Genomic DNA, 144,179 nt, shown 5'->3' on the forward strand with positions numbered 1-144,179 from the left:
TTTCAGCTGACTGTGTGGTAGGCAGGGTGTATTGATACACAGGTCTGTCCAAACCAGCTCTGTGCTGCTGAACGATGTTTCTAGCCCTTGACTCACTTCAGGCACAGCTAGGGCATCTCCTCCGTCTGCTCCACTGCATGAGCCAGACGTGCACAGAACCGTCCTTGGGAGTCCTGCTGACATTTCTGTCAATCTTCCCATATTTTTTGAGCCACCTGTCCTTCCTTCAGCCCTAGGAATTTCACAGTGACCTCTGCCCACCAGATCATGTCCTTACTGAAGAGTAGCATAAGGATGGTACACTCTCACGAGCAGTCATCGTTGTCTCCTGGACTGTCCTTTGGGAAGCCCTGGTCTAAGATATAGGCACTGCACAAACCCTTTAAGAAGCATCCCTACTGTTCAGAGCCCTCTCTTCCTGACATTTTTCTGTGCTAAACCAGACAAACTTGTGACACCTACTGTCAGAGACTCCATGATACATATTAGCACTCAAATCCCAGGAGGGGGAAATAAAACAATCCTGAACGACAAGAGAAAAAGGGTGGCAAGAAGCTGAAGGCTATAACTGGCTGATAATTAGACAAGTTCAATTGTAGCAGGCTCCTGGAAAGCTCATCAGGAACAATCCCTCACATGGTTTCAGAAAATATGCAACAGGAAATTACAGCCTGAAGGCACTGTGTTCACTAGCAATTCCCAACCAAGGAAAAGAGAGACGACACAAACCAAAATAATTGCATAAGACTCCCTGAGCTGTACATGCAAGCTCTGCACTTGTCAAGGAAAGTGGGCAAGCAGCCAAAAGGGACAGAATATGTCACTAATTATCAAATACAGGAGAGAAATAGCCGGCTTGTTGGAGAAACAATTCATAGAAACAGATGAAAATAGTATCTTTTATGATGGAAAAGACCTTTAAGACTATCAAATCCAGCCATGAATCCAGCACTGCTAATTCCACTAAACCGTGTCCATAAACTCTGAATCTTTTAAATATCTCTAGGGATGGTGACTAAACACATTTCCCACAATTTAACTCTGTGTGGAGCAAGGCATTTGGTAAGGTATCTGTGGTGGAAGGGCAGGGGGAAATCCCTTCATGCTCCTTACACTTGGCATATCTTTTGTACTGAGGCTTCTAAGAGGACATTCAGCCAGTGCACAGCATGGACACAAAGCATGCCAGGCACTCTAAACTATTTGCTTTGGGTAAGAAACATAAAGGATAGGAGTTTGCCACTGTCATGAGGCAAATGAACCCTTCTTGTCAATCCCACAAAAAAGCCAACTCTCTGTTGCACGGGGTTTCTTCTCTATTTTGCAGAAAGCCTAACTCAATAGGGGGGAATGAAGAAAAGTGGAGGCAGAAGGAGCAGGAAAGCCATCTACATCCCCTATTGCAGCCTGGATGGCCACTGCTTTCCCTCACATGGGAGAAAGCACTCCAGGTCCAGCCAAGCTGCTCGGAAGTAGTGTTCCAGGTAGTGATTCCCTCCTCTGTGTTCTGCCACTGCCAACGCATCGACAGTACACAAACAGGTATCCAGCAGCGCCTTCTCCCTGTGCCTAAGGCCAGAGAGGATGTTTAGCTACTGAGTCAGGACTACAAAACAACACTGAGAACTGTGTCAGCCGGGACACTTTAGTAAACTCACACGCTTTGTGATTTCTATACTATTGCTTTGTTTTCTGACAGCTTAATGTGAATTTTGGATGCAGGTGTGGGTGGACCTGCAGCTCCCGAGCCATAGCTACAGGTGCAGACTCTGGGCTCACCAAAAAAGCACAGAATATGAATTCAAAAGGACAGAATAAAGTGTTCCCATCACTTTATCTCACTGTATATCTGGGTGGGGTCAGTTAAACCCCTTCCAAATCGCATTTTCAGTCAAATTCGTTCAGCACAGCTCCAGATCCCAGCCTGAGCTATTCCACCGGCCGCCGTGGGATTAGGAATCGTCGGCCGAGGCGGGATCCCAGCCGGAAGGGCGGTAGGATCCCAGCCGGAGGAGTGGCAGAATCCCGGCCTGAGGGGCGGCGGAAGCCCAGCCGGAGGGGCGGTAGGATCCCAGCCTGAGGGCCAGTCGGATCCCGGCCTGAGGAGTGGCAGGATCCCGGCCTGAGGGGCGGCGGGAGCGCAGCCGGAAGGGCGGTAGGATCCCAGCCTGAGGGCCGGTAGGAGCCCAGCCGGAGGAGTGGCAGGATCCCGACCTGAGGAGTGGCAGGATCCCGGCCTGAGGGGCGGTGGGAGCGCAGCCGGAAGGGCGGTAGCATCCCAGCCCGAGGGGCGGCGGGATCCCGGCCTGAGGGGCGGCGGGAGCGCAGCCGGGGCCGGGCGGGGCCGGGCGGGATGCGCGGGGCTTGGCTGCCCCCTGCGGGCCGCGCCGGGAACGGCGCCACGGCGGCGCCGGGACAGCGCCGGAGCGGGGCCGGTGCTCCAGCGGGACTGGTGTTCCATCCAGCGGGACCGGCGTGGCGCGGAGTGTAGTGCCGGGAAAGGTAAGCGGTCAAAAGCGGCGAACTTCGCACTGGACTAAGGGGATATCTGATCGTGGAATCAAGGAATGGTTCGGGCTGGGAGGAGCCTTAAAGATCAGCTAGTTACAATCCTCCTCGCCAGCCCCATCCGGCCAGGCTTTGAGCACTTCCAAGGATGGGGATATGCATAGTTTCCCTGGACAACCTGTTGCAGTGCCTCACCATCCCCACAGTGGAGAATCTCTTCCTAATATCTAACCCACCTTCTGTCAGTTTAAAGCCATTCCCCCCCATCACTATGTGCCCTCGTAGAAAGCCCTTCTCCAGCTCTCATGCAGGTCCTTCTACACACTGGAAGGCTACGAAGCCTTACAGGAACCTTCTCTTCTTCGGGCTGAGCAGTCCCACCTCTCTCAGCCTGTCTTCACAGGAGAGGTGCTCCAGCTCCCTGATCATCTTCACATCCCTCCTCTGAACTCAGCCCAACAGGCCCACATCCATTTTACACCAGAGGCGCCAGATGCTCCAGGGATGGGGATGTAGTACTCTGGGAGCAGAGGGTCTCCCCAGAGCAGAGCTGAGGGGCAGAATCCCCTCCCTTGCCCTGATGGCTACACTGCTTTGGATGCAGCCCAGGACAGCGTTGGCTTTGTGGATTGAGAGTGCCCATTGTCAGGTCATGATGAACTCCTAGTCAACCAACATCATCAGTTCTCCTCAGGAAGAGGTTTTGTCCTTTTGGGAAGGTAAAGGAGGGAAGCTGGTAATTGAAAAGGTTTAATGCAGACCTCCTTTTTCAGCACCTTTTAAAGACCAATTCCTGTACTTCCCCCAATGCTCTGTCATTATTTAACCCAGAAGACTAGAAAATAAGCCTCAGACCAACAACAAGTATTCCTCCTCTTCTTCCTCCTCTTTCTCCTCCTCGTGCTGCAAAAAGACCTTAGAAATCATCTGCAGGCCTCTAAAATTAGGTATTTTTCTCAGTTTTGCCTATTCTTTGTTCCCAGGGCAAAAGTTACTTCTACCTCTAAAATTCTGTCTGAGGAACATCTTGTTTTGCTCTAACCTGACAGGAGATAACCTTTCTTTGCCACCTCCCAACCTCCACAACTCTCCAAGATATGCTAGAAAGTAGGGCAATACACCAACACAGAATCTTGTTAATAATGATGGCTGGCAAGTCAAGGTTCAGTGTACAATTCCCAAAAATCACGTGTCTTTTGAGTGAGTCACATCAGCAACATTACCCTTCCCTTTGCATTTGGACTCCTACAGACACCACGCTTTGCTGCACAGCCAGAGTTCATTTGCAGAAGGTATCAGCATCATAATATTGGGTCATGAAGAAATAAATTAACAGTTTGGGATTTTTTAATTGTTACAGTCATACTTACATGGACTCTTTGTGGAGTGCATGAAGCAAGCACTGAGGCAATCTGAGTGACTTTGTGTTTCTTCCATCTCCAGTTACTTCTGATGCTCCCTCAAAATGGTCTGTCTAAAAACCTCCAAAAGTTCACTCACCCTTATAATTTTAAATAAAGATAAGTTAAGCTTTGGTTTTGTTTTATTTTCTCTCTTTACCTACCTTCCCCATTCTCTCTGGACTTAAAATAAAACCTAGGTGGCAGCAGAGAAAGATTCTGACTTGACTCACTCAACTACAATACGTACAGTTTTGTATCAATCATTCAAGGAATTATAGGGCCAACAGCATGAAAGTCATTAGGAAAAAACCAGAGTATTTAATACTGCCAATTTCTGTAACATCATCTTTAACTATGTCAGTCGCAGCAAGCCTGTTATTTTTTATAGAAAGTTCTGTTTTCATCTCTCTTGTCAGCTGAGGGCTGAGAGGAGGAAGGCCCCAAGGCTGCATTTCCTGAAAAACACACACACACCTGAGTGGGAGTCAAGTGGGTTTTCTTTACGACAACACGTCAGCTGAGAGAGGGAGCAGCAGAGTGAAACAAGGTACAAAGCAGGAGCTCGGAGAGAAAGAGGTACGGCTCTTCAGCCTCAGTCTTTGTATCAAGTGAGGATTTATCATCTGATGCATGATTTAGCCTCTCCTAGAAGGTCTCTTCTTTCTTTCCTGGACTAGAATAGTTGCTGCTTTTATTTCACCCCATGTTAGAAAAGAAATAATGTCATATGTTCATGTCCTGGAAATAAAATGTGATGATTATTCGACAAAGAATCAGGTAACAGCAAAGGCTTGAGTTGTTCATATTCAAAAATATTTATTTTTCAGTTGTTCATGATATAGGTCAAATTCTTGGTTACAGCAAAAAATTGTAACAAACAGCATCACAGTGACATACAATCAAGCCATGAGAGTGCAGTTTATTACAACAGTGTAAACAAAAAGAAGTATTTCTGTAATGGCACTGTCCATGAACCAGATTATGGCATACAGAATCCCAGCAAAAGTCAAGAGAAACTTTTACAAAGAAAACAAGCCCCCACATTGAAGCAGAGTATATGAACCTGGCCAAAAGAGCCCAATCCACATTTAATCAGAGAAGAGTGTCCCCAGAATTTTTGCTTGGCTTGTTCTTAATGAAATGAAATCTTCATTGTTTTCAAGGCATCAATTCAGCACATGAAATAGTACTATTATTGAATAATATTAGTAAAGAGCAAGCATCTTTTAATTATGACAATGTGAATACCCCTACTGTTACATTATTAAAGGAGATGAGATGATTTGGGAATATTATTGCCTGTATAGCATGACACCTTTAAAAGATATTCCTTAGGAAATAAAAATAAATTACTGAGAAACAAAATCCAAAGTACACTGTCAAAGACATGTTTTTGTGTATAAATATCAAAAAAGTAGAATCTTATTTTTATGCAATGGAAGTAAACAATTTTATTATAATACAAGGTACATACTGTAAACTGTAGGATGCACTTTGAACTTAAAATATACTCATCTCAAACATATTTTGATATATCATCATCTAAAATGGGATTAAAAAATTTTAGGGTTTTTTTTTAGATCATGCATTAGTTACGGCTTGCTTGATGGCCACAGTTTTGCCAGCAGCCTTTTCGTGTTCTGCAAGATCCTCTTAATAAAAACACACAGGTCTGAATTCCACTACATGTACCTTTCTTACAGGAAGTTTTGCATGTGTTCCATCTGCAGAGAGTGGGTCCCACAACAGCAGGAGGTAAAGACAGAGCAACTAAGGTACAGTTATTAAGAAATATTGGACAGCTGGGAGTACATAATATAATTACAAGCTGGTATCTTCAGTTTCCAGAAAGCTATACATTTGTTTGTTAAAAAAAAAATAGACATCCAACATGTGTTTACTCACATGCTGACACAGAGCTCATGCAAACAATTAAAAAAAAAATTACCCATGTTATTCTTCAGAAATGCTGCTTATAGTTCATCCTCAAATAAACTGAGGTCCCCTCAGAAACAGCAGGGGCCTGATGTGCAGATTGACTCAAGCAAAATGTAATTGCTTCCTCCACACTGAGATGTGAACAGAAGTATCAAACAGATTTCATTGAATTGGGCTTCATTTCAATACTGTTAGGTCCAAATCCAGGTTCACTTGTCATTAAGCAATAAGACTACCTTAAAAAAAATTAAATATTATTTTCTTGGAGGAAGAACATTTTCTTCATAATAGCCCGGATTTACTACATTTCCAGCTGGATCATATCTAGCCACCACAAACGTTGAGCCATCACTAGCAGATGCCTTTCCAACTCCCATCTTTTTTGTGTTCTTCCAAACCATTGCTGTAAAGTGACCTGAAGAAAGAGAGAGAAACATAAACATTCCCTTTAAATACTAAATCTGTAACATTTCCTTTAACATGTGAGGTGCTGGAGGAAAAAAGAACAATACACAGCTGCTTCTTTGTGTAACATGAGAACAAGCTAAGGACATGAAAAGGAACCCTACCTCTAGCATTTTGTCTTGAAAACCCCTAACCTGATTTGTTTTCATACTACTATTCCCATTTCCATGTTCTGTATCCAAATAAGAACATGTAGCAGGAGAGTTGTAGAAGAAGTAGTTGGATAAGTATCTGATGTAAAATTTGACAGAGACATCACAGTCTGTACTCCCTGCAGTGTGAACAGCAGTTCTGAGAGTGACTATTATTCATTTGCTTTAACTGCCTCATACTCCCCCATGTGTTTGCATGTGCAACTCTTCAAAAACCCCACTGTTTTTGTGCCTTCTTCTGCCTAGTTTAATAGCCACCCCCACATTGTTGTTCCCACTATGCATAGGCAAATCCCAAAGTCAGGGAGAAAAGCGTCATTTTCTTAATTTGAAACAAGGTCAGGTACCTCTCTTGCTTGAGCTTTATTTGAGGAACAACATTCTCAAATTCATTTTGCACTAGATTGTTAATATGCAGCAACAACCTATCCCCAGTCTCCAGATTTTAGCTGAAGTGATCTCTGTGAGTGGAGTGATATAATTCAGCAGAAGTCACATATCAATGTAAACAACAACACAGTACATTTAGTAAGACTCCAATGAGATTCCAATTTAGTATTTCTTACAAATTAATTTGCCTTAAAATAAGTTGCCTGTTCAAAACTTTGAAGTCAGAGGAAAAATGCAGTACTAAAAAACCCCTACAAATTTTGTTTGTTTTCTAATTTCTCAGGGTTTTTTACACTTTTGTCAGTTTTTAGCATAATAGTAGAAGTTTCATTTTTGAAGAGACAGTTCCCAGTCTGAACTTACCTGTCCTAGAAGAAAACCCTGGGTTTTGAAAGCTGTAATTTTTTATTTCACTGTACCACCTGTCAGCCACATCTTTTCCTGAAAGACAAAAGAAATGTGCTGCAGAATCATTACATAAACACAAAAGTGTAGCTCACTTACAGCCTGGCCAGTAAGATCTTCTGTAACTTTCAGCTTGGAAGGTAATGAAGACACATCTCCCTCATCTTGGATAAGTGCTCCTGTCATCAGGCTTACACATACAGCTCTCACCAGCTTCTTCTTCCTCTTGAAATGTGTTTGAAAATGCCTAAGTGTTCCCGGTTTTCTAAGCAAAAGGTCACACCTGTGGATGCTTACCCCTTCCAGCTCCAGGTAACCCAAAGAAAAATTAAATTTCTGATGTCTTTTTAGTTTCCCGTGTTCTCACCAGCATTGAATATTTCTGATTTCTGAGTGCATTTATTTTTAGTGGTTTCTACCTAGCACTAAAGCCATTGTGAAGGTCCATTTTGAGGCACCATAGTCTGGGGTACTACAGAAACCTCAAATTTTCATACTTAGGAGCTGCTTCTGTGTGGAAGCCTGTGTGTCTAGCATTGTCTCATCCCACCCAAGGCTTTCCCTGACAACAGTATGAGGACCATGACTACAGCCAGGGATGTAGCTCAGACCCAAATCTGCAGATGCAGTGCAGACAAATGTCAAATGTTACTTGTTTTCCATTACTGGTTGTTAGGAAATTCTTGTGCCAAACACTGGGGGGATGAGAGGGGTCAGGTTTTTCCCTGAGCAACCTCAATAATTAAATTTCTGCTTAGCATTCCAGGATGTATCATCCACACAAGGCCAGGAGATTTCAAAGCAAGCTGCCAAAGCTGTTAAGCCTGACATCATGAAGAATGCTGGTCCCTGGTGGACTGTTGGCTGCAGAAGAGCAATGAGTCATGCTTTGCTATTTTGCAGCAAAAAGTCTTAAACTTGTGCACTTCTAGAAGTCAGACACTGTGTTAACTTCTTTAAACTTCAGTTTGTTATGACTGAAGTCAGCTAAAAGGATGATGATGTTAGCCTGGCAAGCTGGTTGTCAGAGCCCTAGCTGATAAGCAAATATTCAATGAAATGCTATCTTTGGAGAGGTTTATGAACTTGAAGTACTATGAACTTATATGCCACACTGGTCATTAGGAATAGTGCTTAGTAGAATAAATATTTTTTTCTACATAAAAAGGTAACAAAACATCTCTTGCCTCCCAAAGTAAAAGTTTCAGGAATAACAATTGGTTTCTTCTTTTCCTGCTCTCCTTGCACCAGAAAGACAAACCCACTAGACCTGTATTATGGTTGAAGTATGTAACACATATTTGTTCATTTCTTACTCGTATTAAAGCTAAAATCAAGACTAAAAAAGAAAGTGCAAATAGTGACCTTTATGCAATACAAGGGGAAAAGAAAAAGCACATAGTAAAAAACCACAAAACAAACCAATCAGATCATGCTGTCCCACTCTAGATTTCATAGCTATGAAGGGTTTGTGGTAAGCTGGGTGTAACAGAAGTACAGAAGGTGACTGCTGACATATCAGACCTTATGAAGCCCATGTATTCTATGTGTACTAGTGCTGAAGTGACTATACTACATAAGCAAGATTTTAGCAGATGTAAGACTACATTCTCACTGCTGCCAGCTCTGTTAATGTATCAGTGGGATATAGCATCAACAGTATTTAAAGAGAAAGTCACCCCCACTCTGCTTACTGTAGCTCTGAGAAGTGTGCCTAGCCTGCACGTGACAGAACTTAAAATCTCCATAATGCAAGTATTGCAGGGCACATGGAAGTTTTGACAAATATAATATCTCTTCATAATTAATTTGCTTTTAATTTAAAGAATACTATCATTTGAAAAATTGTTTGCTTTAATTCAAGGGAGATAGCAATGGCATCAGGTAAGACTGCTTCAGTCCTGTACCTGAAAGACAATGAGCATAGTTGGACAGCACAGTCTATCATGTGTTAATTCCCAGATTTCAAGGATGAAAGCTTTCAACTGACTGAGGCCAGGTAGTTAAAGCTGAGAAGCTGATCACTATTCTCCATTTTTCACATGCAGGATCAAGTTTTCATTATATAGCATTGCTGTCATCATCCTTGAATTAAAAGAGTCATGGCCTCATAAACTGTGAGAAAATAAAGACTGGCTTTTTTCCAGCAAAAGAGAAGGTCACCAAAGGACTAGGAAACTTTTGGCAAACTGTGTCTTGAAATCATGTTAAAGAAGTGCTTTCTAAGTGAAGGGAATGAATGGTAACTGTCACATGGCACGGGAAGTGAGGAAGAATCCAATGTGGAAGCTACTACCACATGAGAAGACAGATAGGTACGTAGGGATTAAACAGTCTCTCTTTCCTCTGAAATACTTTTCTTGTGATTCTTTGCCCTTTATGGAGCAGTAAACAGTGCCCTGGTGGGACACAAGCCAAACCAGTGTTGAAAGTGACAGCTGGCACATAGGAGAGCTGACCAAGGAAAACCCCTGTTTTGAACCCCGTGACCTCCAGGCTTCCAGAGAGAAAACAGCACAAGGGTCAGGAGTGCCCTGAGCCTACCTGCTTTTGCAACAACTTGCATCCTCAGACTTACTGGTTCAGAAAACTGACCACAATATTTCCACTTAAATGTATTATGGAATAAATGATGCAGTCATATTTAGAGTCTATTTTAATTGCTTTTCAATATTCTGTTGAGAACAGCTCCCCCTGCTCCCAAAGTTCCCCCAAAACAAAGGAAGTTGGTTGCTGTTCAAAATGCTTTTCAGTCAGAAGAAAAAATACACAGAAAAGAAGTTGCTCACATTCTTCATTCCTGATCAGAGCAGAAATGATAAAGTTTACTCCTCTCAAGAAGCACATGGATCTGCCCTACAGTCAGAGCTGCAGCTTCTCTTCTGTTGCTCTGCTGGTGGAACTGATTCATAAATATTCTGCTGGGCTTTTTTATCACCCTTCCTCTTTGCCCTACTGTAAACTACACTCAGAGTTTCAACACTTTCACTATGGAAACACAGTTTGACTCCACCCTTGTCCCAGAGAGAGAGAGCTCACTGATGACCTGCTCAGCTAGGCTTACTAGATGTTCATTTCAGAACAGGCTGAATCTCACTCTAATGAGCTTCAGTCATGATGGACAATCTTCCTCAGGTGAAAACTTGGTGCAACAATCCTTGAACTAATGTCCAAGTATAGTTTTGCCCAAGACTGGGACCAGAACCAGCACAGTGATTTGATTTTACTTACATGAGCAACATGCTTGCAACGTGGCCACACTGACTGTGCCTCAAGCTTCCTCCAAGGGTCAGAGGAGTGACCATGAGGGCTCAGTCCAGATGCAGGACTAACAGTCTAAATAATGTCCCCCTTGTTATCAAGGGGCCACTGCATGTAAGCAGTGACCCAGCCATGCTCTGCATCTCATCAGCTGTGCTGTTGTCTCATTAAATGTATTTTTTAGCTATTCTCCTGGGTGAGGAGCCCCATTCTGTGTAGATGTTGAGGGTGTGAGTGCCAACAACTGGTACCAGACCAAGGATTGCAGGGACCTCTGTGTGGTGCCAGCAACTGGAGCACCAGCAAAGCAGAAGAGGGACCAGCTGGTGAGCAGGTGAAGTGCTCTGTGGGAGCTGCAGAAGTGTATGGCCATTGCAGCCTGGGTTCTGGTCAGCAGCCAGGGACCTGTGTGTATGAGATGCACTGTGCTGGTGACTGGAGTGGAACTGCAGCCTCAGGGTATGTCCAGGTGCAAGCTGCTGGTGAAATCAGGATCCAGGGACAGCTACTGGGCAGACTGAGTGTCTGAGTTCAGTTGCTGCTGGGATCCACACTGGAATTATATTTCTATTATATACATATATATAAACATATGTAATTGAACACTATACGATATACATTATATCTACCTTTAAATCATTTACTGAGAAATAGATACTTGCATTTTTTACTTATATATACTCCAGTAACATATATTGGAACATATATTGAAATCAGCTGGAAAAGGAAAGAGGAAGAGGCCGCTGGTGCTGTTCATTTTAATACTGACTGCATCTGTTTGTGCTGCTCTGCACATAAACACATGTCCATGATATAAGTGTGTTTGTGTAAGACTGGAAACACATTCCCAGCCTGTGCAAGACTGGACACACATTCCCAGCCTCACCATTGGGAACACAATGCTGTGACAGCCCTATTCCTTTATTCAGCTCCCCTCAGCATTTAACTTCTCTGGGCTCAGCCTTAATGTTTCTCCTCATACCAAAGAAAGCTTAAATCCTCAAGTAATCCCACTAAGTTGCCAAAAACATTCTAATAGAATCGCATAGACCATATTTCTCTGCAAATGGGCAGCACCTCAGTGATCTACTTAAAAACTAAGTTTTCATAAATTCCTTCCACCAGTCTGAGGGGAAAGAGGGTAGATTTAACACTGCCTTCGAAATAAAATATCTACCTAGACTAAAGTCATACCAATGGCTTTTGGAAGTAATTCTCTGCTTTCAACATCCCTTATGCAGGTCTTTACTTTATTTTACTTTATTTAACACTATTGTACGAGCCTGGTGTTAGACAGCAAGAGATACATCAAGGCAGGCCTTCAGTCAGAGCACACTCCTCCAGGGCTTGGACAGACTGTGCTTGTGCTGTTCTGCACACTAGTCCCAGCCTTAGGAGACCCAGATTCCTCCCATGACAGATTTGGGGGATAGCTGACTGGATTTCTCTTACAAACTCTCTGGAGTTCATAAACCATAGTGCTTCCACCAGCAACAGGGCAGGTTCTTCTCAGCCACACCAGCCATCCCAAACAGAATTCAGACATCCAGTGCTTGCCTGCAGCCCCCAACACATGAGAAATGAGATGAGGCATCCTGAAGCCTGACATAGCACAGCTGCCAAGGCAGGCTGCAGTCTCTGCATTAGTGGCAGATGACAGCTCACTTATTTGAACACAGACAAAGAAAAGTCTGCCACAGAGCAGTTCCTGCAGGACTGGAGGGAGGAAACAGCTGTCAACTCTTTCTTGGATTACAGGGATAAACATATTTCTAGCAACAGCTTTAGGCTATGTAACTCTAAAATCCTGAATAGAATTCAAGGTATTCTTGTACCAGGAGAAGAGTCATATTAGAAGGCTTTATAGTTGAAAGCTTAAGCCTTCACTGAAACAAGAAATGCATCTTCTGGCATTATTACAGAACTCAGCAAGAGCCAAAATAAACAACACCATCACTTTCTGAGAAAGAATACAGAGTATTCTAGAGGTTTATTGAGTCTTGCTTTATCTGGGAAAGAAACCAGAAGACACTGCCTGCCTTTGTCAAGCCCCTGAATGGATGTCTTAATCCAAATTCCTGCCTCATTGAGCAGGGTACAAATTAACTATCCAGAGGGAACTATATGAGAAAAAGAGGAAGAATGAACCAACTCCACAGAGGTGAAGACTAAGCCTAGATGAGAAAATAACTTCCTTTGAAGAACTAGCTTTCTCATTCTGGTACTTCAAGTGATCCTGTTGCATTGGAAAAGTAGAAATGTTTCACAGAACAAAAGAGGATGTAGCTTAATTTGCTCAACATGGTACTTAATCCTGTGGATAAAAAGCAGCAAAACTTCTCAAAACTGGAAAGCTATGTATGGAAACTGTGCACTGAAGAAAACAGACCACATCCAGAGAAAAGACAGACAGACATTATGTAGAAGGATTTGTGTGTTGTTTCCAGCTCTCTAAAAGGGAATTCTGTGGCTTTAACCTCAAGGGAAGGAGCACAGGCCAGTAACACAAACAAGAAAGAGCTAAGCTCAGTCAGTGAGTCATAGCCCCTATGCAAACTCTGCCATACATCTGTGTTTTCCCATGCTGCTCCCAATCCTTTCCTCACACCCTTGCAAAGGACAGAATGCCAAATATGAGCAGATCAAATTGTACTTTTCCACCATGGGTTTCTTTTTCAACAGGAAAATTGGGACTAGAGTTGGCACCTGAAGAGGAACCAAACAGCATCCCTGGGACTAAAACTCACTAAAATTTCCAGGTCCTTCAAACAGAGCCTCCAGTCTACAGAAACAAGCTTCTGTTTCTTTGGGGCTGTGCTGGAAATTCCAGGGGTAGATTGGAATAAAGAAAGCAAGTGGTCACTTTTAATACATCCCACCTGCTGTCCCAGCAGGCTGAGACATGAGCCCTGCTCACTGGAAGGAGGCAGGAGGGAAGAGCTTGCTGAATCTCTCTCCAGCTGAGGGCTTACTACAGGTTGTCAGCCTCACCAAAATTCAGCTCCTGGGGCACCCAAACCAAAGGCTCACAGTGACAAATTACACTTACAATCAGAAAATACGTAGAGTAAAATAGTCTTCAAAAATATAATAATGAAAAAGGGCTTAAAGCCTGTTTGCTGACAGAGTGGAAGATATTAGTGGAAGGACATTAGCCACTGTCACTTTGGTGTCCAGACCCCTGCTTTTGCCCCCACAAACAGGAACTGCTGAGCAGTGTGCAAGAGACATTTTTCCACTTCCCTGACCACAGCTGGGTTGTGGGCAGACCTCTCTTTGGCTGGGACAAACTAAGGATAAAGGTGAAATTGAGGGCATTGTCGACTTCCTTCTCTCCTGCGTGGACACACAAGCACCACTAAAGACAGCTCCACAGCAGGGACACAGGGAGCAGGGAGAAGCTGCCAAGTCCTGCTTCCAAAGGGACATGACACTCCCCCACAGTCCCTTACTCCCTCTGTGCCCACAAATGCTTCTTGTTCTCAGGACACACAGGTAACTGCAAACCAACAGCCTTGTCCCCAGGGAGCCTGGGCTGGGCTATGCTGGATACATTTGAAGTAGAGGAAACTCCAGCACTCTTGCTACCAGATGCAACCCAAAGTACTTGAGATAAGGCATTTATCAAGTGTCTGTGAGACAACAAGAGAAGAGAGCTCACCTGATTGGTCATAGGATGCCCATGCTAGGTTTTCTCCACAATTCCCATTAGCAGACTCGGAGCTGTGCTTGAGGACCCTCGTGGTAGCCAGTTCTTCTGCATACCTAGCAAAGGAACCACACATTGAGTCAGGGACCACAGCTGCAATGAGCAATAAGGAGGAGGAACAGGAGGAAGAGAAGGATATGCAAGGAAGGAATTGTGCTGGAAGATGACGGGTTTAAGTCAAGTTGCAAAGCCGTGAACCAGAGATGCTTTAAGGTTACATAGATCAATGAGTTAGGCAAAGGAAAAACACATTTTCCCTGTCTTTCATGAGCATCTGTATAAATTCTGAGAAGAGCCTAGAAGAAATCAAAGGGCAGATTCCCTTGCACCACATTTTAACCAGCACTTGGAAATCCAACAGCCATCCTTAGCCACAGCTGCAGGTGGAAAGGGAAGTATTTACAGCAATTGCTACAGGTGCCACCTCCTAGCATTTCTAGGTCCCTTACAGGAGTAAATTAAATGTTCTCAGTGAGACTGGAAAAAAACAGAAGGGGGAATTTAGTCAAAGAAATCACAAACCCCCTCCATTTACAAATTAAAGAAAAAAAGGTGAAATTCAAAAAAAGAGCAATGTACCAGGAAACAAGATGGAAGAGAAGGGGATCACATGGAGACTCTCAGGCAACAACTGTGTAAACCAACACAGGGATAAGCAGCACTGTTTCTATAGAATTTGACATGTGTGCGAATGTGGGATGTATTTTATTTTCTTAGAACAATAGGGTTAAGAAGAACATAATGGGTAAAGCAATTACTCTGTTTATTCAACATTGGAAAGGCTTCAATACAGAGATAGGGAAATTGGAAAGACCATTTGTTATTTCTTATAGTGGCAACACAGAGTCATCAGGTCATAGATTTAAAATTCAAGTGAGACAAAGCTCTTCTTCCACACTGTGCAGCAGAAGTCATTGCCACAAGACAATGCAGGCACCAAAGCACACGTGAGTTTGAAAAAGAGAGAGGCAAATTCACAGTGTATGGATGTGGGGAGGAATCTTCATGGCATATTAATGAACAGCAACAAATAAATGAGGACACAACTTACTGCTTAGGAAAATGGTAATTTCCAGGATAAATCTGTAATTTCCAGAAGAAGATAATGGGGGAAGGATCATATTTGTTTTGTCCTCCTACTCCTTCCCTAATCATGAATTACTGGCATCTGCCAGAGGCATGAATTTTGTCCAGCTGAACATTTTGACCCAAGCTAGCACTGCAGTCATTAGGTTCTAATTTCCTTCTGCCCTAATCCACCCACCAAAACAAAAAGAGGAGTAATTAGCTACATCCATTAATTTAAAAATAATGAAAACTTGTCAGTTGTCAGTTTGCTAGATCCTGGACTGGAGGATCTTTAGATGCTATCTCTACAGTTCTGTAATTTTCCTAAGGATCCTCATATCCCAAGTTAGAGGCAGGACTAAGCACACATTGCAGATGGATGAAGCTGCCAGGGATTTGAGACAAAAGGTGATTAATCCACTCCAGCTCAGGCAGCTGAAAGCATGAGATTTTCATCTGAGATCATCACCCTATGCTTCATTACAGTCAGAGATAAACAGACACCTTCTGAGGCTGACTCATCTCATGTTAAAGCAGGAATCCAATAGTCAGTTCACCTGTCACAATAACTGGACCTGAAAATAGTAGGAAACCAAATAGTAGGAAACATACCATTTTCAACTCAGGTAGAGAAGCACAGAAAAGCACCCAGAGAGAAAAGCACCCAAATACAAACCAACAAAGATGTATATATATATAGGATATACACAAAGAAAAGGTCAAGTTCTTTTTTTAATTTAAGAATATACAAAATCTGTCTTGAAAAATATGAGATTTCTTAAATTTCATGTCTTTTATTCCAACCAAAACATTTCTTGTTCTTGCTATCAAGCAGTTTTACCAGTCTCTAAACATGTCTTAATTCTTACAAGTTAAGTTATAGACCTCAAGCAAAGAGAAGTTTCCTATTGTTGTTCATTGCAGCAGGGCATCAGCTGAGACCAAAGAGGGTTGTGAAGAATTTCCGAAGGATCTAAAAATACCCAGCAAGGGCAACAGCACACTCAGAGATAAATGTGCAGCAATGCATATTTGATAGAATAATCTGAACTATTCATACAAGCCAACTTGTTCAAACTGAGTGTTGCACTTCTGAGACCCAACAAGTGCTATTGACAAGTCAATGAAATCTCTCCCTCACTGTGAGCATGAAAAACAGAACGAAAAAAAACCCAAACCCTTTGAAGAACAGAAGGAAAGTCCCAGCAGATTACAAGATTGGTGAATGAGTCACTAGCATTCCACATTTTAGGAATACTGTATCCAGTTATAATGGTGTCTCAAGAAAAAAAGAAAAAAAAAAGAAAGAAAAAAAGTGAAAACACCAAGATTTTTCTTCCTGCCAGAGGTCATGTCCACATGCCATTTACATGGTGTGTTGTACAGCACAAGACCTGGGAGAAATCAGGAGGCAGTTCATCTGTGTGACATCTGTGTCCCATCATGCTGGGACAATAATCAGGTTCTGGAAAGACTACAGCATCTCTCTCTCCCAATCACCCAGCACAGAGAAATCTGCATGGTTATGGTAGAAAGCTAATGGAAGAAGATGTCATGTGTAGAGTAGGAATCAAACTGCCCACCATTCAATATAATTTATCTTCTGAATAGTTTAATCAGCATTTACTCCTTCAGTTATCTCCTTTGTACTGTGAGGATCATAATTAAAAAATAATTGAAGATTTTTAGATCTACTTTTTGAAAAAGATTGCTGTAAAGAGAAGGGAATTCCTATGGTTATCATAACTACAGCTGTAAAGAGAAAGGAATTAATATGGTTATCATGACTACAGTAAGGAGGACAAGCAGTATTGGACTCAAATGTCTGTAAGGAAGACTCAAGTCAAAGAGCAGGGAGATGAATTCACTGTATGTTAGACTGAGAAGAAGTTGTGCAGTCTTCAACACTGGAGTAGAGGCAAGATATTTCTTTCCTGACAGAACAGAGAACATATCATACTTTTACTTTTGTGGCTGGGAGATAAATAAATTAATCTGAAATTACTTCGTCCTGATTCCACTGATCTTAGACCAGTCACCACTTCTTACCATGAAAAAGTTCTTTCTCGCTATTTCAGCAGGAGTAGATCTTCTCCTGCAGATGACAATCTCTCATCTGACAGAAGTGGTGATGGAGCATGTTTTAGACAACTGCCCTCTGCAGAGGACACCTACCAGTGCAGACAGATGTAGTCAACATCTGAAAAAGGCTCCAAGAAAGATTTGTATCATTGTGACCACGTGTCCATGTGACCAGCTACTGCTATGTGATGGAAAAAGAGGGGATGCAAGAGCAGAGTCCCACACTTTCTACTCAGTAAGTCTTCACTTGTTATCAGCATGTCAAAAGGCAAATATCTTTGCAATAAACACAGTCAAACCTAACAGATAAAAGTGTCACAAATCTCATTAGAGAAAAGAAAGGACTGAACTCACTGTTGGGCTCCTCTGTTTAACTTCTTGCAGAGTTTTAATGGGGGGACTCCATGTTTCTTCCTGTAGTCATTGTGTACTTTCAAGACTTCTTCAGCAAATTGTTTGGAAGCTGAAATCACATTAAAAAATTGGAAAGGTCTGTCAAATACAGACATTAGTGAAGACAGAAAAAGCATACTCTGAACCCAAGCCCTGGTGCAGGCTGGATAGAAGAACACAAGGCTACCACCCTCATTACCTGGCAGCAGGATGAAAGGAACCACTGACTTCCATCCAAAACCAAACTCTAACAGACCCTCCCATTGGGAAAGCTACAGACTCACCAGAGGTTGAAGAAAACTGTGATCATTACTGCTTTCCTCAACAGCAGGTGATTTAAGGTTAGTCAATCAGTTTGTCAGTTTAAAACCAAAATCAGTTTGACTGACTTTCATTTTAAGCTCTCAGTGCACCGCATCACCATTCCAATTTCAGAGTAAGCAACAAATAACTCCTCCAAGGAGATGCATTAAAAATGCAAATGATTGTCCCTACATGCAAGAATTATCTGTATTAGTCAGGGCACCACCTAAAGAGAATGAAGACACTAAAATGTTTAGATCTCTGCATGTACTTGGAAACATGCACCATTCATCTAATTCATTTTCTAGTACAAATTCATAGAAATCTCAAAATACACCTTTATTTGGCTCAAGGCAAATAAATGTTCACAAATAGCAAGTGGTAAGGAAAGAAACAACTACTGTGGCATGGGTTTTTATATTTATTAATGATTCATCAGCTTCATTTCTGAATATCTCAGTTAGCATGACTACCATCATTTACCTTGCAAGGCACTTGGGAAACCCGAACAGATCCTATGACTAAAAAGAGTTTCCTGTTATTAACCTTAGATTTCTCAGCTTCCTCTCACTACTTGATCCTGACAACTGAAATCAATCATTCTCTGCTGTATTAGCATTATTCTCCTCTGCTGTTTGTAATGATGCACTTTCCCCACAATAGAGCTGCCAGTTTGCACACGCTGCTCCCAGAAAGTTTTCCTAAGGTGATTACCCAGCTTACTCTCATGCTTTAGGCTGCACTTGGAGTTCTCTCTAGCTCCTCAATAGCACTGGGATAATACAGTAGCCTAAAATAATCTTAGTATCCAATGCACACAAGAAAGCCATTACAATTTCCTGCAGTCCTTAAATCTTTTGAACACAGTCAGAAGTTGGGTTGGCTCTTTCCTGATGAAAGTGTCATTGTGGACATATATCTAATATATTCTCCGTAACATGCTTTCAGGCTCACGTTTTTGGTATCAGTTTGTTGGTATAACACAGAAGCCCTGTTGAACAAGGTGACATCTGCCCACCACCTTCTTCCTCTTCAGTTCTCTCTCAATTTTGTGTATCACACGTTGCACATCACCAGGAAAACAGGCACCTCCATTCTGGTATTCAAGCACACAAACTCCTAATGAACCTGTCCCATCAGTCTGCTTACTGTAGCTCACAGCTCACTGATTCTATCAGGCTAGAGTCATAAACCTCTCATCTGCTCTGTTACAGAGGTAGCCAATTTCTACAGCATCTATCAGAAGTCACTGAGGAAAGCAAGCCTACATCCAATTCACACCCTTCCCTGATGCAGGGGGTCCACGCTTCCAGCAAGGAAATGTTAAGACAGCCTACAAATTAGACATTGAAAAACACAGCTTTGAAAGTTGCATCACATACTCCAGACTACTTTTTTTTCTCTTGAGACCATGCTAAACTTGTGCCTGTTATCATCTAGACTTAATATCTTACCCACTCAGCACTGAAATAGTAGATAAACAATCTGACCTGCAAGTATGGAAGTTTCTATCCAAATAATTTGCTCTCAATGACAATATCAAATTGAAATTCTAATTTTAAAAAAAAAGTCAACTGAAATACAGATTTCATCAGTGCCCAGTCCATAGATTAACAGAAATACTGCATAATATAGCTCTGTACTAACTTTCTGACTTACAAAGAGTAACAAGTCATGGACAAAACTGAGTTGCTTCTAGCTGCAACAGGCACTGCTATGCTGTCCCTGGAGAACCTCCATCCTCCCTTCCCCTCAAAGGTGGCTGCTATAGAAATGCTTATCTTCTGTGACTCAAGCTCATGTGCTAACCACCTCCCTCTGTACAGCTTTTCCCGTGCCTGATGATGTGTGGAGAGGGACGCCCAAGTGCCAGATATATTTCAGATTTGTTTCAGAATGCATGTTAAGTTTTTCCATTTTACCAGTGTTCCATACACTGAGAAGCCAGGCATTAAAAGTGAGAATTAATGGGAGTTTTCAGGCTCCCACCCAAATGGGAACAGCTTCCCAAACAGCTGTGGAGACGTACTTCTTTCCCTTCATGTAAGCTGCTTAAGCTGCTAGAAAAAAATTATTTTCTACTGCCACAGAGTTAAGTTTGGTCATGGATCATTATGCACCTTAATAAGTAAAACAATTGAAAGTATTAGATACAGTTGCTTCCTCCTCAATATTCAATTATTTGCCTCTATTTCTTATTCTTCTGGAACACTGGCTAAGATTAATGGCAGCATGTGATGATGAATTTCTAGGCTATGATGTGGTACAGAGCATACCTTACAGCTGTTACGCTCTTGGACTTCCAGGTTCATTGATCAGCTTTGTGTGACAGGAAAAAATAGGCAGAGGAATCTAGGCTGCCTTTTCCCATCACATTTGTTTTTCAGAGAATTCTATTTCTCTATTCTTACTGTCTCTAAGCAGCACCAATCTACCAATCTACTCAGTCTTTCTTGCATGAAGAGCTCTTCATGCCTGAACCCATACAGCCACTTTTTAGAGCTGTCTTCTCCTGCCATTTCTATTTTAGTTTGGGCGCCAAAACAGAGGTTACTTACCTGAACATGTGTTCCACAACACAAACTGCCCTGCATCACCTTTGCTGCTGTCAACTGTGCCTCCTTCACTGCTCTTGTGGAGCCACAAGATGGTAAAAGTGAATTGTTCCACAAAGCACCAAATTCCTACACAGCAGAAATGCTGTGGGTAGCCTTTACCTCAGCACTCAGGACACACAGCATTATAGCAGGCACACACATGGCTAGCAAAACAAGCATATGTTTTTATGCCTAAAAAAATGAGCCCTGTATCAATCTCCAGAGGTATTGTTTCTTTTCAGTGCTTTTTGTTCCTATTGTTTATGGATTAATTTTCACTGGTAATGTATTACTTTCCATAAATACTAAGTTTTTCTATTTAGCCTTCAAATAATTAATATATAATGCTAACAACAAAAGAGTTGGGACTGTTCAGTCTAGAGAAGACAAAGCTTTGGGGAGACCTTATTGTGGCCTCTGCTTAAAGGGGGCTTATAAGAAAGACAGAGGCAGACAATTTATTAGGGCCTGTAGTGAGAGGACAAAGGGTAATAGATATAAAATAAAATAATGTAGATTCAGGCTAGATGTGTGGAAGAATTTTTTTATGATGAGGGTGATGGAACACTGGCACAGGCTGCCCAGAGAGGTGGTGAATAACCCATCCCTGGAAACATTCAAGGTGGGGTTGGATTGGCCGCTGAGCAACCTGATGTAGTTCAAGATATGCCTGCTCTGGAGGTTGTATTACAGGACCTTCAACAGTCTTCCAACCCAGATTGCCCTATGTTACTATGAAACAAACCTCATTCAGAATCCTACAAAGAAAGGTACCATTAGATCTGTCTCAATCTCTCTTTGAACCACGACAGAGGCCTCAAAAATCTTCACCCAATGTGTGCATTAGAGGTAAATTGAGATAATGCCCCACCTTTCAATCTTCCCCCAAAAAATAAATACCTAGAAATTTGCTCTTATATTAACAGGACACTGCATGTTACTTCCATGTTACTCTTTCAGGCCCAGAACCTGGGCAGAAAGAAACTATCTTGCTTCCAGCCAGGTCAGGGCTGATTTTTGCAATAGCCAGAAGGGAGCACAGCTAGGACCTGGAGATTATTCTCTACCACTTCTCATGATTTTCCAGGAATGGGAGAAGGGGTCTCTTCCGTGTCAAGGCAGCATGGCACAATCAGCTGTTTTAGGCTCCGAGTGGTAGTGAGCATTTGCATATGAATCACTCACCTGTCTTGTACATTTTTCTATTAATATTGTTGCTGTTACTGTTTGTTTTCTTCCTGTTTCCAGTAAATTGTTTCTCATTGCTGTTTCCAGTAAATTGTACTTACAAGTCCTTACTTTTTGTTTCTCCAATTCTCCTCTCCAGCCACCCATGGGAAGGGAGAGAGGAGACTGAGAGAGCAGTGCATCATTTGGGGAGGTTTCAGTAGGAACACTAAATTGGAGAAAACCATTCCTAAACCACAACAGAAGCCAAAATACATGGAGAAGACAGATGCAAAGTAGATAGAAAACACATAAAAGGTAATTAAGTAATTGTTTAAACACTGAGTTTAAAGCTCTGCTTTAAAACTGAAATCCCTTCAGTCTCCCTTGATTCAGCAGAACTGCTCTACTCTACCCTGGAAGTGGGTTATGGAATAAGAATGCAGCAAATACAGCTTTTAGTATGCCCAACAGGTTTGTGGAAAAATTAATTAGAATTAGAAGCTTTAGGGAACTGTAAAGTAACTATGTCAAAAAGTCCTCTGTTACTGTCCCAGGTAACTGATATTTCTATTGTGACAAACTTCTCAAAGTATATTCACCGACTGGAAACAAAATTCTTGAGTAAAAGAGATCCCAGCTTCTAAAGACAACATTTGCATCTAGACTCTTCTAAGAGAGCTGACATTTATTATTAATCTTTATCCACACTTAAAATGTAACTCTCTGGAAACCATCCCTAGCTGAATCTTTCCCACTGTGAGAATAGCATTCCTTCTGTGGAGGAGTGATGGATGTCTAACTGATATGAGAAATGTTAAGAAGACAGTCTATGTTCCACTGCACTTTTGACTCAGCACTTTGGTTTGAAGCCACAAATGCTTCAGGGTGGTCTCATGTTGGCTGGGTCTGCAGCAACAGGGAGTGAATGTTCCATGCTTCTTTCTCCACATATTTAACTGCACTTTCTTGCCCCCCATTTGGGACTGTAACATCTTCCAAGACTGGGCCTTAATGCTTGATGTCATTGAGGAAAATGGATCTGACACTCCAATTCATGAATTATTTCCAGCCATAAAAACTGATCTCCTCCAGTGTTAAACTCCCTTTTTCTTTAACATAACTGGCTGATTGCTTGGAAATATACAGAAGAAATGAAACCATGTATAAATCTGGAGGAAAGATTTAATAATCCTATGTTTAGAAAGTATTGTATCCTGGGTGGGGTTTCCTTGTCTCCTTTTACACAATCAAGAATTCAAAAAAGGGGCAAGGTCCCCATCCTGTACAATAAGCATTTATGAGAGATATCACAATTGTTGGTACATGATTTCCCTTCCAACCTGAGTTATCTTGTAACCTTACTAAAAGTTAGAAGAGAAAGTAACTACTGCTGATGAAAGTGAAAGGAATTGGGAGCTATAATTAGATACCAGTTTAAATGGGAGTAGTTTCCTGGAACGTTCCTATGTTTGCTGCTCAAAATAGCTTTCTCTTCAGCTCAGGAGATCCTTCTTCAGGGAGGAATTTCTGTGATGCTTCTCAGCATCCACTTTTGCCTGAATTTTCTCACACACTTGCTTATCACTGGGGTGAGCTTCAGGACAACAGTGAGATGTCTGAGTTAACTGATGGACAAGGACCCTACTCATTTTAATATCTGGGCTTGCTCTACAGCAAACTGGCAACTTAATAACCTTGCATTACCTGTGCCACACAATGTAACACACTCTTTTCCCTCATACCCAGTCTGGGGCATGTGGCCTGAGAATATGAAGCTGTCAATGCAATAATGTTTCAATGACATTAGTCATGTCACTATTTGATTGCAAATCCTATTCTTGCTATAATAGACAGTGCTGATTACTTCCTCACTTAAGGCCTTTTATAAACAGTAAGGCAATTGACTGCCCTGATTAAAAAGGAACACCTGGTAAACTGGAGGCTGAACAGCTCTGAGAGGCAGCAGAGCCTTCTGTGATACAGACATTTACAAAACAAGCAGCACTAATCAGCAGTCTTGAGGTCTTGAGCACTGACAGAAGCAACTTTTCACTTCCACTGGAGGCAAGGGTGTGAGGAGAAGTCCTTGGCTTGTAGCACCTGTCTCCTCCAAACTGACCAACAACCAGAACAGCCAGCAATCACTTCCATGGAGTGACATAAGGTCGGAACTGACTGCTCGTCATCTCCAGAGCAGCCAGTCCTGGCTTTGCATGAAAAAAAACATCAAAAGTGTTGTTTTTATTACTATTCTGCCAGGAAGGACTCCTGAATATTGTAATCATGCCACACAGCCACAGAGACATTTGTAGGCAGCTAATGTGTATGCTGCTATCCCTTTTAAAAAGGCTAAGGAGACTCTCCCATCAGAAAGACCTCCTGTTCTTAATTCCAACTGCCACAGAATTCATAGGGCACATGCACTTCCAAACACAAAGCCACAAGTGACCTGTTTGTGTTAGAATCACACTTTGCAGGAGATGCAATTCATGTAATCTTCTCCATCTCTTCTTTCCCTAGTGCTGTATATGCCTAGAGTTTATAATTACAGAAATTTATTGAAGAAAATAAGGTGCAACTATATTCAGTAATGAGTAACAACAGAAATCAGTTGTTTTGAGTAATTGTACAGAAGTAATTAAATTGAAATGGAGTAATTTTTTCTATTCATATTTTGCATGCTGCATGTTCTTATGCTCTGTAGATGGACAGCAACAGACACAACCTTGTTTTTACCCAGTGCCAAGCTGATTTTCCATAGCACTTCTGGCTGTGTGGTGCCAACCAAAGTCTTTGGATAGTGAAGAATTTTGCAAACAAGAATCAAAGCGAGATAGAAGTCTTCTGGGATGTGCTCCTGCATTTTACACCTCTACCATTCATGTTCTATCATGGTTTGGGCTAAGCATACCTGAACTAGTTTTAATCTCATCAGCTCCAATGTCCTCCCACCTTGTTTTTCTGCCAAGGACATCCAAGATAGCTGTGGCAATGCTCAAAGTATGTTTACTTATGCACCTCCCTGAGGCATGGAAATATGGCCATGCACATTTCTTCTGATCACTGATCTGTGTGAACTCACCCATCCAGTACCCAAAGTCAGGCAGGGAGGCACAGAAATCTTTCTTTACTCACATTTACTATCAATTACACCGCCTGTTTTTCATCCCTCTGCTCAACAGGTTAAACTCCAGTTCTCACAATATAAAATCTTTTTTTAAAGGGTATTTATTTCATAGAATCATAGAATAATAGAACTGTTTGGATTGAAAGGGACCTTTGAAGATCATCTAGGCCAATCCTCCTGCACTGAGCAGGGACACCTTCAACTATACCCGATTGCTCAACCTACCCCAGCTTCATCTGGCCTGACCTTGAACATTTCCAGGGATACATTAAATGTTTACAGTGACCTAAACAGACCCATATTTTCTTCCTACAAAATACCCCAGAACTCCTACCACCTCCTCTCACCTACTTGCACGGGAGCCAGTTCTGCACCAGGGAGATTGGGCACCCACACAGCCTCACCTCAACCCCCTATACAGGGCCACCCAGCCCAGCTCTGGCTGCTGTTCAGACCTTCACAGAATGGGCAGAACTTGCCTAGATCTGCCTGTAAAAACAGAACACAGATAGGCTCCAACTTATCTTTCGGAGAACAGCATAGCCACTACAGAACGAGAACTCTGACACGGCCTTCTGGCCTGTTGAGATAAATAATAAACAACAAAACAGTTAAAATCAAAATACTTGTTTTCTCATACTTTTTGTTCCTGGACATAGAGCATCAACAGAAGCAAATTCAAACCTAGGCAGGACACACACTACCAACTGTATGGATAGAAAATGCAGGGTTTGCATGTAATAAAAGCTTTCTTCATCCTCAATTTTTTTTTTTATGTACAGCAAAATAGCATGGGAAACCTTGGTAGGTATCTCAGTTACTACAGACCATCACATTCTATCTTATTCTTCCTCAGCCCTTCCCACTTGCATCAGTATTTATCTGCTTTGGACACGAGGAGCTAAGGGTATAAACCAACAGCTGACAGGAGCAATCGCTGTTGCATGGGGTGGCTGCTGCACTCTCCTCCCCCACCAAAACTCTGATGCTTCAACAGACAGGTAGAAATTGGGCCCAGAATACTGCCAAAGCCTGACACGTTCCTGGAAGACGTTTTTCTCTGCTACTTATTGAACTTGAACCCAGCAATCAATGTCTTCTACACACAACTGTAGATGTGGGACTAAGAATTGAATTAACTTTGGTTTTGCAAAGTCATTTTCCCACCACACCGCCAGTTCAGTTCTGGTGTAAAGAAAAAGACAGTAACTTGTGTTGGCTAGTTCTGCAACTATCCCAATGTTACCAAATGCAAAAGCTCAGTTTCTAGCAGTTCAAAACAATCCATCTTCCCTATCCCCTCCAGTACTGTAAAGCCAGCATAACTCTTTACCATTTTGGCTGCTTGGGAGTATCTGATTTTTCAGAAAGCAAACAGGTCACTTGTCCAGTATGCCTGTATTTTTGTCATGACCTGACATGGCTGTCTCTTACCAGGATGCTGAAATACAAGTCAGTATTTCAGCCGAAGACATAGCTCGTTCTGCAGAAAACACAACAGTCCTTTTTACTGTACTCTGAAGATGCATCTGAAGAGTTAAAAACCAGCACATGCTTCTAAATGAGATTAAAACCAGCATGGAAAACTGCATTGAGTCTGGTTCCTGTCTCTTTTCCTTTTCTCAAAACCCTTTCTCAGCCCCTCTTTGTTATGTTTTGTTTTTTTGTACTGACTCAACACGCAGAGCAGTGGGTAACTCCAGCCCTTTCTCTGGAGTCCCGCCCACATTTGTAGAAGTGGCAGAAAAAAGGAAAACCAGCAGAAAAATAAAACAAAACCAAACTCTGTAAAATGATTGCCGTATTTACTGTGCCTGACCTTGACACCGTCTGCACACACTTTCCAGAGTAAAGAGAGCTATTCTCCCGTAGGGAGCAAGCGGGGCAAGCTCCCTTCCCCCACGAGGTTGAACCCGGGGGGAAGTGGGAGAAATAAGACTTTTAGCAGCCTTTCCTACCGCCATGCCAGCCTATTCAGAGACTCCCACTGCTCAGCAGAAATCCACGTGCTCCAGAGCGGAGGAGTGGAGCTCGCAGCCAGCTGCTTTCCTGAGCATCGCCTGCAGCTGCTGGCAGGGATGGATATCCCCCGTGGGGCGAGGGCTGCCCGCAGGACCCCGCCTCCGGCCGCGCACAGCTGCAGCGGGGTCAGAGCCCTTCCAGCACGGCAGTCTTAGCAACAGGGCAGCCAGGAGCTGCCAGCTCCCCATCCCCTTCTTTCCTGCAGAAATATTGTCCCTGTCTTCTTGGTTAGAGCTCTCTGGGATCTATGGGGACGGCTGCCTGCACCCCCCACTAATCCAAATGGTGTCTGAAAAGGGAAGACCTGGGGGAGGGCAGAGGGTCTCCGTGTTTGGCTTAAGTGTTTGCAGGAGTTATGACCACGGGAGGCATTTTCTAACCCTGACAAGGAAGTTTCAATATGAATTTGGTTTCATCAGCCTGTAGCTTTCAGGGAAGAAAGCTGAGTCAGAGGTGCCGATGGTTTCAACACTCAGCTCTATCCAATGAAACAGAGTGCTAAGTCTCTAGCTCTGACACTTGGAATGAGCATTGCTTCAAATATAATCTAACAACTAGTACTACAACATTATTGGAGAGTTTTTACCGAAGAACTGAGATTTCCAACAGCAGGTTTTCTTTGCGTGGGGATACTTAGACCTCAAGACAGATTTACCAAACCCAAGAAGTTAAAGAAACTGCTCATTTAAAGTAGTGGCCCTGCTTGTCATGAATTAAAGCATCCTTAAATTAGACCTTCAGGTAATCCCTGCCTTAACCTCTCTGACCCAGAAAAGGAGCAAGGGATCTGTTCTGAGGTCAAACAGATCTGTCATGCAACCAGTTACATGTTCATGTACCTTAGTACAGAGAAATTTGTCTGCATCACACCTTAAATCACTAGAGCAGGAACACATTTTGTATTTCACAAAAAGCACAGAGGAAGCAATACCCTGTGCAACAGCTGCTCTCCCCATTCAAAGGCAAACCACACTGAATGATCTCAGAGAGGAATTTGAAGACTTCAGGGAACTAGAAAGGGCAGATGGGATTTAGTCAAAAAACCAATTGTCAGGACAGGATCTCAGTTTTATGATTCATCTAAAAATATTGCACACAGCTCAAAGACAATAACCTGGACGTAGTTTAACATTGGTTTGAAAAGCATGACACAAATAGAAAACATTCTTAACACATACCTAGATCTCAAGTTCTATTTGTATAACCACTTAAGGCTGCAAACATTACCCAAGCCTTGGCAAAGGGAGTTTCTGGTCTGCCATTGTTCCTAAGTTTGTAAAAATCAACTAATGCACAGCAATAAATATGCAAGGGAAAAAAATGAAGATGGTAATTGCCTTATGACTCTTTTAGCAATTTTCATGCATTAAAACAAAAGGAGATTTTTATTCCTTTTGGGATTGTGAGATGCACAGTGGAGTATATCTACTGCTTTTGCCCAATGTGCTTTGCTAATGTAATGTAAAGGCACTACACTGATTTGGTATTTGTACTTAGCATGGGAAGTGCTGAACTTGATACTTCACAGCGACTATGCTTATTTAAATTGTTATAGGGTTATTTATCCCAATCTAGCTGTCAGGATATGAGGCCAAACCCACCCACTGGCAGCTGGACTTTGCCAAAAAGAAAAGCAGGTGGCTTGTCTGGACTGGGTGTCATACCAGTAAGCCCTCTACAGTCATATTTGCAGACAACTCTGATCTCATCTAGCAAGCTGACCTTTAAAAATAAAGAAAATTTTTTAAAAACCCAATATGCCCATGCTGAGGCCCTTTAAAGTGTTACTCACACAAAGATTTTCTTTAAGTTTCTCTGAAGAGGCATAAAGTTTTGAGTTAATCGAGTTCTAGGTTTTGCTGAGCATGTCCCCATATGTGCTGTTCACACACAGGACAGACAGACAACATGCCACTAGGCTCTGATTTGTCACAGAAACAATGCCCTAAGAACAAGAAGTCCCATCCAGTTTCACTGCTGTTTCAGAAATTCAGGACAGTTTTTTACTCATGGCCTTAACAGGACAAAGGCGGAGAAAACCCGGGGCACTGAGCACTCCCTTCTGAAGGTCTCTGGCTCCTTGGCAGCTTTGGAGAAGTCTCTCCAGCCCAAACTGAACAGGGCACACAGACAGCCAGCAGCAGTGGGGTAAGAACCAAAGCACAGGCAGCAGCAGCAGGGAAAGGCTAAAAGAAAATGCGCACAGCTGGGGAGAGACTTAGGAGCTGAGCAAGTCTGTCCGCAGTTAAATAGTAACCAGATCTTACATCTAAATCCTTCCGACAGGAAGGTGATAAAGCTTACCCCCCTCGAAGCATCCTGCAGCTTATCTGCAAGGCTAATAAGTTCTGTCACACAGCAAGACACAAAATAACTTTAAAGCTACAGGATTCATAGCCATTTTTTACAGCAAAGCTAAAGTACTTTAAGTTACAAAATACAAACTTTATAAAGTTGTATATGAAATACAACTACCTCTACACTGTGCAGGCTGAGGAGGGGGGTCGCTTTTCTTCTCTTTTTTTCAATCCAACCCTTTGTCAGAGAGAAAGCTCCTCCCAGGCTGTACCATGCACAAATGAAAGCAGCCTTCTCCGAGGAAAGCCACTGAACGCTTTAGCAATGCTTTCCAAGCACAAAACCAGGCACGGACTTTGTGCGACCACACAGCCAACTGCACGAAGGCATTTGCTCACCTGATTTCCCCATGACCAAGTGGGTTTCTTTTTTTTTTTTTTTTTTTTAATTTCACCTGCTTCCTCCTCTCTTGACTGAGTTTTGCCGCTAAGTGCCGGGATGAAGTGTTCGCAGTTTCAGCTCAACTTCTTCATTCGCCTGCGACCGCTGCTGGAAAAAAAAAGCCACACAACTCAGCAGCACGAACCGCTACCGCCCCTTCTTGAGCGCTGGAATAAGCCTGCCCATGCCTTTATAAGGCATAGGGACACCGCTCTTTTTTCATGAAAAGATCCTGGTTAGGGTCAGGAGCTATTTATCCTCCACAGTAACCAAGCAGCTCCAAAACACCATATGTTTTCACATACCATTTTAGCTTAGTAATCGCATCTGTCTTCTGATAAGAGTAGGCTGTGAGAAGAAATTCTGCTGACAAATAGATCTGCTGCCACAGTGGGCATAGCCCATGGGGCTCTCATACAGCTAAATGATGTTGAAGTTTTACCCACCTGCTGTACATGAAGTTGAAACAGAAAAGTGATAAAGCACTTTGAAGTACAACTACATTTGTATGTCTAAAATGAATCACTTCCTGCACTGTTACAACATAACCTGTAGAAGGTATTAGTAAAATAAGATTTTGCAGGTTAAAGAGGAGCTGTGCTGATGGTGTGTTTCTGTGAAAAGCATTGGAGGTGAGTATGTCTCATTTCATCTGTGTAAGCACGCTGTGCCACTATTATCTACACTTTACATCAAAATGCCTCAAGTTAATCTGGCAAATATTAACCACTTTAACTACAGTGAACATGATACTTTGATTTAACTTCAGAAGTGCTGCATATCTACAAACAGTAATTCAGTTACGTGTTTCCAACTTTCATCTTCTCATCATCACAAAAATGATCTGAGGTTAATGCTTCCCATTATTTTACAATGCCTTTGAATATTTCAAGGTTCTTCTTGGTTTTGTGCCAAGTCTGCTGGCTCATCAAGATTTAATTATCCTTTGTCCACCTCTGTAGGCTTGGCTCTATGGTAAGTAAAGAAAAAAAAAAGATGCAAGGGTTGGGTTTTTTCTTCTTATGCAAGTAGCAGCAGCAGGTGGGGAAAGGCAACATCCCTTCACCAACACACTGCTCCTCCTGTGGTGGTTCCACTGGCAGGGCTGAGACACAGGTTGAGGGAGTGTCACTGACAGCTGATGGGGTCACAGAGAAGAGGCATGAGGGCAGCTGATCACCACCCAGAGGAGGAAACTGCAGGGTGTGAGACTGCATTCATTCTCACAGCTGCCTGATATTTTCCTTTGCTGGCAGCAAGGCAGGCAGCAGAAGAGGAGAAGGAAGTCAGAGAAGGTGCAGAAGGAAATCTCTTCCCGGTCTCTCTGCTGTGTGGCAGTAGTTGGCTGGGGAGGAGGGTGGAGAGCTGGAGTTGGTACTATTAGAGCCCTGTCAGGAAAAAGCTGCTGTTTTACTTGCTTGCAGGAGTGAATAAACCATGGACCAGTCTGAATGAACCAGATCCCTAGTCTCTGAAAATGCTCTGCTAAACTTAAAATACTGGGCTGTACTACTCCTAGGACACACATCAATGCTCAGCAATAACCAGTGCCACCCTACGGCCAAGACAAGGAGTAAAAGGGATTTTATATTTGTATAAGTGGGAGTCTCTGGTATTTGAAATGTTCATTTATATTCTCATACTTGATTGTTATATTTTATACTGTTTATGTTTTAGATCTTTATAATATTCAGCTGAACTATAAAGCAACATTGCTTCAGGACCTGGACTGCTAGTAGGAAACAGCACCAAGCATTTTCAAAAATGACCAGATACACTTGCATACCACATGCTGTGAAATCACAACTTAGAAAAAGAGGGTTTCTCTGATCTGACAAAAATCCAGTGATACCTACAGGGAAAAAAAATTGTGCTTTTTCTGATCAGAAAACAAGGAAACCAAAATCAATGCTCCAGCCTGAAATGTAAAAGCATCAGTAAAAAGTAAATGCAATGACTCATCAAAGACAGGAAAGCAATGTAAGCTGAGACATACAAAAGCAAAGAGGAAGGAGGGAGAAACAATTAAAGAGGGTTTAAAAGATTAAAAGCCTCTTTTTAAAGAGAATTTTAAAATATTAAAATAATAATCTTTTATTATTTTAACACCACCTGAAAGTTCCACACTAAAGAATATTACTGAAGAATATTATCAGATGGAAATTGAGAGGAGGTATGTACACTAATAATTAAGAATTCAAACAAGCCTTTGAAAATAATAGGAGTGATTAAATAAAAGCCACTGCTAGTGATAATTTTCAAGCTGTAAGCCATTAATTTCCTTTTACCAGTCTCAAACAGTATCAAAAAATGTGAATGGTAACAAACAGGGTTTTCCATTTGCTTTATGATGTGTCAAAGCACCTCCAAAACATGATTCCTTTACACAGAGAGAATATTAGGATGACATTATTATTATCTAATAGTGGACATAGAAAACTACATTACAGCTACAGAAATACCCTGTGCAGTCAGAGGAGTTCAGTATTCTGCCTCCTATGGCCATATCTACTATTTTTTTCTGGAAAAGGAGCAAAAAAAGGTACAATGTGGTCTGACTAATTTTACTTGTTTCATCTTCCTGTTAAAAGGAAAGCAGAACAGAAACAGCTGGCTAAGAAAAGTAACACTTACCTAGTAAAGACTGGTGTAATAAATATTCTTTCTGGAATAGGCTATAGAGCACATGAGAAGGAAAAATGGAATTTGAAAGGAAGTGCATGAATCATTACAATCAGGAAGTTAGTGATAACTCATCTGCAGTAGAGCAATTTCATCTGCATCCTGAAAATCTGTGGCTAAAATTTTGGTGTCAAACTGACTGGGGTATTCAGATGACAAAACATTACTCATTCTATTCTATTTTCCCTTTTCTCCTAATAAAGCAAATCCATTTTACCTGCCTACATCAGCCACTTCTCTTTACCTTGATGTGATTGACCCTAACGCACACAGTCTCATAACCTCCTCTGGTGCCACCAGATACTTCCCTTCTTTGCTTTCCTGCCTCTTCTGGAAGCTTCCTGCACCTCTTTTTCTTTCTCCTGTACTCCAGCTTGCCCCATGTGCTGCTTGCATTGCGACCAGCCCTGGGTAGCCACAGGCATTCCTGTGGTGCCCCACAGGCTCCCCCAGGACTGTGGACCTGGCAAGGCCTGTGTTGGAAGTGGCAGTGTGGATTTCTGGGCTCAGCTGGGATTGTGCTGCTGCCTGCTGTCTCATCCAGCTTGGTCTTCACAGCCGTGTGCCGACAGCCTTCAATATTCCTCCAGGACCCTCCACCAGCCAACCATATATGGCTAAATCTGTAGAAATTCAGGATTAAACAAATGTTTTGATAGAGCAACCATATATGGCTAAATCTGCAAAAATTCGGGATTAAACAGATGTCTTTTTGATAGAGCAAGGAGCCCCAGGCAGATCCCAGGTTACCTTTGCAGAGGTCTCTCTGCACACAGCTAAATACCTCCTTCCATCTGGCAAGGGAACCCCCTAAGCAGGGCTCCGTGGAGCTCTGTGCCTGTTGTGAGGGCCCCAGTAGCATCATGGATTTCAGTCTGCACATTTCTGTTCCAGCAGCAGTGCAAGTGAGGAAGTAGCAGCCAGCCAGCTGCTGCCTGTGCAGATCCCCACCTGCTGGCAGGCAGGTTCAGACACATAAAGGAAGCCTGAGATGAACCTTCCCACATGTGCACGCTCTGATGGGTCCAGTTGATACAAATGCCTGTCATCATCAATGTTTTGAGTCATTAGTTCATTCCATCAGTTGGCATCTATCAGTTACAATTAGGTGTCCATGCAGGCTGGGACAGACATTGGACCACACTGTCAATGCAGGCCCTGCCAGGGAGGTGTGGATGCATCCCATCCTGCTTTTAAATACAACACTGAGCAGTTTCTCCACAAGTCAAACCATGCAGACAAAAAGTTTGTGAGCAATTCTAAATGTAACAAATCTGACTTCCCTAGACACCACTAACAAGCAACACTAAGGCCCAACAGTATTTATATGACTATAAAAACATCACACAGGAATAACATTGTGAGTAAACTGAAAAATTATGCACAAAGCTGTATCAGGCAACAATAAAACTGCTAATTTTAAAAAATGTAAAAGGAAATGGGAAATAAAAGATGGTAGAATATTTGAGAATATTCCTCTTCTTGCACTTATGCCAGGCTTTGCTTCTGGCCTCTGTATTGGTATTGCCATTTCACCTGTGAATTAAGCCATGTTGTGTAGCAGATCAAAAAAAGTCAACTTGAACACAGTTGGAGATGTTAATTTTTCTTGCAAGACAGCTTGGTCTTCACAGTATTGCTTTTTATTTTGACCATAATGCTCAGTTGCTGAAGAAAATGAAATAAACTGAGCTGGAAAGAAGAAGAGTGCAAAAGCAAAGCTATATACCTCTTTTCTAAGCACTATGCTGTTATCAAATGGCCACATCCACAAAACTCTTACAGAGAAAACAGCAGACTGTGATTGCAGAATAGTCATTCACTTCAACTTCTTCCTACACACTGCGAGATAAAAGTAGCGCGTGATTAATCATCATCATAGAATTACAAAATGGTTTGGGTTGGAAGGGACCTTAAAGATCACCTAGTTCCAATCCCCCTGCCACTGTGGGGGTTGGAACCAACAATGGTCTCAAGGGCTGGGTTCCAAGCAAAGGTTTGGGGAACAAAATGTGTAAGTACTGTTGCCCAGAGGAGTGTAGCACAAGCACTGCTGTTCTCTCTCGAGGCCCAGCTAAGATTGTTCTGGATCATCCACATGTCTGAGAGTAACAGTACACTAATATCACCAGAGCAGGGCAGTGAAATGCCCACTTCAGACCCACTTCAGACTTGGGATGTTCCTCAACATGGCTCGATCTACAGGGGTTCTCGCTTCACAAAAGAACCTGAGTAAACCTCTCAGCATGGTTGCTCTCAACTTGCTCAAAGCTGGAGCCTCCATAGGAAATCCCACTTTTCACCTGTCCAGGTGCTCAGAGTGCTTCCCCTCCACCCTACCAGGGAGAAAAGGGGCTCCATAAGAGGCAGCTCAGTCTGAGGATACAGAGGAGTTAAGGGAAAGAGGGGGAGAAGAAGGTACCCTGGAAAGACTTGACACAAAGAAGGATTTGGGAGCACTGAAAAGAAAGGGAGTTTCTGTCATTTCCTCAAAGTGTTCCTTCTCTCCTCCAAGGCTGCAGTGAGCTGAACAGTATCTGGAGTGTGCTTCATGGGCTCTCTGCTACAGCACAGTACCTCAGGTTGAGTTTAAACACCATTTTGCCAGGACCACTGCTCTGTAGCTATGATTAGAAAAGGTAAATGACAGCCCCAAATACACAAAGGGGTCAGACAACCAGGCCAGTTACTGACCTCCAGTAGTGGTGTATCCACACAAACACATTGACCAATGCAGCACCTCTATTTTGCCTTCTTGTGCATTGCCCCACAATCTACAACTTTTTATATCTGATCCACATAACCTTTGTTTTAGCAAAACCTCATCCTACTGATTGGAAGTAGCTCCTGCTTAACAGCCACAGATTTAGCTATTACATTAAAATACCCTTGTACATGAACCACATTATGAGTCAGAAAGTAAATTTGAGCAGTTACTCATAAATGAGATCACACAACTCTCATAGGTCCTGGAAACCATCAGTTTAAACATTCAGAACAAGACAAGGAAGCACATCTGATACAGGGAAATAAGTAGAGAAGAAACAAGAAAAAGGCAGGCTGTGGTACTGTTTAAACCTCTGATTTGCTTCTGCCTTAAATTACATGGGTAGTCCCAGCTTTCTGATCTCAAATAGGATACAGCATTAGTGGGAAAGGATCAGAGAAAGGCAGCAAAACCATGGAAGCTTCATACACAAAATAACAGGGCTTTAAGCAATCTGTTCTAGAGGAAAGTGTCCTTGCCCAGGGTGAGGGGTGAACCAGATGATCTTTAAGGTCCCTTCAAATCCAGGCCATTCTGTGATTCTTCAGCCAGCGGAAGAGATCACGGAAAAGGAAATAATGGAGATTACTACAAGAGGATGAGCAACACAGATGGCTCATGATTGTTGATTGTGTCCTCCAATACAAGAATTAGAGGATATTAAAAGAAGCTTGTGGGAACAGGGTTCAAAAATATGAATGTGGGATGCAACAGAGAAGGTGCTTTGGCAAGGAGATTTTATTTTTGCGCACACTGCCTCTTGTCCTACCAGTGGGCACTGCTGAGAATTGCTTGTCTCCCTCTCCTCCACTCCCTCCCTTCAGGTATTTATACAAATGAATGAGATCACCATTTATACAAATGAATGAGTTTTCTTCAGGATGAACCATCCCAGTTCTCCCAGACACTCCTCACAGGAGATGTTCCAGTCCCTTAATTGTCTTTGTGGACCTGAACTGAACTTACTCCAGTTAGATCTATGTCTACCCCTCCATCATCTCCTCTCCAGCAGCTTTCTTACCTGACATTTACATCAGGCTTTTCACAATCCCCACAATATCCATATTGAAGCACCATCACATCTGCATTCATCCCAGAGTTTTGGTTCAGTCTTCTTACCCCTGCAGAGTGGTGTTTACCACCCTGGGGCTATGACTGAGCTAGCAAGTACTTCAGCACAGTAGTTCAGGCAGATTTGTAGCTTAATGTTTAATTGAATTTCATCTTCGCCTAAAACTAGTGCATGGCCAGCAGCATGGAATGAACACCCAACAGCAGTTGCAGCAAGTCAGCTAAACTCCTGAGCAAGTCTCTGGCTGTATTCAGTCCCAAAAGAATCCATTTTACACCCACAGGCTGTCCCATAGTGCAAACTAATGAGAGACAGAACACTATTCAAGATGGGCACGGGTAACTCCTATAACCCTGCTTTCACTGGCCTCTTTCTGTTATTGACTCTGTGTCCTCATAATTCCATCCAACTCACTTAGCAGAATCTTGACTTATCTCACTGGTACATGTAATGAGTTTGCAATGGCACTGCTCATCTACCTTGTTACCTAACAATATCCTACTTGATTTTCCTTAGGCAAGATTCCTCTGTCATTACTGCTTTGTGTTGTTCTTCAACTACAGAAACACAATGAAATTCAGGAGAAGTCAAGCTAATAAATCCAGAAAGAAAATACAATTTTTGTTCAATTATATTGTTTAGTATTTTTCTTCCCAAATATTTTTTTGCTTGATAATACACTGGATTTTAGATGCAACAAGCACACTTCCACAAAAGTTCTCAGCAACCCCTGACACCAAGAATAAGGGCACTGTGTATCACTAGCAGATGAACCATCACATTTTAGTGGAAGCAGGCATCTAAGCAGGACACACAGACATCTCTGTAATGACAACAAGAAGGTTATTCCCAATACCTTTTTTCTTTCCTGTTCTTCTTTCCCTCTGTGTTTCCATACAAATTGCAAAGCCATCCCTGTAGAGAAAAGGGCTAATCAAAGACACATGAAGGAAACAGATGTTAATTCCACAGCAGGCACCTCCCCAGCTGTACATGGGGACACACTGCCAGAGTAAGTGCTTTGCTTGCCTTCTCAGGGGGATGGCTGGGAGTAGAGGAGTGTCACCCCTCACCTTTGTGCCAAGAGATCAGTGCTGGGGCTGGACTGTTTGGCTTGGCAGCACTGATTTTTAGCCAGAACAGTCCAATGATCTGGCTAGCTACCTGGAAGTCCTATTGCTTTTGAGAAAGAGGCAGTAACCAGAAGCAGTAACAGCAGCCTGGTCCAGACACACACACTAGAACTGGTCTACAGTTCTAGTACAGTTATAGCCCCTCCCAAAACTATATACTTGGGAAAAGTGCACACTGGAGGGAGAAAAAAAAACTCCTAAACTGTGAAAAAATAACAACATCACATATATATGTAATATCTGTTGTGGATCTCCATTCTTACCTTCCAGTTCAGGGATCTTGCCCTCGTCTGCTGATGCTGCTCACAGCTCTGTCACCACAATTTCACACCTTGGCACATGCCCTGGCTATGCTATTTTCTGCCTCTTCCATTCCTGCATAAGGCTCTTACCATTCATTTTTTTCCTTTTTTAAATTTTATTTTTATGAATCAATCAGAACCAGCTTTATTGCCAGTCTGCAGTTCTCAGGTGCTTCTGTCATATTTAGTGCCAGCCCTCAGTTTTAATGTCCTAGGATTGTGGAAATTTCTGCCTTTGTTTTTTCTTAAAGGTTGCTTTGCTTGTAAAGAAACTCCCAACAGTGTCACCTGTAAGGAACAGATGGCAATTAATTTAATTTTAAATAATGTAGGCATTGAGCTATTCTCATGAAACCTACAGCTTCTGAAACAGTGGGAGATGAGAAATTGAATTGGATACTTATCCTTCTTTTCTCAGTGAGTGCACTTTCCCCCAATGAATTCTGTCCCTTTGTCTTTTCACTCTGAACCCTCTGATGAAATTCTTGCTAACATTCAGTTCATTTTCTTAGGTCTGTCAGCACATTCATATATCTGTATTTTTGATACACTTTTAAAATATACTATTTAAGATCCCATATAGATAGCACATTGGAATGAATATTGATGCAATTTTAATGTATTTGTTTCACTTTAACAGTCCACCAAAGAATGTACAGACAATATTAAAGCTGACAAAAATGAAATATCATTTTGAATCTTCCATGTGAATTTTAGACAGGATATTTTTGTTTCCCTACCATATCCTTTAGTCTGACATAATTCCAGAGGCATTATTTTAATTTTCCTTTTCACAGTCTGTATCTATAGGTGATTGCATTCTGTGTCCCTGGCATTGCCCATGAGCAACACCTGTCCTCCTTTTTTCTATTTTCTTGTTCCTTATTAAGACATCATGCACCATTCCCATATCCTTTACAGTTTTTCCAAATCATAAAAAATGACCAGCATTGAAAGAGTTTGGGAATAGATAACATCAAGCAAGAAAGTCAAGAACACTCTCCAAATCTCTGAGATCCGCTGGAGTCTGCACTACCATCTTTAGGTTGTACTACCACCCATCGGCTTGGAGTAGAATCAGCAAAAGCAGCTGAGGGACAAAGCCTCTGCTCTGCCACTGCAGCACAGCCTGCCACAGCAGCTCAGCTCCTACACAGATGGGAGTCCCAGCAGCTGGAAACTCCTCACCCTTGATGGACTTAGCTGCAGTGGCTGGAAAGATGGCAACTCCTGTTATGGTCCTCTTTGACCATAGCTGTATCTGACAGGGATTTTAGCTTTTCAAGGATTTTCTTGGTAGCTGGTGCAAGACCAATATCTTTTCTATGAAAAGTGAGGGAGTTTAAAAAAGTAATCACTTAAAAAACATTTTCCTCTTTTTCTTTTTTTTTTTTTTTGTTTTAAATGGGAGCATTATTTACCAATGCCAAATATAAAGTTCTTTTCACAGACAAAGGTGCAAGCTGTCTTCCTCTTCCTATTCATTCTGCTATGTCTTTCACTCAGGATCACTCTTTACAGCTTTACCTTGCTACGTAATTCTTAGTGTTGTAAGTAAAACTACTTAACCCTGAAGGTTATTGTCAGCAGAAGTAATGAAATGCCACAAGTTTTTATGTCAATGTAATCCAGTGCATCTTTAAGTAATTTATCTTATTTGATCAGATAAATAATCAAACCTGTTTCTTTCCATTTCAGTCATCTGCATCCTTCTGTAATTTCTTTGGGCTTTACTGCAGTTGCAGCACTGCTTGATTGGAACAAAATCTGCTGGTCCAAAAAATATTAAATATAAATATCAATCTTTATGTGCTGACTTCAGGCAGAGTTTATCATATAATTAAACACCTATGCAAGACAGATCATGCTCATTTGTGTCCAGGAGCTATGAAAAGTGTAGGCCTCTGACATTCAGTCCAACCTGACTGTGATATAACCTCACTGTGACTATCTTGTGAATGCAGCTTCTGTGACATATTGACATACATTGTACAGCAAACAGATAACTTTTAGAAAGCTGCATTAGTTTCAATTAGCATTAGGCTAATGCTAATTTTAACATGGGCCTAGAATGCACATAACTATAGGAATATAAAAACTTTTAGCATTACTTTTGCTAGGATTGCTTTAAAATGTTTGCTTAATGACATAGAAAGAAAAGTAAGATGTGTATGTAGACTACTTTGTTGATATTAAACACCAGCTCATTTCATGTGCCTGATACTCAACCTTTAGCAGCAGAGCACAACCACATCTTGCTTTACACCAGTTCTATATGAAGAGCTCTCATGTGAAAAACAGGTGATGTAGCCCCATAGGTACTGGCTTGTATCCTGGAACTCAGGCAAGAGGATAAACATGGTGTGGGGAAAGATGCAGGTAGAGCCTTCTGGGGCTGTGAATATTGGTATCAGTGGATTTTGAGATTCAGATTTTGTTCACAGCTGGGAAACCCAGTAAATATTGAACCTAATTCACAATATAGTTATTACTGGTTTTACACTAATGCAAGGTAACAGCAGACAGAATTAAGGAATATTCTGAGTATTTCTTTACTGAGTGTGAACACCTGGGATGTTTTTTGTGCTATTCCTGCAAGGTGAGGCTGACCATGAATAAGGAGACAGCAAAGGTACAAACAAACCAACAGCAGGGTGCATTTTGTCAGTATTATGAGAATGCCTTAATTTCATAGCCATGAGCCTTATTTTGTAACAGATGAACAGTGACCTTGGTATTTTGTACCATGTCTTTTAAAAGCCACAATTAATTTACTGTCTTTTGCAGCATTTCCTTAACAAATTTTCCATGTATTGTCCATTATTTTCAGCAATAAAAATATTTTGGAGAATTTCCAACATAGAGCTATACTAATTATAGGAACTGTCTGATTTTTATTGGTGGTGTGCCTTGAAGATACAGCTCTTTTTTTCCATACAACACTTCAACAAAAATGCCCACTGCAGGATATATGAATGTTCACTCTTACTAATATGAAAAACATTGTGTGAAAAATATTCAGCTGTATAAACTTGCTGAAATCTTTATTAATATTTCAAACATCATCTTTTTAAAAGAAATTGCATTTTGGCTCCACACAGCAGAGGACAAAGTTATTTGAGAAGGTGATTCATTTAATTAGAAAGTTGCTCTAAAGATTACTTTTTTTTTTATACCAGTGTTAGCATGTTTAAGAGTACCTGACTGCAGCTTTCTGTTGCTACACTAAGTGTGTAATTTTATTAGATCTCACTGAGGAGGGATAAACTTTCAAGCATTATTTATGCATACACTGAAAGGCACCACGCCTTTTAGAAATGCAACTGTTGCTCCAGTGGAACATCTGAATAATGAATTATTTATGAAAACAAGGAGGATGGGAGGGGAGCCCTGCTTCAAAGTCATGTTTCTTTCTTTCTGCATATTTATGTGATTATTTTCCTATGTTAAAATTCAGGTAAGTTTTACATCAGAACTACTTTTAGAGCCTACTAACTTGGACTTGAAAATCTTTGTTTTAAATTTTAATAAATAATGCTTCAGATACATTTAAGATGTTTAGAACCCAATCTCTGCTGGTCTTTGGAGACAAGATGTATTAATATACAATCTCTGCTCTGCAACTTCATACCTGTTTTGTGTGTGCAACATGAAATCTAGAGAAATACTGTTTCTCTAAAGCATTCCTCCCAGACTTGTATTTTGAGTATTGTAGTGAGTTACACTGGCAATAGAGCAGCAGAGATAAAACTTGTTCAGAGGAATACATCAATTTATGACTAACACCTGCTAGGTGGGTAAATACTGTCCAGTGAAATGCAAGACCACAACAGGGGTTAGCCAGCTATTAGTTTATTGATAATACAAATTGCAATCAGCGTGGGAAGCCTCAGTATCCACAAAGAGTTGTGAAGGAAAAGCAATCTGGTCAGGTACCTAACTGAAGTTCAGTCCAGGGTCATCCCTCCCCAACTTAGACACTTGTTCTTTTTGACAGCAGGTTTTATACATCTATATCTCTCTCTCTATATAAATTTATTTCACGTCCACCTGGTTATACATCAAACAACACAATGATGCAATAATTAAAAGTTTGGGTCACTGGGACCTGAGGATCATCAGTGGGGCAGGATGTTTGCTTTATGAACTAGGACTACATCACATGGATTGAGCCATGTCCTTGATTCCTGGACAACCTCCCAAGTCCTGTCCCTGCAACAAGTAAATCCCAATGTGGTGCATTTCTCTGTACAAACTGCAGGGACCAGGCTTAAAACCTTGGAATAGATGTGAAACCTAATGCATAGTTTTTCTTTCACCTCAATCAGCACATTATGAAAAAAGACAAATAAACCCCCTGCTTGCGATATAGCTATTTACATGCACAGCAGCACAGATATTTATGTGTTAAAAAACTTATATACAATAGTATGTTTCCTATTATTTCCATATTAAAAAAAAAGTAATGTAAAAATATTCTTAAATTCCTTCCCCAAAATAATCTGAAAACTTACATGGTGTTTTAGGAAGGCTTTTGAAATAATGTGCACAAACAAAGATTACCTGAAAATATTGCCTGAGGGAAGACAATGAGAATCAGAATGGCAATATGCCATCAATAGTGCTTAGAAAATGCAGCTGTTCTGAGGTTGGCATTCCTTTTGTTCACTTGGCTTCTCTATTCTGGCTGATTCATATCAATCCTAAAGCAAAAAATCATCAATAAGGTGCTTCATTAAGACATGGAAAATAGTCTTCAGTCTTGAAGAGGACTGGAGGTTCATAGAGGGTCTGTTGCTGTCGTGAGGAAGACGATTTCTGCAAATTAGAGAAATTTATTTTTCACCTTTTTCATAAAGCGTTTTAAAACAAAGCCTGCAGAGCTAAAATGCAAAACAAGAAAAGTTTTAAAGCCTATTACTTAGTTGGATGAATTCTTAATCATAGCTCAGATGAGCCTGGCACGTTCCTAAAGTTAGTGAAGAAACGCAGCCTTTGCCCTTTGCCATTCCAGCGCCTAAAAGGACCCAGTCCTGGAACATGTACGATATGCCAGCACTGCAGGAGCCAAACTGTACCATCCAGCTGATGGGAGAGTCATTGTAACCTTCATCCTTTCCAAGCCATACACCTTTACCTTTTCAAACCATACACCTTTACCTTTCCTGCTCCAGCCTTCAAATTCTCCTCAGCCACTTCTTTGGAGTCAACTCTGGGCCTGGGTTCTCATTTAGTTACTCAGAAAGTTTTCCTATGGAAACACACCTAGCAAATTATTCTTTCAAGAAGGTTGCTGCTCCTGCTGAGCTTCTTCATATGACACAATGTTAAAAATAATTTGGTAGTGGACTGGAAAAGAGCTGTTACACTGTTTTTGAGGGAAGGTGTGCATGTTTCTTTTAAATATTAACTGTACAATGTTTTGCTGTATCCGATGGCTCATTGAAAGAGACAACATCAAGGACCACTAGTGACTACTCTGTCAGCCTTGCTGTGGGTACATAATGCTGCAACACAATGCAGAGACAGGGTATGTTTTCAATGTCTGGCATTAAATAGAATGCTTGAAATCAAGATTTCACTCATTAAATGTTCTTTTCAACTAATAAAAATATTTTGATGAACTGTTTCATAGAGTCCTGTCAGTTTGGAATGAGGGACTTAGTCTTCACAAATAATGAAGTTAGAAGTACACCAAATATCATTGTTTGATAGCCTTGGAGTTTAGAATGGTCTTATAGCACCAAAATGAAGATATAAGTAACCATACCTACAAAACAAAGTGGAAATTTCTCAATATTCAGTTGAGCTGTATATCTGTACTCCATACGAAGTAAGTACACATTCTCCTGCTATATACAAAATTGCTGATACATTAAATTACGTCTTTAACTTTACAATACCATTAATTTCTCTAAGTTTGTTTTGTCATTCAAGTTGCAATGAAATTAAAAAATATAAATAATGATCTGATCTATAAACAGTGTATATTATCAGTGTTCTCTGTATCACAAATTTTGCCAAATGTAAAAGCAACCTTCAAAATCAAAGTTCTCATTTTTAAAATACTCTCCTACTCTGTACTGTCCTATCACATAACAATCTGCAAGCACGGGAAACTAAGGTCACAGGTTTTCTGTAACTCCTGACACGGATTTAAGAGGTGCTACATTTGCCTCTGTGCAAGAAGGGGCAATTTCAATCCAGTGAGGAAATTTATAGGCAGACACAGTAGCTACAATTGCCTAAGCACACAGTAAGGATCAGTTATTTTTGCAGCTGCTTAGCAGACATTTTTAGCTTTTGAGGGTCTACATTTTTAGCGATATTAGAAACCTTACAGTACTGTTCTTTACACTGCCTGGTATTCACAAGGGAAGAACTTTGGGCAAAATCTGAAAGGGAGATTATAAATACACATCTTGAGAAATAAAAAATACAGCCCTTGTGTAAAGAAAGAGATACATTTAAATGGGAAGAGAATGAGGGTGCTTGAGTAAATTAAAACTAGCAGTAAAATGGGAACTACAGCTACAGTGAAAATCATGACATCAGAATAACCTTCTTTTCCAAACATGTATTTTACCATTGATGTATTGAGCTAGTTAAATATCAGGCAAGTGGAGTAATCTCTACAGGCATCTTCATTCACTTATGCTTGTGTTTACAAGTGGAAGTAGGTATCTTACTATGCAATACCCAGAATCACTTTGGAACAGTAACCTGCCTTTCAGTGAATCAAATAATGCCAGTAAGTTCTGAGTGTTATTTTATTGCTATCCATAATCAAACTAAGAAACCACTGGAGATGCCAGGTCCACCCTCCTGAAACTTTCAAAGGTTTTCTACCTTTTAAATTGTGGAAAAAGTGCTAATTTGACAAAGTGTTCCCCTCCAACACTAAAAAAGTACTTTCTTTGAACTAGCAAACTTTTCAAGTGAAGACTATAATTCCTTGGTTAATAACTGTTTACAGAAAAAAATGGAAAATACTGCTGAATAATCTTCAAGGCAACTTGTACAGGTTTATTGGTTTTTAACTGGCCCATAAAGTGCAACTTTGTGTTGTTGATTTTAGGTTTTTTTTAAAGAAATAAATTACAGAACTCCTAAACTTAAACACTAAGGAAAATGAAGGAATGAGATGAGAAATTAACTAACTTAAAGACTGCACAGTAAAGAGCAGTGAAGAACCAGTACCTTGAATTGAGCCTTAACAAGACAACACATGTTCTTTTTATATGTATTTTTCTCTGCTGCCATATATACTTGGAAGATGTAGGAACAAAAATACTCCAAAAGCCACAACCTTCTTCCTCTCCCCTTCTACAAAGCTATTTTTTTCATCATTCTTACCAGAACACAGAAAACTGAGTTAGTACAGGATGGATACACTAAAAGATAAAACAACCTGTGAGCTGACAAGATGCAAAAGAGTAGAACTTACAAATGGTGTACTGCCAGGTGATGTCAAGAAACATCAGGAATTCAGGTGATTTTTTTTTTAACCAAAAGATTATTTTAAACCCGAGGCACAATGCCAGTTCAGTGTTAGGTAAGGCATCTCTGAAATATACCAGAGACAGTGTTTCAAGCCCTTTGTAAAGGAACAGTCCACAAGGAAAGATGGAGAAAACTGCATCCTTAGAAAGCTTACCAAGGTGGTAACATGATTATCCAACTGTGTGCACTGAATACAAATATAACCTTTATTTTAAAAATACTGTGCAGATTAGCTTTAGTTTTCTTTTAGGTAACATTTGTGCAGTGATGTTATCAATGCAGAAGGATCCTTTAGCAGTGTTGCCTGTACAGGCTCTTCCTACTTGCTTTGCATACCACCAGAGATCGGGGGTGATTTAGTATAAAGGCCTGTGCATTATGTGCCTGTTTGTGTCCTTCACATTCATCTCTTTGTGTGCTCAGCCTTGTTTTGCAATGCTACACAAATCCTTGTAAGAAATTAAACTTTTAAGTTTGGTTGCTTCCATTTTTTTTTAAAAGAAGCCTGAGAACTCTGTAAAAATCCTAATAAAGTATATTAAAAATGTACAGCTACATTCATATACAGGTGCAACAAACTTATTATTATTTTAATCATCTGGTCTAGTAAGCAGAGCAACTAAGCTGGTCACATGGCAGCAAAACTTTACTTACATTAAGGAAGGATGGCATGCTGATTGTGTGCAAGAGTTTCTTGAAGGTGCTTGGAAAAGCTCCAAGGTCTGTTTCTGCCTTTGTGACCCGTTCTTCCAGTCCAGCTACGCTATTCCCAATCATTTTCACAAAAGCCTGGTGTAAAAAAAAACCAACAAAATAAATATGACACTTTCCCTAACAACATAAAACAGGATTATGTATTGCAAAAGAGGGGTGGAAGATCCATTGCTTAAATGAGTTGTCAAAAACTTCATGCTCAATTTCCCTTCTGCCTCTAAGTCCATTTTAATGCTATAAATTACTTGAGATACTTAAAAGGCTGAAAACCAGGTTAAATCTACTAAAATAATCTTCCTTTTCCAATTTACCTTTTAAATAACTAATTTGGATTTTTCAGAATCTAGACCTCTATCTGCCATTTTACTACCAAAAGAAAAACCAAGGATCTGAACCACAGTCTTGAAGCTTTATTAGGGATCAAGAGATCTCTCATTCTATTTGTTTCTGAAACTTTGAAAGCTAACACAAAAACTGCCTTGCTTCAAACAGTCAATGGACAATTTCTTTTATTCTTTTTTAAATATGTTGCAAAAAGATCTAAAACACATCTGAAATTCCCACAGTTCCCAGAAATTCTTCATAAATGTAGTCCTCTTTATTAGCCCTGAAGTACTGAACCCAGCATGGACATGGAGAGCACAACTCACCTGAGCTCACTCCATATGTGTGCACATACACACACAAATATGGAGACATTGATTTTTCCCTCTGTTAGGAAACAAAATGCATCTAGAAGATAGCAAATACATACCTCTAGTTTGTCAATCTTCCTATATATCTGCCTCATTTCTGTGGCTTTTGTATAAATTTGAGGTATACTTTCATTGACAACTTGAGAGGAATCACTTCGAATCTAAAGACAATGCAAAGAAATAATACAAAAATCAATGAATGAAACAAAATATTTAGTAGATTTTATTCTGGAAACTAGAACTGTCCTCCAATGAACAGCCTATAATTTAGAGTTTAAAAATACTGGAATAAATTAGTATAAAACACTAGATTAAAATCAATACACTATAGCATTTTTGTATAGTTTCTAGATAACATTGAAGAAAATGCATTTTGCAGAGACTAATATTTACCTTTATACTTATATTAAAAGTAGGCTAATACAATCTCTTCTGAAGTGATATGGAGCATTTTCCAAGACACACTAAAGAAACAAACATACTAAGCTAAAATTTTGTCTTCAGTTTTACTACTTCTACTTTTCTTCAGATTTGTCATAAAAGTGAGGCCACAAAAATCTTAGCTTACTGGTATTAAAAAAAACCCCAAACCTAACACAGAATTGTGCAGGAAAACCATATGTGCTACACTTTAAAAGACAGCCTATCTACCAGTGCCAGCTTACAGGAACTTTCCATTCAGTTCCCCCATCTAACCCTATGAGAAAAGTGAAAACGAAGCTGCCTTTCTGAAAAGAGGGTCCCCTAAAGACAAATCTAGCTTTGGTGGTGTGGCAACTCAGATTAGATACTTTCATTACAAAACCAACAAAGGATGTCTTTATATATTTTCAAGAATAAGCAGAATATCATACTGTTCTTTTAAACAAGACAAATACAACTACATAAATATGCAGTTAGAAAAAAAATCTTCACTGAAAGGGCTGTCAAGCATTTAAGCAGGCTGCCCAGGGAAGTGGTGAAGGTATTTAGAAGATGTAGCACTTTGGGACATCGTTTAGGGATGAATATGTCAGTGCTGGGTTAATGGCTGGATTTGATGATTTTAGAGATCTTTTCCAACCTAAGTTCTATATGATTATATGATTCTCTAGCTATATGGACACATTTTGCTCTGACATGAAAGCTTGGTAGTTTTCATCCATGAGTTACCTGATTACCAAAATAAGTAATCTAATTATCAAACGTGTTTTCATACTGGAACATGCCTAGACTAAAGGCTTCTTCCTCTCTATGTCTTACTTACAAACACCAATTCAACTGTGTTTAATCTGACTTTGAAAACACAACCACATCCAACTTTATACGTACCATATCCAGCATTCCCACGAATTCATCCACCCTGGTCAGTAAGTCTTCTAGACTCTTGTCTAAGCTTTCTATCTGCAAAACAGAGGTCACTTAAAGTGCTTGAAAACACACACACACACACACACACACACACACACACACACACACACACACAAACACAAACACACACACATTCACAAAACCCCGGCCAGTGTCACCGAGTACAGACACCGGTCAGACTACAGCGAGTCCCACAGGAATCCCACAGGCTTTTCTCTCTCTCGGCTTCGTTCAGCGCAAGGGATGCGACCCCCGCTACGTCCTGTCCTGGACAGCCCCAGCCCAGGAGCGTGTCCAGCTCCAGACGGCTGCACTCCCATTGAGGGCAGCCCTCCCCTGAGCCCAGGAGCTGTGCGGGAGCCCCCGGCCCGGCCCTCGCCCACCTGCTCGCTGAAGAGGCTGCGGTCGGCGAGCAGGTACGCGGAGTAGGCGGCGGCGGTGGCGCTGAGCGACGCCTCCGAGGCATCCTCGTCCTCCGCCTCCCCGAGGCCGGAGGCCCTGCTTTGGCTCTGGGACACGTTCCCGCTGTCCGCGCCGGGGCAGGCGTCCGGCAGCTCGGCTCCAGCCCGGTCACCAGCGCCGGCAGCCGCCGCCATCCCACCTCCCGCTCCCACCAGGATGCGCCGCCCCTCACATGACCGGGCGGGCCGGCGCAGCCGCGCTCCCGGCAGGCGGGGCGGGAGCGGCCCGGCCCCCGCGCTCCGGCGCTGCATACGGAGCGTACGTGCATACGGAGCGCCCTTATGGCCGGTGCCCGGGCAGGGAATCGCGTTTGGCTGGAGGAAACTCAGGCTCCGCCGGCTCTGAGCCACCCCTGCCTAGCGCTGGGACAAGACAGAGCGGGACTCCGTCTGCAGGAGCGTTTGTGGAGGATGTGGCCTTTGGCAGGGGCTGGCTGCTCCCTCAGCCACACACCCTCAGAGCCCCCTTCGGCAATTCCATCCCACACCCGAACGGGCCACGGCCCGCGAAACCCGAGCGGCTCAGCTGCGCTTCCAGGCAGATTCCTCCCGTTAGGGCCTGGGTTGGGAAGGGAGCTCACTGTGAGTGTACAACATAGCTCTGCTTGCGGTTATGGGACACTCAAAAGAGAAGCTGGTTGTGTGTGTGTGTGTGTGTGTGTGTGTGCTTGTTTACTTTCCCCACGAAGATGCTGCACAAAATGTTTGCAAGCCTTAAAAGTTATTTCACGAAGTGTTGGAGGATCCAAAGTTGACACATCAACAGCTGCCTGTTGTGTTTACAGTTTGTACATGTGTGTGACACAACTTATGCTTCCTCCCTCCTGTGATGAATGGGGTGGAAAGCTTGGATAGATTGTAGTGGAACGCTTTCTGTGGACAGTGACAGCCAGCAGGCTCTGGGCAAAGGGGTCCAGAGTGCCATCAGAGGTATCCTGGCCTCTTTCCATGGAGCCAGAATTACCCCTCAAAGCCCAGAGGTCTGCAGCAGGCCATGCTGTGAGGAGGGTAGGAAGCCACTTGGTTCCCATGGAAATCAGAAGAACAGGAACCTTTAGTAAAAGCAGCACTGAGAAAAGATACTGCACTAAAATAGTTGCATAGTTGAAGAGCCGCCCAAACTGGATACCTTGTTTTCATAGGGAGGAGAGATACTTCCATATAAAATGCTTGAGACACGGGGAGAAAATACAGAGTAGAAGTAAGACAGCGAACATTTTATTGCAGACAAGGTCACATTTTCATCAGTTAACTAAGGTAAAATGAGTAACTTCAGCCAGAAAAATCCACTTATTCATAAAAGTAGTTTATTTAAGGTGTAACAAATTTTTCCGGATAAGATGGTCTGATTGACTGAAGCATATCCAGCTATTCATTTGTTTTACTGCACCAATTATCAGATTTATTTTTTTTAATGAAAACCTTTGGTAGAGTACAAACACAGATTTAAGACGAACAGGATCAATGTTCTATTCTTACTGTGCTGGGAAAAATAAATACAGCTCTATAGCTGCTTTGATACCTAGAAAAGTTTTAATTAGAGTAAGTGAAAGACTTTCAAAATAAACTCTTAAAGCAAATCTAAAAGAAATAAACTAAGTTCAATGTCCCAAAGATATTTAACCATGAGCAGAAGACTGGTTGTTCCACAGGTATTCTAAATTAGCGACAATTAATTAGTCCACACATCCTTTTTTCCAGCCATTACAGATTCCAAAATGGAATGTAATTTTTCCAAACCAAGACTCCTGAATTTTCATATTCATAAAATATTTGAGAAATGTCTATTCCACCATATAAAAAAAGCTTTAATGTACTACAAAGTTAAAAACAAAGAGCAAATGACACAAGCTAAAAGTAGAAAAATACATTTTAAAACATTTATATTTTGTTCCTTACACTGATCAAGATATAACAAAATATTTTAGATTAGACCACTTTCGTAAAATTCATGGTGTTTCCAGAAGCAGACAGGTACTGACTCAACAGTCACTGGTCACTCACTAGCCACCTGGTCACCCAGCAAAGGTGTCTGACCTTCACATATATCCAGTATATTTTAACCTTCAAGAAGTCCTGTGTAGACATTAAGCTTTATTACTGGAGGAGTCCAAAAATAACAGAACTATTCTAAGTTAGGCTTGAGAGTCAGTCAGCACCCCTCCCCTCCATAGGGCAATCTCTTGTCAAGGATTCGGGTTGTCGAAAAGGTACAGCAAGGACCTGTGTCAGCTCTGAGGCTTGCACGCCTAAAAACTCACATGAACCATGATTTTGAAAAAACAGAGATGATGAGGGAAAAGAGGAAAAAAACCAAACAAATCAAAAAAAGGAGGTATCATCTAATAAATACGTTAAGAGAATACCAGAAGGCAGCGGCGCTGCCCCCGCTGCGGTGTCCCCGCCGGCCGGCAGGTGGCGCCATGGCCCGGCAGCCGCGGCCACAGCCTGCGCCGCCCCTCGGGCCGCGGGCAACACGCGGGTTTACATGGATATGGATTTCTATCGTTTCCTTTGGAAAATGTGTCTGCAGCATCTCCCGAACGCTGCTACCACCGGAATAGGAAACGGCTGCTTTTACAGAGCTCGTCTGGATTAGACATAACGCTGAAAAGACGGTGTAAACAAGTCGGCAGAGGGGCTGCATGTAACAGAAGAAGACAGAATAGCTATTAAGAAGCACTCTCTCCTTATCTGGTATTAGAAGAAAACCAGATTCCACTTCAAATAGACATGTCTGTTACTATTAAAATCTAATTCATATATATGCATGTATAAATATGTCTACCCATACTTTCAAACCCAAGTATATAGCACTGCCATGGGTAGCCTGTAAGACTGCTTAGGTTTATACCAACTAAAACAAATTTGTGTTCTCACTTCAGGGCTGGGACATAAACCAGGTTTTGCACTCAGGCTTTCTCCTGGCAAATTTTGCAGTGCATGACAGTTTTACGTCTAACTCCAGATGCCACGTTTCCTAGAAAGCAACAATTTTCTGCAGCCATGAGGTCTGTGAGAATGTCAGCTCCCTGTTTTGTGCATGTGTTGCCCAAGTCGATTGTCCCAATTGGCACTTAAGACTGTAAGGAGAATTGCAGAAATTGCTACTAAAGTGTAATGACTGTTCCGTCCTCCTCGATACCTCCTCTGGGGATAACCAGACTGTGTCGGGGATCAGTTTTTAAGGAACTGAGTAATTTGTGGAGGTTGCCGTTGCTTTCTCGGCCAGAGCTGTTGTTGAGCACCAGGTCCCTTTGAAGTCTGTGGCTAAGGCTGCTGCCATTGATTCGAGAGAGGCTAGTGGAAGTAAGGCTGTGCAGTTTAGGAATGTGTTGCGGCTCCAGACCACCCTCGATGACAATGTCAGCCTCTTCGTCACTCTCCATTTCATCAGGGTGGAAGTTCTGCAGCACGTGGGGTGTAGGCAAGCTATGGTGACTCGCAGTGCTGTCTGTAGACTGGCCAGAGCTACCAGACATCCTACTGCTCCGAATAATATTGTTCCTCTGGTTTGCTGGCTTGACCGTGATGATGAGATTATGGCTGTTGGCAATCATCATGTCTGTGACCTGGTCAAGAGTCTTTCCTGCTACTTCAATGCCATTGACTTCCAGGACTTCGTCATTCACGGCCAGCAAGCCTGTGCTCTCTGCCAAGCCACCAGGAACCATACGGGAGATGAAGATACCGGGAACTTTTTCCAGTCCGTGAGGAGTCACCCTTACACTGGTGCCATCGCGAATGTAAAACCCCAAGGGTTTCTCACACCCGTGTCGATACAGCCTCACTCTCCTGTGTGTTTCGGGGAGAATGTCCACATCAATTATGGAAGACACCGGCCTAAAATCATGAGGCATGCTAATGTTGATGTGGGGACGCCGGCGGAGGTTGTCATTGCGCAGTGTCACCAGAGCCTTCTTCTTCCTTGACAGCGTATTGGTCCCAAAATTGCTGTAGTCCACTTCATCTGAAAGAGAAACAGTACCAATGTATCAAACAGAATAATTCAATCTGCAGGCCGTTTTGGTTCAGTAATAGGCACTATTAGCAATATGGAAATAATAATAATAATATGAAAAAATAATACTAATGTGGGAAAAATCAAATTAATTCTTCCATTTACTCTAATCTTTGTTTCACTTTATGTCCATCAGCACAACACTCGGAATGAATTAATTGTTTACAATAACTCCCCATACTTCTTCCATGCTTTGGAGAAAAGAGACTTCTGATTCTCAATTCTTGTCAGCTGTGCAGAAGGCAGTTTCTTGCTGCAAGCCTGATACACCATCTTGGACGTGAGACTGTATTTTCAGAGCTGGACTGTAATCTTACACATACCTCCCAAGTGGGCAAGGAGCATATATGCATTCCTAACCTAAAAGTCTGAATTGGGGAGTGTTTTGATACCCAATACACTGCCTTAACCTTAGGTACAAACATGAAAGCAAGAGTGCAAGAGAGTAGTTAGATATGTTTTCAGCCTAGGCTTTTCTAGTTAAGGGAGTTTTGTTAATATGCATCTCTTGGTACATCACTTTTCTCTCTGGAGCATTTTACTTCAGTTCAGCTGAACTTGACAGCAATAAAAACTGTTAAAAGTGACATTTAACAAAAGGTAGTGTGTAAGCAAGCAGCCTGGCAGAAAGAGAAGCAGGTAGAAGGAAACTCCTCTGCTTAGTATGTATGCTAAGGATCACAGAATGGACATGGATTCACACCCACACTCCTCCCTTGAGAGCAAGATTCACAGGAATCTTTCTGCCTTTCTGGGGTCTGCAGTTTAAGGAATTGTTTAAATATTTCAGTCTCTGTAGCAGTTATCTCAAGGGCACTTGAAAAGTGATCACCTTTAATTCATCCAAGCAAACTAAGTTATTCCACATAGGAAGTTCATGTTGTGCTTTGCATAAGAAATACTTAAGTCATGAAGTTGTTGGTGAATAATTGCGTCACCGCATCTCACAATACAAACACTGTGCATATTTTAGACATGAACCATGCACTAGCTGGAAAGTTATTTCACCAGGAGTTTAAGCATACTTTTCAGATAAGTAACAGACTTGCAGTTTATTCTCCTGTTGAAGACAAGCAGTACCATACAATTTCAGAACTGCCACTAAGAAAATTGCTTCTCTGACAAATTAATGTTTGAAAGAGTAAGACAATGCCTGATAAAGGTTGGAGGAGGGAAAAGGGTGTTAGTAAAAACAAGCTTATAATTGCATTTTTATGTCTTGAAAGGTTTCATTTTCAAGTCCACTTTCAAGATTCATTATTGACAGACTTAAATTAAGTGACATTAAGTTACACTAATTAAAGGACACTAAAAATAAGTGGTCAGTAGCAACCTGACCTAACTCAGCCTCCTCAGAGCAGGATGTTAGATTAGGTGGGCTCCAGAGGTGGTCCCTTCCAGTCTAAGTTATACAGTGATCCTACATAGTCCTTTGGGCTGGAAAAAAAATCATTTAAAGACTTCAGAAATATTATTTCTGCATTTTCCTATAACTTATTTACACTGGCTATAGTAACCGTGAGGACATCACAGGGCATCTGGAAGGTCATCCTGAAGAAAAAGTTTCTGTGAAATGAAGATATTCCTTGGACAAATCTGTTGTGTTTAACTCCACATTCACCTCTTCTCTCTCTTCCCAGGATGTTCAGAGCTGCACAGGCCCTATTATGTTATTTAGGCCAGTGAGGCACAGGATTGGAAGTCCTTAAAATCACCCAAACACAAGAAGCTCCCAACTGGTTTCTGGAAGGGTATTCACAGCCAAAACAGTGACTGTGGAGAGATGGCACCTTCTCAAGTCCACCTGGTGAACAGTCAGTGCAGTGACTACTCTTTTGAGTACAGTAGCCAATTACTGCAGCCAAAGCCAGGTATTATTCCTCTTCTATCAACAAGATCACCATCTACATTCAGCTACTTCTGATGGATGATTCCAAAAATTCACAACAAATATTTTTCCTCAAGATGTCTTTCATCACCACAGTCTCCAACACTGTGCCCAGCTCACCCCCACAATTCACTGATAAATTTCTGTGACAGTCCTATGAAAACAACTTGGGGCTTCAGATCTAGAATCCAAGTTCCTTCCTTACTTGAAATACAGTGCTGTAGAACAGTACTGCTCTACCTTAAGGTCCAAGAGAATCTTTATCACAAAATTTTCAGTTTAAGATGCCAATTAAAATTACACATGGGTTTATGCATTTAAGACTGTCTCTAGGAGTACTGGCAAAAAAGCTTAAAACAAAAACTCCATTCCTTAAAGACTCAGAAAATTAGGCAGGTCAGTACAGTTCATTGCACTACAGGTAAAATGAAACACATGCCCTGGTTAGCTATCTATCCCCTGGAAGTATGCAGGTAGCTGTTACATCCCTCTCTCTCTCTCTCTGTAAGAATATTAATACTTAATTACTTTAAGGCAAACTTGCAAAAGTTTTACCAAATAATTCATCTGAGAATATTTGTTGACAAAACTGTTTTCTTTCCCTTAAATTAACAACAACCTAGCGAGTTAATTCTCACAAGATGCAACTTTGTGATGATAAAGTAGCTAAGTCACAGAAGTATGATGGCCCTCCTAACACACATAAGTAATTTTTGAGGCGTCTCCCTTGAGCTGAACCACTGCAGGGCACTGGCACAAAAGAAGTGACTGTTTTGTGCCTGTGACCTCCTCACCTGTGCTTAGCCCACTAACCAGTCTCCCCAGATACTTGCCAGCATTCCTAACCTCTGCACAGCTTCAAAACAACCACCCCATTTAATAACAAAAAGCCCATCTCGCCACAAAAATGCTAACTTTTTCCTTCAAACACAAACCAGGCATGAGTAGGGATTACATTACAAGTGATGCAGGTTACCTTCACTGTGGGACCACTGACTGTTCTAGGAATTTAGTATTACAGGGCTGGACCATGTTAAATGAAGTCCATGTCCTGCTGATGACCAGGGTTTTTGTTTTTAAAACAGGCCAAGCAGTAGTTTCCAACTCTGTATAAATGGGGTTCTATATGAGGAAAATGAAATCTAATTGTAACAGGTAAAAACTGTTCAAAGATATTACAGGCTAGAGAAATGAGAGCTAATTTGAAGAGTTTTTAAGAAAAAAGTACTAGCTTTATTTTCTAGAAAAAATCTGAAGTTCAGGATACATGCTCTTTGACAATACAGGGCATTACTTGAATTCAAGATAACCCGCACTCTAGTGGTTACATTCACTTGAGACATCACCTTAAAATAAAAAAAAAAATAGTAAAACCAAACAAAACAATCCTGTAGAACAAAACAGCTACACCCTCAATGTTATTTGGAACCACTACTCTTGCTGCAGAAATAAAGCAAAGTATGTAAACTGAAGTTTAACATAATTAGCTGTTGCTGTGGCAGGAGAAAGTCATCAATCCCTACCAAAATGAAAATAAAATTTCCTTCTTCACAAGGGAACTGGGAGACCTCAGCCAACATCATTCACTTTTATCAACTGTGGGGTGGTCACAAAAAGGTGACCAGTACTAAACTGCTCAGGTGGCATGTGTCAGGCTGAAATGGAAACTGTATCAGTGCATAATTTATGATGACACTCTTTTAATGAAGGTCAGCAACTTGTTAGGTTTTGAGTTTCTCACCATACAGGATTGCAAGCAGGAATGCTGCTTCAGCTAAAGAAATGGACTGTGCTTGATGCCAGGTCTCAGGCAAGACCACAATGTACCATATGGAACCAGACAGAGCTCATTTTTCATTTGTTGCCATATCAAATTCCCCTTTTGCAGAACAGAAGGGGTCTATAGAAGTTTGCATGTACACTAGCATGAGAAGTGGCATCAAATGGCACATCTGAACAATGCTTAAAGCACTGAATCTTACAGGGACTCATATTTTCTTATGTCTCAGAGGAGGCTAGACTTAAATGTTACATACATACAGGTGACAGAGGGAGAATTAGTCTTTTAGGTCTTGAACATGTTCCTCATTTCTTGGAATACGCCAGATTATATGGATCATTTTAATCTACAAAATGCAGTGCTTTCAGATAAGATGTACTACGAACTGGATGGATAATCCTGGATAATCACTAAACTTTAACAGACTTGGACTGAATTTTACTTGTGCCCATAATTTGCTTTTGACTGAAAATACTGTTCCTGTAAAAAGAGATGAGGAACATAATTTACCACAGTTGGAGAAGAACTTGTGACCTTTTCTCTCTCTTACTTGAATCTGCAACCCAAAGCTACACAAAACATACCTCTAACGCCTCTGTAGGCACTGAATAGCTGCTCTTTTCCCCAAAAGCTTTCATTTTCAGTACGTTTGAAGAAACATTTTCTCTATTAACGAGTTACACTAAACTGAAGTATTTTGGCTGAGTCTTTTCTGTTACTATGTGTTTGGTCAGTGAGGTGTTTTTGGGTTTTTTTAAAACTACCTACTGACCCATAGGGACCTTTCTGTTAGAGAAGATACATGTACGGATCTCAATGCAGAGATGGAGACTGTGATCATGACAACAGTCATGACAACAGTGACAACAGTGATTTTTTTTATGGTTAAAAAAATACCTGTAAAATCTATAACTTTGCTCTTCTAACAATTCTGTAGTCATCCTGTGGCTTTACAGAACACCTTACATCTTCCTAGTGGGCATCACAAATCCTATCGTTAAGTCACACAGGACATAACAGCAGAGCATACTGAAGGGCTATTTATAAGGCTAAGAAAACTGCTTAGAGCATTTGGTTGTAGCCAAGAGAGTATTGTATTTCTGTAATTTACATGAAACAAGAAATTATAGACCTGAAAAAACCACCAGGAGCACCACTCCCACTGCTTGGACAGCTGCTTTTCATAGGAACTGCCTGCCAGATAAAATACCAAAGCTTAGCCAGATAAGATTGTATAAACAAGCTGAATTCCACAGAGAAGCAGACTGCCAGGCTCCTATAGGAACAGTTTAGTTTCAGACTCTACATTTTCAGTGTACATGCACTCATGGCTTATTATTTCCTCTGGGAACAGTGGAACGTTAGTTGACAGCCCTGGAAAGTACTTCAAAGACAAAATTACTTCCACTAGGGAGAGCGGCACTTCAGGCAGCTTGGGAAGGAGGCCAATGAATCATTAGTAGTGAAGGGTAACCCCTCCATCCAACAGATCTCTATTACTGAGCATTCAAATTAGCAGCAGTCATAAAGCCACTTCAAGGGAACGTGTCATTTTTAACCCTTCTACCTTTCTGTGTCCCGGCTACAAAACACTGTCCATGTTTGACAGAAACTGCAATCACTTGCTATTTTCTCAGAAAGATCAACACCAGAAGCATTTGTGAAAGCAATCACACAGCAAATAAGCTGGCAGTCTCTCATTTATGACCTGTAAGGCTGACTGCATGCAAAGAGATTTAGGAGGAAACAGATACGGAATGAACTATGACTTGGGGGGAGGACCAGTGCCAATACTGCTCATCAAGGAGTATTTAATGGCGGGAAAAAGAAGGTTATCTGAATGCTAACATTGCATTGTATGTGTTGCAGGAATATTAAAAAAAAAACAACCCAGCCATACTGCTGCCAGCAACCTCTGGGTGAACCAAACAAAAAAAACACACTGTAGGTAAAGAAGTTGTAGCTGCTATTCTGTCAAAAATCAAGTAATGTATCCCACACATGTACAGACCCACACACAGATACTCACTCCCTCTCTCCCCTCATATAATTGTATCAGAAGAAACTGGACACGATCTCATCAACATTTAGAAGACCACCTAAATGTTAGAGTTTATCATTAACATTCAGCAGGACTTTTGAAGCAGGAATTATGCCTAATAAACTGCAGAATCAGCACTAGAAAGATAAATTTGCCTTCCTACTTAGGAAGTGTTCATTAGTAGGTTAGGATTAAAACCTAACACAGGTGTATAATACAAATGTATCTCTACTTCCAACATATTTATAAACTTGAAATATCCTACCTTCTCTCAAGAAGGTAAATGTTATTTTGTTCTTTGGTTTAGCATGTTACATAAGTCAAAACTAGCATTTCATTAATCTGTCTCTTTACAGTGTCAGACATGGATAAGAAACATTTTTAAACTGGTTGCCTTGAGGGTGGAGACAATCAATTCCTTGGGACTTTGGCCTGTGCTGCTGGATGGCCTCCTGCACTTCTCACTTCTTGTCATCAGAGGCCACTGTTCCCTTGCTGAATCTCTTCCTTTCCCAGCAGGAGGCCCTTGCTTTTGACTCCCAGTCCTGCTTCAGTGGAGCAGAAGCATGACCTGCAGGTTCGTCCCATGTAAGAAGTGAGGCCTTTGGAAGAGATGGGTGCTACCAAATATAAGTAACCATCCAGACATGTGCCACCCAAAGTTATCTGTGTCCTCAGAAATATCAAAACCCAGCTTTCCAAACTGTCCCATAAGCCAACTACAGGACTCCAAATTTTACAGTGGATGTGCAGATAGTGATTACTAGGATTTTCAGGGTTTTCTTCCTCTAAGTTTGATATGTGACTTCTCTTCTATCCTAAAACATGCCAGAAACAACAGCTTTTCTCCCATTGCTGCTTTCCACAAACCACATTATGTCAAGATTACGTTATTGCAGCACTAGAAAATTGTGGGGTTAAAGCTTTGGCTTCGTTACCAGGTTTTTTTAAAGTATTGGTTAATCTTTCCCACTTCCTGCAGGAGGTCAGTTGGAAGTTGGGAGGAGTCATGTTTCTGCTGCACTTCTCAGATATCAATCATTATTATGTTCGTGCCAGGTCACAGGTGCTGCCCCAGGGAGGTTTTGATGCTGAGCTGGCTTCCCAGGACAGTCAGCAGTGAGGACACCCAGCAGCAGTGCCAGATCGGTGATGCATGCAGAGGGCAACAGCATCACCTATAAACAGCTCTCCAAAAGAACAGCTCTCTGCCAAAAGAAGCCTGCACCATGTATCCAACAACTCCCAGCAACCATCAACAACTGTACTCATTCAGCTGATGGCACCAAAATGGGAGGGCTATCAATCCTATTCCAAGATGTTTGGGGGGCAAAAAAAAATCACCCTCCAAAACCACCCTCAAACCGATAATTTCATACAATCTATTCAGCAAGTTATCATTTAAGAATTTAAAGTTATTAAAAAGCAACCTTTAATTATTCTACTTCAGCCACTCCATTTTCACCTGCAAACACCATCCTATTCAATCAGATCAGGCAATTGAGGGGAGCACCATTTGTTCCCTCAAACAGGCACTAAAGGAATCACGTTTTCCAACAGAAAATGTGTATGTGTTATGCAAAACAAAATAAGAAATGAAACTGCAATAACTCTTATTAGCCAGTGCAGATACAATAAAAATCTCATTAATGACACAAAAAGTGGTAAATTTTATCAAGTGAATATTGAATACAACAGTTTCTCAATTGGTAGTAGAAAATATCACTTCTTGCACAAGTCTAAAGCATGGAAGGCATGAAATGCTTACAGATTGTGCCAAAGAGCAAATTCAGGAGAATATAATTCTATTTTCCATAGCTGCAATATTTGGAAAAACCAAAAGTAATAAAAATAAATTCACCTCAGGATCACATGAATTCAGAATACAAACTTTATACCTCTGAAAAGAAACAAAATTTTTGTCTCATACTAGTCTCAGGAGAAGCTTCAAATGTAGCTTGAAAAGGCAGCACAACATCAAGCAGCATAAAATAAAGGTGGTGTATGTACATGACAAGACTATTTACACAGGCATAGGTGAAAAGAAATTCTTTTTAAGGGCTGCAATACTGAACCTGATCAAAACCATCATCCTACAGACGAAAATATTAAAACACAGCCTTTTCCTCTGTTCAGAGGTAACTTGATCAGCATCAAAGATCATTTCAACAGCCAACAGAGGTGAGGAAGGCAGGATCTCTATTACCCAGCTAACAGAGCTTGTGGCTCACCCGAGGGAACCAAAGCCAGTGTGGTACTTCACACTCCCTTCTGTTACTGTCTGCCACTTATGCCACTTCTCTGCCAGGTGCTCTCCTCCTCTCCAGTCTAGGGTGATCCTCCCTCCATAGCTAAAAGCAAAACTGATAGCGATCAAGATTCTTTTATTGCTCCGTGCTCAGATACCTGCTAATCATGTTTCTGTAGCATGCAAGCAGTTTTCCTTCTTGGAAGGAACAGACATCCCAGAACTGGAAGCACTTATTCAAAGGTGGCAATAGAGACACTCAAAGGCTACAAACATTAAATCTATGACAAACAAGGAGAATCTATCTAAATCTATGACAAACTAAAAAGACTGTTTTCTGTTCTGAAGTAATTCTTTCTCATGCATTCTTTTGCTGAGTAACATCTTATTCATCCCAAGCTAGTTCAGACAGGCAAGCTAGGAAGTGCCTTTTCACTTATTCTTCAAAATTCCCAGGAAAAATAATTTTTAAAAAAAGTCACTGAACTGTGGAGAAGTTCATATTTAATGAAAATATAAGTCTCAAAGAAATAGAAGTCTCAAAGTCAATCTCTTCCACACACTTTATCCTGGAGTGTTCTGAAGTTGCTACCAGACTTTCTCAGAGAAAGATGTGGTTTTATGCAGTCAAAATTTTTTCAAAGGCTGTGTTTTCTCTCTTCAAAAAAAAAAGGACACAACAATGTTTTTATAGCTTCACTGTTGTGGTGTGATAATGCTACATACATCCTGCAAAGGAGGGGAGGGAGAGAAAAACATTTGCAGTGCTTCTCAAAGCACTTTTCTGGTTCCTGCCTCCAACCCAGAGGATTGTAAATGAAGTCCAGATTCTGCCTCTTATCATGGAATTAAAAAGGCTTCAAAACAAGCGTGACATAAGAAATTAATTACAACACTTGTCTTTCAAGTCACGACCTCTGGGAGTCTCCCAAACTTTGCTGGCTGCAGTCAGGTTAGTCACAAAACAAACAGCGGCCGTGGCCAGCCCCGACAGCTGCACCCTCTCATCAGCCCCACACAGCCGCTGCCCCGGATGCCCCGGGCCCCGCGGCACTGGCAGGCTCCTGCCTCCACCTGCGGCCTCCCGGATGCACCGGGATGCCCTCCTGGCTGCTGGGACTGTGGGAATCCCAGACAGCTTATCTCCTGTGCTCTGGCGGGGCAGGAACAGGCGGCGCTGCCCCTGCAGAGACACGTTTTCCAGCCCCCCGTTCCCCAGGCTGCAGCAGGCCGGGGCAGGCAGGAGCAGGCCCGCGGGCAGGAGGAGGAGGAGGAGGAGGAGGAGCGGCACGGAGCCCTGGCAGAAGCAGGTCTGAGCCAGTCATCATCCGTCCACGCCAAGGAGTCCGGCCAGCACAAACCCGTGCATCCTGCACGGAGATGATGGCACTGAAAATGAGCATCAGCAAGTGAAGCTAAATCGTGGGCTCCTCAAGTGGTGGGGGACAAGGGAGGATCAACTTCAAAGTGCTGCTGGTGCAAAGCAGAAAAGTTGCAGACACCTACTATATAAATATATTTAATGTTTGGTTTTCTAATGCAGACAGCGGAGAAGCAAGATCAAGAGCCCAGTATATTACAATTCAGACTGCATCTGTAACACTTCCCCAAGCTGGTGGCACTCTTCCCCCTCCAGAGGACATAGCTGCTCACCTTGCAAATGGAAATCATCTTCTTCCCGTTATAAAGAAAGCAAAAGCCAGGAAGCCCTCTTTCCTGAGGACAGGTTGCAAAGCAGTAAAAGCTGCCTGCAGAGCGCAAAGTCAGAATTTTCCTGAATGATCATGAGGGCAGAAGCAAAGGAGACTTTTCTCTAGAGCTCAGTCGCTCCTGCAGAGGCCCAGCCGTGTGCCAGGCAGCACAGAGCCAATATCTACAGAGAGAGGCTAGGAAGAACTTCCCACTTGGGAAACAAAATGCCAACCCCATCCCCAGTGCACAGCCACCTCCAGCTGAACACTGCTACTGGGGTACCCTGAGCCCCTGCCCACAAGCTAAGGAAAAAAATGTCAGTCCAAGGAAGGCTGCTTGTCTTTGCCCCATGTACACCCTCCCTACAGAGCCAAGGACATGCTGGCCACCTTGGTGGAGGGAGAGGCTCCACAATACCTCCCCTCCCCTCAACCCCAGTACAATAGTAAATATTTAAAGAAAAAAACACTTGATCTCTCAGGCTCTCAGTGTGATATTTATCATAATCTCTGTGGTCTTCACACTCGTTCACCTACATGGCACATTTCTATGTGGCTCCCATAAGCCCTGCTGCAATGCAATGCAATGCTGCTGCCTTACCTGGGCTTCAGCAGCACATCACCTCATTTCCTCTGCTGCCTTAACACCATGAAGCAAGAGGGTTACAGCTATGTCCCCACCCCTCATCCTCAAAACAGAAATGAAGCCTTGACTAACATACAAGAATCATGTCTTCCACTGCTTAAAACAAAATCAACTTGTTACTTTTAATGTTAGATTAGCAAAAACCTTTCCCGGCCATCATCAGAAAGCAGGAGGCCCTTAACTCCCATACCCAGTTCTGTCAGTGAAATGCATGTTTTTCTTAGAAGCAGCTTAAAGGATCATGGTGATTCAGGCAGAAGGATCAGCTGTGTAGAGTTACTGGCTAAGTGATTTCTGTAACATTTTTATAATGCTGTATTCCTTTCTCCATCACTGGCTACAGCTCCATACCCAATTAGGTACACAAAGTAATTAAAGGCTGCAGTTGGGCAAACTTTTCACCCAAGGAGACTCCCCAAGATCTGCTGACACTCACAGCACCTGCATACTTGAGGGGCTTATCCCACAGATGACCACTAACTGGATGTGTGAAGTTTCTCTTTTCCTAGAACATTAAGCACTGATCTGCAACACTGAAAAAACAACCAGGAGAAAAAAAAAAAATCCCAAGTACACCACCTATCTTTACACTGTTTAAAACCTGGCTTCTTTCTTCCCCCTTTTGAGATGCTCCATCATTATGTGAGTGTGGCAAGCTTGTGGCTGGTGCACTTTTTCCTTTAAAGAAGTGCTTCTTCCTATGAGCACATGATACAAACAAGGGAGTGGCAGACAGGAAGCGATTATTCAGAAATTAAAGAATTAGATCAGGTTCCACGATATCAGAACAAAACATGACACATGGCAAGCGAAGCTGACATTTACTGGCTCAAGTGTAAGAAAACTTTATTTACTAAATATAATTCGGGCCTCATGCAAACATTTTGCCTCCTTAATGAATATCAGTGCTGGCAGATGTGAGTATCGACATGTCTCCTGGGAGCACCAGTTACTCCATGTATTTCACCAGCAAAGTTACACCAAACACAGAAAGACAGGCGTACAGCTTCTACCCAAACAAGTTTGTTTTTTTAATGAAAGCATAACTCTGCCAGTAGCAGCAGCAAGGATGGCACTTCTGCTCATGGTTTGACTGGCACGGCTGCTCCAGAGATGCTAAACACAGGCACTGCTCAAGTTCAGCCCTCATCTCTGTTGCTAACAATCTCCTGCCACAATGAACGGAGGTTCCCAATGCCACGGGTACACCCAGTATTCATGCCACTGGGAATTCCCTTAATGATCTCAGTTTTCCTGTTACACAAGAGATAATAACACTGAGTCATCACCACATTTGCCTGTTGATTGTTGGGGGATAGGGGCAGACATCTACCTGAAAGAATGTACAGCTTTTACAGCCTGATCCAGGCTGTAAGGGCACAAACTATGTTAGGACATTAATTTTATTGTAGCTGGAAAATTAAGTTGTGGCCAGACTACTGCTGTACAACTCCTTAGTGTGGAATTGCTCCTCCTGATTTACTGCCATTTCAAGTTCCAGAAAAGACAACTTAAAGAAAAGCATCCCACACAAGAGAACTAATTACATAAAGTCCTTTTCATCTGTGAATCCTGAAATGCTAAAAATAAAAGTTTACTGTTCACAGGAGACTAAGTTCCCATTAAAATGGTTAAACTAAAAACCTGGAGAATACATCAGAGGTATTGCTGCAAAGCCCAGCAGCTTTAAAGGAAAGAGGAGGGATTTACAGGGTTCAAAGGCAGGAAAGAACAGATGAGGTATATTAGTACTTATTTTCATTACACTGCATAGTTTGTTTCCAAGAATGCTTTCAACAGAAGCATCCTCTCCATACAAAAGGCAAGTGCCTGTTGAGCTGACAAGCTTGGACTCAAGCTGTGTCCCAGCCCACAGACAGTGAACTGCTACCAGTAACCTTGGCTCACCACTTCTTGTGTCTGCTTCTGAGACCCTTCTTCACCTTCAGTCCCACAGGGGCTCTACCATGAGCAGCCAGATCACATATTTGCCTCCCATATGAAACAAGAATGAATTAAAAGCACCTTCCGCTTTCTTTAGACAAAAGCCTAGTGTCCCTTTTCTGTCTTTCCTCACCTCACTTAAATTGCTAGACAGCATCAGGAATTGGCAAGATCTTTACTAATAAGATCAGGCAGTATTACTAAATGCATACTAAATTCCCACAACAGGAGCCAAATGGTGACCAAGACAAGAATATTTATTCAATGATGTGTTCCATCTTCAGAAGAAAAGCAATCCAAGGACATGAAAAGTGAAGACAAATAGCTATATAAAACAAAACAATGGTTCAGATGGTGATGTGATTAAAATGCTTTCTTGCTAATGTGCTCTTGGTGGGGGTACAAACACTCAGCACTAAGCTGCGCTGTATTTTAATAACACACAAGCTAATGGAACATCTTATTTACAGTTTACCAGCTTGAGAAAGTTTTGAAGCTGCAGTGTAGAGATCAACATTAGGAACCAACAACTCACTCTCAAGGTTAAGGAAGTTTTCTTTGTGCTTATGATGTTAAGTGTTATGGACATGTTTTAAGGTGGCCAAGAACCAAAGCACAGCACCTTTTTGTTCTGTACAAGCATCAGTGCAGGGTACCTCCTACAGACACCAGGAAGATCCCAGAGCTTCCTCCCATCCTGAAGGACAGATAGAGAGTGTCAAAGAGACAGGTTAAACAAGTTCCAAAGTTAAGGACATCCGTCCTTAGCTTAGCAGCTAACACCACATTAATTCAGGGAGCTGCAGTGAGAAAAAAATAAAATAAAACAGAGAAGTAGAATTTTTTTTTCTGTGCTCCTTTTCCTTACCCAGGCAGATTGTATTTATCTGCTCAGCTCCAGTTTTTCCTTCTGCGTGGATGCAATTTAACAACCACATCACCACGCTAAAACTCTGCACCAGACAGCTCATCTTGCCATTGTCTGTATCAGCTCATTTCACACAAGTCAGGCCTTCGACCATGGCAAATCAAATGATATGTTAGTTGAAAGGAATCCACTTGAACTCTTACTCTCCACTTTTAGTACACAGATACAGTACTGAAAGTTTAAGAAATAAGAGGGCTGTGGCTGTGCATTATCTGCTTGTCTGTGGAAAAAAAAATCTGGAAAATCCTGATACTAAGACTACCTGAAGTATAGTAAAAGAGTGGTGAAACATTCAAGACCAGCTAGGCATCACAGAGATCAAAAAGCCAGTCAATAGAAGGGAGAATCTCATTTGTAACACATATTTCTCCTGGGAAAGCACCACTGTCCTGTTTGGTTTTATGCCTCTCCTGTCAGATCAGTCAAAGGCCAATGTAAAGTTAACATGCCAGATTTCACATCATCTGCTTGCCCAAACAGCTGGGAAAACTGTTTTAGCTGAGCTCTGCTCTTCTGCTCGCTTCAGATTGTTGTGTTAATTAAAAAATCTTGCTCTTGTGTTACACAGCCCACAGGAAGTGAGGAGGAGATTCCTAACTTCATAATCATGTTAGCCAATAGCTCCCAGCGCTCTCCGCGCCGCTCCGCAGAGCACCAGCGCTGTGCTCTCGGGCTGGCAGGCTGGGGGAGGATGCTGCGTAGGAGACTCCTCACGTTATGCAGCGTCAGCCCGAGCTCCTTCACAATGGGAGCTTTCTGCCAAAGAGCAACATAAAATCCTCCCTAAAACTACAAGCCTGATGGAGCAAATTTCCCAAACAGAAAGCCAGCCTCACAAAAATCCACTCAGTAAGCAAAGGTAGTCGCTAGCTGGGGAGTTACTGGATATGAATGTGTCCCCTTTGGGCTCACCCCTAGCCTAACAAGTAAAAATATTACTATTGTCACCTCCAAGCTTAGACTTTAGAATTTCCATCTTGGAAGCACTACAAGGAGTGAGTCACTCTATATACCTTGGCAGAGACTTGCAGGCCAACAGGGAATATGCAGAGGAAATAATGTCACCAGTTGGTGAGGCAGCAGCTATGTTTACCAGCCTAAACAAGCTCATGTCTCGGTACTTTCAGTTAAGTGTGGTCAACAGCAAATCTCCAATTCACAGGTCATAAAACTTCCAGCTCAGAAGTAATTTACTATTTAATATGTCTGAAAATTAGAGACCTTGAAAAGTTATCCCAATCACTGAAGAAGAATACTAGATATTAGAATCACACCAAGTGGTGAATTCTTTTGAATACAATATAGTCCTTGCCTGATCTCTGCAAAGCCTTTAGCAGAGCAGGAGGTTTGGACACTGGAAATGCAGAAGTTGAGTGGCAGCTACCTTGTCCTATCTCTGGGAAGCAGGAGGAAGCCTTCACAAAGAGGAGCCAGGCATGGTGGCACAGGGCACCCACAGGACAGCAACCACAGCAGCTCAGCACAGACATAAATGAGGTAGGGAGATGTCAACCTGATTGATTTTGACAGCCTGAGGAAGTTTAGGCATTTCAGCAGCTACAGTTGACCATCATCAAGAATTTGCAAGGTGTGACCAAGCTAGTTAGGAAAAAACAAACAAGCCCCCACCCCAACCCATTTTGTACTGGTCAAACTGAGTTTTGAGGGAGATATCAATAAACAAGGCACTGAATAATTAAGAGAACTGCTTATGTGTCAAGTGAAATGATTAATACTGTACGAGGTGGAACTTATTTACTAGCTAAGGCTAAGAATAAACTGAAGAATTAAGGGCTCTCAACACATCAGTTTACTCAATAAGCTCTAGCAATTTACACCTGTGCTACCTGAGGAACAGTGCTAAAGACACTCCACAGTGCACTAAAGGAAGTCTTTCTTACTTCATGGCATATACAGTCTGCACAAGACTTATTCATATCTTGAGCTAAAAGTTAACTTTTATAAAGGGCTAATGGAGATGCATTGCCTGCACCTTTGAAGCAGACACTGTGGGAGCAGCACAGAGCCAAGTTTATGGCATGGTAGAGGTAGGATGAATGTCACACCAAAGGCTGGCTAGGAAGCTGTGAGAATCCCACTAAGCAACCACTTGAGAGAAAGTGTATCAATGAAGCAAGACCCTTAAGCTGTTTTTTATCTACTTCCAACAGATCTATTACCCTCAGAGGATTTATTCTTTCAAAAGCATGCCAACTGCCTTCACTACCAGAAATGCTTTATAAAAAGCTGGACACTTGTATGAGCAAGTATCACATGCAACAATTGCATGTTTTCAAAATGGTCTGCAAAAAATGAGGCTGCAAACCCCTTCCACTGAATTGATTCAGAAATCAGGAGACATATTTTGTCACCTTTACCCCTGTCTGAGAAGTTTTAAAACTGTCCGATAATGGACTACATACACATCCTTTCAAGCCTTTTTATTTGTGTGTATTATTCCAAGTCTCTAGGATGCTTTCCTTAAGGCCACAAATGGAAGAAAAGTAACCGTGAGTACAAACTCTCTCCTGTTCCTCTCTGGAATTTACAGATGCCTCAAGTAATACTTAAAGTAAGGCACAACACTTTGACTAAGATGCTTAAATACCCAGGTGTTTTCTCCCTCACTATGTATACTCTATGCCCCATCAGCTGCCAACGGGTTAACAGGCAGAAACAAAGGTGTCATAGGCTTTTAACACTGTAACCCAAACTCACAAAATAAGGCCTTGCAAGAGCCTCGTTTTCTTTTAATAAAATACTACGTTTCTGCTGCCCACTTATGCAGGGCACTTCAAGCATCCTTATTTTCTAAGCCAATAGAAACCGTGTCTTAGCAAAGTCAAGGAAGGCAGCCTTACAAGAACCATGTTCATTTCTTCTTATGAGCAAAGAGTTTTCTGAAATTCACTTTCAGATTTCTATTTTTGAGGTATCAGCCCATGGGGCAGCAGCACACTTGAAGTGTCCCTAACTGGCATTTGTAGTTATTGCAGTTTGAATTAATTGCTCATGCAGATATTAATTGCCAGCACACACTTATCACCAACCATGATTATCTGCAGACTCTGCAAGAGAAAGTCTGCCTTTCTGTAATAGTCTTCTCACTACACCCACTTCAAGGAATCATTTACATTACAACGGAGGTAAACAAATGAAAGTGACCAGATTGATAGAGCATTTACAATTGGAGTAACTTGTAAAGTTTGAGAATTTGGTTTAGGCGGAATGTTTGCACAGCAAGTTCTCTTTAGATGACTAAGCTGTCACTGAAACTGGCTGAAACTCTGAACCACAATTCCTCTCATGGGGGCTTTGCCAGCTCTGCTGCCTACTGCCAGTTTTCATCAGTTCAGCAGCAGCCGGCACCACCACCTGACAAAACTGCTTCCAAATTCAACTTCTGTATCAAGCCTTGCAGTCTAGGGGCAAGGTAAGGCAGCCAAGCATGGCAAGAACATTCAGACTTCTTACACTGTGGAGCTAGACTCAGAATGAGGGAGAAGGTATTTTGTTTCTAGGAATTTACACAAGATCAATACTGAGAAATTTCTCTCTATTGCTCTAGCAGGGAAAGCCACATAAAAAAAAGACAGACTACTGTATCAGACTTCTTCCCTCCTCCAACATTTTTATTTTCCCCCCTTCACATGTCTAATGAAGCATGAAAGCTGTTGCTCCATCCCTTCTGCTGTCTCTCTCTGCCAGCAGTACAGCCAAGAGAATCTAGCTCTAAAATTTACAGACTGTATTATAACCTGTTGGCACCTATCATATTAAAAAAAATATGCCAGATCACATCCTTCAAACAATTTTCTTCAGAAGTCATGCTGTCAGTGGGGTGCAGAAAGTGGAGGAATTCCTGATTACTGTTAGACTTGAAAATTTACTGGGAAAAAGACTTCCAATTACAAGCTAATACCTGAAACACCACACCAATTTGTGTGTCATTAGCACAGATGTTTATCTAGAAGACCGACCTAAAGTTTGTGGATGAAGAATCGTTGCAGAAGGGTGACCAGCAACTAACATGAGATGAATGGGACACACAGAAAAACATTGCTCAATGCCTGTTAGGGTACCAGAGGAGAGACGTGGTCCTGTCCTCTCAGAGGACAACCCTGCAAAAGTACACCTACTGTGTCATGCTACTGCACTCCCAAATGTCACTGTCAGGGCTCAGACTGCTAGATGGATTCTGACACTGAGCTGCCAGGCATGCACAGACTTCAGCTTCCAAAAGCTATGATCTGTCATTTCATTTTAGGACAGGCTTGACTTTGTGATGTTTTATTTTAGATGCTGTATTACTTTCACGGGTCTCTTAAAAGTTAATCCATGAGCTGTTAGCTGGAGCTAGCTTGCTAAAAGGTACCTTAGACTTGAACTCAAGCATGAGCACAAAATGCAGGCAAAGAATCACTAGTATCCAAGTGTGAGAGTCAAATAAAGCTGGCAAAGCTGGGACTGCCACTGCAAGGAGAACATACCTAATATCCTGCAGCATTCACAAGTGGATGCCACCTGCTCCAGCCAGGGCTCAGTACAGCTTTGTCTTACTCGTACTCAATTAATCACTGCAAAATGGGGAAGAAGGGAAGTAGACACACTGCCAGTCTTCTCACAAAAGCTCCCAACCCAAATAAAAGCCAGATTCCTGTCCAGTGTTGGGAAAGAATACACCTGCTCAGGATATCACTACACGTGTCCTGAGTAAGGGCAGCAAGGCCCTCGGAACACAAGCTGGCTCATTACTGAGCTGTAACACACAGACAGATCTCATTTCTGCCTATTCACGGGTGGCTGACTTGTACCAATAGTGCAGCTCTGCCAAACCCCCCCAACAGGCCCAGTCTGAAACCTCAAGTGCTGCCAGCTTCCCATGGACAAACCTGATCTTTGCTAACTCAACTCCACCCTCAGCTCTTTTATCCTGACAAGAGACTAGGTTGGCCAGGATGCTCCTGGCTGATAAGCAAACTCCTTTTGATTACTGCTGATCATACTAATACAGGCAACACTCTAGCAGCTGGTTCTACACAACAGAAAGCTTGAGGAGACAAAAACCCAATCAACACACCAATAAAAAACAGGGCCATTAACTGATGAACTGCTTAGAGAAGCAAATAATTTGTCAGCCATTGGCCTGCTGCACTCTGCTCATGCAGCAACTCTGTCCAGTCTCTCCTGACAGACTTCTTTCAGGGCAGGGACTGGATCCACATTTTTGGTGCATTGAGTCTTCAAATTCTAAACATAATACGGAGATCGCTGAAGCTTGTGGAAGAGAAAAGGCAAGCAGAGAAAGCACTGGTTTGTAAACAATCTTCAACATTTTCCTATAAAAAGAATGCAATGTCTTTCATATATACATATATATATATATATGAAAATTATGTTCATACATACATATGAACAAGCATTTCACAATTTTCAATCACACACTGTCATTTGCTTTGGCCCACTGCTGTCTGGAAGACAGCCACACTGTATTGAACATTCCACAGTTTCCAAGTTTAGACAGAACAGGCCTGAAGACAATCTGGATTCAACCCAAAAAGCAACTTTGCCTCAGTTGAACTTCATTGGCAATTCTGCTTGTGAAGAGGCAACCTAAGAGAAGGGAAGGCTCATGTCGGTGTTACATTCCATTTCAGTCACAGACAGACTTTCAGTGTGAGAGTTTTTCTTTGTTTACACCATAAAAAGTAAAAAAGCAATATGGAAAACAATTTGAGAGGCAGTAGGAAAGAAGAATCAATACTGTTAAGTTGTGAAGAAGGGCTATGAACAGACGTGAGCAATGAGGACCACATCCAGCCTATTGGTAGTTTTCCAGAAAGGACAGATTCAATTCATGAGCAATTCCAGCATGCCTCCATGGTTCAAGGCTACAAGTTTAGGTCTCAGACTGAGAATTTTAAATACCCATTGTACTCAAGCTTGAATTTGGGTTGACTTCTTGCCTACACTTCCATCTAACTTTTGTGGCTAATCCACTTGGTCCCTGCCTCTGTTTTCTCAGGCTGCCATAAGCCATGCCATGGTATTACAGAATTATTTAATGCAGTTTATGTGCAAGTTTGTAGTAGAAGACGACCAATTCAGGATGTTATATCACACATTGAAAACATCAGTCCTTAGAGATAAATGTTTCCTATGTTGTCTTAGCTCAAAGGCCTAAGCCTTCCCTGCTCCAAGTTTGATTTGCAGACTTTGCTTTGGAAAGGATTCTTTTCAAGTCAAGAGAGGCCTGTTAAATAAATTCAAATACATTTGATAGCTCTGTATCAGCTATTTCTGGATGCCTTTATAGCAGTAATCAGCAATCTTATGCATGTTATCACCTGACTATACAGACACCACCTCTAAAGCAGCTACTGAGGAAAACAGGCAGGAAGTAAAGTCATGACTTCTGCTTTGGAGATAAGGAAAACACTTGAAGGACTATTAACAAAAACCACAAAGATAGCAAGCTAGCAACTGGCTGTTCATCTGTCCTGGCTTCAGAATAAATCCTTGAAATTTGTCTACCAATCCCTGAGCAGCCCCAGGATCAAAAGGACAGTGAAGAACCTCTGCCCTCATCAAGCTCCTTCTGGAACAAAGACATACACGCACATATGTGCTGGAGCACAGATGATGATAAGCTCTGCAGAGCACTCCCTGAAGCTAGGCCATGTGGCCAGCATCAGAGGGGTGATAAACTCTGTGTGAATACATCTGTATAGAAAAGGCCTTTAAAGTCAGATTGCTGACTGCAGGATGTGCTGCTCCTACAGTTACTAGCCGACAACTTGCTCCAAAAGGATGCCTGCTGTCTGTATGGCTGCTCATTGCCTTGCAGTGTGACAGAGAGGCTGACCTGTGGATTTACCACTTCTGAATGTAACCCAAAGTTCCTAAACACAGGGCTGTAACTCAGATTCTGTTCTAAACGTCAGACATCCTTCCAGTCCAATCTGCAGAGACAGATTGGATCTGACAGCAAGTTGCTTCAGTATGAGCAGAGGAACCTGGAGAAGGGACAGTGCCATGGCTCACTTTGACAATCTGCTTAAATTCTGAAGGAACATCCAAAGAAAGGAAAGGTTTGCATCTGATGTTGAGTGAGATTTGGAGTAAGAGCAGATAAAAACCAGGGTTGTTTGTCCTAGGAGGTTCTGACAGGATCTTAAAGCAATACTTAGGGTCTGGTCAGCATCACTAACAAAGGCCAGCAGAGCTATGGTGATATGCCAGCAGATGGAAAACAGTGTTAAGTGCTACTGTGGCGGGAGCAAAAAGCATCTAACCATCTGCTGAGCTCACTGAAACAGTGGCTGCTTAAGCAAAAAAGTTAACTTCCAGAAAAACAAAGGCAAGCACAGCCTGTTCTTCAGACAGTCAACTTTATAGATATCCACTCTAAGAATCTGGATTTTACAGCAGAGGCATACAAGGCAGTAGCCCAGTATACACACAGAGAGCCAAAGGCTGTCATAGACATTCCGTTACAGAGATATTTAGAGGAGCACAATGGAGAAAGAGAAATAATAAAAATGTACAGGAACAGAGGAGAGAGGAAGAAGAGGAGTGTGTGGAGTGGGTTAGTGCTGAGCTAAAGGAGCATGTCAAATGAAAAGAAGCACTGAGAGCATTTACAAGAGTCAAAGTCTGTATAATCTTAGAAGACTAGCCACAGGGAAAGAAGATAAGTAAACTAGAGGGTAAGGCATCAGCTCATGAAGTAGAAAGAACATTGTGGCCAGCACTGACAAAAAATGAGATTCATTATTTGGGAGAGGATGGAACCAAAACCAATGCTAAATACTGAAAGGACTTCTCTTAATAGACCTACATACATTTCCTCAAACACTCACTTCAGTCTGAGGTATGCTGTTCTTAATGCAGATTCCAGGAGGCATATAAAGAAAATGTTTACCATTCACCCCATCTAGATACCAAGTGCTGATTTATTAGTATCCTCCTTTCTTTCCACGGAGGACAGGAATAGGAAATACGGTAGAAAACCCTATTCCAAACTCACATCAAAATCTTTCATTTTGTGAATCTTTCAGCTTCATTTCTAGAAAAAGAAAGCTGTAGATTTTATTGTCAAATAATACATTAAGGACTCTACACTGTAAGGCCTCCTTACAATGTAAGTGTCACGTATCACTATCACTTCACTGAAGTCAGTGGAGCTGCAGCTGGATCTGCTTCATGAACTTCACTGTTTAAACATCAGCTTGATGTGCTGTCCAGTTGCAGGAAAATATTATCTATTTTTTTAGAGATTTATATATTTTCTACCAAGACAGCGAATCCTGACTTCTGTTTTTAGTCAAGTCTTCAAGATCTGGGCCTAGTCTTCTGGAGGCCATCAAAGCCAGCACCTGCCTCAACTGTTCAGAACTTGGCACCAACATTTGCAGCCTAAGTGTTGAGATGTCCTCTGAAGACTTACTCCTGGCAACATGCAGATAGGTGGATTGCATTGCCCAAAGTCTACACAGGTGTTCAATGAATAGTGCTTTATAAGCTCTTTAGCCTACAGGGATAGATCTATCACACCATATCTTAGTGACTTCTCTGTGAAGGCTAAGGTTAACTTACAAGTGGGCAGGAGCCACACCATTCCACTTTGGTGTGCTGAAAGACAGGAGCATTGCTTAAAACTAGGAAAAGACATGGCATTTCCAACCCAGCAACACCTTGTGCAAAATAAATCCTGATCCTACCCTAAAGTAATTTCATGCCTATTCCCCATGCTTCTCCTCTCAGCTGCTGAAGCAATTTAGTTGTACAGCTCCACTCCTAGAGCACAAAAACAGAACTAAGGGCAGAGGAGGAGACAGGAGGTTGAGCCAGCTGCTGCACTGCACTCAGCAGAGAATTCTTGTTCCCTGAACTGATGAGGCCACAGAGAAAAATCTCACTCCTGCGACTCTGTTCTCTCAAGTAATGAATGCTAGGTGTTGGGAGGAGGGATAAGTGTGCTGGGGGTGGTGGTAAAAGATGATCTCACACAGCTATCAAGGAAAACAGGAGAGAGGGATAGGAAAGAAAGCACACCTGACAGACATGTTAAGAGATGTCTGAACAAGAGCAGGGCTGGCCCAAAACCACACCAGTCTCTTGGGAGTTGTGGAAGTAAAAGCAGTTCTGCAACTAAAAGCTTATCAATCACTTGTGTGTGTATGGTCTACAGAACTCTTAAGGAATAAAATGTGGGAATTGAAGGAAGACTTTACAGGCTCTTGACAGGAAGAAAAGAGCAGATATGGGAAAAGGGGAGAGCATAAGAAGCAGCACAAACATTATGTTTGGGAAAAGCCAAGACATACAAAATGCCCATGTGCTGTATGCCTGGAACAATTCTTATCTCGCCTCCTTTGAATAACCAGTATCACATTGCTGACTTCCTTCATATTCCCACTTACATCAGACTCCCCCAAAACATCATTTCTTTTTCAGGACTGGTGACTGCTATGCTGCAACCAAACAGCTGCTGAAGGAAGGAAGCAGTGAGTTTTCAGTCAACTTACTAGTTATGCAATAACAATAATAATTCACAGAACCATTCCATGGAACAGGATGATGAGAATTATATACTGAACTATCACCATTAGTTTACTAAGCATGCTTGTCCACAACTTTAGCAATCCAGAAGAGGTGGTCAGCTTGCTTCCTGGGGGGGGGGGGAAAAGCAAGCCTGATAACACCAGGTTACAGACTTAATCCCACAAAACATGACACCGCCTTGCGAAAACATATTCCAGCCTAAGCTTGTTTAGGTAATTAAGACAAAAGATCTTCCACCCTACCTTTGCTACAAGGTATTCCAGTACAACTGTACCCAACACTTAGCCTTGAAAACATGCCCATTCAAGTTTGGATACTGGATTCAACCCACTTAAAAATTCTTCTGCATAACTTGAAAAACTGAACATATACTTCCTCAACAGCTGGATGATTAATGTTAATCAGCCATTTCACTCCTCTCTCACTGTTGCTGTAGCCAAGGGCTGAAAGGATTCACTATAAAAGCCACTCAATTTATAAAGCTTTGTCATATGATGAATATGGTCATGACTTAAAATTATCATCAAACCTTTCCTGAGTCAGCACCACCAGACTTACCCACCTCCTGCAGTGAGTGCCTGTACAGTTCAGCTACATTACTCCAGGAGTACACACTCCAACTCTTATTTCTGGCAAAATTGCTCTATCCTCACCAGAGCAGGTTTTAACATGGATTTTAAGTCCAATACAATGCAGCTATAGCTGCATCACCACATTGATTTGATGTTTGTCACAGTTCATTCCTGTTTGAATACATAGGTCTCTAACAACTCTCTACAGTAGCACAGCATGCTCAGTAGCAGCACAAGCCTCCCTCATAATACAGCTCCTCCTCAACCCAGAAATAAGAGCCCTAGAAGGGCAGAGTAAGGTACTTGTAAGCTTTCAGGTTTGGAGGAATTTCACAAAGCACATGTCCAATCCCTCACTACCACACTCAATTTCAAAGAGTGGTCTCCCAAAGCCAGTTAGATGCTTTTTCTCATTTTGTGTCATGGGAAGGCTCTCTGAAATCACATGCTCCATTGATTAGAGACCATATGAGCTGCAGCACAGGTGTATTTCTGTCAGTTCACAAGCATTTACTCTCATGCCAAAACAAACCTTCAACTTCTTCACCTCCTTTCCTTCCCAGTCTCATCAGTGCTTCATATAGTGACATCCACATAACTCCTCTTTACATGATTTTTCTGGCCAGGGGCAGTGACATTTTGATTGGTATAGCCAGGTCTTTGCCATCTAATGAGCCCCCAGTTTCTATCTTTCTAGCTCTGAATGATCTGAAGGCATCTGCCTGCAAGGGCCTGGACTGCAAGCAAAAGCATTTCAGAGGTGCTGCTCCATTATTTCACCTATGACAAGGCAGGAGTTTACAAGAACAGAATAGGAATAGGCATGTTAGTTTTGACAAGCTGGGGCTTGAAAATAGGAGCATGAGGGCATGTCAAGTTAAAAAAAAATAGCATAATTCTCAGAGTTTTATGAGAAACTTTGAGAAACTTACTGAGAAAACATCCATGGGTTTTGCCTATATTTAAACTTCACCCTTCAGTTTCACCAGCGTTAACAGAAAATAATTAAATCCTTTGTTTATTCTATTTGCTTATGTTGCCCTTTTTGTTTTTGGGGGGGGGGGGGGAGGTGGTGAGGGGAATGTGTAATCCAGACTTAGGCATCTGTTTCTCTCCCCTTGGCTCCCTTGGCATTCTGTATCACACTAGACCTGATCATGAAAGACTCCAACAAATTGAGCATTTTCAAGTATGTCAAATCAGCACTACCACTCCTCACTCAATCTGCCCTCCCACACTCATGTGAGGCTACTCATTGTATAAGCACCACCTGCTGAAAGAGCAGACATGACACAACTGACATGTTCTCATAAGGTACTGAGACACCTCCAGCCACCCATTTCCTGTGGATTCCCAGCAAGGATGGTCTGCTGGGACTCCAGACATGAAAGAAAAAAAAAAAGGAACAGAAACAAAATAACCAAGTCACAGTTTCACATCAGCAAAACTGTGCTTCTTCTTCAATGCTTCTTCTGCAGCAAGTAGTGTGGAGAAGACATTTCCCAGTCTCTGCCACTTGCCTCCTCCAGATTCCAACAATTCAAGTCTTTCTAGTCAGCAAAAGTCCCTTTCTTCACAGGAACAAGGGGAGAAGTCAGCTGTGCCATGCAGCCATGGTGCTGTGAGACTGCTGTGACAGGCAGCTTGCATCTTGCCAGTGCAGACACATTTGTGAAGAAATTAAAGCAGCTTTAGCAACACACTGCACAGCCACCTACGCATCCTTGTGAAGTCACAGCTTGGCCCCATGTGCTGAGGAGACCTATGGAATGTTGGCAAGCAGAAACAGCTGCCAAAACCAGCAAACCAAAGTGGCATCAGCATCGGAGGGAAACCAGTGGTTAACACCTGCTGCTCTAATTCAGACCTGCAAGCAAGCAAGGTTCCAGAGAGCAAAGCCGTACACAAGATTTAACCAACTTCTGCAGCAAGGATAGAAAACCATTCATCTTGGATGTTTCAAGCACAAAAACATGTTCATTTCTTCTCCCCAGTCAGACAGCAAAGGCATTTTCAGTGAAGACAGAAATAAGATAAAACCAAAAAATGAATTCTCCCTTCATACATAGCAGGTCAGGACACAGCATTTCTCATTCAGCAGAGGCAGCTGCTGAAGGAAGGCAGAGGACAGAAAGAGCAGTATTGCCAAAATCAACAAGACAAACATCAGAACTGCTTCAGCATCTTGTCCCCTGCCTGCTGGCAAAGCAAATGCCCTTCTGCCAAGGCACAGGGGAAGGTCAGCCATTGCAGGAGTAATTGAGACAGAGATGAACACTGGGGATAGATTTCCTCAAAGAGTCTCATTAGCAGATCAACTAGAGCCTGATCTCCTCCCTCTTTACTATAAAAACATCAAAACATATTCTTTATTAAACCCCACTTGCAAGTGATTTCAGACAGACTAAGAGAAGGGCACATTTAATAACAAAACATGACTGGAAGGGCTAGACCTGATTTAAAAAGTCAATAAAGTGTGTGTTTTCATTTAAGAAACAAAACTTAACTGTGGTTTTAATAAAAATCCAACCCTTATTTGTTTTGGAGGAGGAGAAGGGAGATCAGTGTGCTGCTCCTCTTGCCTCCTCAATTTTGAATCCATCTCACTGCTCATGGCAACAACAAAAAAAATTCAGCTCATCCCTATGAGAGAGAGGTCTGCTCCTAAATCAAGTGGAAAACCCAGGCATGTGCTGGGTGGATAGAGGAAAACCACTTGGAGATTCTTGCATTGCTTCAAAGATTAAACTAACATTTTAATTTTAAACCAGAAGCAGCACAGCAAGATAGGGATTTTGTTTTTAAAGGGCAATTAGAGCCTTCCTCCTCCATTTGTTCTCTCTTTAGAAGAAATATCTCTATTGTCTTGACATTTTGGAAAGGAAAAGCCCCACTGTGATTCTTCCACAGCAGTTATGAAATGCAGCAGCCACACAATATGCAGCCCTAGGTTTGTGTTTTTGGTTCTCATTTAGGTGCCCAGTCGGGGTGGTGCAGGCATGAAATCATTTGCCTGACAGCTCAGCTGCTGGTCACTTATCTAAGGAGAAAATCACTGATGACTGCAAACCAAGATAAACACCCAATGTGCACAATGGAAGAACTCTGAAAAACAATATACTCTTTCAAAGAGAGCCCACATGTTAATGACCCATTGCTTTTCCACCTTAGCCATTACCTCTACCAGACTCATATCTCAGTGATCAGCCTATTCAAACTCAAAGATATAAAAATATTTGGTTTACAGAGCATACACAGACTTAAGGACAAGTTACCCTGGAATGTACTCTGCCAAATGTATAGTCTGAAAACATCAGGACAAACAACCATCTACTGAAATGGCATCTGAAGAGCCATCTTAAAAGCCCTTTAATCTCCTATCTTGAGGAGACTGGCCAGTACCAAATGAATTGCAGTCATGTTGCCTGCTAGCTAAGGTCAAGAGTTCTGCAACATTGTGCTGTATGATTTTATCAGGCACAAGAAATGCAGAACTCCTCACATGTGCCAGAAGCCACCCCACAACAGTTGCAGTGAGTGAATTTTCTCACTGTAAGCAGTTCCCTGGGGACATCTCAGATTCTTCAAAATTTTTGCCATTTATGAGGTGCTTGCTTTTCACCCAGCAAGACTGCAACTTTGTTTCAGAGTCTGAAGGAGGAAATTTTGGGAAGCTTTAGTCGAGACACAGCAGGACAGAAGCCCGCTGCATAAAGACCGGGTCCTTATTTATCCGTACAGCAGTCATCAAAAACAAAACCAAGAATTCCCAGGATTTTGACCTCACTTTAGGGCTGGAGGAGGTGGGGGAAGTGTCTGGTATTTGATTCCAGATTTCCCACAGTGATTAACAGATTTTAAAATAGTTCCCCAGTGAGACACAAGAGCTGTAGTGATCCAATCGATTTCACGCCATGACACTGACAGTAAGACGCCCTCCTGCCAACAGCTGGCTCTTACTAATCCTCCCATTCAACCTGCTGGAACATGATTTTGCACCCAAGGCCACATGCAAAAGCTTCTGGCTCAGGAGCAGAAAAAGAGATGCTGTTAAGCAGGAGGAGTTCCACACCTTTCCTTTTTCTATCCCCACCAATGAACACAAACAATGTTTGATGCCAGATCCCACAGGTCCTGAGATGGAGGCTGCAGCCAGGAAATGCTTCTTTAGAAATGGGGGCAGAAGCATCTGCTATAAATTAGGTACAGCCTGGTGCAGATGGCCACAAGGTTGTAATGTAATGCAAATTTAATTATAGATTGAATTAATTCTGAGTCCAGGGGTTCATAGTACATCATTGAAGTCTCTTCTACTTACTATATAGAAGAAACCAAGCAGTCAAGAGTCTGCTGTGAACTCCTTTCATCTTACAACTGCCAACTTATATAGGAAGATCAAGGAGGTGAACAGCAGCTTCCAACACATGTGAATTCCAGCAGAGACCATTTTAAGAAGTTAACAGAAACAGAGCTGGAAAGTAAAACCCTAAACCTAAGCAGGCTCAAGGCACTCCAGCCCTCTCCCGCTATAACACGTCATGTTTAAATGGAATCAAGTTTTTATGCCTCGATCCAGGGAGGATTTTCTTTTCTAGGACAGAGTAGCATACTATTTCCTTCCAGCAAAACTAGGTCTTCTGAACTTAACTTGATTCAGCAATGCTGGCATTGAACACCGATCAAACAACAAGGGAGAAATTATTTTTAAAAATAATTAACATAATAGTTCACTCAGAGACTGCCTTTACACTAAGACTCAGGAAATGGATGGCAGAAGTTTTATTATAACTAGAGGGGGAACATTTTTCTTTAATAATCTCCACAACTGAAGTTACTCAGGTGTGTCTCCAGCAGACCTAGTCTGAGACACATTGCATAGTCAAAAGATGAAGTCATCGTCAGGGCAAAAACCAGTCTAGCCACCAAAGACAGAGGCTTTTCTCACAGTCAGCTACTTACAGCAAACATCTGGTGCACCTGAACAGGGCAGAGCATGGCCAAAAGTCACAGCAAGCAACAGGCTCCACAAGAGGAGGCAAGACACAGAGCACAAGCTACAAATTCAGTAATGGACAGCCTTGTGAAAGACCAGGTTGCTAAGCTGTGGAACTGCTCCGTTTTACTGATGAGGGTTTAAGAACACTGACATATATCTGCCTTGGAGCTTCAAAACAAGACAACTGTAGAGCCTTTAATGAATCTCTCTCTCCTGTGTCAGGAGCATGTCCCAGCCATCCAGTCACAGGGAAATTAATGATGGTTAATGGCTAGAAATGCTTCCTGAGCTGGCCAAATTTAAACATTCAGCATAATGAGCTTATGCAAGCTGTGTGCCATTTAGGACACAGCATCCTTCTTTAAGATGAGGTTTTATTTATTTACTGGTTTTGTCAGTCTATAATGTTCCTTCCTCTTCCATCTCAGGCAATTTCAAATGTTGGTGAGGGAGAACAAGAGGGAAAGAAGGAAGAAGAAGCAAAATCATAAAATCATAGAATGGCCTGGGTTGGAAGGGACCTTTAAAGACCATCCAGTTCCAACCCCATGCCATGGGCAGGGACACTTTCCTCTAGACCAGGTTCTTCCAAGCTCCATCCAACTTGGCCTGAAATACTTCCAGGGATGGGGCAACCCCAGCTTCTCTGGGCAATCTGTTTCAGTGTTTCCCATGAGGAAAGACAGTACTTCAGTCTAGTGGATCCAATCTAAAACCACTGACTTTAAAGACAGCTGACAGCTTTTACAACTGTTAACTTTTGTAAACCCTCTCTGGGGAAAAGCATGGCTTTGCTTCCTCCACTTCATTTTTTATTTTTGTCTTATTCACTCTCCTAACCATCATTTCAATCGGGGTAAAATATGCTAAGACTGCAACAACATCATATCCTTACAGTGAAAGGCACACAGGCATCTCTAAATATCTCTGCAGAAGCACATAGCAGCCAAGGAAGACTCCTACCACATACAACCTGTTTGGTATGCAGGGGCTGAGAAAGCTTCTCAAGAGACCATTTAGTGCAATTCTCTACAGCAAGACAAAAATCAATTTTTCCCAGGAAGGGAAAATAGCAAGATGATGAAAAAAGGGCTTCTGACAACTTTCAATGACAGCACAAAAGGCAGCTATAAAAAACAAACAAACAAACCCAACAAACATAAAAACCCCACCCACCCAAAAATGTGAATCCACTGAAAGGGAGCACAAAAGCTTGACACACATTTCCATTGGAACAAGGGGATCTGCAGCCACAGCAAGTCATCATTCACCATTTCTAGCCTCCCCTCTGGGCAGTCTGTGCTTACCATCTCACTAGAGCTGGCTCTGCAGTTCCAAATAGCATGTCCCACTTGAAGCAACCCACAGAATAACGATACAGAAGGTTTCAACAGCCTGATTATTAAAGGTCTACAAGGCTTTTATTTCAGACCAGGTCTCCTGCCACTAATCAAACACCAAGCACATCAGGTGAGCCAGGTGGGCTTTGAGAATGCAGCCTCTGGTTTTGTTTCAGGTAGAAGGAATCCAGCTTGCATCTCCTGATGCCACTCAGCAATGCCAGTCAGCACACAGGGCAGTACAGGGGGGGAAGTCAAGAGGTTCACTTCACAAGTGCCTTCCTCACTCAAATCAAAATATAAAAGGCAGGCATACTAAACTTCCTATGCCTTTACCCCATACCAGTATCAGACACTTGTTCTCCCCCCCTCAGTTCATATGCTGACTTTGGGAAACAAGAGGAGGAAAAAAGTTTCTTAAGCCTCTTTGCCTTCTTGCTGCATACCTCTGGACCCTTCTTTCATAAGATGAAGAGTTAATAGTAAAAAGGGCACAGAACATTAAAAAGAGGCTCTCTCTGTGCCAAACTGCTTCTCAGCTTCCAGTGTGCTGATTTTATTGATGAGTGCAATTTTTGTAGCATGTTTTTATGTCACATTCCCTAGTCTAACATTGACAAAACTGGACAAAACCACTGACTTTAAAGACAGCTGACTGCTTTTACAACTGTTTTTGAAGAGCTCCCCCACTGCTTGCAGCATTGCTTACAAAACAGCTCAAGGCTGGGAGCGGTGAGGGAGGAAGAAGACACTGCACTGACAAGTCCATTGCATGGGCCAGGTGCTGGGCTGCTGCTGGAGCAGGGAGGGATGGGAAACAGCAGCCAGGACAAGGACTCTGGTCCAGCTGAAAGTATTTACTGGTGGAGTATTTACTGGGGTAGCAGCAGCCACTCTGTGAACTTGAAAGCTCTGCAGCTGAGGAACCTTCCCCAGAAAATGGGTGTTACCACCAGGCATATGGGCAGTGCTGTGCAGGGCCTTGGGCCAAGAAAAGATGGATGCTCTGCTAGGCTGCAAAGTCTGAAAGCATAACTTGGTCCTATGTAACAATCTTGCTTTTAAAAAGAGACTGTCACTCGTGGGAAGCTTTTGCAGAGAATGTAAATTACACACAAACACACACATACACACACCCTTACATGCCTTGAAGAGCTTCAAGCAATACTCAAAACACTCCCAAGACTTCCAGTTACTGTCTCAGCTTAATTGCTTAATACAGGACCATACACTTTTCCCTCTTCCCACATGCATGTCTTCCCCAGGTTCCCAGAGATCCACTGTTGCCCACATGAACAAAGACAGGGGTTACACTTCTGGCAGCTGAGGGAAGAAAGCTGCACAATCTACACAGCAGATCTGCAGCAACTTGTCACAGCACAAAAGAGTGCTTGAGATAGGGAGGAGGAAAGCACAAGGGGAGCAGTGTGCTTTTCTCCAGCTAGGAGATACCAAGTGGGAGTGGTTTTGTTTATTTCAAGGGAAAAAAAACCCAATAAATTCTTATTAGTATACATACTATAATTTAAAGTCTTACGAGCTTCTGTGCAATAGCGATCTGAAAGACACTGCCAGGCACAGAACTGTTGTATGGCAGAAAACTGAGTATAAGTGGGAAAACTCCATCAAGTAAGTTTTCCTCCTCTTCCAAAGGACTTTTATATCAATACACTGGCATTTCATTTCCTCCCTCCATCACCACAGCCACTGATGCTCTTGAGGCTGACAGCACTTGTCTGCATCACTCTCCCCAGCTGGTTCAGAAAGCAACAACCAGGGTAACTTGATGCATGCAAAGGGGGATTCAAATCAAACTAGGAAACAGTGTGAGTAGCAAAGCCAGACCCCTGTGCTTTCAGCAGGGTCTGCTTCTCTGCCCTCAAACAGCAGCCTCCTTCAGTCCCTCTCCTCATTGAGGCCACCTTTCCTTCTAGTCCCCATTGCTGTGAGTCACCATCCAAGGACTGAGGTTAGCCTCTGGAAACCACCAATTTTCTTCCTTCCTGTAATGCATGGTGATAGAGACCATACAAACTTTTCAGGAAAAATCTGCCCCCTGAGGGCATGCATTTGTTTGCTACCACCCAGTGACCCTTTTGGCTACACAGGTGCTTATTTTAAAGAGCACCTGTGCAGCCAAAATAATAACTTCTTATTTTTCTTTGCTGTTAAAGAACCATTCATATCTACCACATATGCTCAAAAAATTGAGGTGCAGTAGAGAAAATGTCTGTTTATAGTATAGCAAATAACTGGTGTGAGCCTCACATTGTAAATTCCCCTCCTCCACTTCCTCACCCAGAAATAGGGCACAGAGCAGTGAAAATAAAACAAATATACATAGTTCTGTTAATTCACCCACAAAGGACCAAGGCCAAGGGCATTGCTCTCCTGTCCACAAAGGATGGCTGCTCTCCCAGCCCACTCCAGACACCAGGCACAGGAATATGAGCTTGGCACCACACTAACCCAGCTATGTGGCTTCTGGAGCAAAACCAGGTCATGTTCAGCCAAGAAAGCAGAGCAGCCAAAATGCAGCTGCCTGTACCACTATGCCCTTAGATACTTGCACTGCTTGTGTTTTCAGGTCAAATTCTTTTTTCCTTGGTAACTATGAAAAATAGACAACTTTCAGAAGTGTCTCAGAAGTTGACCACAGACTCTAGAATGCAAGGGCTTTGCAAGTAGAAACATCCTGTCAGAACTAAATAAAGCAGCTGAAGTTTACCTAGCTAAGAGCATGTTAACTACAACATATGTTCTTGGAAGTTACTGTTTCATTCTTTGAAACTATGAGCAACAGCGCGCACTGCAGTGCTGCCTCCCCAGCCTGCACAGAGGACATACTCTGCTACTTTAATTTTCTACTCCTTGAATTTTTCCTTGGAAGTCTCCACCCCCTACACCACATTCCCATCTAGCCACCCCCAAGCACTTGGAGTAAATTAAGCCAAAAAATCAAAGCCAGCTGATTATCTATTAAACAAACAGGACACATTTTGTCTTTGTAGAATGGAGCACTCCTGGTTAGCTGAAGACTTTAAACTTCACGTTGGGGGGGGGGGGGGGGGGCAGACAGAAAGGAAGGAAGCAGTGTTTCACTTTAGGAGAGCATACTGAGAACTCGTTATCTGACTTAAAAGCCATCTGCCTACAAAATGAAACTGTACACATACATAAGACTTAACAAGCTGTAAGCAAGCATCAATAGCAACAATCATATTTCAGTGATAACAGCCAGCTTTGATCATGTTCCTTTAGGATAACCCTCCCCTTCAAATCATTTTCAACTCTCTCAACTCCTGTCAAGCCCATCTCCCACATCTGCCAATTAAAGGAAGAAGCAGAAATTTAAATTAATGGGGGTGCAGGGAGCAAGCTAGTGTGCTTTGTTTGTGTCTCAAAAATTTTACCAGGATGCAGAGAGGTCCCTGACAAACAGGGGCCAGCAACATGTGCAAATGAAAAAAAGCCAGTTAAGTACATGGAAAGGCATTCCTAAATTTTTCCAGACAAATTCTGAATACTTTGTTTCCTGTGAGAAAATAAGCATTTGACTAGAGATCTCCTAATCAGGAAACAGACACGTCAGGTATTTCTAGAATGCTAATGAATGTACAGAACAGAGCAGGGATTATCTGCTGCCTGCCTCAGCTGACACCAGGGACTCCCAGTATCTGAACTCCCTCCTGTTTTTATTCAAGCCACAGTTTGCAGAAAGATCTTTTGCATGAAAAGAAAAACAATATGTGAAGTCAGTTCCCAAACGGATACAGAGAGCTACATGTGGAGCTACAGGAAGACAGAGCTTAGAAGCCACTTGCATCAGGGTTTGTTTTCTTCTTCTGGTTAGGAAAAAAAAAGAGAAAACATATCCAAGACAAGAATGTGCAATAAAATCAGATTAAGGAATGTTAGTCACTCCTGGCTTCCCCTCAAAACAGAAGTCAAAAAGTTTCCTCCATTTATTCACAAGATGTCTAAACAGTGAGTCTTGCTGGAAGAACAAGAAAAGAAAGAAATACAAAAAGAGGAAAAAGTGAAAGGAAAGAAAGAAGGTTGCTTTTCTCAACCTATTAAGCTCTTGAAGTATTCTTCCTTCATCCATGTACTAAAAGCCAGAGCAATCCCTGCAGCATCAGCAGGCACCGTGGTCAGTGCTGGGTTCCAGCCAGCCAGGAATGCAAATACAGTATTAAATGCATTCATACTTTCCCACTGAGACAAAGCCTGAATAGCCCAACAACTGCTCCATCCTCTGTGCTCCCTCTTCCCAGCTAAGCTCCTGATATTGCTCCTAAATACAGATGTCCCTGGCTGTTTCCATCCATGTTTACACAAGGAAGAGGCTGAGGGTCACAGGGTGGAACAGCTGAGAAGAACAGGCACATTGCTGCAAACGTGTCCACTCTTCTTCAGATCTGGCTCTGGTACTCAATGGCTTTGCTGTTCAGCATCCATTTACACAAACACCAGTGTGGTTCTTGGAGAAAGGAGGATTGTAATTGAAACCACCAAAAATAACCATTGGCATACAACACTTGTAATTTAGCACAGACCCCCTTCAGCAGTTTTCATGGTCACGATTCAGCGGACACAGTGGCAGCACTCCAAAATAAGGTCTCTTCCTCCTTTTTCTGCAAAAGAACCATGGAGCTGCACAAGCAGCCTAGGAGAGGACCTCATGCCCCAAGCTTAACCAATTTACCACCACACTGCATTCCAGCCACAAGAGAAAACAGACTAAATGCAGTTGCAGGCAGAGAATTGTGCTAAGCCTTCACAAAGCCTCTCCCACAGAGCTCTGTTTCCCCACGAGCAAAATGGACCCGGGCTATTCCCAGTAGCTGATGAGTCAAATAACTTCATTATGAAATGCTTGCTTAAGACCAGAGTTGTTATTTAAGGAGCCAGTATCTCACCTCCCTCTCAAAGATAATACAGGTACAGGAGACAACACACCCACAGCACAGCTCCTCTCTCTACCTACAGAAGGGATGCACTCAGAAGCAGCTTCTGACTGCTTCAAATGTGTCATGCCAGCACAGGAGTTGTTTACCCAGCTTCTGCTGAGATAATAAAACTGGACATGTAACACCTCCCAGCAGCTGCAGAAAGCAGTCAACGTACCAAATAAAAAACCAACCACTGTTAGTTTTTAAAAAATAATGAAAATTCCTCATTTCAAAGAGGGCCTGGCAAAAAAAGTAACTGAATGGATGTATGAAGTGATGTTATTCTCCAATTTTTGCCACACAAAGAGCACAGGGAGTAAATATGCCCAAGACTTCTTGTAAATATATTCCAATACAAAAAAGATTGTACCACACAGTTTCAAAACAGTTGAAATAAAACTCCCTTCCTTCCTGTAAATCTGTATTTAAACTACAGGCATAACATACCATATTTAGCATTTCCAGAGGAATGCACACAGAGATGACCATAAGGAAGGTAGCTGTGGTTGTAGGTTTCCCTTTAAACTCCATCTTTTGCTTTGAAAACAGACAAACACAGCACGTCTGAAGAGAAGAAGCTGTTTAACAGCTCCCAATTTACACATCTGCTGGGCAAGAGAGTTCCCACAGACAGGAGCGTTTTTTTCTTGCACTGGTCACATCAGATCCTCTGAGCTGTCAGCACAACCATCTTCATATATGAGGAATCAGAATCTTCTAACCCAATTTGGAGGAACAATTCTTCTCCTTGGAGTCTTTATAGGGCTTTAGTTGAACCTAGCCCATCAGCTTTGAACCTCACCATCCTCCAAAGTTCCTGGGCTGCTGCCTAGGCAGATTGTTACTGGTCACTGCCCCCTTGGGAGGGCTGGGAATGAGAGTACAAATAAAGAGCAGCAGTCTAGCAGTGGTACCATGCTGACGTTTGGAGAGACACAGAGAAAATGACAGATAGGAAACAACTTTTTTAAAAAATTGTGGAATTGTGCATTTGACAGTGTTTTTAATCAAAGTAAACCACTCAGAAATGTATACATGTGTTCTGAGCAGATTACTCATCATAACCATTTTAAAACTATTAGCTGGCAATTACTTCCCAGTTGATGTGGATTCCCAGTTGAAGGTGCACTAGACAACAGACCTAGACTCCTTAGTATTTTCCCCCATCTTTAAAAACAACTAAGTGGCATGGGATCTAAATGTATTAAAAACACCTGATGATTGCTGTCCTCAATAAAATCTGATCAGACCAGTGCAAAAGCTGTTTGCCCAGCTCCTGCTAGGATGATAAGGAGGTACACAGCTTGCACATCACGAGAGCACAAAAAGAAGCATACCCACCTCCGGCTGTTGGGAAAGCAGGATTCTACAAGTTGCAAAAGCTCATCTGCTTTATCATGGAAATGATTACATTATTCAGGAGTGGCTGGTGGCAGTGACTGTGCCACCACCCTGACAGACACACCACTTGAGTGAACTGGCAGCTTGGCAATCATCAGTCTCCCAACCTCAGTTTCCAAAAGAAGCAGCACTCTGAAGAACGAAAAACAAAGCTCTCCATGGAAGCCCTACACTACAAACAACTTCAGGGGCTGTGTTTCAATAGCTCTACTCTTCCACACCTAGAAAAATTTTTCTGACATTCAAGCTACCAAAGACTGAGTTGAGATTAAAATAAAAACAAGCATAGACAAATATTACAATGACTCCAATGACTCTGTTTCTTCCAAATACCAGTATTTTCAGTGTCTGATAAAATGCCTGAGGTGTACACTGTACTTTACTATCCAAATTCTACATCCAGCCTCCTTGTGATGCTCTCCCTGACAGGGTTTCTCCAAAGCCATTCTAGACAGATTGTGGGATTTCAGCTACCTAAGTCTCTCAAATTGCTGTTCAGAACAGCTACTGTTTATGCACTTGTATTTTCCAGCCAGTTGGTTGAGAATGCTAAGTGCTATAGAGCTAAGCTGATTATTTGTTTTAAAATTATTCATGTCTTAACTACATTATGAAAAAGTCTTTAGGCAAAAGATCTAGGAAGCAAGATTTTGCAGATAAAATATGTGAATTTGGAATTGAAGTCTTTATTTTTAAAACCAGTGAGGTTTTGCCTTTTTTTTTCCCCTCCAGTTTTTTTTTCCCCATCTTTCCCATAGATATTTCCTGGGCATTCTCTCTTCCCCTGCACTTTGAATTTTACTAGAACTTTGTGGGAAGTAGATTCTGAAGGAAACCTCAGAGATATGAAGACAGCAATCTCAGAACCATCAGATCTCCTGCAAGCTAATGAAGCAGCCAAGTGCACAGCTGGAAGTTAGGTGCCATGTGAACCCAAAGAGACCCAGACTGCACCTCAACAGGGACAAGATTTCCCCTTTGATCCTGAACTCTGCCCTGATGCTTTGCACCAAAGTGCACCAACCTCTGGATCAGCTCACAGGGCCCATCCACGTGTGCTGTAGCCAAAAACCAAGTTCAACAGGACAGGGTTCACTGCATGCAATAACAAGCACTCCTGATTTATTTTAGGCTGCATGAAAGCTAATAACATAAGCAAATCTTATGTTTGTCTTGAAACAGTACAAACACTAAGAGTCAGGGAACAATGTCTCAGCAAGACAGCAGGAACCAAATGTGAGTAATCACAGAGGAGTTTGGGGAGGAAGGTGGCTTTAAAGTCATCTAGTCCAACCCCCCTGCAATGAACAGGGACAGAGACCCATAACTGCATGGCACAGAGCTGACACAGCCCTATCATGCAGGAGGGATGCAAGGCCATGCCAGAGCCTTTATGCACCTTACAGACACAGGACTGTAGCAAGCCACCTTTTCAGAGCTTTGGATCTCAGCACAGCCCCTGAAATATCTCCAGCAGCATTCCCTTCACGGTGATCCCCCCTGAGCAGGGATGCAACCTTTTGTTATCTTGTTACAGGGATGCTTGTTACTTCCATGTGCAAGCAGCAATTTGTGTTACTGACACTGTCTGTAGTGCCGGGAGGTCTCTAAGGCAGGGACACCTGGTTTGCTGGGATTGTTCCATTCGCACCAGCTGTGAGAGCCACCATGGAAAGGTACCATTCAGCAAGATGCTGGCAGGCAGCCCAGCTAACCTAGGTTACACTGGCAGGTTCTCTCACAGCTGCTGCTGATGCACATGCATAAGCATCTTCATCACACTGATTTCTTTCAGCTCTCTTGGGACACCTACATGGAACTGAAGCGGTCTGAAACAGAGGCAATAACATTTCTGAAGGCAGATGGTGCTAGGAACTCTGATTTTCCAAGATAAGCACACACCCATAAACCAGACCAACAAGACTCAGGAGCGTGCTACCCACACACTGTATGACACCCATCATGGTAGAAAGGCACCTGGGCCACACTCTGCAGCTCCAGTACTTCCTCATGATGCAACATAGCTCTGGGATCTCAGGATGCAACTGGTGAGAGGAAGGGTGTGGGACACTGTCGCCACTTACCAGCTGAACTGGGACCAAATGAGGTACAGTGCTAAAAAAAATCTACCCAGGGAAATTATTATTCCAGGCATCCAGAGGCAGGACAAACTAGCTGCAGGGATGCTCTGCACATGGTCTGGTGATCAACACTGGTGAGGGCCACTGTAAGACAGGGCTTGGCACACACCTCCAACAATATCCTTTCTGCTCACCACCCCTGTGCACGTGCCAGAGCTGATGCAGATGACACGTACCCTTGCTCAGGGGTCACCTGAGCAGAGGAAGATGAGTTTGTTGCAGCAAGCTGCTTCCTGTGATCTGCACCCCATGAGCTGGCTCCTATGGCCAGCTGCTTCTGGGAATGTTTCAGAGACAGGAGATGGGTTCTGAGGTACTGCCAAGCCACCCTGCCCACAGCAGAACATGTTCCATCACAACAGATATCCAGTCTGCAGCTTCTCCCAGAGCTCCCCCTCTCCTCTCCTCTCCATCCCTTATAGCATAGTGTGCCTGTGAGATGAGCTAAAAACCTCCCTGCACCCCAGAATGTCCAGCAGCACCTGTACAACAGAGAACAGCATACAGCAAAGCACAGTCTCTAACACAGACCCTCTGTGACACCCACAGGGACCACACTCCTTTGTTACTCAGCTTGTCCTCTGCTAGGTGACTGGAAGCTGTGGCAGGGGGAAGTGTGCTATGGTATGGTAGCCAAGCACATCAAGGAAGGAGAAGTAAAATCCCACTTTAAGCAAAATACTGTACAAGGAACTAGTGTTCTTCTGGGGGACAGGCTGGGACCCTTGGGACAGCCTGCAAACAGCCATTCAATTCCTCTTTTTCAGGGCAAGAAATGTTAACCCTAGACCTGGGTGACAAAAGCTGCCAGGTAATGCTGTTATGTTGCCTTTGAAGTCAGCCAAAAAAACAGGGAAGAGAAAATTCCACAATAATATCAACAGCACCTTTGCATTCACAAGCAAAAGGCAAGAGACTTCAACCGAAGTTAAATAAAGTTTATTTAAATAAAGTTAAATAAAAAAGTTTCCTGTTTTTCAGAGTCACAGCCCATTACAAGCACAGATTACCTTGATGAGGTCAGAAAGGCACCAGCCACACAACTACTGAGATCAACTTAAAAATGTAATCTGATGTGCCTCTGGGCTTGGTCTATTTATACAAGAAATGTTAGCCAGATCTAGCAAAAATCATGACCAGTATTATCATTTTCAGTCACCCATGAACATGTTAAGCTCACTAGCAGATCATTGTCAGCACTGTTTGCCCTCAATTATTGTCTGCCCAGGGCAAACATTTGGGATACTTTTGAGTACAAGCTGATAAATGGACACATCATGTGGTTACCCATAGAGAAAAGTAACTCCCTCATTAAAGAACCTCATGGATGAAGAAGCAACTTTTGAACCATAGCACTGTATGACCCTAGCTCAGTTTAACACAGGAAGCAAGGATCTTACATTTAAATCCTGCACCAGGATTCGGTGCACAAATGTTGTCTCCCTACATGCTATCTTCTCCTCTCTAACATGCAGGGATTTTAAAATGCAATGAGTACATTGCATTAGTGTTCAGTGCACTTTTAAGTGACTGAAGAATAATGCAGATACAAACACTCCTCCTGCTACTGATACTCTTTGTCTCAGCTAGGAATCGTTTTGAAACAAGATTTTTAACATTTCTTGTTGCAAACTGTATTCCAAATGCCTTATACTCCCCCCCCACCCTCCACTGCCACAAAGGATAAGGCATCTTAAAATCATGCTGCTTCAAGAATACAAGCTTAGGAAACTCAATTTTTAATTTTTATTGGCCACAAAGGTACTACCCTAGGAGTTATTTATGGGCTCTATTATAAAGCATTCATTTATTCATTCAGAGTCAGAAAGAATTTCTCCCAAAGTGCAAGAAACTCCATGGTTTTCTGATTAACACAATGCATTTTGTTAATGCAACAGGTTTTCCTCCCCTTTACTCTCAGCTGCTTTTCAAACTAGACCTCAGTCAGCACACAAAAGCAAAACTGTAGAGATTACATTACTTTGTATACAAAATCACTGCATCATACTACTAAAACTACCAAATTGCTAGGCAGAATGAAAACAAAGCCATACTAAACCAGGTTAATGAAGTGAACAAACGGTGCCACCAGTGTCCATCCTGAGGCCATAACTAACAGACCTCCTCTTAGGACACCTTCATGGCATCCAGGGATGAGGGAAACAGCTTTAGCCAGTTTCAAATCCCAGCTGGTAACTCAGCTTTAAAGGAAGCAGTTGTGTTCACCTACAGCAGCTGAAGAGGCAGAAAGGCTGGCTCAGAGCTCACCACTACCAGCAGCTGGGCAGCCTTGCAGTGCCCTTGCAGAAGGAGCTTTTCCCCAACTCCACTGAATTCCAGCTGCTTTCTAAAGGCACCAGACTGTACAGAATTTCTTCTTTATATATCAATTCCAATTAAATTGTCATTCTGCTTCAAAACTTTACAACTTTACTTTTTTAATTCTCAAGTAATCTATTATTTCTAATGCAAAGGGATAATCAGAGAAGCAAATTAACTGGTCCAAGACTCCCAGCAAAAGGCCAATTCTCCTCACTAAGTGTTACTTCCATACCTGTTCTGTCACTGCTCTCCAAGCCTTTTTATAGTGCTGGGAGTAAAGAAACACCAGCCCTTGTGTGCTTTCACCTAACACATTCTCCTGCCCAGGGAGCAACAGCATTGCAGAGCAATTAAAAACCTGAGGCAAGGAGTAGAAAGCCAACAGCTGAGAGGAAGAAAAAAGCAAAACATGGGAGAAAAAGCAGAAGAGAAAAACTACAAGAATATTGGGGGTGGGAGGGGAGATCAGTGGTGTGAAAGTTATTCATGGGGAGCTTTTAGAGGTTACTTAATATCAGCATATGGCAGGGGCCTGAAGAGCGAGAACAACAGAGAAGTTTTCTAGGTTAATAGTTTCCTTAATATTCCCACAGGATTTGTTACTACTCTAAACATAGAGCAGAGGAAAAAATAAGATCCAAAGGAGATCATCATCAGGGGCAGGTTCAAGAAAGGGTTCGTTCAACCTCCTGCAAACTGCTTTGCCTCTTGGAGCTGAAAAATACCCAGAGTTCTTATGCAGAGTTAATACTGACCCATTTAAATTTGAAACACACAATCGCAACAACACAGGCAGACTGAAGAAAAATGAGAAGGTTTCATTAATTTAAAAAAATAGTTTGAGTGGAGTTGTATTTGTTGAACTACATTTGGAGTTAATTTTTCAATGCCTACTACAAACACGTAGCAGAAATATCCTTCATTGCATGCTTATTTTCAGTGCAAGAGTCTACCAATTAAGTTGTCCTAAGACCTTTAATGTTCTTAAGGGTTTAGAACACTTCAAAACTTCAGAAGAAAACCTATTCCTGAAGGCCTGAATCTTGAGTTAATGTTTGTATTTGCACTGTATCATCTACCTTCATGTGCTACGGAAAATCCGGTGCTAAAGAAGAGACTGTCCACTCTCATTATTATCTGCACATTATACTTGTTTCCATCACTCACAGAAGGGAAATGACAACTCGGCCCAACAGGAAAAAACCTGAGCCATGAGCAGGAAACAGAATCTCTTGTTTTGACTACTAAGGTAAGAAAAGGTAAATAGTGGAAAATTCCCCTCGAACAGGAACCATAACAGAGGTGGATCATTTGACAAGTCTTCCTCACCACTGCTTTTACACAGCCAAGCCACCTGTCAGAGTAGCTTCACTATCTTAAAGAAAAAGCATCAAACCAAGGAAGGAACCAAGAAATAGCATTACTTGAGACTATCTGTGAGTACATGTAACTGGGAAGTTCTTGTATTTTGGTTTTTTAAAGTACTTGTAGGGCAGCAATCCACAAATATGAGACCACAAAGAGAAGTTTGGAGGGACAGAAGAGTGTTTATTTGCTTGTTCTTATGTGGATTAGGAACTGAAGCTAGGCATGGAGTTGAGAAGAGGCTCCTATTAAAGGCTGCACGAGTTCCCACTGTAAACAAGTTTCTCTAGCCTAAATTCAGCACAGTGTGTGGTGCTGGTATAAGCTTGATGCAATTTTTAAGACTGTGAAAGTCTATTTTTATTCTTAATATAGTTGGTTATGTGTATTTATTATTAAGTTATTAAACTTTGAAACTGAAAACAAATCCCATGTTGCTTTAACACGGAAGTGCAACAAATGTTTGCTGTTTTTGCCAGGCTTCTGTTCTGTGCTTACTGTACACTGCAACTACAAATATTTATGCAGCACATGTTTCTGCAACAGTTCCCACTACCAGCTACCCACTGACCCCACAAAACCTAGCTGTAGACTATGTTATTTCCATCCCTCTTTCACTGAAATTCTTCCTTAGCAGCTGTTCTAGTTGCAATTAAAAGTAACTGGTGATGAAAATCAAATATCCTCATACTCTAGAAATGGAGTTTTCAAGGAGAAGGAAAGAAGCAGCCTCACAGCGGCTCTGCTCAGGCACCAGGTATCACTGGCCATGCAAGCAACAAAATCCAAGCCTGTTTTTTGTTTATGTCTGACAAGTCAGATTAAAAACTTTATGTTTTTAAAGTTGCTTAATAAACCAGTAGAAAGATAATGATTACCCAGTCTCATCATTTGCACATGAAAGGTGGAACAGAGAAGCTACAGTAATTTGTTGCCAGACTTCGCTGGAACAAACAGCTGCATTTTACTTATCTTCAAATATCAAAGGACTTGAGTGGGACAAAGATTACTTGGCTTGACAAGCTTTCAAAGACCCCTCCAGCTCAAAACCAGAAATGTTTCTGAAGAAAGTCATGAAAGGATTTAATATAAGCCTAGCAGCAATTCCTATATACTAGCATGAAATTTACCACCATCCTCTAATCTTGTCAAAGCTAAGACAAGATGCTTTTACTCCTTTCCAAACACAGTGGAATTGCACACTTCCAAAGGCTAGAAGCAGACAAGTTCTTCCTCCCAGAAAGCAGAGGCTTCATGGCAGTGTTAAGTTGCTTTAAATCTGCCCATCCTATGTTAGCTCCTCACTCAAGCAACTTGTTTTCTGCCCAAGCTGGCTCAGGGAGCTCAGCCACTGGGTCACGTTGGTGCCAGGGCAGAGGAGACAGGGAAGCAGCCTTGGGACAGTGACCAACAGCAGAGCCACATCCTCCAATGCACCCATGAGCTACTCTGAGTGTCAGCAGAGTTTCTTCTTCACCCTCCCACCCTCCTTTGGAGGAGATTAAACTGAAGACCTTAAATCACCTTCTCTGCACAGTTTAATAAAATTTATTCTATTCTCTCAGACTCCTAGATGACCATTGTGAAAATCTGCTTAGCTCAACCAAAAGGAAGAGCAGAATGAGTTCAGTATTTTCCCTTAATATGTGCTGCAAACTGCTGTATTATTTAATATATCAAATACCTTTGACAACAGCAGTAAAATCATATTGTTCTTGTTTAGAAATATGACATTTTGAGAAAACAAAGTCAATGCCTCTGCTGCAAAACAAACAGGAGAGTTACTGAAGAACCAAAAACAAGATGTGAAGGAATTGAACTCAAACTTTTGTAACTGTACCCTCTCTAGAAGGCTGAGCAGAGAGTTAAAAGTTTTAGGTAGCTGGAAATAGCTGCTGCCTCAAAGCCAGTTTTTGTGTTTAACACATGTGGTTAGACAGCCAACAACCATTCCTGGGGATTATCTGCTCAGAGTATGAAAGACAATAAAACAACCCACCATTGCTTTTTCAGGCAGACCTGGGCATGAGTCCCATTAGCACATTTTTATTTTAAAACTGAGTGTGATTGCTCTGATTTTATAATACAAGAAAGCTAAGCACAGATGTTGGTACTTAGAGCTGCACGAAACTTTGCCAGGTAAATAACAAATTGCAGAGTTATGAACTGCTTCTGAACATGCACAAATATATTGCATGGCACAGCAGTTTAAATACATTAGTCACTGTATGCAGTTGAAGAAAAACAGCATCTTCCAATCTTTACATTAAAACAAGCCAAATCCAAAACCCAACCAGGTAAATGCACATTTTTCCCCTGTTGATTTTGGATCAAGTTTTAAGTGAGAACTGATGGTAGACAGCAGTTTTAACCACTGGAGGAGGAAAGCAATGACTGATGTTCAGTGCTGGTTTACTGTAACAGTAATGGACTATTAAAAAATATAATTACAAAAGAAAAGACACTTATACCATGTTTCTGAAGGTGCTACTTGATGGCTTTTTACATACCATCAGTTTTCTAGACTGTAAAATGCAAGACAACACAGATATCAGAAGTCATCAGCCTTCTCTAACTTCTATCCATGTCAATTAACAGCTGCAGTTAATTTGTGGTTTTACTAATTTATGATGTAAGGCCCTGCTCCATCTTGCTGTGGAGTATGGTTTAGTGTAATGGCTAATAGAATGTTCTTCAGCTTGTTCAGATTTTTTTTTGCCTTCCCTGTTCCTGCAGGAAGTGTAATACTTGACAAAGTTAACTTGAAATACAAATTTGTCACCTGCCACTTCAGTGCTTCATCTGTCTCCTACTTGCAGGACACATACAATGAAACCATTTAAACCTTTACAAAGCTTTAAAAGTAACTTTACTGATGGAAAGATTGTGAATTTGAGCTAAAATTTGCTTTACGATTGACAAAGTGCCCTCCCCCCCCCTAATAATAAATTAATTTATTGCTATTTTTATAGAATCAGAACATACCTCCTGTTGTGGATAAAACAGAAAGGCTTCTCAGGTGAGTTCATTTGACCTCAGTCTAGCATCAGGATGAGACCAGATAGGCTGTGCACCACCTCTTCCACCTCCTTTGCAACTGTTACTGCCCATGCAAACCCTATAAACCTGGCTGACCCTGGTAGAAAGTGAAGGTCTGGACATCAGCAGCCTTCATCAGTTCTCCCAGTATCAGAACCATTAGCCTGGATTCCCAGCAGTGTGCTCAGTTAACCACTCTGTTCACTCTGCTTGCTACACTTGGTCCTAGACATACCACTTGGAAAAAAAGAAACCTTGGAAAAAAAGCACTGCACAGAGTACTGACAGGGTGATCAGCTTGTTCATTTTGCCACGCTTCCTTGAGCTTCTGAACTTTCGAGATTGAACACACCCCAGTAGGTAACACAAGCAAAAGCGGAGAAATTCTCAAATCTCTTTTACTTGGTAGACCTCCACTTACATCCTTATACCCCCACTGCAAAATTCAAGGAGTCATTTGAGGCAGGTTTACAATGAAGAACTCATTATAATTCTGCCTCTTATTCCATTCTATTTAGAATGCTCCAATACAGATCAGTTTGAACACATACTGTGCCTCTGTGAGACAGGCATTAAAGCAAGATTTGATCATAATTTCATTCCATTTAATCATACAAGAAATAATGTAATGCTTTCACAGTATGTAACACTAACTCAGTTTTTTTGGCTTATGTTTCTGCTTGAATTCATAGGTCACACTTAAATATTTTTGCAAGTATACAAGAGATTGACTTAAACAACAGCACTTGAAACAGACACAGACCAAACAGTCTTGAAAGACATGATCAGCATCATCAGATAAGCTCTTCCTTGATGCAGGTCTTGGGTAAAATGCAAAAGCTATTATAGAGCAAGTCAAAGACCACCTCGAGTTCCTGCATTGTTCTAAGGTCTTTGAGACATCTATCCCTTCCACAGCAGCAGGCACCTTCCATAGGGAATTCTGTGTATGTCTGGTATCAGTTACAGCTGAGTGAACAAATTCTCATGCTCAAAGCATCAGTTGTAAATCACTACTGTACTAACAAAGCCAAAAGAGCCACGTCAGTTTACAACACAGGACATGACCCATACTTGCAGCCTGGGAAAGCAAGTCAAAGGAAAACTGCTTTTTCTTTTTGTAGCCTGGTTCTCTAATTAGGATTTTTGTCCACACTGTAATTTGGTATTGGAGAGGAAAAAAAAAAAATAGAGCACCATGTACTTTAAGCAGACAAATCACTATGAGCTATAAAAACTTGCTACAGATGAATTTATGAAAACATAACCTGCAAATGTCTCAGATTCTTCAAGATCCAAAAGCTAGGAACAGCAATTGTTGCAAGCACACTGGGAACATCAATTCTAGTCCTTATTAAAATGTCTGGCTAATAAGCACTAACATCTCTTGTGTAGGACTACTGTGATCCTGAAAAATTTGGGGCTCAGGAGATTTGAACAAAAAAAAAGAAAAAAAAGAAAAAAAAAAAGAGAGAGAAAGGGGAATAAAACAGCCATCCCATACCTGGACACCAACCTGGCATGAAGGGTCCAAGCAATGAGCACATCGTTTGCCTCCAGGAACAAGTGAGAGAAAGACTTTTGAACTGAAAAAGTGCAAGACTAAGCTCAGAAGAAAGACATCAAACTAGAAAACTGTTGCTTGATTATTGTGCAAAGACTAAGTTACCTATTTTGCCACTCCAAGAATGTTTTAAGTGTTTTAACATGACTGTGAAATTGACCTGACAAGAGAAAGGGTAACTCAGCTATAAACTGGGAAAACAGACAGGATGACTAATCATGCAGTTGATAAACAGTTTGCTTTGCTAGAAAAAGAGATCTGACCTTCAACTATTCAGTCCTCCTGTGCCTGCATACTTCTGCTCTGTTCCCTGAAACTCTCCCTACTCTACAACACAGAGACCAACCTCTGGCAGCCAGCTCCCAGGACTACTCCCACTGAAAAGCAGTGATCCCTGATCCAACAGCCTAGAGAGCCCATGCTCTGCAGTCTCCTTCAAAGACCCAAGAGAGCACTGCTCACATGTTTTACTACCATCCCTGTCATGCTAATTTCCTGCCTCTGAAGTCAGAATTTAGGGTGCAGCCACACCACATCCCCCTGAATGGCACCATGATTTCTTGGTACTAGTCACCTTGTCCTCCTGTGCAGGTCTCCAACAGAAGGACCAGCACTGCTCTATCACCCCAGCAGAGCAAAGGAAAAAAAGATGAAGAGTTCACCTTCATTCTTGAAGGGAAAAATTTCTAAAGGCTTTGTCTAAGAAAAGGAGATGAGCATGACTGTTAGGGACCATCATTCACAAGTACTAATCTCAAATGTTCACCTCAGGAGTCCCTTATGAAAATTAGCACTAAGCAAAGGGATGGGCCAGAATTTACTGTTCCCTTCAGCTTTATAGAGGGAGAAGGTGTGTTGGGAAAGATTTCAGGCTTTGCCACATGTGAGGAAGAACAGGCCTGTCTTTCTTCATTTGTCAGCATGATTCTTTTCACTAAGCAACAGGTAAAATAAAAGCTTTTTAAAGAGTAAATATTGCCCTTTTCCATTAAGGTTATAAGTTAGAAACCTTCATAACTGGCACACTTTTCCTAGAAGAAGAGGAAGAATTTTTTCTATAAGCAGACAACAGTTCTCTGGTTTGCCTGTTTCTGTGATCAGCATTTCAATGGCAAACCCCTCCCAGTGCAGGGTTAGGTCAGTGGTTTCAGCAGTCTGTCCAGAGCACAGAGAACTGAGTTCTGAACTGGACTGATCCAGAGACACAAATAAACTTAAACTTGAAGTAGGCATGACAAAGTCATGCAAAGGATTTCTAATGCCTTGAGCCACCATGAACATTCACAAGCCCTAACAGGCATTGCAAGAAGACCTAATCGGATTTGTGATACACATTTGCGCTTTCTGCACAAGGAGCAACAAGAACAAGGAGCGAGTTTTCTCCCATAGACATTTCCACTCACCTAATAGATCAACTAAACAAACTGCTCTAAACCCTCTTCCCAACTGGCTCTTTGAGCATCTAAAAATCACATCTAAAAGGTGGCAGACAAACAATATGCTCTGAAGAGACGGGAGCCACACAGTCCTAGATGTATTTGATGACACCAAATCAAACGCACTCCACCAGCTCACACGACTGAGCAGGTTGGAACCACTTGCTAAATCCTTATCAGTACACAGCAAAAGTCCAAGCCAAAAAAAAAAAGCCACATGATTGCTCCAAGTCTCAAATCACGTCTTGTTTCTGAATCTGTTGCTGAGGAGATTTTAATTCCAAAACCCCCATGCTATAAATCACTTCATGGCTGAAAAAAAAAACTGTGGAGGAAGTGTTAACACAGTGTTAGGTTTCCCTGGGACTAAAAGAGCTCTGTGAGAAGACACCTTCTTATAAAAGCCAATCCTCTTCTGAAGAGAGTGCCAAACATGGTCCTTAAGAAGAATAACACACATGCCTTAAACCTGATGTCCTGATGTCACCTTGACATTCAGGCAGCTCTTCCCAAGGTTTGCTCGATGATTCAAAATGGGAAGAATCAGCATTCCTTAGTATAAGGACAGAGGGGAAAAAATCATAATTTGCCAGGTTAACAGAGTCAAACAAGATGTTGTTTGTGACAATATTTTTTTCCTTTCAGAACTACACATCTGTGTGCATTCACACACAGGCATGAATAACTTGGCTATGACACTGACTATCAAGATGGATAGATAAGAGCTCTAAATAGGAAGCAGTAGTACTAAGATCCCTTCTTTCCACCAAGGGGAATGGTGCACCTGGCATGCTGGGGTGATGACAGGGTACCAGCAGCACAAGGTACCCTCGCCTCAGACAGCAAAGGGGCTTCCAGTGATCCTCAGCATGGTATCCTTCAAACACCTTACAGGCAGCACTGCAGGCCCCTCCCTGCCATGAAGCCATGCCACTCCTGCCAGCTGCAATGAAGTGCCTGTGAGGAAGAGCAAGATGGCTCCTAGATGCCTCTTACAGGATTTCAGCCTTTAAATGGGTGGCACAAATCCAGTCTTCCCCTTGCTGCAGCACACTTTGAGGCACTGAAATGAAACTGCATCTTACCTTGTCTTTGGATAAAAACCCTGAGCAGTGGATGAGCACTTGAAACAGCCTTGAAGAAGTTGTCATCATTGTTAATAGGGAGAAGGTCTCCATGCACATCAGCATATCCGATCATCACTTCCAGGTTGGCTATGTGATGGATGTGAAGAATTAGTTTGTAGAAGTCTTCAAACTTTCCTGGCTTGTAGCGATCCAGAGAGAACCTTCTGAACTCTGCCCCAAACTGCAAGAAAAAGCAAACAGAGCATCAGCAGATGTGTCACCACAGGCCAATGCTCCAGTTTGGCATTTGAACGTGGTATGGATCACCTCTCTTCAGAGAATTAGAGAGCGACAGGATCAATCAGATTAGTAAAGACTTCTGAGATCGAGTCCAACTTCTACCATTCAAACCTATTCTGTGGTGAATACAGTCAGATGCTGGTGCTTACAAGTCTACTAGTGGCCTTTTAGGCCCTCCCATCAGAACATAACCATGGCTACCAAGACATCACAGGTACACCCAAGTGTTCCATGCTAAAAGAAATCACATTTTTAAAATATTAAGTTTTCATTAAATCCTCTAGAGGATAACTGCATTTATAAGACTTAACTTTGAAGGTCCATCATTCATTATCATCATCTCAGGCATCCACAGAACCATTCCTCTCCAAAGCAGAAGTATTCACTCTACTGCTTTCAAAAGAAGTTACTCAGCTATTCAAACAACCTTATAAAAATTCTTTGCACGTTTGCCATCAATACCACTGGGATCCCAACCACAAGATCTTTAAAAAAGCATGGTATGTGAGCACACAGCTTGTTATTAGAAAATACACTCACTCTACATGACCCCTGAATTTCTTGGCAACCTGTGCAGCAGAAGGAAAGTTAGTTTTCATGGCTTTATTTTTTCTGTCACTCCACTGGTTTTTATTTTTAAAGCTTTACAGACCATTAAGTGCTTGACAAAAAAAAAAATAGCAGGGGTAGGAGGGTGTGATTTGGCACAAGACAATAGAAAATGTTATAAATCCATGAAGCTGTTTTAAGTAACTCAAAGTGACTGAGGAGAAGATTTCATTGGTCCTTATTTCTGATATTAGAAACAAAATGTGCTGTTAAGAACTGGAGGGAAGAATTTGATCCTCTATTTAAGGAAATTATGATAATGAAAACAGGCATCTAGTTAGACTAAACAGCTTAAATCACCTTTCTGGTACATTTAATTTAATATTTCAGATTGTATGGCATGATTAAACAACTGTTCATCAACCAAACCTCTAAAGCCATCCTAACTCACTCTTGAACACATGGAACCACAGCCACAAATCCAAGAACAAGTAAGGCTGTAACTAGGACCTCATGGAAGTTCTTATTTGCAAAGTCAGCCAATACCAGGGCTTGAAATCAAAGACATTAAACTAACAAGCACACAAAAGAAATAAGAAGGGGGAGAATTTTCTCCAGAAAAATTCTTCCTCAAAATGGAGAATGACTTGCTTAGAGATTCTCAGCTGTTAAATCAACTATACATGCAAGCCACTCTTTTGCTGAGACTAACAAAATTATGAATCATCACCATAATCATCTTCAAGCAAAAAGGAAAAAAAAGAAGCCAACATAACCTTACAGGCTTTGGGCACAAGCATGTTCTCAAATTACTTCTGCAGTTATGAAAATCCCACTCTTGAGCATCAAAGCCTAGTTGTGATCATCTGAAAGCTTGTTTAGTCAAATTATGCTGCTTGTTTGTAATATTAACTGCTAGTTCCAGTTTGGATTTCAGAGTGCCCAAATGCACACAAAGCAAGCAAACCACAGCTGGTTTCAATGGAGGAAAAAAGTCCTCCTTTGTCCTCCACCCCCTGCTCCTCTCCAGAAAAATGCGAGCAGCAACTTACTTCTGTGGACACACTTCAAACTGAAAAGAAAAAGCTGAAGTGTTCTTATTTAAAAAGTAACCTCAAGTTTTCTTTTTCTTAGATTCAAGATAGAAAAAGCCATCTTCAAGTGCCAAGTTTAACGCCTATCTACATGATAAACTAAAGGGGAGGCCTTTGTAGGTTCTGCTTAGAGCTGCATCTACTGTTCTGCACACCTGAGCAGGAACCCAGGATTCCTTGGGATTCCCTTAGCCAAAATGCCAGGGCACTCAGACGCCAGTCCCAGTAACCATTTGTTTACTGGACAGCTTGTTGAGGACCATTAGCACCCACGGTACTGTGGAGGAAGCAGCTGCTGTGCAGTCTTACTCCAGGCAGCACAACACCCACCCCTCACAGCCCCCTTGGACCCATGGTCTGCTGAGGGAACCCATCCTGCTCTGCCCAACACAGCTGAGGCAGAGCTCAGGACACTGCTCCCAGCAGGAAAGTGACATGGAAAAGGACAGAGGAGAGAACCAAGGATGGTCACTTGCACTTGGCTGGTATGACCCAAAGCTCAGCTTAAGTCACCCCGTGAGAAGATAGCTGGCAAAAGGGCCAAGCCTCCCAGCCTAGCCCCTGCAGGCACACTGGAAACTACTGATCAGTGGAGCCTGACATGTGGGAATGCCATTGCAGGCTTGGGGCACTGACAGGAATGCTGTCCAGTCAAATTGACTTGTTCACACGTTCAGGCTTAGGAAAGCCCAAGAGTCAATTTCATTTGCCTGGGAATAGCACAATAGTAAACAAATGCAAAAGATTTCACTTGTGCTTTCTGCATGACCCAGCTTTTTAAGGCAAGGGAGCTAGAAGGTGGTTCTGTAGAGGAGAAGGGAAGAATCAAGAGATTTAGGCAGATAATGAGAATTACTTTCTTTTTGTTTAAAAGTTAGTATTACCGTAGTAATAGTTTAGCTGATTTATTCACCCTGTGCATATAGACAGGCAGCCACCATTGTCAGCAGGTCTTTTCAGAAGAGGGGAAAAAACTGCTTCAGCTCATTCATCATTCCTAATGAGGCTGATAGAGAGTATCACAGTAATAATGGGGTGTGCAGTGCCACTCAGCTTGGAGACTGGGTGCTCTGCATTGTATTCAGCCAGGATTTCAAGATAACATCCACCGTGTATCTTACAGAAACTACAAGTTCTGATAGCCAAAACTACTGATCTGCTTCTCTAAGCCACAAAGTTCATCTTATCATATCCCTTCACTGAAAGATACACAAGGACTGGTGCCTGCCAGCAAAGTCTCTGCCAGAACAATACTGTATTTCACTATTTGATAAATTAAGAGTTTTAACAAGCAGATTAGTTTTCCATAATGAAGTAAATTACTCAGGCCTATTTAACTAATGCAAATACTACATCCAGTATTGCAGAAGTCAGAGGTCAGGAGGAATGGAGAGAACTTAAAAAGAATTCAGTCTGACAGAGCTTATTATGACTGAAAAAAACAACTTAGAAAAAACTGTATATTTTGTTTCACAAAAATAACCTCTGCCCCAAGTTCCTCAAAGTATCAGCCAATCAAACAATTTGTTGTCTGCAGTTTGATGACAAAAAGCACACAACAAAATGCAACACATCAGGCAGGAGCCCCAAACAAAAACAGATGCCCAGAAAAATGTTCTGATAAAAGTTGTGTTAAAGAAGAAGGAAGACCCAGCTAGCTGATCAAAACTTACACAGGATGATCAAGAGCAATCAACTGCTTTCTTTGGCTTTTTTTCTGGCAAAAGGGTACAAGAGGTCAGAGGAGATGAGGGAGCAGGATTTTGAGGTTTGTTTACTTAGAGAGCTGTTGTTTTGTGAAATGAAGGAGTTATTTGCAAGCAAAAGAGGGCAACTCATTTTTTTTTCCTTTAAATTTTAAGTTTCAAGATGTTTACAGGGCCAAAAATGAAGCCCTATGTTTATGAGGTGCCATCCCTCTAGTTTATTGCTGACTTTGAAATCAGGCCATTGTAATAAGAAGACATCAAAGAGCAACATTTAGCAATAAACATGAGTTACATTACCCACCTACTTCTCCCATGAAGTAAAAAAATCAAGAACAGAAAGAAAACTAAACACTTTCATCCTTGCATGGACTGTAATTTCTGCTTACATCTGAGATTTGCAAAACTGGGAAGACCTAATCAGGCATGCTTTATCAGTGAGAATGAGCAGAGGGCAAGAAAGAGGAGGGAAATGTAAATGGTTTTGTGCTTGCTGACTTCACCTGGGACTTCAGAGCTCTGCTGTCACATTCATGCCTCTGTGTCTTTGTTTCCTTTTTCTCCCCCAGTTACACCTTTCCCAGCTCACACAGCATTCTCTGGCTCTGCTCCCAGCCTCAGAGTGGCTGTCACTAGTGGCAAGAAGCCACCAAGCAAGCAGATGCTCTCTGCAACAAGTTTTCTCTTCAATGGCTTGCTCCAGAGCAGCTCTGCTTCACTAAAACGATCAACCTAGTGGAAAGTGTGAGATTTTCTGCTCAGATCTTGCTATTTCTTTCAAGAGAGAGTCACAAGAGCAAGACAGCTTTTCTTCTGTTTGCCCTTCACAGAAATCCCATCAGGGGCACAATTTCACTAGCTTCAGCCCCAAACTTTCTTCCTGATTGACATCATGCCATACTTCCACCCTTCCTCCTTCTATTCCTTCCTTTTACCCTCCCAGAGAAACACAGCCATGCTTTAGTATCTTAAATTCTTACAATAGTTTCTCTTACCAAAGAAAATCAGCGGCTCCCCTTTTTTCCTGCTTCTCTGACACAATGTTTCACATCTCTGTTTGTTTAAAGAACAGCCTTTGTAACTCCTTCAGCCCTCTCCAGGGGTCTGTAAGGCTCAGCTCAGGACACTGAGCACTCTCTTCTGCATCTACTTGGAAGAGGAATTCTTCTCTCTCTGTTCCCATCACCCTCAGACCACCTTCTGCTCCTGAGATGCACCTTGCGTTCAGTCTCACAGATGCTTGGCTGTCAGCTCAAGGGCAACTTAAAGCCAAAGTTACCCTTTCCTCTGCCTCACCTTATTTCACAACTTTAGAGAACTAGATCACTACACTGCTTATTTAGCCTCACCACCGCATGGCAGTCTGCGAAAATAGTTATCCACAAAAACAATTTTTTAGCCTGTTTGTTTGGAACCATCATCCCTTTCTTTGCCAGCCCTGCTCCAGTAGTTCCTCTCCTATCAGGCACCCATGTAGCTGCTTTCTCCCTACCATCCCTGTCAGCACTGTCTCCAAGCAGCACACTGCCAAGCCTTCCTCACTGCCAGCCTTCCTCACTGCCTCACCTCCCAATATTTAAACCCCTAGTGCCACTCTCCTTCAAGAAACAATTGTTTGCAGGAAAGCAAAGCCTTCAAAATAAATCTGTGATTTAAGTGCCAAGTCCACCTTTCCAAAACCAAGTATCTTCCTTTTTTTTTTATTCCAGTCCCCTGCATCTCTGGGAACAAACCAAAGTCTGTTTGCAAATGATGTAGACCGAGATGGTCCTGTGCAACACACACTCTATCACAGCACAGGGCTTAAGCACAAACACAGCACAGGATGCATACAGCCATGGCACTTCACCATCAGCATGAGGGAGAAAAGGAAGATTTGGCACCTTGCCACCCAGAGGGACAAAGCAATCGGGTCTGGTCAACAGCATAGCTTCCTGCAGAAAGGCAGCCCTGCCCTACCCCAGGTCTCCTGCGAGAGCAAACCGCTTTCAGAACTCTTACTGAGAGGTATCCACATGGATACAGGAAACCTGCAACCAGTAAGGGCTCTGGCTGCTTGCAAACTTATTTAAGACCCTTTTAGCTGCCGCCAGAGGCTTCCTCATGAGCTCAGTGCCAGCAACAGCTGCAGAGAAGTAATTTGATGCAGATGCACGCACACCCCTGGCCAGGCCTGAAGGGGGACTGGGAACAGCTGTGCAGGGTGGAAGCAGGAGGGATGGCACAAGGCTGGGTGGCCCTGGGGCTGGTGTGCCACACCAGCCATTTCTGCTTGAGTGAACTTCAGGCATTTCCAATGGGAACAGGAATACATCTGTAGGGGAGATTTTGCCTTCACTTAGAGGAAGGCAACATCTCCCAAGGTACATTTCATCTTTTAACTCATGGCCTACCATTGTAAAGGTAATTAGAGACAAGCAGTGAATCCTTGGAAAACCTTTCTTGGTTCCTAAAAGCTCAGATTAAGTGCACACAAAGTCTCTCAGAAATGGAATGATAAGGGACTACAGAGGAAGGCACTATTAATTGCACCTCTGAAGCACTCCTTGGAGTTGGCTTGTCCTGGAGCCTGTTAGACAGAGCCTCTACAGGTATTTTAACCTCACACAGGAGACATTCCTTTCTGACTTGGCTGTAAACAACATTTAATTTTCTGAGATGCTCTTTAAAGTTGAAAGGTCCATTGTTCAGTGTCCTTTAGGACTGTTTCAGTGTGGCGAGACTAAATTTGAGAAGACTACTCACATAAGACAGACTGGCTGGACAAAGTTTTAAGCAGATCAGAAATTCCCAAGTTAATAGACTAAAAAGTATTACAAACAGGAGAGATCCTCCTGGAGGCAAGATCAAGAATGGGAAAGCATGGGAATACTGGAACCCAAGATGGCAGCTTTCTGGTCAGTGCCATCCATCCAGTTAGCACAGCTGGTACCCAAGCCCATACCAATATACTTGCTTCAGGAACGTTGTTGGAGGAACTACCATCTTTCTGTGACAAGACAGACCTGAAACTACATCAGACCTGAGCACCAGAGCATGTCCTCCACCACACCATGCTCTGTGACACCAGGTAGCTCAAAGCAGTGTTCCAGCCTTCCCTGGATCTCCTAGAGGCACTACTGCTCCCACAGTGCCAGAGTACAGGTCAGAGAAGTGAGTTACACTGTGCAGGTGCTCATTGCAGCTCTCCCCTGAACAGAACTATCCCAAGATGACCTGTTTGTGCCACACTTTTCAGCTGAAAGGTTTGGCCTCTCGTCTGTGAAGAGCAGCAAGCATGCACAGGACCCGCTGCTGTGGCTCAGCTGAAAGCTGTGGTCACTTTCTCTCATGGCACCTAGCAGACAGACTTGGGGTAACTAGCTATGACCACTTCAGAAAGCTATCCTACTATGAAGAACAAAGATTTGTTTGTAATGAGAGAGGAACCAGGAGTTTAGTAGGTGCTATTTAGCACATCAGAATAAGCACAATACATGCTGTGAAAAGCCCAGCAAACTGGGAGGGAAAGGAACAGAGGCAACACTTCTTAAGAGATTAATGTTTACAGTCTCTTTCTCTTGACACGTTTTGCAACAATCCAGACTGTCTCAAGTTGCTATTACTGTGGCACACAGTCTTTATTTGAGAGGGGGAAGCACTGCGGTTTTCTGAGTCCGTGCCACATTTGGTTTGCATATAATCAAATATGTTTTCAACTCAAAAACAGAAGTTAAATCAGATGGTTACAGGGCTTTTTACTGCACTTATTTTAGTTTTATGCCAGGTATGAAAAGTATGACTTTAACTTGGAAGAATCTAAAGTACTGCTTAAAAACTTTAAGCAGACTTAAAGTCTGTTTTAAGATTCTGTAGCATTTTTAAGAGCGCTGGTTTTTGATCTATTTTGAAGTGTGCTACACATGGAAAACTTTTCTTAAAACTTCAGACGGCCTGTACAGCTTCAGGGTTAGAGTGAAATCAAAGTACACAAGGCTGGAAAACACAATTTGCAGACCTCTGCCAGTTAACACCAGACAGTGCAGAACCAGACCTTTAAAATCTCTTTAGAGGGGGCTATTTAAGCTTGCTCTTACTGCTATTGCTGCAGTTTTAACACTGCTTGATGTTACACTTTATACATTTCAAATACACAATGTGTGTACATACACTGCCATAGCTGAACAGTCATGTCCAGCAACAGCCATGCAATACCAGCAACTTTGGCAGGGAGGAAGATGCAAAAGGTTTAAACCATCGATCTTCATGTAACAGCACAGGCACACTTCTTCTGAGAAGGGGGGACAGCCTATGAGCAGGACAAAGCACCCACGAGCTGTTTGAATGCTACATCTATCTGCCAGCTGGGCAGGCTTGCTAAAGCACTGACTGCTGCACATGCCTCAGACCAAAACAGTCTTTCAGCTGTGAGTGACTTCCCACGAGCACAGAGCACAGGGGATCCCAAACGTGCTTTTTGTCTTTGACACCGTAACAGTATCATGTCTACTCAGGACACAACAGAAAATTATTGGAAATTTATTAATAATCCATTTGCAGCGCCCATCTAAACATCAACATTTAATGAAAGTCAAAACAGGCTAGGAAAAGAGAGTATTAAAAATATGGTTACAATTAACTGGTTCTATTTATCTTAATGGGTTTGTTTATAGCAGTAGGATGTTAGTCACGTTATTGTTAATTTGTAAATCAGTTTGCAATGCAAGAAAACATGACACTATTAGTAAGGCAGAAATGTGACAGTCAGCACGTGAGGCAGGTAGCTGTGCTTTGACAATCCTCAGCCACTATCAAAAGTTCCATTGTCCGAGAGGGCTCATCAACAACAAAGGGTTCTTCTGCAAGGCACTTTTATCAGGGAACGACGAGCACATTTAGCCAACTTTGAAATCATGAAAATTAGTTCTTACTAGTACATACAGTTCACAGGAGTTCATATAGTAGTAACAGAAAAACAGTATTCTGTTGCTTTTAAGCCAGAAACGTGGACCTGTCAGTTTCAAAGTACAAAAAAAACCAAACTACAACACACACTTTCACAAACAATTCCAAGTGCTATCATTTAAAGGCCTGGGGCAATCTTATACTTCTACTACTCCAAAATTTCTAAGAGATTGGAAAAGAAATACACATTTGGGCTGGTAGTTACCCTCCCATTTGAAAAACTGCATACAGTATTCAAGGGAAGAAAAAAATAAAATCTCCTTTCACTCTTAGCAAGACAAAAGAAGATTGGCTACATGGAGTTAGAATTCAAGAGAAGTTCCACCACTAATGTAGGAATTCCTATTTTAAAAGCATTTGTTCTTCTGTAGGCTTATATTCATGGGCAAAGAAGCCTGTAACCTCTCCGTAAAGCTAAAGACAGAAAATGAAAAATAGGTTAAGAACTCTGCCTGTGGCCACAAGATCCCTAACAAAACAAACACAAAAAGCCCCACACATTGCAGGCACTGGAGATCTTGGTAAAAGGGAAAAAGGGGGAGAGAAAGGGTCATCTGGAAACCTTTTTCAGAGATAGAGGCAGTTTCTTGAGAGGGGACAGATACTTCACTTGTCACCCAACAGAGAAAAGGAGCCAGTGAGTACTGGACACATGAGAATACACAGTTGTTCTAAGCCAGCAAGCTAATGTGTTTTCAGATCCTGTCTAAAAGGGCTGAAACATTAATCCTGAGCTACAGAGACAACACCTAGATAAGAACAGAGCTTCTAATTTATTTTGTCATGAAAGATGGGATAGAAGGGCTAAGGTATAATTACAATTCAATTAATATTTTCTTATGACATGTGCCAACTTCTAAGCAGGTTTCTCTTTACCCTTCCTCTTTTCTATCTAACAATAAGCTTTTAAGTGTTTTGATTTTAAGGCCAGCTCTCTGAGGATGAAGCAGAGGAAGGGAAAAAGCTGGGAGCTGAACAGAAGGGAACTTCTTAAAGAAGACAACTGCAGCAATTTCCACCGCTGCCGTGTCTGAAACAGAGGTGTGCACACATGGCAGAGGGTTTTCCCCTTCAGCACTTGCTGCAGCACAGAGAACCATCAAGCTTTTGTAGCACCTTACAGTCACCCAGAGAAAAGTGACCTGGCACACACAAAAAGGTACAAGACAGTGCAACAAAGCTCATCCTTCTGCAATGACAGAGCCAGAGAATATATCACTGCCAGCGTCCCCCCCACGTAGGCACAGACATGAAAAATCCATGGACACAAGAATGGTGATCTGAAGCATGCTTTGGGCCATGTTCCCAGCAGGGGTGATGGGTCAGGCTGGGTTCAGCAGAGCTACAGGCTGGCTCAGACCCGCAGAAATCCAATCATCCACAATCCTCACAGGCCCACTGGACAAAAAAAGAGGAATACTGCCTGCAGGTTTTGGCCCAATGGCACAAGAAGGATGTTGAAAACTGGAATGAGTTCAGCCATCAAGATGCTTTCTCCTCCTCCTCATCCTCCCTCCCCCACTCCTCACTTCCAACACACAGATACACACACATTTTGTTTTTAACAAGCCTCTGGCACACATCAAGAACCTTATAACTTAAGGATACTTGGGGATTTCCAGAGAAGTATCTTACCCAGCATAGCACTTAGCGCTGACAAACTCTCGCCTTTCAATAATCAAGGACACAAACTGACTTTCAAGAATTTGTTTTTCGGAGAAAATGAAAGAAATTCAGAAAATCCAGAAAAATCAGATTTCACGGGAGCCATTTTTGAATTGTGACTAATGCAAGATGCCAGCAGGATGCTGGTTTATCCTTAAGGAAGGAACCACCTGGTTATCATATCAGAGGCAGGGATATCAAAATCCCAGCATCTGCAAACTATCTCCCATCCAACACCCCACAACCATTTTTTTCCCAGCGCTCCTTCTGATCAAACTCAATCTTCAGAGGAGAAAAGCTATTTCACACCATTGTGTAAAAGCAGCACTCTCTCACACTCAGCTCCTCTGCTGAAAGGGATTCCACCTGCCCACGGACTGCCACTTCCCCAGCCTTTGAAAAGCCACCAAGAATCCCTTGATCCCGGGCCAGCAGCATGCCCTGGCGCAGAGGCTGAGCTGCACCCACCTCTGCTCACCTGGCAGCCCGTGCTCCCAGGCGATAGCTGCAAAATCATGAGTTCTCAGACTCAACTTTCAAGTTCTCAGGCAAGCCCAGGCAGGCCTCATACTTACAAAACACAAGCAACTAAGTGTTTAAAAGGTTGACTACGTAGGGCTACCAAAAGTTGCATTACTGAACCATTTTGTTCCCCCAGCCTCAGATAGTCCATGCAGACAAAAAAACCTCAACTCTCTGTATTTCTAGATGATTACAGCACAACAACACAGTGATCCACAGGGGTAAGGCTGCCAGCATGATAACCCACCCTACAAGAGCACCAAGTTTTTGTAAGAGTTATAAGGTTTTTATACAGCACCTTGCCAGGTACCATTGGCCAGAGCTTTTCACTGGACCTCCTTCAGATTATTGAAGAGTGACTCTGTGAGAGGGAGCCTGTGAGCTTCACAGGCAAAATAAAAGTATCTTGCAATGTCAGCACCGACAGCCTGCTACATCAACAGCCCAGATGTTACTGTGCCCAAGTCATGCTAACAGTAAAACTCACCAGCTCCAGGAAATTCAACAGCACAGCTTCCACTGACACACGCTGCAGGTTTACAGATCATCACTGGGTCTAGGCCCTCAACAGGGTATTTTCAATTTAACTTCTATTTCAAGTTTTCTTACAATGCAGCAGAGCTCTCCATACTAATTTCTGGGCCACCAGCAGTGACAACCCTGAGCTACAGAAGGCCTTCAGTCCTACCCATGTAAGTTTATTTTCCTTCCCTCCAAAAACCCTCAATCATTCCTAGGCTTACAATCTCCCTGTACATCACTCTGTGTCTACAGAACCAGGTAGGATTCACTTACAGAATTCCTGCAGCTGTACGGGAAGCCACGAGCTCTTCATTATAAGGTTGCTTCTAATTGTTAATAGAACAAACTCAAGCTATGGCAACATTGAAGTAGAAGAGAGAGGATGAACTTAAAAATTCTTCTATGTGGTCAAGGCTTTAGTTTAACACTCATAGAATGTAAGGGGTATAATTCAGAAGACAGGATCTGGAGCTTTTGGGAGCCACAAGGAATGTTGTGGGTGCGTTACATCTTAGAACCAGTACAAACTAAACCAAAACTTTCCAGCTATGGAAGCAGAATGGAACTTTCTAGGCCAGTTGAGCCCTTTCAAGTAGCAACAGCAGGTTAGGAAATAAGGGCCTGAACCCACATTTCAGGTGCCATGTTTAGAAATGATTGGAGGCTCCCTTGGATACAAGGTACTTCTCCCACTGAAGCCATCTCTGTTCCATGTGTTGCTCAAGGCCATTTGATGTGAACGCAAATTTTAACAGCAAAAATGGACAAAAAATGAGCAGCACCAAGCAGAGAGGCCCAAGGACATCACCTCCAACACCACCTCAGCAGGTGATCAGGGACTCCGGGAAATGTTAGCGTTATCCATACTCTTTTCAACTTATGCATTACTTACACCTTGCCTGTAATATGTGTATAAAACACGGGCTTTCGAGGAGATTTCTCAGTTTTGCTTAAACGCTACTTATTTTCGCCCTCAGAGGCAAGACTGTGATGTGCTGGTTCAACCGAGAGCGACCAAAGTCTCTCGACCGGAGCTGAGCACGACAAATATCAAGCACAGCCCCCCGGCACCATCCTTAGGGCGGCCAGCTCCGGCAGCCCTGCCGATCCCGGCTCCTGCCCCAGCCCCACCAGCGGGCACAGGCTGACGCGGGCGCCGGCATCCCGGCACAGCCGCCGCAGGAGCGGGAGGATTCCCGCAGGTCTCCCTCTGGCTCCTGCGGCTCGCACCTACGGCAGCACCGGCGGGGGGACCCGGCCCTTCTCCTTCCCCGTTCTCCTCAGAACGCGTCGGGGCACCCGTCCCGCCAACCGGGAGCCGGTCGGAGCGCTGGGGGCGGGAGCGGCACCGCCGCCGCTCCTCCCGGTGCCCCCGGGCCGAGCCCCATCCCGCCCGCCAGGCGAGGCCGGCGGCGCTTCCCGAGCCGCCCCACGAAGTTACCGCCGGAGTCCCCGCGGCGAAACAAAAGATGGAGCGGGGAGCGGCGGGCGCCGCGCCGGGGGCGGGCGGGGAAGGGTCGCGCCGCCGCCTCGGCCGGGCAGGGGCGGCTCGCCGGGAGCTGCGCCCGGAGCGCCGATCCCGCCTCTCCGCCGGCCGCCGCCAGCCCGTCCCCGCTCTGCGGGCTGAGCCTGGGGCTCGGCTCCGGCCGCACCGGGCGGGGAGGGCAGACACGGGGGAAGGGGGCGGGGGACTCCATTCATTTTCGGGAGCACCACCGGGCAGGGGCGCTCCCGGCCGAGGCCGCGCCGCGGTCCGCTCACCTTACTCTTCACTTCCACCGCGCTGCACTCCAGATACCGCAGAGTCTGAGATTTGTTGAAACTCCGGTTCATCTTCCCGGCCCCGCTGCCTCCCCTTCCCGCGCCGCCGCCTCCCACGAGCCGCCGGCCCCGCTCGCGCCGCGCTCCGCTCCCGCCGCGGCCACTTTGTTCCCGGCGCGCGCGCGCCAACGGCAGCGGCGGCGGCCGCAGGGATCCGCGCGGGGCTCGCGCTCCGGCTGGGCCGGCGGCGGGCGGGCGCCTGGGCCCGGCGGGACACGCCCCGGACACGCCCCCCTCGCCCCAGACACGCCCCTGCTCGCCTCAGACACGCCCGGGACACGCCCCCGCTCGGCCCGGACACGCCCCGGGACACGCCCCCGTTCCACCCGGACACGCCCCCACACGGCCCGGACACGCCCCTCCCGGTGTCCGGCGCTCCCGGCGGGGCTGAGGCGTCCCAGGCCCCGCTGCCGCCGTCGCGCACGAAGCACAAAGCGGCCCCGCGGCACTGCCCGCCGGTGGCTCCCCCGGTGTCCCCCCGAGCGCTCGGAGGTGCCCGTTGTGCGCCGCAAAAGAGACCCGCAGGAACTTTTCCGGACGGCGCTGATTGTTCTTGAAAGAGGGTTGGGATCTGAAAAGTGCTGCGAGTCGTTAATTTGAGACCGCAGATCACCAGGTTTGGGAGGAGAGTTTCCACCACGCCCTCCCTGCAATAAATCGGTGGACTGCCTCCCTCTGCTAGCAGCTCTCACTAATTAGGTAGGTTATTAATTTGAGAATCTCGAAGGAACTTAACTTCTTTACGTCTTCTGCCAAGGATCTTTTTAATTTTAACAGACCTTTTTCCTTCAGTCAGCATCTTTTAGTCACTGGGAGCCTTTGAAAGTGGTGGTTTTTTCCTACACAATCCTGCCCAAAACATCAAGTCGTGATGTACAGAAGCTCAGGACACAGCGCAGACCCGTGCAACCAGTTTTCTGCTGCTCGACTTCTCCTAGGATGGTCTGCCCATCTAAGCAAGGAGCACAAAGCCCTAACAGACATGAAAAGCCACCCATCTCTTCTCCAGGCTTGCTGGGCAGGTGTTAATAACCACGAATTTAGGGGCAAAAGACAAGAACTGAGTTGACTTTCCATGCGACTCCAAGTAGGAGCATCAAAAGCACATGCCCCAAATACAAACCAGCTCCATCTTATTGGAAAATGGACCTGAAATGAACATTTGCCACATGTTCTGGGCTTGCAATGTGTTTGGAAGGCTTGCTGTAAGTTAAACTGCAAAAATAAAGTCTAGAGAGCTGAGAAATGAAATGTTTGTATGAACTTGCTCTTTCCTCTTTTCATCTTAGCATGAGCAATGCAGCAGCTTTGCCTTCCTGCTGTGATGGCCAAGGCCAAGCTGTGGAGATACAGCATCCCCGGGGTGCTCAGAGGCTGAACAGCCCTTTTGGGATGTTTCAATGTAAAGATGGATCTTGAAATCCAGCAGCTGGATCCAGCAGCAGTGATTCAGTGCTTCAACATCTGGGGCAACAAGGCCAGTCCACTGGCATGAAGTTAATCAGTAGCTGGAGGACTTGTCTTCAGTCCAGTTTTTTGAAATTTTTAGTTTCAATTTCTTTGGTCTGGTTGTGGGGTTGGCTTTTTTGGGGTGGGTTTTTTTGGTTTAGTTTGGGGTTTTTTTTGGGGGGAGGGGGGTGTTTGGGTTTGGTTTGGTTTTTTTTTTAAGAAACAAAGTTCTCAAAAGACAGAAACCAGCAAGCAATTTTAGTCTTAATTTTAAATTCACTACTTGTTGTATTTGTGATGCCCATTTGAGAACTACACTTTAAACTTGCTTTAAAGTGTAGTTCTCAAATGGGCATCACATAAATGCTAAATAAGCATTTATTTTATGCTTACTTCAGGGAGCACCAATGTTTCATTACCATCTATTTTATATTAATAAAGACTCTTCAAACTAATAATGCCTACCAAGTTGTGTGTAATCAGAATGAGAATTCAATGAAAATGAATTAAAAATATATTATTTTTGGGGGTGAGATAAAAGTTGGTAAGCCATACTGAAATAATAAAGAATGAAGATACATGTTTCAAAGCACAAAACGGGTTAATTTACCAGCAGAGCTAAAGGGATTTCCACTCTCCCTTCCCCAGCCATTGCAGATCCTGTTCATATTTCCACCACCACATGCACAGACAATCCTCTTCTTCTCATCTACTCTGTCTTTGAAGTTAACAAGTTAACAGGTATATTGAGGACAAAAATTACTTTATTTGAGGAGTGGAGCTGGTATTTTTCTGTTTCTTCTGTCCTACAAGAATTCAGAAATGTAGATTACTGCTTCTCCTTTTTTTTTATTCACCTGTAAAAAAAGCTGCTTTTTGGCTGTTCAATTCCTTCCCAAATTTTCAACCTTGCATTAAACACTTATTCTAGAAACAAGGTGAATACACTAATATGAGGAAATATGCTTTTATATCTCCAAAGAGGCTATTGTTAGCAAAGATTCCTTTCAAATTACTTCAAGAAAATCTGATTTCTGTTGTTTTTTTCTCAATCTGAGTTCCATCATTTTGTAGGTCAGTGTAGACACCTTTAACCCACTCTGATCTGAGAAATGAACAGCTTCTGGATAGCTTATTAATTAGGCAAAAATTGGGGGTCTTGTATGAGAAACTGGTTGTATTCTTCTGTTAGTAGAAAAATAGAATATAATGTAAGTATTTATAAATTAGGTATGATTTATCAATATTATTTCTTAATAAAATTTAATAATTTATTAAAAGTGAATGCTTCTCAATCCCTGAAACCCAGCTCAGTCCATTCTTGTAAATTCTCTAGGATACACTTCCCCTTTTGCTATTTCCAAATTAGTTGCAGCTTTAGTCCATTTCCTCCAGAGCAGAGCTGAGGCACGACTGGGGCAGCTTGAGAAAATTCCTTTTTCTCCTGCCTCCTCTCTCCATGCCCATGCTGTGCTGTTCAGAGCAGTGACTTGGGCTCTGTGCACTGGCAGGAGCCAAAGCACTGGGGCTGCTTCCAGGCTGCCCCAGCCTGGGCTGCACGAGGCTCTGCAGCCCCTGCCAGCTGTTTTCCTCCTCAGACTGGGTCACAAAGATGGTTTTCATTTAACTGCTTTTGCTCAGCCACCTTTCAGGGGTTTTGTTGTTTTTTTCTTTCTCATCGCTTGCCAAGGGCACAGCATTCCTTTGACAATTTCTATAAATCTTCATCTGTTTTAGTAATCTGTGGTTACTTTACCCTGTTTCTGACCTGAAGAGCTTTTAAATCACCCTTTCTTCCCACATGCCCGTCTCTCAGCCCTTTCTTGCAGCCTTGCATGTGGATGCATGTGGAACGTGGGGGGGCACATTTGCTCTCACCCAGCCCCTTCCTGCACGCAGCACTTCACCAAATACTCTTATTTCTTGCCCTAAACTGGGCAGAGAAACCACAGTGTAAGGATCCTAACATGCTGTTTTAAAAATATTCAGATTTTCCTGTTTTCACTGCCTTTTATTTACCAGACCAACAAAAAGTGCTGCAACATGTATGTGCCAGACTCACATTTCTGCAATTTCACTCATTCCTGCAATGCTGGTTTTCAGCTTGCAAGGGGCTTCTCTGTGACTTGCTGTGTGCCTCATCTCTCTGACTTGCTGTGTGCCTCATCAGTATTGACAAGTCTTCTACATGCTCTGAGAGGAAAAAAATACCCCAGACTCACATCCAAGGAGTAATTTTTCTAACTCTACACCCTGCACTGAGCTTGCAAGAGTTACAAATAGCACATCCAAGGGCTTGGGGACACTGCTGAAACGACAGACTGGTTTTGGTTTCTTTAAATGTAAACCAAAATGAAGCATAGCACGAAGCAGGGAGGAGAGAGGATGACAACTATTGTTTTGCTTGTAGTAAGCAATGTTCCTGCCACAGTGAGGATGGTTTCTACTTCATCAAACTCAGAGTACAATGCCAGGGAACATCCAGTGCCCTAGTGCAGGAGCTACCTTGAGGGGAACAAGAGGAATAGTGCCACCAGCCACAACAGTAATGGATGCTCCAGGACCAGAGACCATCTGCTCCAATGGTTTTCCATTGTTTCATCCCTTGTGGCAGTGAAATATCTTCTTTTTCTTTCCTTTTAAGAGCTTTTGCCTTCAGGCCTACAAGAGATGTATGTGCATTTAAGAGGAGAAAGAGCAGAGAGAGGGGAGGGTTGTTCTCAAGGCATCTTGGGGAACTTGATGCTCCTTTTCTACCAAGGATGATGAAGTATTTGAGGAAACCTCTTGTGTGACTTTACTACGAAACACTTGAAGTGGGGAGACCAGAGCAGTAGTTGAGGGAATGGCACCTGCTGAGCGACATACAGAGCTCAAAATCAAGCATGAGGATGAGCACTTGCCATTGCAGCTCCCAGTGTTTATCCAGAGAGATGTGCCGGGGGGAGCGGATGGAGGTCCCCAAGCTGTCTGTGCACAGGTACTCTGTCTTCAGCAGATCAAACCAACATGCTCTTGTGTCAGCTGAAAGTTTTCCCATTATTTCCCATATTATATAACCAGTTATGCTTTGACATGTATCAGTGTGAAAATAATGCAGGAACCAAAGCTTCCAGGATTCCAGAATCCCAGCAGACAAACTCTGAGCATCACAAGAGAGGGAGGAAGGTGGGTTATGAGAACATGGGTCCTTTTTCCAAATTACACCTCAATTGGGTTAAAAGCAGCAGTGCTTTTCAAGGATGGGAAAGGTGAGTTCTGTTGCCAGAGATGAGTTTAGGATTGGAAGGAGAGAAGAGAGAGGATCATGCTCCTTATTCTGCATCCAAAGTATGCTTTAACTACATGACTCACCAGGATTCAACATTTCCCATGAAATACAAAAATATTCAAACTTTATTTGTTCTGTACATGAATCTGCTGAATTTAATGATCTTTAGCATCCTTTCAATTGCTTTGATTCTTGGTTTTTTGTTTCTTTACCAAGGAGAAAAACAGGAAAAGCAATAATGTTTCCCAGATGTCATTCATGGCAGCAGAGAAATAGATACCATCCCCTCAGAGTGTCCAGAAGTAGGTCCTTCTACTTCCATGAAGATTAAAAACTTTGTTTACAATGTGCTGCTCTGCAGATAGCAGCCACTTATGATGTTAGAATGATTACTGCAAGTACTTTTAAAATATTATTGATTTAAAGGAAGTACTGCTGATCACAGGCCTAGGGTGTGCAAGCATCTGCCTGGTTCTCTTCTACCTTTCTTGCTGGTCCTACTTCTACAGGAAACTGAATCACAGTTGGAAGTTGGCAAGTGCAGCACACATCTTCTAATTAGTCCAGTGCTATCAAATAATTTATGCAGATGGCATCATCTTTATCTTCCCAAACACTTTTTCTGTGTGAAACGATGAATACTGAAACACACTATGACACTGGAGTAATTTTTCTGCAGTAGTTACTAAATTTTCTAGCGGAGTTAAGCTGACCAGATCTGGAAAGAAAATTAGTATTGTTAATTTTTCCAAGTTAATGTCTTTTGGAGAAAACTGCTATCATGAAGATATAATCACACCTTCCTTTGAAGTGCTTATCTAACTTGTTCAGTGAACAGAGAATCCTGCCTGTGGAACCTTTCTGCCATTCTTCTCAATCACAAACTGCCTTTAATCTCTTTTGGGTATTTAACTCATCTGAATGCCATTTACCATCTTTGTCTCCTGGCAGCTGAAGTGCAGGGTCTGGTAACAGGGTAAGAGAGTATTAATTTTGCCCAGACCTTCCCACTCCCTCACTAAGAGAATAAAGAGGTTTTTAGCTTTGCATGGAATGCAATTAACTGCAAGGAGCAACCAGAATCTTTGTGAGAATATAATTTATTGAGAACTTCCACTTGGGAAGTGACTGAATGTCACCTTTAATAAACAGCCCCAATATTCCCAAATTGCAGCTTTAGGCAATTTGTAAGGCACTATGTGTAGCTAGTAAGTCAAGCCCTCTCAGAAGTGGTGGTTTGTGGTCTCACCTGCTAATAAAGGAAATAATAAGAAACCATCCTAGCCATGTGAGTCATACAACAAATAAATCTTGTCTGTTTGCTTCCTCACTTGAATTCCTAAAAAATGTAACATGCTGCAGCTGAAAGCTTCTTAGTAAAAAAAAAAAGATTAAAAATTGTCAGATGACTTTTTAAGTCTGCTCTTTGCAAAATTTTTTTGGCAGATCTGCTAGACCGGTGGCAGTGTTAAGATAAAGATAGATCAAATATGTCATTCTCGATTAAAAATAATAACAAAAAAAAGGTTAGAGGGAAAGGTCACATTTTCATATAGCAAACTCCATCTGATGTTTACTGCACAGGCTGTACCAGGCTGAAATCACCTGATCCTGTCAGAACTACTGAAGCAAACTCCTGTATGGAAAGGCACTGTGAAGCTCTCATTGGCTGGGACTGGACATAATCTCTTCTTCACCCACCTGATTTGCAAAGAGATTTGCCAAGAAGCGGCTTACTATATTGGAGATGTCCTTCAGCATGCCTTTGTGCCCTGCAAATGCTGAAATTTAAATCATTTGTGCACAATCAATCCTTTCCAGAGCTTTCAGTGAAGGCAAACAGCCTCATGTGAGGCTTGAAGAAGTCCTTCAGAGCAGCTGTTTAGAAATGCATGAAGCATGAGGCACATTTTATTCTCTTCCCACAGGCTGAGGGCCAGATGTTCAGTGGGTGTAAAGCAACAGAGCCTCAGTGTGGCTTTTTTGGGGGGCCACAGTGATTTATGCCAGTCTAGAATCTGGCCCTTTGTGTTGCAGCCAATTGACTTCCCCAGCCTCTGCTGCTGAAGAGCATGGTTTTGTGAGGTGAGGAGGGATGGGAAGTGTTCAAGATTACTGGCTGAAGGTGCTGAAAAGAGAAATCTCTTAGAAGACTCCTGACACCATTTCTCCAGGCTAGATTGCTGAAGTAAGCAGAGGTTTTTGGTTGTGAAGCATTCACATATTTTCCTTCCCATGTTTCTGTTGCTAGCAATGAACATAGATAATTTATATCTGTTTACTCCCAAAGCAAGTTCACTTTTCCATCCTCTTAAGATCAGGAAATGAGAATATTTCTAAGTAGAGGTGATGTTCCTGTATTTTGGTTTCCTTCATAACTTGCATTTTCCTGAAACATGACTGAGAATTACTCACAGGAGTATGGATTTCAGAATCAGGCCTTTTGGTCATTTTGACAGTGTCATGGGAGGAGAAAACTGTTTCCCAGAACCAAACAATTTATTGCATTCCAAAAACATGTGCAAAACAGGGATCCCATCTGTGCAACAGCGTTCCCACTAAGTACAGTTCTGCCTGTAGCTCACCAGAATAAGCAGCTCAACAAAGGAGCCTCAGTTTTCAATGATAATGTTTTCTTCAAAATAGAAGACGCCAGTATAAAGGGTTTCATAATAATTTGCACATTTGCCAAGATGTATTTTCTTAAATACTGTTTTGACTGCTAAGGGCACTGCAGAGTAGTAGAGCACTAGAGCACTCACTCATAAATTAAGCTTTCTCTGTGATCAGTTTTGCCAATTCTTCCAAATCCACAATAAATGAATAAAAAATAATAATAATAAAAGCATTAATCTCATAACTGATGGATTAAAACTGGGCTAAAATAGACTTCTTTGTTTTTTTCCCTTGACAGCTTGAAGAGTTTTGAATAAAGGGTGCCTCATTGTGGCCCTCTAGGTTTAGTCTAGTTTATTAGAACAATTCTGCAATAAAAAGATTATTAAATGAAAGAGGGAGGATTTAATTTATGAGATTCCTCTAAATGAAGATTGGTGCCTGGGATTTTTATCATCACTATGAACATCAGAAAGTTTTGCTCAGCAAGTACAATGAAGAGCTTATGGAAACCCCAGGTCAGAGTTTTATAGTTGCATATCTCCGTTTCTAAGTGTCTGCTTTGATTTACCTCAAAGTCCTCTTAAAAGTTTCTCCACCTGACTGAGATTCCCTTGACAGCTCTGCTTGAAAAATAAAATGCAATTTCAATGCTTGCCTGTGGAAAGGCACTGTTGTTGGTCTGGGGAGTCAGCCTTGCTGGTGCACATGCTTTGCCTGTGGGTAAAGAGTGATGCCCACCAAGCCCAGTTTGCCCCAACCTCTCTTGTTTCCAGGCTAGAGGAGCCTGGAAATATTTGTACCCACCTCATGGATAGTAGCAAGAGAGCTGGAAGGGAGGGGTCTTTCAAGACAGGGGCTGAAGTTGTTTTCTCCTTTCCTGTAAAGGTTCAGAGGGAGGGCAGGATGTCTCTCAAGCCTTATTCCTCTCTTTTTGCCCAAAGTCCACCTGAGTATGTCTGGTGCACCAGAGCCACCTCTTTCCTGCAGTCCTCCTATACACACAGCTCTGGAATCATTGCCAAGGGTGTCAGTATCCTGATGTCCCAGGATGTTTCCCACAAGACAAAGGTATTACAGCTGCCACCCACTGCACAGGTTTTCATGCTGGCTGGGTTTTACCATGGTGCAGGCAGCTCAGCGTTAGTGGATTGTAGGGTGCAATATCTGGCTTCCACTCCTTGGATTCAGCTGTAGATGCAGGTGTCATGAGGGCCACATGCTGGGAATGACAGAGAGGTACAACCCATGGACAATTAAGAGTCATTCCTTGCCTACCTAATGATTTATATGGGTATCTTCAGGAGTGTATCCATGGGGAGCTTCCAGGTTTTTGAAAGGGGGGAGGCACTTCCTGGGCAGTGACATAGAGACAATAATAAAACATCAAAATTATTCACAATTTTCATCTTTATAAGCAAAATTTGGTTAGGATTTTGCAGGGGCACTGGATGTAGTCTGTTAATTTTATAAACAACAGGTCAAAACTTGATGATCTGTCAGCTGGGAGTGCACCTAGTGGCCAAAGTAGAGAGGCCAGCAGAGGGCTTGGGCTTTAGGACTGAGTAGCAGGTATAAGCTGGTCCCTCATCTTCTTCATTTGTAAATCAGAATGAAGAGAAATAGTTGTAACTCTGCATCACAGGCTTAGCACGAGACTTAATTAACTTGTGTTTATGACACCCTGCCAAAAAGGTGTTAAGATAATTAGAAAGGTAACTCTTACATCTGTTCAGGGCTATTCCGCTGGGGCCACAACCCATGATTAAGATTTCTAGCAGATGGCACGATGCAAATAGCAGTGACTTGTAGGTGGGAGTACAGGAACGAGGAGCACGAGCAGCTCTCCTGCCCCTGAGGACAGGTACACTCACACCATCACACTGCCCACACACCTCATGCTGGGTGAGGTCCCTTCAAGGGATCCAGCCCCACACCACAGTGCTGCTCAGCTCCATGTCTGGGACAAAAGAGAGACTACCCCAAAAAATGGTGTTTTATGATAATCATGCAGCCTCTGCAAAGCAGATTAATAATCTGTTCCATGCCTTCTATCCTCACTGCAGGCAACTGCAAGAGAGAGGCACTTGCTATTGGAAAGCATGCTTTACTGACACTGTCAGGGAGCAGAGTGACATCACTTACATTTTTTGGAACAATGGCCTTTTTCCCACAACTGCCTTGGCTTTTGTTCCCCTTGCACTGGCGCCATGCAGCTGGCTAGGATCTGACATTATTCCCCTGAGTTCAAAGAGCAAGCAGTCCCTGGGGAGTGGGTGTTTGGGAGGAGTCAGCATAATGTGGATGGGCCCCAGTTGATGTTCAGGAGGAAGTGATGGTATTTGGTTTTAGCCTGCTCCATGCTTCAGACTTGAAATTTGTTAGAAAAAATTCCTGTCTGCAGAGCAGAGATCCAGTCTGTTGGTACCTGTGGTGCTTGATGTAGTGGCATACGTGGACAGGAGGGAATGAAGGTACCTATGCTAGATAAGGCCTGGGAGCTCAATGGTCTGGATCCAGGCAGGAGAACAGAGATAAAACAGGATCCTGTAAATAACAACTGCCCTCATTACTCTCCTTCCTCTCCAGAGCAAGTCAGTCCTTTGCATCAAGGTGAATCTTGGTTCTCCTGCTCTGCTCTTTCCCTATTGCTTCTTTAAAGTTCCCCTGCTTCCTTTGCTTCACTGCATTCCTACTCTTTAGCTGGATGCTTTTTCTTCTATTGCAGCCTGGAGCTGTTTCCCACCAAGTGTCCTTGCTGCTCACAGGACTGATGGGACTTCTACCCTGCTAGGGTGCCCTGGCCTAGCATGACCTGCAGGAGCTGTGAGTGGCTAACCAGGAAAGGTTTCCTGCAAATTTAACCACTCAGATCTCTGAAAGTTGTTCAAACTAGGACTCCTCACACGTTTGGAAGAAATTAGGTGCATGTCAGTCATGATGCCATCAGTCTCATACTCAGTGTACTCAGCAAAACACAGAGTAAAAATATCATCTGCATGAATACAATCTTTTTCTTAGGTCTTGCTAGTGTTAGTAATTTCCAAATGGAAGATCACACAATTTATTTCTTTTAAATATGGGTAAGAGGTACCTTCCCAATGGTAGAGCTGTTTTGCCTGGGAGAAACAATACAAAATAGTCACAAACAACCCCCTCCAAACCACAAAAATCCCAAACTGAAATCAGCTCCCAACAAGACTTAACTAGCCTGAGGTAGGCACCCGGGGAAGATTTCAGCTTGCTCACTTTTGGCAGTGCCATGAGGAAGCCAAGGCAGGATCTCATGCCAGGAAATGCCAGGCAACCTGACCCTGAGGCAGGCTGCTCCTCTTGCCCTCTCAGCTGGACACTTGGCACTCCATTCCAGGTGTGCTGGCTGTGGATGGCAGGCAGCCTCTCCTATGGATTCCTGCTGGCAAGCCTGCACCTGAAAAGCAGCACAGCGACTTTTTTATTTAATGCAAAACAGTTTGAAGCATGTGAAGTAGTAAGGATGATGTGAGGCCTTTTGGGTAATCACTGTGCAGAGACTTGGTACCTGGATTCTGAAATAGCAACTTCCTGGGACATTGATTCGGTGTTAATGGAAAACACAAGTGGACTCCTGGGTTTATTATGAGGGCAAGGGCAAAGCTTCAGCAATGTCATCACATAAACCCACAGTGAATATCTCTCAATTATCTGGTGTCTGGTCCCAGCCCCATCTCTCAAAGGTGGCATAGCAGAATTGGAAAAGATGCATAAAGGGCCAGAAAAGCTGGCCACTGGTGTGATACAGCTTCTCCAGTACTGAAGATGAACTGAAGTTCTGCAGTCTGGGAAAAAAGAGGACTGAGAGGAAAACTGGAGAGATAAAAAAAATCATTAAGTGAATGAATCACAGAATGCTTTGGGTTGGAAAAAACCTTAAAGATCATCTAGTTCCAACTTCCTGCCATGGGCAGGGATATCCTTCACTGGACCAGGCTGCTCAGAGCTCCATCCAACCTGGTCTTGAACACTTCCAGGAATGGGACATCCAAAACTTGTCTGGACAACCTGTTCCAGTACCTCACCACCCTCAGAGTAAAGAATTTTTTCCTGATACCTAATCTTAACTCACTATTCGTTTGTGCTGTTATTACATGCTCTTGTACTAGTCCCTCTCCGTGTTTCTTGTGGGCTTCCTTCAGGTTACTGGAAGGACACAATTAGGTCACCCCTAAGCCTTCACTTTTCCAGGCTGAACAAAACAAATTGTCTCAGCCTTTCCTCATAGGAGAGGTGCTCTATCTCTCCAATCATCTTGGTGGCCCTGGACTCACTTCAAGAGGTTGTTGTCCTTCCCATGCTGGGGACAGGAAGGTGAATAACAAGGAGTTATTGGCAGTTGCTCATAAGACAAAAATCAGGAACCTTCAGATGGAGTTTTGAAGCAAAGAAGAGAAAACATTTTTTCCCCACAGCACTTCATTAAACAGTGGGATGCCATAGGATGCTGTGAAGGCTAAAAGATTAAATTAGTTCTAAAGCACTTAGACTAATGGAGGACACAGTGTCAGGGCCAATAAACACAGAGCTGCAGGTATGTTCTTTAGGTCTAGAAACCTCTGTCTGCCAGCTGCTAAAGCCAGAACAACACATGAGGAGGAGCAGTACCATATGCTGGTCTCAATCCTTAATTTTTTTTTTTTTAATTTATTCCTTTTGTATTCAATGCTAACATTTTTCTGAGGCTACAGGCTGAGTAGCCTTGCACATAAGGTGGTTGTTTTACTTACAGTGCAACAACTGTGAAAATGCACCATATATCATTTGAGGCAGCTGGGAATAAATACAGCATGTCAGAGACAGGGTTCTCTGGGCTGGAAGTTCATTAACACCCCATCAGCAGAACTACATCAGGCATTAATTTGTACTGTTCATTTTCTACAAGTAGCTGCTTGGAGCATGAGTCCCTTCCAGCTAGCTTTGGTGGGTTGCGCTTCCTTAGGAAGGTTGCAGTATATAAAATAGCCATAAGCAAGACAAGTACCAGGAAATGCCAGGGAGGGCTTTGGCTGGCTGCTGGTCTTCTCTCTTCATAAAAAAGATGAGATTGGAGTAATGAGCAACATGTTTTAAGCTACTTTGTGTAGTTGCTTCAAAACCATTTCTTAGGGAGCAATAATTTTTGGGAGGAAGTGCCAGAATGCTAAGAATTAATACTGATAAAACCTACATATTTCTTCCTGGGGATTCTCATGGGAAATATCTAGCTTTGCTATTTAAAATTATTTTTTGAAAAATGTGCTACCAGTTAGGTGTTCTGGAAATAGATTAAGTAAAGGAGTGTGTGACAGGCATAAACATAAAAAGAGAATGGTGAACCCTTTGTCACTAAGCTTGTCATGTGCAATTTGAGTACTCCTGAGAAGATAAGCAGTACCTTGGAACCTGTGAGTTTTAAAGCCAGCCACTAGATTACAGAAGCAGGTCTCCCAGTTTAAATCAGTCTCAAAGTGAATGGCTGAACAGTGATCCTGGAAGAAAAAAAATCTCCAAAGGTACACTTTCCCTTTAATACACTGCCAAGAGTTTTCTCTACAACAGGAAGAGTTACTTCACAGGGACAGGGAAGCCAGGATTGGCCCTCAAACATAGTAGCAGGAAAGTTAAAATGTGAAATTATGCTGCTAATGAGCCTAAGACAGTTGGCAAGTCATTATCTCCTGTCAGAGAAGCTGGAAAAGCATGTGAGGAAGAGCCTGTGCTGCCTGCAAGACAATTTTGTCTGCTAATGAACCTGTATGAGTGAAAGAACATCAAAAACAGGCCAGGAGTCCTTCTTGTTGTTTATTTCTTCCTGTAAGAATTTGTCTGAAGCTCTGTAGGACCTTGCTGTCTGCTGCCTTCAGGTTTCATCCAGATAATCCCATCTCTGAATAAAGGACCTCAAACCTGTTGCTGATGGAAGTTGGTGGCTTTAGACAACTGTGCCTTTCAGATACTCCACATTTTGCCTCCTCTGCTGTCCACCATCACCTTGTTGTGAGGTTGCTGATGGCACTGAAGTGACTGCTGTGGCTGGGAGCAGTCTGACACAGCATGGAGCAGCTCCTTGCTTTTACCATGGCATTCCCACCATTGTTTTTCTCTATATGGAAGCCTGGGAAATTCTGATTCACCTTCTTGTTTCCCCAGCTGGGGATAACCTAGTGTCTTTGTGATACCAGTAAGACTTCCTCTTCCTAGAAAAGAAAGCTGTGGGAAATGTTTCCTTCTGCCTTTTCAGTGTCAGGACATCAGTGACTGGACTGTATCCACCTCCTCAAGTTTCAGAGTGAGCCTTTGATACCAGACCCCACATCATGACAAGATTTTCCTCCAGTCTTTAAGAACATACTACAATGAACTTATCATCCCTCCTTCATCTGCATTGACACATCATCTTGTTGTGTCCTGATACAAGACTTTCTTTCCTTCAGGCCACAGACCACGTACTGTCCAAATGCCTTGTGTTCATTTCACAATAATTTCTGACTATTTTTCTCATTTCCCTATCTATTTGGGTAATCTGATGTAAACCATTCTCCATGCTGTTTCTAAGAGGAAGGCAAAGCTCTCCTCAGGTAAAGCACTGACTTATTCTGGCACTTTCATGCTAACCTACAGTAGGTCTGTTGCAGAGTTGACTGTCACTCCAGCTTCCTTAACCTTTAGAAGATGGAGAAGTGGAGAACAGCAAAGACATTCAGGGCTCCCAGTGAGGGTGAGGGAGGTCTTGGTAGACAGTGAAGCTTGACCCAGAATTATTCTGGGTTGCATATACACATAACAGGATTCAAATTTTCACTAACATTTGTCAGAAGTTTTTACCACTGTTATCACCCTTGACAGGGCACCATTACACCCAAAAGACCAAAAAATCAATAATCAGTGTGTAGGGGAATAGTAGATTCAGCTTTGCTTCCTGATGGAAAACTCACACAGAATAGTTGTTTATTTCCAGTGACAAAGAGGGAAGAACTGCTCATTTCTCAGAGCCTATGGAAAAAATGAAGCTGACAAGAAAGGGAAGAAATTACAGAGGTGAAATAGTCAGATGAACTTATTTCCTATATACAGAGGCATAGTATATTTTTTTCTTGAAAGAACCTGATATGAAAAATGTTATCATTGTTGGACTATGGGAAAGGAAACATTTTGCCTTCTCATCTTGGCTTGGTTTCAGGAGACAGAGCTAAACCTGCCTTGTGCATTCCACAGAAGATGAATTTATCTTTCAAATTTTTAGGTGTAGCCCAACTCCTCACCATATGAAGGCACCAGTGTATCCAGGAAGCAGAGCATCCACAGAGCTGGGATACTGACTCTACTGCTGAAGTCAATTGAATTTTGGTTCCTGAATTTCAGAAAAAGTTGTAGTGTAGGCATTGCCTGGGAATTGCATAAGCTCAGTGTATAATAAAAAAGGCTCACATTTATTAAGGACATTCAAATTAGAGTCCCATGTGAAAGGCTGATTGTTTGAAAGACACAACAAGGGGGTGAAGTTCAGGCAGTTTGTGGATGGCATCAAGTTTGTGCTGCCTGGCTATGGACATTCAGTTCTGGTATGAAGGAGTACAAGGCTGGAACTTGGGGTGGGACCAAGTCAAGCTTTGCTGAGCAGCAGGAAGAGGAGTCACATGCAAACATTAATTTAGTAGGCCAAGCACACAGCCACTAACAATGCCTGGGACCATTCCCAGGAGGCAGAACTTGCTTGTTCTGTTGTTAAACAATTTTGTTCAAATTGTTGAACAATTGCAAAGTATTGTCAAATTGTTAGAATAGCTCCTGCCAAAGAGCATCTTCCAAAGATCTCCTGGCCCAGAAACTGTTCCCAGGAGGCAGCTTGAGACAGGCACACTCACTGGTGAGTAGCAGAGGTTAAACATATGGTACTGGGGCCCTTAGTGCCAGGGAGTGGAGCAGGGCACAATAAATTTACTTGTACAGACGTAGCTACAAGTTGTACAGAGAAAATAACAGCTTGATTTGAGTGCTCCTGAACAACCTATTTGGGACCAGCAATGATTTTAAAAGGAGTGTTTACCAAGCCAAAACAAAGGCTTGCAACAATGCTCTGGATGGTACCAACCCATGAAGGGCTGCAGCTATCAGCTGGGGGATGGCCAGCCATGGAAGCAGTACTTGCTCCACGCCAGGGACTTTGGATACCAAGGTCTGGCCTTGTAGAGGAGAAGGGAGTGCAGTCACACCTTACAAACACTGCTTCTAGTAAAGATTTATTTTTTCCTATTTAATTTAAACACCACACAGACAATCCTTTAGGGTTGTAAACACTTGCTGCTGGTAGATAAATTTGGTTGTTGCTGTATTTGTCATGCTGGTACTCGAGAAACTGAAAGCGGAAACAAGTAGAAACAAAGGGAAACAGCTGAAGTCAGTCAGTCATCCTCTGAAGTAAGTAAATCAAAAGCAAATAAATAACACAGATAAAGTAATTGGTGATTATAAGACTACATAGGATCCCTTCAAAACACAGAAAGAAATGAGCTACTCTCTTGATCTGCCTGTTGCTTACGTAGTTCTTGTTTAAATGTCATTGAAATAACAGCGCGCCAACAAATACAAACTGCAAACACAGCATTTTAATAAGCTCAAAGTGAAATAAAACAAGCCAGAGCAGATCTGTTGGCTCTTGCAGTTTTTTGTTTGCAAGATGGTGAGGTTGGAGGTGGGAGGCATGTAGAGAGAGCATTATTTCTTGCACATGTTTGTCTGGTGCTGATTAAGAGGGGCAATGTTAAAAACTTTCTGTGACATGTTACAGGCTATAATCTTCAAATTTAGAGCCTTGTATTGCTCTCAATCTAGTCACAAAATCCCCATTAAGGAGAGTAGAGAGCCCTGAGGAGTTTGTGTAATGGGCTTTAGTGGCATCTAAGAAACAAAAATCTCCTCTTTAATTGTGCTCAAACCATCTTTTCTCACATTTTGCAGAAGGACCTTGGATACTACTGTATTTGTCCTTCATCTAATCTGTTGTTCTTTAAGAGTGCTCATCTAAACATGGGCTTAAAATAGATCTAATTAACAGATCTGACCAGCTACTTAGTCAGATATAACAGCCACTGCAGTGCAGAAAGGTTAATCCCAAGTGTGAAGAAAGCCAAGTGACATCCTCTCTTCCTCCCCCCAGAATTTGCCATACATACACCCATCATTTTCCCTGTCACATTCTCCACTGTTTGTTAGTGCCTTGGTTAACAACATCATCTCCCAACTCACAATGCACAGTTTTGCTTCTGCTTTGCACAGCTAAAATCCCTGTGAACTTCCACGCTGAAGCTTCTGCTTCAAATCCCAAAATATCAAGTTTTTTCCAATGTGTAGGCAAAAGGCTTTGGCTGTTCCTCTTTTCTGAGCATGACCACCCTGTGCTGATGCTGTCGGAGGGGCCTGGTGGATGGAAAGAGGATGCTCATGGATGCTGCCAGAGAGCTTCTGCCTAAGCAAAAACATAGCCAGACAAGGCTGGGCATGGCAGGATTCAGAGTCCAGAGCTCTGCTCCCAGCATGGCATGGCATGGCATCCCCCAGGACAATGCCACCCCAACCCCTTGCTTCACCGCTACCTCCCTCCTCCCCTCTGAGCAAGCTTCTGCCTGGTGCTTAAGAAAATTAATGCTAAGTAGAAAACTATGAAAGCATATTACCTGTAAATTACCTGACTAATCATATTCTCTCTCCTGGGACCTATTACGCTTCCAAGCTTGCAACTTAGTCATCCTTGCAGGCAAGCTCTCCTTGTTTCCCAGTTTTGTTCATCAGGTTCATCCAGAACATTTGCAAATTTCTTCGTTTTCCTCCAAGCTAGCTGTTCAGTCCTGCCAGGTGCTCAGCTCCCTGAGCACCCTCAAGGAAATTAATGAAACATATGCTTGACTTTAAGCAAGTGAAGCTGATGGCAATTAGGAAAATGGCAGGTTCTACAGCACTCTCTTTTTGCTGGCAATTCCTTAAGTAGGTGAGATGAACTGTCCTCTAGAGACTCTTGCCTCTCTCCATTGACTTAGGAGGAAATCCTGACAGCCTGTGCACCACAAAGAGCAGTTTGGATATACCAGCCGAGACATAGCATGTGTATCCCTTGAGTAGGGTATTTTGACTCATGTGGAAGACAAGTCAAGCACTATTTTTAGCATTCTTTATTGATTCCTGTATAATTTCCTTTGCTCTTCCTGTGGAAGTTCCTTCCTTTCCAGTAACACCAGCATTTGAAGTAGAACATCAATCCCTATTATGTGTCAAACCTGACTTTTTTCCCCAAGCCTTGGCGTGATGCGGAAACTCTTAAAACACAAAGTCTTCCTGTAATTTAAACACCCAACTGTATGTGTAATTCGAATAAGATGTGGTGACTACCAATGAAGTTACCCCCAGGTTCAGCAGATAGTACAATTTTCTGGATTATTTGTAAGAAGGTTGATATAGAGCCACAAAAGACTTTATCTTGCCAATGGCTCTGTGAAACCTAAACTCTAAATAACTTTGGGTCTGCTAACATCCCTTTTGTGGTTCTGATTTATTCTTCCCATCCGAAAATTACAGTAAAAAAGCAAAGTTAATCGCAATTTCTTTTTACTTGCCCTCAAGCAACCTGACTCTCAAAACCTCTTGGTGGAGTTGCTGCTTTTAAAACACTTTCATCACCAAAAAGAATTGATGTTTAATTCAAACCCCCCCAAAAATGGAAGAAGTCTGGCCACTAGATCTGAAAGCCAGATTCAGAGGTGAAAGCTAAGCATCCAGTGCTGATACCTACTTGTCTTGATAAACAAAACCAGGCTGTGTGAGATGAAGAGTGCACAAGTGTGTTCACCTCAGCAGCAATGTATGCTGCATCAGATCTTTTTAGGTTAAGATCTGTCTATGACTATCCATAAAGCACAGAGTGAAGCAAGTACAGTTGGCTCATTAACTATTTTTATCTCATGCATTTACTATTGGTATGCCAGCCTTTGTCTCAGGATGTATCAAATGCTTTCAAATGCTATTGTGCAGGATGACAGCAGAAAGAAAGGGCCTTGAAATTTTTTTTCATCTTAAGGACAAATTGCTTCCACCAAAGGTCTTAGAGCCACATTTTCAATAAGCACCCAGCCTTGTAAAAATGCCAAGGCATACTCAATGGGACCAAAAAAACCCCTGAGATGGTTTCTCTGCTTTTGCTAAGTATAAAATATTGTCCCTGATCTGTTAGAGCTACACACACAGTTTCCATGGCAGAAACTGTGAGCAAAGGCATTGAACACAACCACATTGACCACAACAGCATTGAAGCACAAGGACCAACCATCTCCTCAAGGTTCACAATCCACCAAGCACATGTGCACCAGGAGAAGACAGAGGAGTGAAGGAGGATTTAGCTATTTATGCTACACATGTATGGCAGGAAAGCCAGCTGCAGGGTGCAATGCTTTGAACTCATGGCTCTTCCCTACTGGGTGAAATCCTCCCATACATGCTGTGTTTGGGAAATGAAGGGGTTAACCGAGGCGGTGACACTTGTGACCCAGTCATGCTTCCCAGCCAATATCACTTGCTGACTGCCATCTGGGTGAGGGCACCCCTTAGGTGGTCCTTGCTGAGCTCCTCAGTAAAATAAGGAATTTCTCTTGGCTTCCCACTGCCCATGTTTGGGGACACGAGTGTGGAGCCAATGTGCACCACAGATAGGGGCCATTTTCCCCTCCTGAGGATATCCAGCAAAGTTTGGGAAAGCTTTTCATCAAGGCAGCTTTCTGTCCAGCTCAGGTGAGCCCTGTGGGGTTGTGCAAACCCCAAAAAGCTTTGAAGGAGGCTGGAAATACTTAGCCAATGGGGACAAACTGATAACACTCCGTGTCACAGAAGAGTTTTCTGTCCTTTTACATAGGTGGCTAGTTTAGATTTTGAATACCAAGACTACATACCTAACAAAGAGTTCACAGACTGGAATATTTTTATCACTTTATTCTAAACTCTGAGTAGCTTTAAATGTTTCATGAAACTCAAGTAAAAACTAAACTCTGCAATGGCCAAGCACCACAAGCTTGCACAAAACTTTAGCTGTCCACCTTGCTCTGCAGTTCTGAAATGCTTTAGATGGATGTTCTTGTGCAACACTAGCCCCGGCTTCCACGGTGTGCATTAGGACTGTAATAAATAAGTTGTGAATTACATGGGCCTGACATGGTATTTATGAAAAGATCATATTTGCTCCTTTGAAACAGCCACCCTGCAGAAAGTCTGGCGCTGGTACAAAGGCATTTATTCGGTGCATCCCCTTTAAAGGTCAGGAGAGAAAACTGAGAAGATGGGTAATTGCAAAACTGATTCTGAAAATGTGCTCTTATCTGCTGGACAAGAGGGGAATGTCAAGAAGGCAGGGAGGTGAGCTAAAGCAGGCTCAGGGAAGATGCAAATTCCAGGACCCTCACGTAGGCAGATGTTACAAAAGGAATTCCTCCTGCTTTTGCCATTTGAGGAGTGCTGTGCTGTCTTCAGCCAGCAGCAGAGATATCCAAGGGAGGAAAGAGTCATGTGTTGTTTACCCCACTTATCAATTTTTTTCAAGAGTGGGAACCGGGAGGAAAAAAAATTCTATATAACAAGCATTTAACGTGGCATTTCAGCTTCCCTGTTTTGGTATGGAATGCCCTTTTAAATCCCAAATCTACCTCCCTATTCAGACATGAAATTTTGATCTGGCAGATATTTCAGTGACAAACCCTCTTTTCTGCTGACTTCAGCAGATTTAAGTCGATTTTTTAACTAATGTTAATTTCAAATAGACATCTGTACTATCTAGTAAATAACAACTTAAAAAACAACCTAGTGTTATCCTAGTCCTGCTTTCTTAGAACTTGTTCCCTGAGACTGGAATTGCCCTGTTTTGCCTTCTCTGGTACTTTCTATCCATGTTTTCACTGCTCCCAGGTTATGTCCATTAAACACTTGCTGCACTTTGTTACCTGAGAGCGAAGATTGGTGTTTCGGTATGAAATATATGTAAGCACATGCCTTGACTTTGTTTGGATTTCAGTCTCTGATGAGTGGAGTTATTGCACACCTGGAACACAAACCTTAATCCTTTTTCTTTGGCTGGGCTTACAGTGATATGTTGAAGGTGTCAGAGTGGTTCATCCTCAAGCACAGTGCAAGCTTTTAAACGAGGATTTCTGGGACAACTTCAAATCAGGTACGATAGTGCAGGAAGGAAGGACAGGCAGGACTGATCACCTTGCAAAAGTGGAAAGTCTCTTACACAGGAGCAGGTGCTCTTGTTGCAGGCAATTCTTGTTCCAGTAAGCATAAATTACCATTTCTGAGTTTCTGGCACTGGTAAAACTCACTGAGCAGACAGAAAGCCCAGCATGCAGGAGCAGAGAGACACTGGGTGTCACCTGCTTTCACCAAGACTCAAATGGAAGATGCCCAAGGACTCCTGAAGCAGCAAAACTTCTTCTCCAAAAAGACCATATGAAGATGTTCTTTTGAAGTCACAAGATTTGTAATTTGCCTATTCACATCAGCTGTTTCTTCTGTTTTGTTAATCTAGAAATAACAAAAGATGTCAGAGCTTGTCTGGAGTTAAGTGACAAGTACCATGTGATGGGGGTCCACATTTCTGGATGTAAAATGAGACAGGCAGTGTGCCAGTGAGACCACAAAGCAAAAGAAAATACATAACCATTTGTGGTAGCAGCCTAAACCCCCCCCCAGTTTCACATCTCCCTTTTATTTACAGTACTGATGTGTTGGAACTGCTGCATGAATCTGAACCAGTCATAGAAAGCAGAATTAAACCCCAAAGTTCTTGTTTGTGACCCAAGGTGGCCGTGTCACAACAAGCAGCATGTACCCTGCACTCTGGTCAGTGAGAGCAGTGCTGAGCCAGGGCAGAGGTGACTGAAGCCAAGTCCTGGAAGGGAGAGCCACCGGTTTTGCCACTGGCACTGCCCCGGCCTTGCTGTGACCTTGGGGGGCCTCTTTGTCCCCGCCACCATTATTTCTTTTATCACCCTCATGAAGGTGTTAATTGCCTCACTGTTCCAAGGGCTGCTCTTTTAGCAAGCTCTTTCAGTGGCTTCATTCACTCAGCCAGCTGGAAACACTGGGTTTTGCTGGTGTTTGTGCCAACACAGCGGAAGAAGAGAGCCAGCCACAAATAGAGCAACAAAACATGGTGTGGGGTATGCAGCCATCTCCTGCCAAATGAAGGAAATATTAACTTCATGCATCCCATCTAAAGCCCGAAAACAAAAAGGTAAAAACAAAACACGAATTTAAAGCTTTGCACAACAGCCAACAGGCCATAATGAGATTTATTCTGTGGTCTCAGATATTTTGGACTGATAGGCCCAGCAGCTCATTGCGTGTGGTTTATGTATATCAGACTTAGGGCATGCATCTGGAGGAATGCACTTATGGTGGATAAAGGTGAGACACTACGTCTCCAAATTGAGATTCTAGTCTAATCTGACTAGGCTATTTTTCTGCCTTGCCGTGTCCTACCAAAAAGCACACAGTCGTGATCAGATCTCCTTTTTGTCCTTGGAAAGGTTACAGTCGTTACTAAATCATGAACTTCCTCTCATCTCCTCTCCTGTTTTTAAACAAACCCACAGGAAAAACAATGGAATTAAGCATAAGGAAACCTAAATGCTGGGATGGCTACTTCAAAAATGTTTTGGAAAAATGTTTATTTGTGGATGAAAAACTAAGTACTCCTACTCATCCCTCTGCACCTGGCATAATAATGTAACCATCACTTCCAGCAACCCTACAGATTTTAAAAGCAGAACTGAGTGAACCACCTGTTCCATCTAACGAACTGTGAATAATGAACGGGAAACTGGGGCTGATGTATATGCAATCTGTTTTTCCACTTAATTCTGGGCTTCTGCATAAGCACATGTTGGTGCTTCACTTCACAAAAACCTCATAATACCATGACACCAGCAGTGGTGTGTCCATGCTGTTTCAAACCAAATGCAGGGCTCTCAAGAAACACATGTGAGCTCCGCCAGCACCTGCTGGGATAGATCCTCACATCCTCCAGGCACTCACTTTCTTCTATGAGTTACACTCAATGGAGAAAGAGGAGAAGGAGGGAAGACATGCAGCTTGTGCTGCAAGCCTCCCTCACAGTAATTTCTGGAGCTCCTCATGGAGCTATGTGATGAGGAAGACCACTGGCATTCGTCTGAGTACAGCGAGCAAGTATCATTCTTTTACGTTTTTAACTTGCAAGAAGTGGGCACCCACAGTCCTCTCTGCCCATCACAGAATGTCTTCAAGGGTCCTGTCTGTATCCAAAAAGGGAGACTGGATCCTTATTTTACTTATGAAGGGCTTTGAAAATGCCTGTATTTGGTGCTGCCAAAAAGTGGGATCAGTGGTAGGGATCCAAAGAAATCACAAGCCTGGAGGAGAGCTTTAGGAGATTAGAGAAAGAGGAATATTTAGATATGTGTATGAGCTGAGCAAGAAGCTGTGCAGAAAATTAGCATGATTTAGATGCTGCCAATGTCTGAGGATATGAAGAAAGAGTATCAGGTCAAAGTAGCAGTTCATGAATAAGCTGTAGATGTATGAGAGGAGAATTATGGCCATGGTGTCTGCAGCAAGCAAGAAAATTGATATCACACTCTGCTGAAGAACACTTTTATTCAGAAACAATCAAATGAGAGTGCAGAGCAGCTGCGGCATCTAGATTAGCTTGCTGCTTATTGAAACTGCTCACACATCTTTAAAACTTTCTCCTTTCAGCCTTGTCATTCTCTTTAATGAGTATAATTGAGTTGGCCACCATTTCTCAAAGCCACTAACTTCAAGATAACATCACTGGAGGCCAAGAATCATTACCAAGAATCACTTGGAGGCTGACTGAGCAGAATATCTGGGCTTTGCATCACTTCTACTCTGAGGGAGCACCTAGTGAACCACACCAACACATCAGAGAAAGTCAGCCTTACTCAAGAAGGTGGCAGCAGATTTAATTCAGAAGTTGCTTATGCCTGTGGTGTGAGCAGCTTCAGTGTCTCTGGACAGAGGCCTCTTTCTTTGCTTATTCTTAGTGTCCACTGTAAAGTGCCTGCTAGTGGCTGTCTCTTGACTAGGTTGCCTTTTCTATTGCATGTCCTTTGTAATATTTTTCAGGAAATAGGTTCTAAGCACTATCCCCATGAGAATTTGGGGAATTTTTCTCTGGCAACAACCTTTCTGGCCATTGATGAACAAACAGGTTTACACAGGTTTAACGCAAACTCAGCACAAAGCAGCAAGATCATTCCAGGAAAGACTTGGCTGGACAGGCAACCTCTGAGGAGACAGTAACAGCTGTCCTCTTTGGCTTAAATGCCTAGAGTATATAAAAACCAAAGTTTCTTTCTCTTAAAAGGTGCTGAGCAGACAATGTCCTTTCATTTGTCAAAAGATGCTAAATAGAGATCTATGGGTCTGCACCAAAGACTCCAAATTCAAAAATGCTGGCTGATATTGTTGTCTCACTGAGTTAGTTCCTGGTGGACATGACTTAAACTGGGACATGAACCTCTTTTCATTCCTCTGAGTCCCTGACATGTCTGGTTCTATAGGCACATGTAATAAAGAGCATATTTTGCACCACTGAGTGGTGAGGGGAAGTTAAGCCCTTGCCACAGGTTGTGCGTGTTCATAATGAGTGTCCCTGTGCATGCTCTAAAGTCAAGATAAATTTCAGGGGATTTGAGTTGATCAGCTAACTGTCTCTCATTGAGGGGTAATTCAGTCAACCTTGGGCTTTCACATGCATGTGAGTAATTACCACAAATTACATGGAGCAATGACTACTTTGTGTACTTTGGATCCTCTGTTCTCCTCCAGTGTGTCACTGAAGTGTGGACCAGGGCTGGATTCTGGCTCCACTGAAACACTGGAGCAGCTTCAGTGAGAAAAACATGAATAAGCCCCATGAATAATAATATTAGTCTTGTCCTTTCCTAAGTACCTCTCACTGCTGCTGAGGTTTGGGGTTTACATTCTGAAATATCTCACAATTTGCAATGCTGTGCACTTTCACCACAAGTTTTCTTTGCCCAGTGCCCTGTTAGATACATCTGAAGTTTTCACCTTCCAGCCTCTTATTTGCTGAAATGATGTCTCACTTTAAAAAGTGCTAAATAAGGCAAATGAGCCTTATTTATCCCCAAATATGACTTTGATAGAAATAACAGAAAGTCCAGCTCTTGTCTTAGACAGCCCTAGGCTGGCTTAGCAGCTGGGACTTTGGTAGGAGCTGTGTGAAGTAGGACATTATATTTTACTGAAAAAAAACCCAACCAAACACCAAAACAACAGTAGAGTTTTGTTGCATCTGTTTCTCCTTCCTACCACCGCTGTAAAGTGCTATTGAATCAGACATGATCAGTTTTTGGTTCCTAACAGGAAGCACTTTTGTGGCCAGGCAGGTTTATATTTAGAATGGGAGTGGTAAAAGATGAGGGATGGGAGTTGTCTGCAAACATTGCCATTACTTCTTTAATGGAATATACAGCTTGCCTCCTCTTTAAATAGCAAAACAGGCCTATGTAACAAATTATTAGAGCTTGCAAGCCTTCCTCAGGCCCATAGATGGCATATTCCAACTATTTGTGTTCTGTGAAACCAGCAGTGGGCCTGGGAGCAGAACAACGTAAAAGGCAAGATTGAAACTGAAATGTTTCTTCACAGGCAAAAGAGAATAGCAGCGTTTTTTATCCCTGGAATTCAAAGGCAGAGAAGTGAGAAGCTCAGAGAAGACTCGGTGAATGCTCACAATGGATTCTCACCTTTTACACTTTGTCTAACTATAGACAAGAAATGCAACGTGATGGCAGAAATTATTTCTGTTTTCCTGAAAACAAAAGCGACTGAAAAATGAGGCACTAAATGTAATGCAGATAGGAACTACAAAAAAAAGCACACCACCAATGAATTTGGGAAGAGCCACAGACTCTCTTCCATGCCTGCTTTATAGTGATCTAAGCCCTTCAATTAATTGTCCTTGTCACACTGGTGAAGCTGTTGAAAGCTGATCCAGTGTTACACCAGTGAGTGGCCTTCCTACACAAAAAAGGCAACACAGGGAAAGACAAAGGACTCAAGTTTGTTCTCTGAGAGACATATCTGTTAAAAAGTCTGAAGAGGATAAAAGATGTGCAAATGAAATAGGACCCAGCTGACCCTTCTGGGCCTTTAGTTTTGAGCTTCCTATGTCAAAGTCACATAATTGTATCTTCCTCTCCCATCTCAAATCCACGCAAATTATACAAGCAGATTCTGTATAGAGGGTTAGGAAGATGGGGACAAATAGGGAAGTCATTTGGGAATTAGTTATGGATTAGTAAATTTATTTGTGTGAAGAGAAAGAAATTATGATCTCCAAGCATTTTACAAGCAGATCTAATTATTAGCTGTGACCATCAGTGCTGCATTCTGGTACTGAGAGGGTCACATGTAAACATAGGATAAACCAAACCAGCCTTCAGCAGGAGTAGTCTGGGGTAGAAGGATAAGGAGGATGCACAGAACATTTCTTTTTACCCATATGCCCATCATAGAAGCCCAGTTCACTTCTAGCCCAGCAAAACTGATGCTCAGGGATGTTGTGTACTTCACTGTGCAGTAAGAAGGAATAATGCTTCTTGTCATCACTGGTGGAGAAGTTTTCAATGTCCTCAGATACATCCCTGCAGCCACAACAACATCTATGGCAGGACATGAGGCATTTGTGTGGCCAAGCCAAGTGGCACAGAAAAGGTCTTATCCATGCTGCTCATGGTGGCCACCCCCAGGGCAGCCTAGTTCCACCTGCCCTGCAAATTACATGGCCTGGTTCTATTGTGCGGAGTGTGGCATCCCAAAAATACCTTTGTTTTTTATTCCAGTGCATCTGAAATGGATGTATTGCAGCCAGAGTGGGGGTTTTAATGGCAGGAAGCTGAAGTTTGCACCTTGCATGCACTAACTTGTGGCACAGGGAGCAGCCTGAGAGTACAACCTTTTGTGGAGGTGAGTGGGACTAAAACCTGTGTAGTTCCAGTGCTGTTCTTTAGAGCCCTAATCATTTAGTCCTTTAGAAGATGAGCTCCAGACACTGTCCTAAAGGAAATCAAACACCTTACTAAAAAGGGAACCCAAGAACCTCAGTATCTCCAGTGCAGTGCACATGGCTAAAAGTTGCAGACCAGGCAACAAAATTATCTGGCATTTTAAATTTACTCTGACCATTATTGGTTCATAGGTTAGTCAGACCAGAGTCAAATAATCTTTTGGCTCGACGCTTGTGAGGAAAATACTGCAGAGATCTGCCTGTACACTTCTTTGAACATATCTGCAGCAGAGAGCTCAGCAGCATCTCATTTTAGTAAATGTGTTCTTGTGTGCTATGCTGAGGAGTCAACCTTTACTGAGGTTTGTCACACTTTCTTTTGTGTGTGTGTGCATATTTTGGCACCACTACACCATATACAAAAGAAAAACTCATGTTTTACAGAGGAAAGTTTGCTGTTGCAGTGTTAAAGGTACCTTTGTAATCCAAACTGCGATCCATGTGCAGCAAAGCTCACCAAAACCTAATAAAATAAACAATGGATGGAAAAAGTTTATATTGGAAATTATATGAATAACAGCATTAGAAAAGCAGGCCACATTCAAGAGTGCTGAGAATTCATCAGAAATTGTTCTGATGATCCTCAAATAACAAAGGCTTATTCTTCTTTGTTTTTGTAACACATGCTATAGTGAATTTTCCAGTGTCCTTGAAGTCTGCCAAGAATGGGGAAAAGAAAAAGAAAATTAAGGAAAGAGAGGGGAATGTACTGCAAATATGGGATGACAGAGGGCAGAAAAATGTGGAATGAACTTTGATGTGGAGCAGATGTATCCCCGCATTCCATAGGCAAAACCAGTACCGAGGTCACTCTGAAGATAATGAGGGGAGAAACATCTCCTGTCTCCATTTAGCTTTAGCACAGAACCAATTCAAAGATGGCTAACAGAAATGTTTCTAATAACCCCCCCATTTTTTTCCTGTGGAAGGAAAGGAGCAAAAAGCAGGCAGAGGGAGAATTACACTCTGCAACAGCGCTTCTCTGACTTATTTCTGGATTCAGACACTTTGCAGTGTGCCCTTTATTACCCTCAATCTGGGAATATTTGCTCTGTCTCCTGGAGATAAAGCTAGAGAGACAGATCCAATGTGTTGTATAAAAGTGTTCAATTGACATAATATGCAAATACAGAAATATATATTTTTATTTTTATATTGCAACAGCAGAAAATATAAGACAAACACATAAGCAACAGCAAATTACATTATTTGAATATTTTCTCTTTTTCTAAAAACATTAGAGATGATCCTTTCAAGCTGTTAACAGCACTCAGAAAGGGAGGGGGGAGGGGGTCTCACAGATGATTTGATATTTGCACTGAATCCAAACCCATGTGGAAAGCTTGTGATGTTAGCATTTCTGTCAATTTGGTCTGGGCAGGGATTGGAGTGCAGTGCTGGCCCTACAAGGAGTGAGTGGCAGAAGCCACACTGACTTCAACAGAACTCTTGTTTAACTCTTTGCATGATTCTGCTTTATTAGAAACATCTGTCAAAGGCCCAATGAGCTGTCAAGGAGATGAGAGGATTTTCCTTGTGGTTTTGCTTTTAGAAGTATATTGCAATATGTAGTATATGGTAGAGATAATTCATGCTATATATGTATAAAATATTGTAGAATCTAAGGTATGTCTTTGACCACCCTGGCTGGGAGCAGAGTCTTATGTTTATTCAAGTAGTTCCTGGACAACGTTAAGATAATATCAAGTCTGTTAATGTATAAATGAAACCTTCCCGGACCATGAGTGCTGATTTCCTTGGAATGCCTAAGCCACTCAAGAGGACCTGCACCTGGGAAGATTGCATCTACCATACTCAAGCATGGGTGCCACTCCGCTACATGTGAATGCAGGCTCTGCTGAGGTGCTCAGGCATCCGTCTGGACACCTGGACCTACCTTTGTCTATTCCCGCACATGTATGGCCCCAGTTCTACATGTGAAGAGACACAAAGAAAGGTTCGCTCATCCCTGCCTCGGGCAGAATGAACTGTATATAAGCTAGTGGTGTGAAGCAGTCGGGGTGAGCCACTGGGGAAACGCTGACACTTGGTCTGTCCGATCTCGGTTCACCCAGTGCTGGCACCCGGGGTTGATGCTGTCTTGGCTGTGGTGGGTTTTTTTCAAAATTCTATTTTTGTTAACGATCTAATAAATCATTGTTAAATTTTCTTATAAATTTGGCTGCTGATGTGATCATTTATAACACAATATATAGTTATATGTGTGTTATAATAGATGGACTTACTGTATATGAGTATATAAATATACGTTTATATGTAAAGATAGGATGCTTTGAGGTGCCTTTTCCATGGGTCAGAATGAATATATTTGAAAACTCTCAAAAATTAGTAGTAAGATGAAAGAAGACACGTTGAACTAGATTATTAAGAAAACTAAGAATCCCAAACTATGCAGCATCAGTTATTTTTTTCAAACAGAGGCTTTTTCAGAGAATGAGTTGTGTATCATACATTACTCTTTTTTGTTATTTATATGGTTAAAAGTTAGAAGTGTTTGCAATCTTGTATACAATAATACTCTTCCCTTCCTCCAGTCTAGTCTGGTCAATGGGAACAAATGAAATGTTCCAATAATACTGCAAATTCATGTATATTTCTTGCAAGATTTAATAATTTCTATCAGGTGTATTAAATAAGAGTCAAAATAAATATCAAAATATAATAGAATAATAAGAATGAGAGAGAATAGTTACTGAAACCTGTACAAGTGTCAAAAAGGCTCCCTACATCTGGGGCTCCAGTGCAATGTGCTGTAACCTTTCTGTGCCCTGGTGCACAAGGAGTCACACAGGAGTCACACAGGAGTCACACAGGACAGAGGTTTTGCAAACAGGACACATTGGCTAGGCTGGACTCACACAAGAGGATGTTTGATGAATCAAGCATCCAAGGATGAAGAGAAGGGCCACAAGCATTCTTGTATTAGCATACAATGCAAAGCATGCAGCACCTTCAGAAACTTCCTCTCTTGGGAACAGGCAGCATGTTCACTTCCATCTGAAACTTCTGATGGTGCCTACAGTCACGAAAAGAAGTGTGGGACCTGGCTACGCTGTGGTTGTGCCCTGGAGCCCAGTCAAAAAACTCAGAGGGCACACGAGGCTGGTGGCATTTTTCCCCTCAGCTTTTTTACTAGCATCAGCTCCTGGAGACCAGGAGTGAAGCTGTGGGTGAGTCTGCACAGAA

At 42.5% G+C, this 144,179-nt stretch overlaps 3 protein-coding genes across 4 annotated transcripts; all 3 read right to left on the reverse strand.

Moving 5' to 3' along the window:
- Positions 1–4,702: 4,702 nt before the first annotated feature.
- Positions 4,703–30,000, reverse strand: GLIPR2 (GLI pathogenesis related 2). Of its 2 annotated transcripts, XR_013183518.1 has the most exons (6): positions 29,690–30,000; positions 17,736–17,844; positions 14,184–14,287; positions 7,220–7,297; positions 5,538–6,264; positions 4,703–5,226 (listed from the first exon to the last, which is right to left on the reverse strand). XR_013183518.1 is itself a non-coding variant. In XM_054637836.2 (5 exons), the coding sequence occupies exons 1-5, from the start codon at positions 29,700–29,702 to the stop codon at positions 6,104–6,106; spliced, it is 465 nt and encodes a 154-aa protein (XP_054493811.1). In that variant the 5' UTR covers positions 29,703–30,000; the 3' UTR covers positions 4,703–6,103. The 2 variants fall into 2 exon arrangements, 1 of the variants encoding a protein (XP_054493811.1); XM_054637836.2 differs by having other exon boundaries at positions 4,703–6,264.
- An 11,524-nt stretch (positions 30,001–41,524) lies between these two features.
- On the reverse strand, positions 41,525–48,602 carry BLOC1S4 (biogenesis of lysosomal organelles complex 1 subunit 4). Its single transcript, XM_054629123.2, has 5 exons — positions 48,334–48,602; positions 47,912–47,983; positions 46,660–46,761; positions 45,846–45,980; positions 41,525–42,506 (listed from the first exon to the last, which is right to left on the reverse strand). Exons 1-5 carry the CDS (start codon positions 48,544–48,546, stop codon positions 42,408–42,410), a joined length of 621 nt encoding a protein of 206 aa, XP_054485098.1. The 5' UTR covers positions 48,547–48,602; the 3' UTR covers positions 41,525–42,407.
- A 1,094-nt stretch (positions 48,603–49,696) lies between these two features.
- PARD6G (par-6 family cell polarity regulator gamma) lies at positions 49,697–114,681 on the reverse strand. Its single transcript, XM_054642070.2, has 3 exons — positions 114,427–114,681; positions 101,382–101,604; positions 49,697–52,381 (listed from the first exon to the last, which is right to left on the reverse strand). Exons 1-3 carry the CDS (start codon positions 114,496–114,498, stop codon positions 51,522–51,524), a joined length of 1,155 nt encoding a protein of 384 aa, XP_054498045.1. The 5' UTR covers positions 114,499–114,681; the 3' UTR covers positions 49,697–51,521.
- Positions 114,682–144,179: the final 29,498 nt, after the last annotated feature.

This window comes from Agelaius phoeniceus, chromosome 1 (assembly GCF_051311805.1).
Source record: "Agelaius phoeniceus isolate bAgePho1 chromosome 1, bAgePho1.hap1, whole genome shotgun sequence".
Lineage (NCBI taxonomy): Eukaryota > Metazoa > Chordata > Aves > Passeriformes > Icteridae > Agelaius > Agelaius phoeniceus.

Excerpts from the sequence above, each read along its gene's own strand:
- GLIPR2 (XM_054637836.2), bottom strand. Across the intron at positions 14,288-17,735 it reads TTAAACAGAGGAGCCCAACA|GTATGCAGAAGAACTGGCTA; the intron begins GTGAGTTCAGTC and ends TTCCTTTGCTAG. Across the intron at positions 7,298-14,183 it reads GGCATCCTATGACCAATCAG|GAAAAGATGTGGCTGACAGG; the intron begins GTGAGCTCTCTT and ends TTTGTCTTTCAG.
- BLOC1S4 (XM_054629123.2), bottom strand. The coding sequence starts at position 48,546 with ATGGCGGCGGCTGCCGGCGCTGGTGACCGGGCTGGAGCCGAGCTGCCG. Across the intron at positions 47,984-48,333 it reads GCAGCCTCTTCAGCGAGCAG|ATAGAAAGCTTAGACAAGAG; the intron begins GTGGGCGAGGGC and ends TCTGTTTTGCAG. Across the intron at positions 46,762-47,911 it reads TCGTGGGAATGCTGGATATG|ATTCGAAGTGATTCCTCTCA; the intron begins GTACGTATAAAG and ends CATTGTCTTTAG.
- PARD6G (XM_054642070.2), bottom strand. The coding sequence starts at position 114,498 with ATGAACCGGAGTTTCAACAAATCTCAGACTCTGCGGTATCTGGAGTGC. Across the intron at positions 101,605-114,426 it reads CGGTGGAAGTGAAGAGTAAG|TTTGGGGCAGAGTTCAGAAG; the intron begins GTGAGCGGACCG and ends TTTTTCTTGCAG. Across the intron at positions 52,382-101,381 it reads GGTTTTTATCCAAAGACAAG|ATGAAGTGGACTACAGCAAT; the intron begins GTAAGATGCAGT and ends TTTCTCTTTCAG.